Source organism: Peromyscus eremicus, chromosome 5 (assembly GCF_949786415.1).
Source record: "Peromyscus eremicus chromosome 5, PerEre_H2_v1, whole genome shotgun sequence".
NCBI lineage: Eukaryota > Metazoa > Chordata > Mammalia > Rodentia > Cricetidae > Peromyscus > Peromyscus eremicus.
The window spans coordinates 38230991-38375169 of record NC_081420.1 but is presented as its reverse complement, the minus strand read 5'-3'; the positions used below and the strand labels follow the sequence as shown (position 1 = coordinate 38375169).

At 44.5% G+C, this 144179-nt stretch overlaps 2 protein-coding genes and 1 pseudogene across 8 annotated transcripts; 2 read left to right on the top strand and 1 right to left on the bottom strand.

Moving 5' to 3' along the window:
* The first annotated feature begins 29823 nt into the window (after window positions 1-29823).
* LOC131910434 (ATP synthase F(0) complex subunit C2, mitochondrial-like) lies at window positions 29824-30458 on the top strand. The gene has a single exon (XM_059262364.1). The coding sequence runs from the start codon at window positions 29876-29878 to the stop codon at window positions 30299-30301; it is 426 nt and encodes a 141-aa protein (XP_059118347.1). The 5' UTR covers window positions 29824-29875; the 3' UTR covers window positions 30302-30458.
* Window positions 30459-52742: 22284 nt separating this feature from the next.
* LOC131911271 (cytidine monophosphate-N-acetylneuraminic acid hydroxylase) lies at window positions 52743-105513 on the top strand. Of its 7 annotated transcripts, none has more exons than XR_009379316.1 (14): window positions 52743-52981; window positions 59130-59221; window positions 61263-61372; window positions 63024-63214; window positions 67801-67948; window positions 68277-68358; window positions 69329-69466; window positions 72902-73037; window positions 87710-87850; window positions 91477-91651; window positions 93562-93678; window positions 97562-97677; window positions 99547-101173; window positions 104720-104731. XR_009379316.1 is itself a non-coding variant. In XM_059263257.1 (14 exons), the coding sequence occupies exons 1-13, from the start codon at window positions 52746-52748 to the stop codon at window positions 101150-101152; spliced, it is 1758 nt and encodes a 585-aa protein (XP_059119240.1). In that variant the 5' UTR covers window positions 52743-52745; the 3' UTR covers window positions 101153-101173; window positions 104736-105513. The 7 variants fall into 7 exon arrangements, 5 of the variants coding, with proteins under 5 accessions (XP_059119240.1, XP_059119239.1, XP_059119242.1 ...); XR_009379317.1 differs by lacking the exon at window positions 104720-104731 and having other exon boundaries at window positions 99547-100707; window positions 101077-101173; XM_059263257.1 differs by lacking the exon at window positions 104720-104731 and adding an exon at window positions 104736-105513 and having other exon boundaries at window positions 101077-101173.
* Window positions 105514-117613: 12100 nt separating this feature from the next.
* LOC131912123 (U6 spliceosomal RNA) lies at window positions 117614-117713 on the bottom strand (annotated as a pseudogene).
* Between the last annotated feature and the right edge of the window lie 26466 nt (window positions 117714-144179).

The window sequence follows — 144179 nt, the reverse complement described above, 5'->3', positions numbered from 1 at the left end:
TCTAAGTCAGGTGCCAAGAATACTGGTTCACAACTGTCTCCTGGGAAGCAGGTATACATACCCTTGGGGCAGGAGAAGTGTGTGCCATCAGGAACTACTGTTCTTTGAACTAGTCTGGTACAGTCCTTTTTCTTCTCCAGAGACTGGACTTTTCCTATGAACCCAATAGGTGGCCCAGTTAAAACGTGTCCCTTCTGTGTTAGCCTTTGCTAGTCTTTCCCAGTCCAGTATGAGTAACCTGGCTTGCATGTAAGCACATCCAGCAGGCCTGACCTCAGTTAAGGAGCCCATGGATGGCATTTACTAAAGCCAGCATTTTGAGACACATGAAAGGCTTCTCTATGGTCAGTTCCCATGTTATTCTTCCCCCAAGGCCCATTCCAGCCTTAACTCCTCGTCCCTCTGTGGGTGCTTTCCTTCCAGGTTCCAGGCCACGCTTGACCAGTGTTTAAGATAAGATCAATAGGCTCCCCCACAATCAGTCTTTTGTCCTCTGGCTACTTGTTTATAAGGTGTCACTAGTTGGTACCATCTCCAAAAGGAAACAACCTGTTTTTTAGCATGGGCAGTGTGATGTGGTCCAAGGGATGATCTGTGGCGGGCCTAGTCCCAAGTAGCCCGACCTGAAGGAGATAATACAGAACCCCTCCTGAGGGTGGTTAGATATATGGATTGATGTCCAGGAATTGGCGTTGCCCTGGGACAAAGTTCTCTCCAGATGAATTTATTTGACAAGGTCAGAGAGGCTGAGTAGGGGTGATTCTAATGTGCATCAAGATCAGAAAGGAAGGGGCTGGAGAGATGGCTCAGAGGTTCAGAGCACTGGCTGCTCCTCCAGAGGACCCGGGTTCAATTCCCAGCACCTACACTACAACTGTTTATAACTCCAGTTCCAGGGGATCTGGCACCCTCACAAGCCATACATGTAGGCAAAACATTAACGCACATAAAATAAAAATAGAATAAACTTTCTAAAACAGATCAGGAAGGACGTCAAGAGACAGAGGAGCTGAGTCATCACTCCTATTCCCAGATTGTCTTGGGATGGTCAGTTTCAGAGGCTGGTCTGGGTCAGCTCTTGCCGGGTACTGTCTCTAGGCCACAGCAGCCTTGGCGTGGGGGTGGTGTGGCCACTGATAGAACTTTAAGAGCCAGGGAAAGGTGAGCATTGGACATTTTTTTGTGTGGTGTCAACCAAAAACTTTCAAGAACTACTGGAAGCAGGTGTGTGCATACTCTCAGAGGTCCCCTGAGTCCTTTGGGAACAGTGGAGGCAGGAGGCCAAACATGATCTCAAAAGGAGAGTAACTGCTTTTACAGGACAGGAAATGCACCCTAAACAGTACAAGTGGCAGAATTTCTGGCCAAAGGAGGTCTGTTAGTAATGTTTGGCCAGTGCTATTTTGAAAGTCCTATGTATTCTCTCGACCTAGCTTTACCATTGTGCATGCTATTGTGTGTGCAAGTTCCAAGCTAAATTGTCTGTGCACGTAGGAAAAGTTTCTACCCAGGCTGAAAAGTGTACACCCTCTGCAGCAAATATTGACCCCCTCTGCTAGGCTGAATGTCAGTAAAGTCTACTTTTATATGTTCAAATGGGTGGGACCCTGTTTGTCAGGATGGGGCCTTGGTTCCCCGCTTGGGATTGTTCCAAGCACACTGCAGACAGGATTTGCTAACTTTGGGGGTCAGCACTGGTAACCTCAGGATCATCAAATATCTTTGTAACAGCTTTTATAGGACACTGTGATGGCTATTCTTGGTTGTCAACTCGACTACATCTGGAATTAACTAAAACTCAGAAATGGAGTGGCTCACTTGTGGGGGATTTTTGCTTAATTTGAAGTGGGAAGAATTACTTCTAATTGGGATCTTTGAGGTGGGAAGACACATCCTTAATCTGCATCTTGAGGCAGGAAAGCACACCTTTAATCTGGGCCCCTCCTTCTGCTGGAAGCCTATATAAGCACATGGAAGAAGGAAGCTTTTGCTCTCTGCCTGCTTGCTCTTGCCTCACTGACAAGTCCATTCCTTCACAGGCACTGGAACCCATTCTGGCATATATTGTAAGACCAGCCGAAACAGCCAGCCTTGTGATGAGAAAGTACTGGATTCTTTGACTGTCTGTTCATAGTGGATTAGCTAACCACAGCCTGTAAGTCATTCTAATAAATTCCCTTTATATATATTAATCCCCTTTATCTCTACATATATATCCTCTTTAACTATCTCTCTCTCTTTCTGTATCTGTATGTATCTAGAGAGATTCGTTCTGTAAGTTCTGTTACTCTAGAGAACCCTGACTAACAGGCAGCTTTTTCAGACTTGTTCCATGAGCTTGCCAGACTAGGTTGGGCTGTCATCGCAGGAATTATTATTTTCCTATCTGTGCTAATCAACCGGCCTTCCTGATTTCTCCCTTTTATCAGTTTTTTCCCCCCTTATATGAGAGGAGCTCTTGGGAGCACCGAGAGCATAAACATACTCTGTGGGGGAGGACGCTGCAGAGCTTTGTCTTCATGGAGAGTGGTTTGCTGGGCTGCTGTGTTTGCCCGTTCCCCCCACTCACCGGACCCTGACTCTGGGTGAGCCCAGCAGTTCACCACCAGCACAGCCAGGAACCCAGACAGCTTCCAAGAGCTGTAGGATTTGATCTCTGTTTTAGTATCTTTGCTCCTGAGGTAAGCAGTCCCCTTTCCCCATATATTTCTGCTTTGAATCTCTTGATGTGAGAGGCTATTCCCCCTGTCATAGGCTTCAGCTCCATCAGCAAAAGTTTCTGTATCAGAATTGGGGAGTGGTTAGTCCTTTAAGTCTAACTTGTGAGGAGAAAAAGAAAAATCTCCTTTATAATTTCCCTACAATGAAAGGCTCTCCCTCTTCAGGCAAGCATGTAGCCAGATAACAAAACCTGGATAAGGAAGGACCTAGCATTTCCTTCAGTGGCAGGCAAATGCCCCTGGAGGGATCCGATCTTGTTGTCTTGAGTCTGCCTTTGTGCCTGTGGCCCTGGCAATTGGAGTTAGTCGGAGGTGGCATCACAGCAAAATTTCATGCTCTGAGGAAGCCAGTGGGGGCTTTCTTGATGTCTTCATGCTTGACAGTCTTTGCAGGACTATGTAGGTCTCACATCGGACTGTGCAGTCCCCATGACCAGAAGAGTTCCTAAGCAGCAGCTGGGAGGGTATGTGTTTAGACCTAAGCTGGTGTGATGTGTAGGGTGGACTGGAGAAGGCCAGCTTCTCCCTCAAGCAGGCGCCTGCTTGGCCACTGCCTCTCTCCAAAGTAAGAGCTCTTACCTTAGGGCCACATGTAGAACCCATGCTAGGTCACCTCCTACTGGGAAAGGTGAGTGCTAGTTCAGGTGAAAAGACCTCAGTGCAACCAGGTTGGGACCTAATCAGATCCTGTAACTACAGTGTGTGGGGGGGGGGGGGGCGGCGGGGGGGGGTGTGAGGGGGGGGTGTGCACTGGAAGCATTCATATATTCATCCACCATCACCTTGGAGTTATACATTCTTATTTTAAACCCCTAGTCTGTGTATTTCTCTGGAGACCAATACCAGTGCCTCAGTATCCCTTTAGGGCTTTTCCCTGGAGATCTGTGCCACCTCAGGATCCCAATGAGGCTTCGGATACAATCTCTTGCAGGGTGGTTAAGCCTGTGCTTAGCTTTTCCTGCCTGTCTTCACTGCCCAGTCTTATTTTCTTCCACTTAAGACTCTAGTCCTGGGTTTCACCCACCCCTTGCCCACTGGAATCCCCTCGGGCCTGGCTTCCTGGTTCCAGAGACCTCCATGTGGCTGGGAAGCTCCAGAGCTGCAGCCTCTGAAGACTAGCTGGGGTTGTGGTGGAGAAGGTCTGGCTGGGGAGCGAACCTCAGGAAATGTTGTGGGAGTCTTTCTGGAATAAGTGCTCTGATGCCAATGAGAGCAGAAGAGAGATGTCCCTGGTGGACTCACGCCAGGACAACTCCCGAAAGGCCTTGGTCTGGGTCCGGTGCATTCTCCTTGTAAACTCCAAAACCACAAGGTAGGGTGGAGAAGCAAATGAGATTTCACAGAAGCATACACAGTAGTCAGCACGTTGTTAAGGGCACTGACCCACATGGTCTCGGCTTCTTTTCTTTTCAAGTCATTCTGTTTCAGGAAGCAAGTGAAGTTATGCTTGCCAAATAGGCAATACAAGCAGTGCTTTTAGTAAATCATGGAATAAGTCAGCAAACCATCTAATAATTGGCCCTTTCTATTCTGCTTCAGCGATGCACCTCAGTACCTGTGTGCAGAGCGCACTCATCAGCCTGGTATAGATAGACACCCACCTCTCATCACAGTAATCAACAAAAATTCATTTAAACTGAATCAAGATTGAACTCTAAGATCTGCCAGTGTAGAAGGACCAGACATGCTTAATGAAAGCAAGACGTAGGCCTGAGCCAAGATTTTGGGAACATGACCCCAAATGTGAGGCAATAGAGTAAAAATTGACAACCAGGATTACATCAAACTATGAACCTTCCGTACAGTGAAAGGGACAACAGCTAAGCGACAGTCTGCAGAATGGGAGAAAGCATTTGCAGGGGACATCCAGTGAGGGGCTGAAGTTCGGGATAAGCTACTCAATGGAGAAAACATCCAGCTAAGAACAAATGACCTGGCTAGTAAACTCTCAAAAAAGGATATGCAAATGACCAAAACCCGTGTGAGAGTCCCTAATCACAATCACCACTAATCAAGAGGGAAATGCAAATTAGAAACTCCAGGAGAGGTTATCTCCAGTTAACAGGGCTCTTATCAGAACACACAAAAGTATACATTCTGGGGGCTTGCAGAGAAAGGGAGGAGGGCTCTTTCATGTTGATGGTGGGAATACCAGTTAGTACAGCCATTACGGAGAGCACACAGAGCTTAAACAACAAACCAAAACAACCATTAGGAGGCCTCAGGGTGAGCCCAGCAGCTCTACCCCTGGTGAGCGGACAAAGGCCAGGCAGCACTCTTGGTCTTTGGTTGATGTGTGCAGAGTTTCTGTTTCCCATTCTATTGCTGCTAGCCTTCCTGGGTTGTTCTTGGATTTTGTTTTTGAGACAGGGTTTCTCTGTATGGCCCTACCTGTCCTGGACTCCCTCTGTAGACCAGGCTGGCCTTGAACTCGGAGATCTGCCTACCTCTGCCTCCTGGAATGCTGGGATTAAAGGCATGGGCAAGCACCACCTGGCTTCAAACCATTTATTTTCAAGGTGTTTGTTTGCTTGAGACAGTATCTCACAATGTAGCATAGGCTGTCTTAGAACTCACCATGTAGTTCAGATTGGCAATCCTCTTGCCTCAGACTCCCAGCTCCTGGGACTACAGGTGTGTGCCACCTCAGCCTGCAAGGTTGCCATTCCTACGCCATATTTACCATTTTACTTTGCATGTTGTGTTCTGGTAGTTTCTTGTCCCTCAGCTTCTCTTTCCGCACCTTGCTGTGGGTGGCTTGAATACCTTTAGGAATCATTCTTCCTTTGTTTGCTCTGTTTGACTTTGTTGTTGTAACAGGAACTTGGTGTACCTGACAGTTCCACCTTGGCAGGAGCAGAAAATGGTGGAGTATTATCCTTTTATGGTTACACAATATACATGGCATGAAACTTACCACCTAACCATTATACATTCCAAGTATAGATGTGCATTTGCAAGACTGTTTAACCACTCTCAATACCTTATCCAGAATATCTCTTGTCATTTCAAATAGAAATGAGACATACAGGAAGCAATAACCCCATATGAATGTTCTCCCAGCTTGTGATCTCTCGTCTGTGTTCTGTCCCTGTGAGCTTGCTTATTGTAACTGCTCACATGGGCAGAAATATACAGTGTGGTCTTTTGTGTTGGACTTACTTCATTCGGCACACTTTTTCTTTCAGTTTCTCCTCTGTTGAAAAGTATGTCAGAATTTTCTTCTCCCCCTCCCTTTTTTTAAAGCATGCATACCATATGGTATTCATCCATTTGTTTACTGATGGAAAATTGGACCTTTTCTACTTTTTGGCTCTTGTAAACGGTGAACAAGGATGCACAAATGTCCATTTGAGTCTTTGCTTTGAATCCTTTTGGATATTATCTATCATTTGCTTATCTATTAATCTTCTGTCATTTACCTACTGCTTATCTATAGGTCACCTATTATTATATATCTAGCATCTGCATATTTCTATCTATCATGTATTTGTCTATCATCTATGTGTCTATTATTTATCACCTCTTTCTAATGTATCTATTATCATTATTATTACCCATAATCTATTATTATAACCTATCATCTATCTATTATCTGCCATTATTATCTATCATCTGTCTATTGATCTATCTAGTTTTGGAACTTCTGGTTCATCCTTATCAAATTTTTAAAGCACAGGAACTTTCTCAGGCAGAGACGGATTTTCCCAAAAACTCAGCAGACAGGTAGGGGCAAGGTTACAGAATGATTTAGAACAAAATGTCACTAAGGACCTCCTCAGCCTCCCCAGGTTATGTCTATCTTCACCTCCTAAGCCTTCCAGTGGTGGGTCCAAGGAAGGTGGTATTGGGATCAGCAGCACACACAGTCTTTTGTCTGCACAGAGTCATCTATGTGGGAGTCAAGGTCAGAGACAAAGGAAGCAAAGAATTTCCAGGAACCCTTTTCCAGGCTGTGGTGCTATGAAGTGTCACTGGAATTTATGGAATAGAAATTGCAAAGAATTCAAATATGTTTACAAAGAGACCTGGTTTCTGTGATTAGGTTTGCCACTAACTAGACGTAAATTATCTTTCTCTTCTGGAGTATCTGTGTCTAAGCATAGCATCTTCCTAATGTGCTGTATTGTTGCTGAACTAAATGCACTTTCCCCGTATGTGGGGCACTGGCTTCCGACAATTCCGCTCACAACCGTTGCCTTTAATCTCGTCCTTCCTTTGGTGGTAAATGGTAGTACAGTTATGGAAAAGTGGCACACTGCAGAGAGGCCATTGGTAGTTCCATGCACGTTATGTAAAGTGTGCATGTACCATTTAATAATACTTTCTTCTGCTTTACTGCCTCTACCAATAGCAAAATTATAAATGTGCTCCCCTTATGTGGTACTCTTATTTTTGGTAGTGCTAGTCTAGGTCAGTTTAATTATTGAGGAAACCCACAGAGCAAGTGCCTCTTCGATACCATCCTTAAACACACTTCCTATATAATGAATAACTGTTAAAAACAATTACACACCGCTGCTTGTATTTTTGTTTGTTTTCTTTTGCCATCCCCATCCCCATTTTGTTGGGCATTTTATTCTAAACACCTTTTTTAAATGTTAAAACAGTAATATCAAGATAAAAATTGGGACTCCAGACTGGGTTTGGGGTCAAATATGTTTTCATAACTGGCAAGTTTGTAAGGAAGAACTAAGACATGAAGACAGGCAAAGATATAAAATCCTAGAATGCTAAAATGTGTGGTAAAACTACTGTAGATGTTCACTGGGTTTTTACTAAGTAATAGCCTTTCTTCCTTTTCTGTCTACTGTGGCTTTGCAGGTAAAATTTTGTTTATAAAAGGTATTTATTACAGTTCTACCCAGAAAATAATGACTCATCTTCTTGGCCTCCACTTTCTGTATTGTGTAAAGCAGGAAGGGAGAGGGTACAAGATGTGTGGCTCAGTGAGCATAATTAATATGATAATCTAGATTCAAAATATTTTGTGTTCAAAATATTTTGTGGAATGGTTTTCATGAGACAGCATCTCATACTGTGGTTCAGGCTGTTCAAGACTTACTATGTAGCCTGTGCTGATCCCAGACTCACAGCAATCTTCTTGTCTCAGCCTCTCAAGCACTGGGATTATAGGTGTGAGCCATGATGCCCATGATCGTGTTTTGTTGTTAGTTTTGTTTTGTTTTAAGTTTTGGGGCATGGAGAGATAGCTTGTCCAGTAGGAGTGCTTGCTGCTCTTTCAGAAGACCCAAATTGACTTCCCAGCATCCAAATTGAATGGCTTACAACTAACTGTAGCTCCAGCCCCAGGGGATTCAACACCTTCTTCTTGCCTTAAAGAATACAGCATATATGTGCATGTACATACACACAGACACATACATAAAAATAAAAAATAAGTCTTTAAATTTACATTTTTATTCATGTAAAACCTTGATTGCTTTGGGTCCACCCTGTGTCCTGTGTTAGCTATGTAAATAGGCTAATCCTAAATGTCTCATCCTAGAAGCCACCGACCCTACTGAAAACACTCTTACTTAACTAAAATTATGCAAAATGCATTTATCTACTATTAAAAAATGTGTCCTCTGTAGTTGGAATTTTCTTTGGTCCAACAACCAGCTCTCAAATAAAAACATGGAGACTTATTGTTAACTATAAATGCTTGGCCTTAGCTTAGGCTTGTCGCTCTAGCTCTTTTAACTTAATTTAACCTGTTTCTATTCATCTACATTTTGCCTCAGCGCTTTTTCCTTTCTTTCATTCTGTATGTCCTAATTTCCCACTTCTTCCCTGTGTGTCTGGCTGCACCCCCTTCCCCCGCCTCTCCCTGTTGTCTCTTTTTCTTTTCTCCCCAGCCTACATTTCTCCTCCTACTTACTCTGCCTGCCCAGAAGTTCCACCTATACCTCCTCCCTTGCTATTGGCTGTTCATCTTTTTATTAGACCAGTCAGGTGCCTTAGGCAGGCAAGGTAAAGCTGCAACACATCTTTGCATAGTTAAAGATTCCACAACAGTCCCCCATAGGGACTGCATCCTGTGCTGACAGCAGTCATTGAGTGTGGGCGCATCCTGGATCCCGTTGGTTCTACAGCTCTAAGAATACCATGGTTCTTTCAAATCATGCTGTTTCAAATGCCTGGCTATTTCTGTAAAGATGTCTGCTTTTAAAAACACTGTTCTGATCCTGTTCCCTTTTCTTCCCTCTCCCTGCTTCCCTTCCATTCTTTTCTCCCTCCCCATCATTGCCTCATCTCTGCTCTCTCCTTCCTTCCTTTTCTCTTTTCTTTTACCCATCATTCCCTTCTTTTCCTTTTCTTTTTGTTTTCCTCCTTTTGCTTCCACCTTTTCCTTCCCCTTTCCTTTTTCTTTGCTTCTCTCCTTCCCCCCATATCTTCCTTCCCCCTCTTTCCTCTTCCCTCATTCCTTCCTTTTCCCCACTTCCTTCCTTCCCCTTCCCTTTCCTCTCTTTCCCCCTCCTTCCTCCTTATGTCCTTTCTTTTCCCTTCCCTTTCTTAGTGTCTTGCTGTGTACCTCAGGTTGGACTACAGTTCACAATCCTCCTGCCTCCATGCTGGGATTACAGGTCTGAGCTACCACATACATCCTCCTCCAGCTTAGACTACACTTCCAGTTGAGACTGTGTATTTGGAGAGTGCTCAGCCTCACTTCCCTTCTTCCACTGACAGGCATAAGCAGGCCTCTTAAATGTCTGTTCTCAACATACATTCCTTCATTCACTTACTGAAAGCTGTGTGTCATGTTAGACGGAAGGAATGACTTCTACTGTTTGATAGCACAGGAGGGTCACAATAGTTGACAGCAATGCGATACTGAATAACAGCTATTAGAACAGAAGGTTCTCTGCACAAAGAAATGATAATGAATCTAAAGTGATGGAATTGCCAATTATCCCGAGGTCACTTTACCCAATATAAGTATGTATTTGAAATGTCTCACTGTAGCCCATGTTATATGTCAATTAAATGTAAAGAATATATATTTTTACATATGCACTGTGGAAGGTGTGTAAGATCCAGCGGTGAACATGACAGACATGACCCTTGTCCTTTCCACATGTCTAAAGCTAAAGATCAATTGAATGATGTGGGGGGGCTCTCCCACCCCCCACTTTTCCCCAGAGTACTCTTGAGTAGGAGCAGCAGGAAATATTAGATAGAAATAAAGAGGGGAGAGAAACAGATAGAAAATACAGGACAGCCTCAGGAGGGCCTGGATCCCAATCCATTGGGCCCTGATTATCTCTGCCCTAGGGTTTTTAAAGGAATGCCAAGGGGTGGAGCAAAAGACCTCCTCCCAGCACAGCCAAGTGCAGACCATCTCAGGCCCATGGTCCAATCATCCTCTTTATGCAGACCTGCTGGGTAAAGCCGCTAGGAAACCTAAATGGGCTCCAACAGAATGAGCAGTGGTAAGGCTACTGAGCAAAAGGCGGTTGTGGAGGCCCATAGAGACCCCAGCTTGTGGCTTGCTTTCATCTTGACTCAAGGTCAGAGAGTCTGAGCCTGTTTCTCCCTGCAAGACTGCATAATAGGATGTTTTGACCAAAGGTGTGGTTACCAGGTGTCTTATACCTCAAGGCCTATTTACAGGATGCTTTGCTGTAAGTCTTGGTCACCAAATGTCTTGAGTACTAAGGAGGTGTTTACACTTAGCTGTACTTCGTAGGCTGTGAGTAATAAACTCAGGATCTTCGGTATTGACCCAGAGCCCTCCCAAAACTATCCTGTGTCTCTGTCTTTTTTTCATCTACATCTCTTTCATAGCTATCATTTCCCAATCCCACACTCCCCACTTCAGAACCCACTCAACAGGTCGAGTGTTCTGTGAGCAATCTGCTGCTGTCTGCTCTCATGCTAGGCTTGAACTAACACTTTGGAAGTCAGAGTTATCCAGATAAAGTGGCATTACTTTGAAATCTGAACAGTGAACAGGCATCAGTCAGGCAAAGACTAGGATGAAGTGGATTTCAAGAAGAGGAGCTGGCCGAGAAGAGAAGGCATGGAGTATCAGAAGACCGATTAGGAGGGTATTCAGCCTGGGTGGACATGGGTAGATAGCATGTATAACCTGAGCCTGGAGAGGCTGGTATACACCAGACCAGGATGGGTGTAACAGGTCATTATAAGGATTGTGGGCATCATTTACAGATGTCAGACAACACTGAGAGCTTAGAGAGGGAATAGACATAGTCTAATTTGAGGGGCTATAGCAAATGTATTGAATGGAGGCCCGGCCAGGGTCCGGGAAACGGGAAGGTTCAGGAAATGCTCCTGCTGTGGTTCAGATAAGAGCTGTGTAGACTTAGACTTGGGTGGTGCATTTACTCCAAGGAGAAAGAGAACAGAGTTGAGAGTAGTTCCACGAGGCCCAAAGGGAGAAGATCCCAAGGAGGAGGCATTGACAGTACCACCAAGGGGCTTGAGTGAGATGTGGGAGAAGCAGGGTGTTGTACGCTTAGCAATATGTGGAAGATGCTGTTATTGGGGTGGACTGGGAGGTGGGGAACCAATGAATTTAATGGGCATAAGTGAGAAGTTGCTTACCGAAGTACGGGTGACCCCAAACCAGCCATCCATTGGCAAGTCTCACCCCAGCATGGATAGCAGCAACTGCTATCCACTTGGGAGGTAGAGGCAGGCAGATCTCTGTGAGTTTGAGGCCAGCTGGCCAAGACTACACACAGAGACTCTGTTTCAAAAATGGAAAGAAAAAAGAAAAAAGTCATGTAAGTGCCCCCCAACCTCCAGTTTCTTGACTGCCACAGGGTGGGGAGTGGCAATACCAAAGGAACAACTGACACCCCTGGCTGGTGTGCTGGGGTGTTTGTTTTTGGAATTTTCCCACTCATGCTCTCTCCAGACTGCAATTGACTAGAACTGTAGAAGCCTGACCATGGGCAGCATTGATATTATCAATCCATGCCTCAAAGATCTGGAGAGTGGGGGAGGTGGGAGGGGGAGATCACCTCAACTGGGGCTTCTTGAGTTGATTTTTGTTTCTTATTTATTTTGAGACAGGCTTTCATGTAGCCCAGCTATCTTCTACCTCACTATGTAGCTGAGGATGTCCTTGAACTTCTGAACCTCCTGCCTCCATCTTGTGGGAATTGACTAATCTACTGAAACATTTATGTTGTATTAGAATGTTTCATCTATACGGGCAAAAGAATGAATTATTCCTTGGTTATGGAAATAAACTAGTTAATATTTCAAAGAAAAGTATGCCCCAGGTGGCACATGACTTTAATCCCATACTTGGGAGGCAGGGACAGGTGGATCTCTGTGAGTTTGAGGCCAGCCTGCCTAGTCTACAGAGTGTAGTTGGTTGTTTTTTACTCTTTGCCTCTTTTGGGGGCCCACTACCCAGCTCCCAAATAAATACACAGAGGCTTATTCTTACTTATAAATGCCTGGCCTTAGCTTGGTTTATTTCTAACCAGCTTTTCTTAAATTATCCCATCTATCTTTTGCCTCTGGGCTTTTATCTTTATCCTATATACCTTTCTTTACTTCTTACTCCGTGGGTTGCTGGGTTGCTGGGTTGCTGGGTTGCTGGGTTGCTGGGTTGCTGGGTTGCTGGGTTGCTGGGTTGCTGGGTTGCTGGGTTGCTGGGTTGCGGGGTTGCGGGGTTGCGGGGTAGCTGGGGTAGCTGGGGTAGCTGGGGTAGCTGGGGTAGCTGGGGTAGCTGGGGTTGCTGGGTTGCTGGGTTGCTGGGTTGCTGGGTTGCTGGGTTGCTGGGTTGCTGGGTTGCTGGGTTGCTGGGTTGCTGGGTTGCTGGGTTGCTGGGTTGCTGGCCCCCAGAGTCCTCCTTCTCTCCCTCCTAGATCTTCTCCTTCCAGATTTCTCCTCCTATTTATTCTGTCTGTCAGCCCCGCCTATCCTTTCTCTGCCTTGCTATTGGCCGTTCAGCTTGTTATTAGACCAATCAGGTGTTTTAAACAGGCAAAGTAACACAGCTTCACAGAGTTAAACAAATGCAACATAAAAGAATGCAACACATCTTTGCATCATTAAATATTCCACAGCATAAACAAATGTAACACATCTTTAACTAATATTCTACAGCAACAGAGTGAGTTCTAGGCTAGCCAAAGCTACATAGTAAGACTGATTAAAAGAGAGAGAGAGAGAGAGAGAGAGAGAGAGAGAGAGAGAGAGAGAGAGAAAGAGAAAGAAAAGAAAAATGCTATCCATCTGCTTGTTCACTATTTTTTATAACTTTCTGTTGATTTTTTTGTGAATTTCACAACATGCATTCTAATTCCACTCATCTCCTGGTCCCTCCATAACCTCCCTCCATCCTTGTAACCTCCCACCCAAAAGAAAACAAAAAAAATTTTTTTTAATTAAAAACAAATCTTTCAGTGGAAGCTGTGGTGTGTCAGTTTGTCACACAGTCTACCCTTTGCCCAGACAGCTTTCTTTGCCAATGTTCATTGCCATCAGTCATTGGTCTGGTTCGAGGCCTCTGACTTCCATTACAATCTCAATACTGGATCCTCCATGGACTCCTGGGATATCCTGTTGTCATGGAGATCCTGCAGCTTTGTTTCTGCAGGACACGCCGCCACCCCCTCCCCCGCTTCACAGGCCTACAAATGAAATGGAAGGAGACAAAGAAGAGAGCTATGGGAACACTAAGGGGAAAAGATATCTTGAGCCCTTGGGGAGGAGTAGGTCACCAGGAGGAGCCAAAGTCTTCCGTGTATACAAGAAGTCCAGGGAGGTACCCAGCTCTGGGGCCCCCAGTGGGAGGACATCATTAGCCTCTGGGTCAGAAGTCCAAGTGGACAGTGAGGTAGTTAGATTATCACAGTGAGGGGCATGAAGTCAGGGTGAGGGGAGGAGGAGGAAGGGTACTGAAGATACTTGTCAGATGGGAGAGAGAAGGAGAGGAAGGGGCAGGACAGTAGCGGCAGAGGAGGGAAGTTTCTGGACATGTTAAAGGTTTAGAGAGGGGTGCTCTGTGGAGAGGAGCTTGTAAGAGTCTCCATGGAGACTGCTGGAAGGGCATCTTGGAGAGCATCCACATTCCACCAGGGCTAAGAGGAGTGGGAGGCTGTGGCTCGCCTCTTCCTGAGCACAGCTGAAGCCCTGTGTGTTCTGGACGAAAGCACTTTAGTTTATTTTCATTTTACCACACTTGAGTCACTGTCGGGATTGGGGGTGGAGAGGTTCTCCCTGGGAATCACCTCAGCAGCACTCCAGGCTTGCAAACCAGACGATTTAGATGGCTCAAGGCAGTTTCTTTGCCTGTGTTAATTTGTAGGAGGTGAGTGGAGTGGACAGAGGGTCTTCTGAAAACTTGTAGGGCTTCCCTTATCCTTCCCCTCCTCCTCTGCCTTTCCTCCTTCACCTCTTTCCTCCTCACTTCTCCTTCTTGATTTTCTTTTTTTTTAAGGCACAGTATTTCTATGTACTATGGCTACCCTGGAACTCACTGTGCAGCCCAGAGTGGTCTTGAATTCAATATGCAGACCAGGCTGGCCTCAACCTCCAACTCCTACCTCAGTCTCCTGGGTGCTGGGATTATAGGCATGTGCTATCATGCCCAGCTTGTAAGATCTCTTGGCACTTAATTTATTTTATTTTATTTTATTTTTTTGGTCAGTCATCAGATTATAATATAGCTTTTCTCACTGTTCTTCCAAAACAATCATTAGGTCCACTAAATAGGAACTCAAGATCTTCATCAGGTGAAGAAACGCTCTTCTATGATTTCCCTGAACATTTGTTTTTTGTTCTCTGGATACCCCTTTGCAAGCCATGGGTCCAGATGATTCCTCTAGGCTTGGCATCTTCTGCTACTCAAACCTCTGCTGACCGCTGGATTTGCTTTGGCTCTAATGACTTTGTTTAACAAATTTGTCTTCTTCACTCTCTACTTCCCTTTCTCACTGCACCTGCTTTATTTATGAAACCCTTTTGATATTTTTCTGTTGGCTTAGCAGCTGTACATGAATCTACTGCTACTTTAATATCATCTGCCTCCCCGTGGCCCACAGTCAACACCCTGTCAGCCTTGGAGGCCATTCCGGTCCTGTGGCCCGGGTTCTGCCGCAGTCACAATATGTAGGTTTAAACTAAGTCTCTATCATTCTATTTACCAATGAAGACTGGGAAGTCAGATGTGGGAAAAAACCTGCTAGATCAGAGAAGCTGAGAAGGAGCCAGCTGACCTTCCTTTTCGGCCAGAGACTCAGCAAGAGATGTGTCTCTTCACTCACCCCAAAACAAAAGAAAACCCAAACTCAAGTCCCCACCCTCTCCTTCCAAAGCGCTGGCTTCTCTATGGCCAGTTCTGGTCAGCTAGTCACTATCTCCACCCCCTGATTCAAGGTCAACTTTATTTAACAGTCTAGAGTGTCACAGTGTAATCAAAATTCCTGCAACACCTTTTCCTTGGAGATTTCAAGAAAATGCTTAATTCTAAATTTCATTTGCAGTAGTAATTTAATGTTTATTGTATTTAATTTACATATTTACATATTTAGTTATTTATTATAGGGTCCTAAAAAGCCCAGGCTTACCTCAAAAGTCATTATGTAGCCCAGGCTGGTTTTGAACTCTCAACACCCCTGCCTCCATCTCTGAAGTGTTGTGAGTTCAGGTGTACATCATGTTTTTTTCAATTTTAGAAGTTTATTTATTTTTTTTATTTTTTTATTTCTGGTGCTCTGGCTCCAGTTTTCTCTGGCTGGTGATCTAGACAGCATCAGCTTGTTCCTAACAGACCCTCACCCTCACAGCCCATCCCATCCTGGCTGTCTGAACTCCCTTTCCTGAATTCCCAGGTCTTTTTTGTTATTTGGTGGATAAGCCAAGTCAAAAACAGGATGCAAAACCTAGTCCTCCTGTTTCAGAGAGTTCAATTGCTTTCTGCTTTTAAAAATCAGTTTTCTTGCTGGGCGGTGGTGGCGCACGCCTTTAATCCCAGGACTTGGGAGGCAGAGCCAGGCGGATCTCTGTGAGTTCGAGGCCAGCCTGGTCTACAGAGTGAGTTCCAGGAAAGGTGCAAAGCTACACAGGGAAACCCTGTCTCGAAAAACCAAAACCAAAAAAAAAAAATCAGCACTTAGTGGAAAATATGCTATGCAAGTTTTTCCGTTTCCCGTTTCCTTTATTAAACCCCTAGGGAGCAGCTGTATAGTGGAGACTCAGCTTGTTATTTCCGGCGGCTAATTCTCCTTACAAGCCTAGCCTTCTTTCTCTTGTGAGGAGAAACTAGGCTACTCTTTCTTTTTCCTTTGTCTTTTGCCTCTGGTTGGTTTATTTGAGGCACAGTATTATATAGTCCAGGCTGGCCTGGAACTTGATATGTAGCCAAGGTTGACCTTGTCCAGACCTTCCTGCTTCCACCTGCCCCATCCTGGGGTTCCAGGCCTATGCCCCCATGCTGGCTGACTGCCCTTGATCCTAAGCAGCTGGAAGTTATTCTTGTTGATGACAGGTAGCTCACAGTCATGCACAGCAGGACTCAGTTCCTGCTAATGGCTTTCTGCTTCCTTTATATTATTTATTTATTTATTTATTTATTTATTTTGAGATTAAAGTCTTGCTTTGTAGCTAGGGCTAGTCTGAATTGCTTGATCCCCTACCTCAGCCTCTCAAGGACAGGAGTTACAGACATGCTACTCCATCCAGCTCTAAGTTTCTTTGTAAAGGTGAGACTCCAGTTGAGTGTGATGTTGCGCATCTGCATTCCCAGCCCTTGATAGCAACCTAGTTTCTCTTTAAATGCGGAGGAAGCAGGCTTGTCACAATTTCAAGGCCAGCCTAGTATACATAGAGAGTTCTAGGCCAGTCAAGGATACGCATAGACAGACCCTGCCTCAGAGAGTGAAAAATAAAAAAATAAGAGTGAAACTCTTAGACTTTATGAAGCTGGTTATGAATACATAACTTTCGGTAATAAAATATGGACTCCCGCGCATGCTACTCTAACGAGAACTCCCAGTGCTTCTCTCAGAGGCTCCAATTGCCCTAGCCAGGGTTGTGTAACAGTTCCCTCTCTCTGCCTTTGCCCCCCTGATCTGGATCCACTTTTGTGAAGTATTTAGTTCTCATCCCTCATCCCATATCTCTCATTCCTTGTCTCTCATTTCTCATGCCTCACATTTTATTCTTCATTTTTCCTAACTTATCAGTCCTCCCCATATCTGATCCCTCATTCACCCTTCATTCCTTCTTCTCCACCCCTCATTCCTCTAGGTGGTACTTCACTGGGGGTGTCCTTGTTATTGCCTTAGTGCTGATAAACCAGTCCCCAAACTCAGCCAGTGTGTGGTTGATCAGTGTCCAGTGTTATGGTGCCAAAAACCAGTAGCTAACACTGAAATGTCGCAAAGCAAAACAATTCTGGCCTTTTTCAGTCAGGCTAAACTTACAGTCTCCTTGAGATTAGGACAATGAAGTGGCCTGGACCAAAGGTAAGGGGGCCTTTTATAGCAAGATGATTATAAAAGGGGATTTTGCACTTAGCAGGTTTTTGTTCTGGTTTTTTGAGACAGAATTTCTCTGTATAGTCTTGGCTGTCCTGGAACTAGCTCTGTAGACCAGGCTGGACTTGAACCTACATAGATCCACCAGCCTCTGCCTCTCAAGTACTGAAATCAAAAGCGTACACAGTTCATTATTTTTAAGACTATGAGAAAAGCACATGTTGTGGGTTTATGGTCAGCCATAATGGAAACAATTTATAAGGTTCACATCACAAGATTGTAGAGGAAGAACAAGTTTGAAAAACAAGCTGATCTGTAGTTTAACTTTCAGCTTGGGGCACGATTAAAGCAAACACCATAGGGAATAACAGAGAAATAAAAAAAAAAACTTGACTAAAGGAAAAATGGAGTGAACTTTTCCTTAATGCCCAGGTAACTACTAATGCCAGGTGCCCACAGCCAGGGGACTGTTATGCCCAGATCATGGGGACCCCTAAAAAACCACCACGGAGACCAAATCCCATATATAAAAGCAAAGAGCCTTTATTTCAAGCTCAGAGATTGATCTCAGTCTGTCTGATGCTGCGGTGAGAGCAGAGAGCCCCAAGCCTGGGCAGGGTGGAGTTCTTATTATAGCAGAGGTTGGGGTGAGGGGATTTCCAGGGTTCAGGACTATGATTGACTGACATTTGTCTAGGGTATAGGTGTGTGCTAGGAATGTTTACAATGTCAGTTATTTATCTTTAGATGCAGGCCCTCCCTGGGTGGGGTCAGCTTATAGCTTTCCCTGGATCTGGGTGTTGCCTTCCAGTAAATCTGTCACAGCAGCTGTGTCTGGGCCTCTAAGCCTGTCATGGCAGCTGTGTGGTCAAGATGTTTTGGGCCCTCCATATTCCCCACTCCACAAGTACCAATGACAGGACTCAACCATGAGTCCTATCTGCCCAGGGGTTCAAGGGTATTAGGACCTAAGAACCATTAGCTAACAGATCTTTCTAGGGCAGCAACATCTATAACTATTGACATTCTTAAAGCCCTGTAGTTCTGATCTTTGAGTACAGCCAGATTATAATCTTGAATGATTTATATAGAAATAATAATTTCTTAAGGCCATATAATATCTCTTTGGTTCTGCACAAAAAAGGTCAAGTGCTTTATCTTATTGCAGAACAATTTTAGTTAATAAATTCATCAATTGACAACTCTGGGGGAGACCAGCTCCCACCCCACTCCCCACCCTGGTACTCTTGAGGAGGGAGAAGTGAGAAATATTAAGATAGAAGAATAAAGGGGAGAGAAACAGATAGAAACACAGGATAGCCTCAGGAGGGCCTAGATCCTCATCCACTGGCCCCTTCTGTCTCTTATAAAGGGCTATTTATAGGAATGTCAAAGGGTAGAACAAAGACCTCCCCCAGCTCAGCCAAGTATAGACCCTTCTAATCACCTAGTAACCATGCACATGGTCAAGCAATCTTCTAATGCAGGCCCGCTGGGTAAAGCAAGCTCAGATCTCACTAGGAAAACTTTGTGGGCCTCCACACAACTCTGAACCTATTTTCCTGCTACATCAATGGGCATTATAGTTGGTCATTTTGTCCCTTATGCCAGGGAGTTTCCTTTATGACCTAGCATTTCAACCTATTTTGGGCAAGGAGCATGGGATGATGTATTCTCTTCTGGAACTGCTTTGATCTGACAATGGGGTGTTGTTGACAGGGCCCAAAAAGTCTGAAAGGCTAGTCAAAGGCTGAAAGGCTAGTCAAAGGCTGGGCATTGGGGAATTTGTCAGAAGTATGTGGTTATCTGATCCATCTGTGGAGACAGAGCACAATCACACTGGCTGGGCTGGTCCATGTCAGCTTTTAGCAAGTCCAGAGCTCATAGTTGTTTGAAGCAGAGTAGTCAGCAACTGAAGCTTGAAGGTGTCTGCCAGCCAAGTGGAAATCTGTTCAAAGAAATTTAAACTAGAAACAGAAGTTAAAATTTATGAACTTATTTGGAACTTTTAGGCCCAGAGTCTTAGTAATTGGAAGAGCAGGAGTCCCAAGACCAAGAGAGAGAAAAATATTATCCTTAGGAATAGACAAGTGGGGAAAATTGAAGCTATATTAATCTGGAGTCCTTCTAACCTCTGTGAAGTGAATCCAAGCTTTATAACTCTTTTAATACTCTGAGGTCTATATGAATTATCTTACAAAATGACACAAAAGTTTTAGATACATTAGCATTACCAATCTGTACTGAAATCCATATCATAGACAAAGCAGGTAACAAGTATCTATAAAATAGCAGAAGTAGATCCGTACCTTTTATGAGTCCTAGCAAAAACCACAGGTTTAGGTTAAGAGCATATGCATTTTCCTTCTGTCCAGAGAGACAGATATAGATTGGACAGAGATTTCTTTGGCCTGATGAGAAGCACTTTTAAGTTTCTATTTAGATGATAACCAAGATTAAATCTAAAATTTTGAGCTTGTGACTGAACAGTAAGTAGTCACTGCTCTGCCATCTTATCAGAGCTCTATTAAATGTTACGCTCTGAAGTTTTATATCATAGAAGGGAAAGCAATCTGAAACATTTCTCATAATCTAGATCACTCATATTTATATCTTCACAACTTGCGTTTATATCTTAAATCATTTTCTGAGATCCTCAAAGCTTATATGCTTTCATATCCTCAGATCTTTATATATCTTAAAACATTCTTACACTCTCAAAACTTCCATAGACTTTCATATCTTCAGACTTTTTTTTCAAACTCATATTTAAACCTTTATGACTTATTCAAACTTTCATATATTAGAACATTTTCTTAAAAATGAGCTAACAAGCTAGCTATAGCCTTTGTGGAAGGATCTTGTTGTCTGATGCTTCCAAGCTGACAAAGTTATAGCTAGCCTAGCCATCAATACTATCAGAGACCTGAGAAGGATAAATCTGAGTGCAGACCAAGCAGCTTCCAACCCTATAAAAAAATGACAAGGACCAGTCCATACCCAGGTCTCCATAGCATTAGAGGCAGAAGTATCAGAACAGGATAAGTCTCTAGCCATTAGGCCCATAAGGGGAGAGTTTTTTCCTGTGGAAGAGGGACATGGGGAATAGTGATATTACTTTGTGTAGGCAAAAGGGGTGCAATCACTTCTCCAGTGTCCTGCTGCTTGTCCACAGTCTGGTCCAAGTCCTTGTGGCAGATGTTGCATCGAGGCATCTTGCTCTGTATTCAGTGTTGCCATAATTCAGGTGGGGACATCATGGTGCCCCATAATCTTTTTTGGAGACCTTGGGTCACTGCTAGGATCTGGGAGTCTGTCTGATATAGTAAGCTTTTAAATCAGCATTTTAAATGCCATATTGTGCAGATCTCTGAAGTATTTGAGGGCTTCCCAGGTATATCTGAATAGACAAACTTTGTTTCTAGTTACTTGTTTTAAGCTCAACCCTGAAAACATATACAAGGGATTAAGTAAAACTTATCCCTGCAACTAATTATATTAGTACTTAGCATGACTACAGTTAAAGAACATGATTATTTATAAGATGACTGACTATTTACTTGTGTTCTCTAATTGTCTACAATAAGTAGCCTTAAAAACAATGATTTTGAATTTAAGCTCTTCTAGTATCAAGTATGGGTTCAGTAAACAAACCAAAACAAAATAGCCGTATGTTAATGGAAGGGCCCTAAGTTCCTTTTACCAGAGATAAGGAGGATGACTCCCTTTTTAGCAAGCAGGAGCTTTCTCCAAGCCCCTGAGGGGATAGGAGCTTTATCTAAATGCCTGACCTTGGGAAAAGGACTTTGTAGTTTTATCTCTGTTAAGTATGAGCCTTAAAACAATTTCTCAATTGAAGCTCCTTTTAGTATCAATATAAAAGATTTATATGACTTAGTTTATCCAAACAGCTTAAACTTAACAAATTTAGCAAAGACAAAGAGGCTAGACATACATCCTTCAGCCTGAACAGACCTTGAGTAAGGAGAAACGTTCTCCAAGCCACTGGTTCTCAACTTTTCCAAGGCTTTGACCTTTCAATATAGTTCCCCGTGTTGTGGTAATCCCCCATTACAAATTTTTTCCTGTTGCTATTTCATAACTGAAGTTTTGCCATTGTTATGAATCTCAATGCAAACATCTGACATGCAGGTGGTCCTAGGCTACCACTGTAAAAAGGTTTTTTTAACCCCTAAAGGATTGAGACTCATGGAGTCAGAAAATGTTCCAAGCCCTTTGCCAGACTGCTTAGGTCATTGTCTTGCTGCATTGCAAGAAATGTACATCTCAATTTCTGGTTAGTATTTGGTGCTTATGACTGTGAGCCTAATTTTTAGCCTTTTATTTTAAGTCCAAATGTTAACAATATAGAACATTTTATAAACATTATAAAATGTCCCATAGCCTCATAAATTTAAATATTTTAAAAACTGTTCTTAAAAAGGTTTAAAATCTCTCAAATGTCTTCCTGCAATATCGAAAATAAAGTACCCTCTTTTACTCGAGGGACTACAGCAGGTATCCCTTTCATTTGTTGGTAGGCATGGAAAATGGGTTGACAACACCTATGAAAGCTTGCTGTGCATGTGCTGTTTGGTCAGGGCTTCCACCCTTGGATACATTCCCAACATAAATGGGTACTTTGTCCATCAAACATTGTGTACAAAGAGGGTAATATCCAATAACAACAGTCAAAAGCAAGGAACAGCCCCAAATATCTGACAGTAGAGAACAGAGAAACAAAACATCTCTTTATAAAACGTAACGCTCTCCAACAGTGAAGAGAACAACCCACTGCTCTGTATGTGGTATTGTTGAACACCATAGTCATAATGCTAGGAGAGAAGGCCAGACAGGAGGACAAGCAACTGAGGGAGGATAGTTACCTAGAATTCAAGAGCAGCCATCACTGCCTACAGCAGCAGGATTAGAATGATCACTCTCTGGGTGGGAGCTGATTGGGAGGGGTGCGTTGGCTCTTAGAAGGAAAACAAGATTGATTTATTTTTAAAATTTATGTGTATATGTGTATATACGTCCCTGTGTATATAAGCCACATGTACAAGTACCAGTGGAGGTCGGAAGAGGGCATTAAATTTGCTGCAGCTGCAGTTATAGATGGTTGTGAGCCACCCGACATGGGGCTGGAAACCAAAGTCAGGTCCTTTGCAGGGCAGCAAGAACTCTAAGCTGCTGAACCACTTCTCCAGCCCCCTGCCTCATCTTTGGTTGTGGGAGGTAGCTGCATGGATGTGCATCTCTATAAAAACAAAACCACAAACAGCAGAAAAGCACACACATGAGATTAGAGAACCTTGCTATATGGAGTTCAAATGGTTACTTTTAAAATGCCATGTGATGGCTTCTACTTGATATCTCAGCACTGGGGAGTCTGAAGCCGGAGCAGTGTTGTGAGTTTGAGGCTACCCTGAACTACAGAGCGAGACTTTGACTCAAGACACTAAAATGGACATAAAAATTGTCACATGACACTGAAGGGGGAACGGGGAGCAAGAATTTGAAAGGCCTTGACTGAGAGAAGCCGTGGAAGCTCGGGGCCAGGTACTGCCTGGAAGAATTCTAAGGTTAAATTGTCTCCTGTCTTCCATCCCGATGGACAGTTCTGTAGCTGGAGATGTCATTGAAACCATCCTTTTGTTTTTGCTGGAGACTTGCTGTCAGGCTGTTTTCTATATGTCATTTTAAGCACTGTGGTAAATGCAGGAGCCAAGCTGTGTTTCCAGGGCCAACAATCTAATTACAGGGGCAATCTAATTAGAGAGCAAAGCTCATAATCTAACTACAAATTTACAGTCTAATCAGAAATGTATAATGTCATTAGAGAGGCAAGAGGCACGTAAATAAAATATATGGAGAACTCATTATTAGACTTTTTTTTTTTTTTAAGTGAAAGTTTGGAGGTTCCCAGGAGTCAGGAGAAAGACAACTTAGGAATGGAGTATTAGTTATTTCTTTGCTGCTGTCAGAAGGATCTCGTTTTGTGGTCTAAGTTACCTGCTTATCCTCTTGTATCAGCCTATTGAGTGCTGGGATGACAGACATGGTGCACTGGGGGTGTGAAGGATGCTGTGCCATGGAGCACATCTGAAGGTCAAAGGGCAACTGTGGGGAGTTGGTTCTCACCATCCGCCATGTCCACATGGGATTCCTCACTGTTTCTGTTGCTTCTCCTCATGCTCCAGGTTAAGGTGGCCCAAGAGATTCAGGGACACTTTCCTATCTCTACCTCCCACCTCACAGGAGTGATGGACTATGGAATGAAGCTTTTGATGTGGGCTGTGGGATCTGGACTCAGTTTACCAGGCAGGCTTGCAGAGCAAGTGCTTTTACTCAATGAGCCATCTCCCTAGCAATAGTTCTATTTTGGTATTAATTAATTAATCAATCAATCAATTAATTAATTAGTTAGTTAATAAATTGGTTTATTGAGACAAAGTTTTACTATGGCCTCTTGTTCTGTTTTGTCATTCTATCTATCTATCTATCTATCTATCTATCTATCTATCTATTTATTTATTGAGACAGTGTTTTACCCCACAGCCCAGGATGTCTTAGAACTCACTGTAGCCCAGGTTGCCTTCAAGTGCATGGTAATTCTCCCACCTCAGCCTCCGAAGCACTAGGATTGCAGACATGGACCACCACGCTTGCCTAGTGGATTTCTGTAAGAGCACTTGAGCTGAATTTTTTTTTTAATTAGAATGGGAGACAGGATACGAGCTATTTCTTGACACTTTTATATTTGTTGAAATGACCATAAAAATACCTTTTCAAGAACTGAAATAGGGATATTTGTCAAATGGGGGAAGCAGGCTGGTGAGAAATAGAGGTGTCTCCTGAGATCTAGGCTTGAATTCTAAGCCTTTGGTACTAGCAAGACAGAAGTGTGCTAATCAGAGCATCAAGGGGATCAGAAGCCATTGAGCCTAGAACTAAATTCTATGCCCCAGACACGCAGCTGTGAATGCTTTTCCTGATGCAACTAAAAGTGTTTGCGGTAGACTGACTCCCTTCCAGAAAAGCACAACAGTTGGGGGGGGGGGGTTGTAGATAAAGTTCTCCTCAGGGTTTTCTTCTGTTAGACCACATTCACCTATCTATAACACACACACACACACACACACACACACACACACACACACACACATGCATGCACACAGGCACACACACACCCTAGCTCTGACCTGGCAGCGGATTCAGTTTATCTGAAGCTCCTAACCCCCTAGCTTGTGTCTAATTGGTGGAGCTGGGAAAGAAGCAAGTGTCGTTGGCAGACACGCACAGATGAACAATAGTCAGGGCAGCCTGCTCAGCCTGTGTCTGCAGAGGAACTTAAGACTTCCCTCCTGTACTGGTAATTGCTTCTGAAAAGACTTTCCAGCCACAAGAAAATCAAATCAAATTTCTAATCAAGCATGTTAAGATTTCCAGGCTGCATCCCTGCTGGTTTTAAAAATCATTTAAAAGAAATTCTGGGCTTGGTTCTTTTGACATTCGCTAACCAGCTGCTCTGTTGCTGTGACCCTTTTCTACTCAGAAGGGAGTAAAGGTATGCTTTACATTTTATTCTATTCAATTAAGGATATCTATATCTATCTATCTATCTATCATCCATCTATTTATCTATCTATCTCTATATCTCTCTGTATATTAAGCAGTTGTTTATTGAGATGGGTTGTCATGTAGCCTAAGCTGGCCTTAATCACTTACGTAGCCAAGGATTATCTTGAACTCCTGATCTTCCTGCCTCCATTTTCCCAGCTCTGAGATTACAGGTGCATATTACCACATCAAGTTCAAGTGTTTACATTTTTAATAGTTTGTCTGTGACTTGGGAGAAGAACTGAGAGTTCTTGGTGGCAGAGTTGATGATACTGAAATTGTCTTTGAAGATACAGCAGTGTCTACTTTAGGAACAGTGGGTAGGCAACTAACTAAGGTACTTGCTCGAACAGGCTGCCTCGTGTCCACATTTTGCTCCAGACAGTTCCTTCTGGTGCCATATTAATAGTCTGTGCTTTGCTCAGGAGCACAGTAAGTGTCAGCCAAGAGAGATACTGAACAAGGGTTCCAGGGCTTAGAGAACTCACAGACTGGACCTGAGGGTGTTCTGAACTCAGAGGTAATTGAATTCATGGATCCAAAGAGGACAGAAGGATTGGGGGTTCTTGGCCAGTTTGGGCTACTGTTTGAGACCCCTGTTCTCAAAACAAACAACAATTGAATGCAATCAGTCTTAAAACACCTGTCAATAAAATGTTGAATCCTTCACAGGATAAGATTTGTCAGAACAATGTGCCACCTGCCTTCTCTTTCTGTTGGGGAGTATCAAACACAACACACACAATCTTTTAGAACACTCCCTAGCCAGCATTTAGGGTACCTTCTGTTAAACCCTTGAATTCTAGAAAGTCAAATGTAACATTTTGTTAACTTTTAGTTTTTCAAATAAGCATGCAACTGCTGTGAAGAGACCCTGAGGAATTAGATTTAAATTGAAGGTTCCAGAGAAGGTTTCGTGGGAATCACCTCTGTGGTATTTGGCAAAATGGTCACCAATTCTTTCAAATAACACTTATTAAAATTCTTTTGTGTGTCAGGTTGGAGAGGTATCATGCGGACTCGTGTATACATATGGCTGACAGTTTTCTAGAGAATGGAGAAATTAATCGACACCATAGTTAAAAAAACAAAATGACATTTGTTGTGTCCCGCTAAGGAAAAGGCCATGGTGTTGAGATTGTCATGCCTGCAGTGGATCTCATCTTCTCTGGGGAGTCTTTCTTCATGATGATGGACTGGGAGCTGGGAGGTTAGGGTGCTAAATATGTGCAAAGGGAACAGAGAATGTTCCAGGGACAGGGTTGGACTTTGAGGAAATGGATGAAGACTGGATGTCATTAGGAGCTAGACTGTGCAGTAAAATGAACTTAAGAGACAGGTGCTAGAGCCCAGCAGGGAAAGGTGCTTGCTGACTAGTTTGATCCACATGGTACAAGAGAGAGCTGACTGTCAAAAGTTGTCCTTTGACCTCCACATGTGTGTTATGACATGTGTTTGCACACATGCACACATACATACACATAAATAATACAATGAGAAATAAAAGGCAAGTCAGATGGAGGAAGTGATCAGAATTTTCCTGGCGACTTCATGATGTCAGTTCAACTGAAGTGTGGATGCTACTGTCCAATGTGTTTGAACAAGAACAACAAAAAGATTTGATCTAATTGGATAATAAACGGAGTGGGAAAAGCCAGCAAGTCTGTCTTGGTCTGTCTGTACACATTTCTTTCTCCTGACTTTAGCACAGTATCCCTTGTGAAATATATATCTTAGGATCTACTCTCAGACAAGGCAAGTCAACAAATGTCTTTTTTTTTCTTTTTAAAGACAGGGTTTCTCTGTGTTGCCGTGATCATCCTGGAACTCACTCTGTAGACCAGGTTGTCCTCAAACTCAGATCCACCTGCCTCTGCCTCTTAAGTGCTAGGACTAAAGGTGTACACCATCACCACCCAGCAAACAAATGTCTTTATGGCTAGCTCTAAGACAGAAAGGTAGGGGGAGATTTGAGGGCTATTTTGTACTTTGTGGTTTGTTTGGGGGAATGGGGCTCAGGTTTCTGTAGCCTCCCTGAAGAAGAGGAGTCAGGAGTCCAATAGCCGGTCTGCGGTCTGTGGAGAAGGAGGTGGACGAACAGGATGGCTGGGGGGAGATCAGAAGGAAACACAGAAGCTATGAAGCTTCTATATCTATCTATCTATCTATCTATCTATCTATCTATCTATCTATCTATCTACCTATCTATCCATCCATTCATCCACCTATATCTATCTATCTATCTATCTATCTATCTATCTATCTATCTATCTATCTATCCATATATATATATATCCATATATCTATCTATCCATATATTTAATTATGTATGTATATATGTATGTATCTATCTATCTATCCATTTTTATGTATGTATGTATGTATTCATGCATGTATCTATCTATCATCCATCTATTCTGTTCTATTCTATTCTATTCTGTTCTGTTCTATTCTATTCTGTTCTGTTCTGTTCTATTCTATTCTATGTGTGTCTGTATGTAAGGTGTGCAGGTATGTACACTTTCAAAGGCCAGAAGAGGGCATCAGGTATCTTTCTCTATGGTCTCAGACTATTCCTTTGAGGCAGGGTCTCTCCTTGAATCTAGGGCTCCTGTCTTCTTGGCATGGCTGGAATTCAGCAAGTCCCCGCAACCCTCCTGTCTCTGCCACAGTCAGAGCTGAGGTTAACTGCATATGTGGGATGCCCAGTTGGTTGTATGGGTGCTGAGATCTGAACTCCAGTCCTTATGATTGTACAGTAAGCTCTCTTAACCCCTAAGCTACCTCTCCAGCCCTCACTCCTCATTCTTGAGAGGTTAAGGGAATGGAGATTAATCTTCTTAGACTACTTCTGAGTGGATGGACACTTTGTTGTCCTCCTCAGAGTAATACACCCCTGTGGCTAAAGTGAGATAAATCTTAATACCACAGCTGATTCCATCGCCTAAGTTCCTTTTATAATTGTTTTAGTACAGTAGTTAAAGCACATCAAATTCCTCATTTAAACAGCCCAGAAAATATCCTGGGGATATGTCCTGGGGAAATTCCATTCAAAGCATTAGGCTATCAACTTTCATCAATCTGTGCAGTCCTTGTCTGCTGGACCTGGGATCTGAGGACCTGAAAGAATGGGGCTGACTACAGTCTAATGCGTTGACAACCTTACTTCAGCTTCAGTTGACTTTTATACATGAAAATAACAAAGAAAGCAATGATCCAAGGAAGGTTGTTTGAGTTCAGAAAAACACGTTAGTAACCACCGGTTAACACATACTAACCATTGACAGAGCAGCCCTTTCCCAGAACTTTCTCAGGACAGAGCAATTGCCTGGCACAGCAGTATAACTTATATCTGGGGAAGCACAAAAGCCAGGCAGAAGCCATATCCAGATTCGTGGCACACTGACCAGACTGGGTTCTATAGCTACATTCTGACATCAAAGAAGAATAAACATGTCTTATAAATGGAATGTAAATATTTGTCACAGGAAACACGACATCATGTCCAAGAACAACGCAGGGAACAAAATGCCCCTGATGTAAAAGGCTCTCTGCCTTTCTTCTGGAGCATCTGTCAGAGTTCTCCAAGGCATTGTTCACCACACATCATTCTTTTGACTGTGTTCCAACATAGGCAAGCAGGCTGAGTGAGAGGATAAAGCAAAAGAGAAATTTACTTTTGTGTCTTCTGATACAAACGAGATTTTAGGCTATAACAACAAAGAATAGAATCAGTCATAAGATGAAAACCATGTAAACAGACCAATCGGCTGCCTGGCACTGCTTATTACTTTATTCTTGGTTTTATGTGAGTTTTGGTCCCTGTTTATAGAGCTAGATATTATTAGATTCACTTGAGTCTATTTTTAAAAAAAAAAAAATTATGGCATGCAAAGTAATGGGTGTCCTTCTGGCCTTTTCATACACATACTTTGTTCTTGTTTGCCTACTTCTTCCTCCAGATGGTTACCTTCCTTCTCCCCAGAGTCCCTCTTCTGCTTTCAAATCATGTGCTGATCAACACACCCAAATATATGTTATCTTTTTTATAGAATCTAAGAAGCTAAGAGCAACTTGAACTTACTTTTTCCTCTCTTTCCCCTCCCTTGAGATCTCTTCCTTCCCTCTCATGATCCCCTTTCTACTTTAACACACACACACACACACACACACACACACACACACACACAGTCTGACAGACAGACACCACACACACACACCACACATCACACACACACACAAACACACACACACACAAACACACACACACACACACACACACACACACACACACGGAGGAAGAGAGAGAGAGACAGAGACAGAGAGACAGAGACAGAGAGAGAATATCTTTTGGGTTTTGTGCCCTCTTTATATGATATGATGAACTCAGGAAGTAGTGCTTGAAGTGGCCTCTTCCTACTGAATTCCCCGAAGGGGACTACAGGGTGAATTTCAGCAAGAATGTTTGCTGTCCCCCACTCTTTTTTTTTTAATCCTCTTCAACCACCCTTCTGTTGTTGAAAACAGTGAAGACCATTTCAACTAGCCAAGTAAGGTTGGTGTCTGAATCCACAGCGGCATTTGGCAGTGTTCTGCAGATACCAGGGACACCCTGAGACACAAAGCAGCTTCTCAGGGCCACCTCGTTAGCATCCTTATAGTCCTCCTCTAATTTGTTCAGTCTTATAGATCTGTCCTATCTGTTTTAGTAATTTTACATGAGGATAAAATTCTATCAAATGGAAGTCATGAAAAGCTTTTCTTTCTCTAGTTGGGTATGGTGTTGCAATCTTTTAAACCCAGCTATTCAGGCCGCTGCATAAAGGGAATCACTAGCTCCAGGAGATCTTGGGCAACTCCCTGAGATCCTGGGTCATTAAGAGTAAAAAAGAAGAGTGGCAGAATACTTGCCTAGCATGCACAAAGCCCTCAGTTCAACATCTAGTACCACAAAAACTATTTGTATTTCCTCTTTTTTAATTTTTCTCAGCAAAAATGCATTCTCACTCTCTGTCTTCTCTGCCCTGGGAGCAGCTCTCCTGCCTTGGCCCCTCACCCCTGAAAATGTATGCCTGCTCCAAGTTCATCTCCACTCGCTCCTTGATCAGGAGCACCTCTCAGCTGCTGAGTCGCCCGCTGTCTGCAGTGCAGTTGAACCGACCACAGATGTGGACAGATGAGGGCCCCAGCAGTTTGGCAGTCCCTCGCCCTCTGACCTCAGTCATCCCTAGCCGCAGCTTCCAAACCAGCGTCATTTCCAGGAACATCGACACAGCCGCCAAGTTCATTGGGGCTGGGGCCGCCACAGTTGGGGTGGCTGGGTCAGGGGCTGGCATTGGGATTGTTTTTGGGAACCTCATCTTTGGGTATGCCAGGAACCCTTCTCTGAAGCAACAGCTCTTCTCCTACGCGATTCTCGGCTTTGCCTGCTCAGAGGCCATGGGGCTCTTCTGCCTAATGGTGGCCTTTCTCATCCACTTCGCCATGTGAAGCAGCTGTCTCCACTTCCACCTCCCATAGCTCTTTCATGTCCCGTCTGCCCTGTGTGTTCCTTTTCCTGTACCTCCCCAGGAAGTCTGGGGAAAGTGCTTGGCTCAGGGTTTGACAGAGAGAAGACAAATAAATACTGTATTAATAAGAAAAAAAATGCATTCTCTACCACTAACTGGCTTATTTCTTACTACTACTACTACTACTACTACTACTACTACTACTATTATTATTATTATTATTATTATTATTATTATTATTATTATTTTTAAGTTGTGTACAGTGTCTCAGACTGGCCTTGAACTCACAAATCTCCTATTTCTGCCTCCTGAATGCTGGGATTATGGATGTATACTGCCAGGCCTTTTAGAAAACAAATGTGTGTTGGTTAATTTTTTTTTTTTTTTTTTTTTTTTTTGGCAACTTGAAACAAGTCAAGATTATTTGGGGAGAGGGAATATGAATTGAGAAAATGCCTCTATCAGATTGGCATGTGGGCAGGCTGTGGGGCATTTTCTTGATTATTGATGGATGTGAGTGTGCCCACCCCATTGTGGGTGGTGCCACTCCTGGGCAGGTGGTTCTGGGTTCTATAAGAAAGCAAGCTGAGCAAGCAAGGCACGAGGAGCAAGCCACTAAGCAGCACTCCTCCATGGTCTCTGCATTAGTTCTTATCCCCAGGTTGCTACTCTGAGTTCATCTGACTTCCTTGAATGATAGACTACAACTGTTAGCTGAAATAAACTCCTTTACTCCTAGGTTGCTCTTGGTCATGGTGTTTATCACAGTAACAGAAAGCAAACTAAGACAACGTTTGTGAATTTCATGTGACAGAGCAGGAGTTTGTTCTAAAGCACAGTGATGAACAAGGATAGGACAGAGTATAGTCCGACTTTCTTTAGACTCCCACCTCCCAAATAATGACAGAAACTTTTTATTAATTGTGAAAGCTTGGCCTTAGCTTAGGCTTTTCCCCAACTAGCTCTTAAAACTTAAATTAACCCGTTTATATTAATCTATATTCCGTCACATGGCTCATTACCTCCCCTCGGTACCATACGTCTGACTTCCTCTGCATCTGGCTGGTGAATCTCCTGCCTCAGATTCTTTTTCAGAGTTCCTATCTCTGCCTAGAAGTCTCACCTATCCTCTCCTGCCTAGCTAATGGCCATTTAGCTCTTTATTAAACCTATCAGAAGGTGCCTTAGGCGGGTGAGGTAAAACAGAGACATCATCACACAGTGTACAAAATGGTTATCCCAACATCTACCCCTTTTAGTTCACTAACATCAATAAACCATATACAATAAGAACAATTATCAGGTAAGAATTATACTCACGATGCCCAGTCTATTTGTACTTAACAACTTTGAAGAAAGTATTCTATTATCTATCCTCTCTTGGTGAGTCCAAAGATTTATACCTAAATCACTTCCTATCATAACTTGTATTACCAACCTAAAAACATCATTTTAGATCTTAAAACATTTTCATAAATAAACAACTTAAGCTTTATGTCTCTCAACTTTTATAAACTTTACATCTCTTTTGTAAGTTTCTGAACTTGGTAACCAGGAAAACTGTAAAACTATAAATATCTAGTCTTCAACTCCATCAGAGACCTGAGAAGGATAAAATATTACGTGATTAAACACTAAGTGCAGAGCAAGCAACTTCCAAAACTATAAAAATTACAGAGACACCTGGCTGCCTGGACAGTTACCCAAGGTTTCTCTGCAACATTGGGGCATCCATCTTCAGCCTGTAGACCTAGAATATCTGACAGACTTTTCTGTGAAGCAAGACTTTTTTGAAGGACTGGTCTACCTTGTCTTGGTAAAGTTCAGCAGTCAACTTCCTTTGTGTCCTGCTTTTCCAACTTGGACAGCATATTGTCAGCAGTCGAAGCAAGGGCAGTTTCTTGCCCAGTGCCTAACTTTGCCACACTGAAAGCAAACTACTCTTGGAGGTTCTTCAATGCTCATCATCCTTTTTTAAAACAGATTGGTGCTGCCAGATGCAAATGTGTCTCACTGTCACAAAATGTCTTATGTTATTAAAACATCTTAAATGCCATATTCTGTAGATCTCTGGAGTGTTTGAAGACCACCTTGCTGTGGGATAATGCTCTTGTACACTGTAAAGATTTATCACTGGAATTGGTTTAATGAAATGCTGATTGGCCAGTAGCCAGGCAGGAAGTAGACCAGACTAGGAGAATTCTGGGAAAAGGAAAGGTAGAGTCAGGAGTCACCAGCCAGAGGTAGAGGAAGCAAGATGAGAATGACATATTGAGAAAAGGCACCAAGCCATACAGCTAAACATGAAAAGAATTACGGATTAATTTAAGTGTAAGAGCTAGTTAGTAATAAGCCTGAGCATTTATAAGTAATATTAAGCCTCTGAGTCAATTATTTAAGAAGAGGCTCCTGGTTATTTGGGAATAGGCAGGCAGAAGAGAAACATCTGCCTACATAGCAAGCTCCTTTTATACACAGCTAAAGGAATTCTAAGGCAGTTAGGTCATTATATCTATGATTGGCTTAAGCAAGTAGCAACTATGTTAGTATATTTCTAATTGGCTAGGGATAGCAGAGGCTGCTAAAGCTATAGTTTTACCATCTTTGGACAAGTTTGGTCAAGTTCCAAGGTGGGGGGTAGAAGATTTGTCCCTATTTCGTCATTGCCTTGTGATACTGTAGGGAATGGCCCAGGCTTGGTAGTTGCTATCTCCCTCATCCCTGCTGTCAGGGGTGTTGGAGATTGATTGTCCATTTTTCGTGGTTCTTTCATAAACTGCTTGCTCAGTCTCAGAAACCTGAAACTGAGGCCTGATCTCTGATAAAAGGCTGAGCAGCCTGTTATGGTGTCTGCTCAGCTCTCCCAGCTGCATAGCAGTATCCTGGATCCCAATATTATTCAGGACCTTTACAACTACTGTGAATGATCTGGAAAATGGAAAGAGATTTCCCATTCCCTACATTCAAGCTTTCTCTTTTCTCCTCTCCAAGCCCTGTTGGTTTTTTGTCTGTTCTCCCCATGCATGCACTGTGCAAATGTCCTGTTTTTTCAAGTTAATGTTGATGGATATGAAGTTTGTTGCAAAGTGGGGGAAGCCAGACCTAGCAGGAGGGGCAGAAAGCAAAGGGATAAGCCAGCTGCAGCATGCACATACTTGGCACACACTCCTCCTGGCTGGTGCATCTCTCAGATCCTTCCTGTAGTGTCATCTGTCTTTGACTAGGGCTCAAAAATTTCCTGTCTCTAAGCCTTCGTTGTTCTCAGTGTACTAGATCCAGTTTTCCAAGAATTCGGGTGTCTTTTAGGTATGAGTAGCATTAGACTGTTTTTTTTTGTTGTTGTTGTTGTTTTGTTTTGTTTTTTTATGTTGTCCCACTTCAATTCAAAGCTGCCTCTGGAATTGAGGTATGGCTTCCCCTCCTCTAGACCCAAGCATGCTTGTTTAAAAGTTTTCCTTCAAAATCTATGTCCCGTATCAGGTGAGCCATGTGCTATGTGACAGAGAACGGAGAGCAAAACAAAATCAAGGGACAATTTCCAATGGAGACTATGGCTATTTACCTCATACTCTGTTGATATTGTTCTAACTCTCTAAAACTTTTGCTAAGGTATACATTTTACATCAAGATTTTTTTTTTTTTTTTTTTTTTGGTTTTTCGAGACAGGGTTTCTCTGTGTAGCTTTGCGCCTTTCCTGGAACTCACTTGGTAGCCCAGGCTGGCCTCGAACTCATAGAGATCCACCTGGCTCTGCCTCCCGAGTGCTGCGATTAAAGGCATGCGCTGCCACCACCGCCCGGCTACATCAAGGTTTGTAAGCACATTGAGTAAGGTTAAAAATCTGAAAAGTCTGTAACATTGGGGTTGATAGTTAAAAATCTATACATAGGTAATCTTTAAGGAATCAGGTGGCATGATGCCATTTTGGGATAAACCAAATAAGGAAGAAACAGCTCCTAGCTATGAAGCCCAAGCCAGATGATTCCCCCATTATTTTCGATCACATTAACAAGCCGCCTTCTTGTTGGCCTCAACATGCAGTCCCTTCTCTTTCTTTCCAGCCTCTCTGGTTTCCCTTTCTCCCTCTTCAGCAACTGGCTGACTCTGGACTGGTAGCTAGGGAGCCTGCATGGGACTGACCTAGGCCCTCTGCATGTGTGTGACAGTTGTGTAGCTTGGTCTGTTTGTGGGACTCCTAGCAGTGGGATCAGGACCTGTCCATGGCACTTGAACTGGCTTTTGGGAACCCTTTCCCCATGCTGGGTTGCTCTGCCCAGCCTTGATACAGAGGGAGGAGCTTGGTCCTGCCTCATTTTGATGTGCCATGCTTTGTTGACTCCTATGGGAGGCCTGCCCCTTTCTGAAGGGAGACCGAGGAGGAGTGGATGGGGAGAGGGGTAGAAGGGAGGTGGGGAGGGGATGGTAGGAGAGGAGGGAAGGGAAACTGTATGTAAAATAAATGAAAAAAATTTTAATAAAAAAATTGTTAAAAAGTTTTTTAAATGTGGAATACAGAAAAAAAAAAAGATTTGACTGTCTAAAATGGACAGAGGTAGAGGATGGCATGGGAAGGACTGACCAGGTATTTCTACGGGATGTTCTTCTGTCCTCTGATTGATCTGTGTAGTTGGATTTTTCTTTGGGCCATCAGCTCACCCATAATGATACACAGACTTATTATTAATTATGAGAGCTTGACCTTAGTTTAGGCTTGTTCCTGACTAGTTCTTATAACTTAAGTTAACCCATATTTTAAAATCTGTCTTCTGTTGCATGGCTCATTACCTCATCTCTACTGCCCATCCTGCTTCGTCTGAGTCTGCCTGGAGACTCCCTGCACACCAAGATTCTTCCTCTTCCTTTCTCTCCCCGGAAATCCCACCCATCCCCTTCTGCCTCCCTATTGGCCATTCAGCTTTTTATGACACCAATCACAGCAACACATCTTCACACAGTGTACACATATCCCACAACAATCTGGGAACAAGGGTCTGGGACAGAAAGCTTATGGGACAAGTAACAGACTTTCCTTCTTCTCTCCACCCTCCTCTTTCTCTTTTATTCCTCTCTCCTTCTGTTTATCATCTCAGTCTTTCTTTCACATCTGACACAGTGGACGTAGGACTGAGCCCCGTTGTCTGTAACTGTAGTTCTAAACCTTCTGCCAGATTTTGTTAAGTGGCTGACGGTGCCACCGTCCCATCTGGCAATACTGGAGTGAAGTGTGAATGCATATGTGCCTGGAACTAAAAATAGCCATTAGTTTCTGCACCTGTGTGCCTTCACCACAGACATGAGTAGGACTGAGGAGGAGGAGCTAATATAAGGGGTCAAACCCAATGTCCTCCCAAAGGGGGCAAAGGCTGAGTGTAAATGGAGAGAACAAAGAACTGTAGTGGAGGATAAGGATGAATCAATGGGTTATGTAGCAGAGGAAATCCAACATTCCATAAATACCTTGAGAGAAGCACAGAGGAAGAGAACAGTATTATCTCTTAGTACAGTTCTACCAGGATCCGGGAAGGGTAGATTTGTGGACCATGACCACTTTTGCTCCAGGAGCCCAACAAATTGAATGAGAGCATGGGAGCCTGAGTGTTCTCATCTTGGAGATATGTTCTTACAGTATAATGATAGAGTGAGCTTACTATTAATGACTGAATGGGATTCTAGTAGCGGGGCGATGTCTTTTGAACTGCATATCATTTTGCCATAAGATATCTATGTACAAAAATAATGGAGTGGCTCCTTTCATTGACTAATTTTTATTTATTATTATTGTTGTATGTGTGACGGGGAAGGGGCATGTGTCACAGTACACTTGTGAAGGTCAGAGGACAACTTTGTGAAGAAGACTCTCTCCTTCTACTGTTATGTGGGTTCTGTGAATGGAAGTCAGGTTTTCAGGCTTGTGCAGCGAGCTCTTTACCTGCTGAGCCAGGTCACCGCCTGCTGCCTGCCTGCCTGGTTCCCTGCCTCCCTCCTGCCCTCCCTCCCCTCCTCCCTCCCTCCCTCCCTCCCTCCCTCCCTCCCTGCCTCCCTCCCTCCCTGCCTGCCTGCCTGCTTCCCTCCCTCCCTCCTGCCCTCCTACCCCCTCTTCCATTTCTCTCTTTCTTTCCTCTTAGAGACAACACTGACTTCTTATCTTACAGGAGCTCATCAAAAGAGAGTCATTTCCTGATCTTCTTCAGCTTTGGGTTGCCCACATCCCTTGGTACGGGCTGTTTTTCTTTCTGCAAGGGTCTTTGATCATCTTCTGGTTGAGTTTCTTTCTGACTCTCCTGAAGTCTAATTCTGTAGCTAAAGTTTTCCTGCCTGGCCCAGTCAGGACAAATCTCTCTCACCTGCCAGTCCCACAGCCACTCAGACCCGACCAAGTAAACACAGAGACTTATATATTGGTTACAAACTGTATGGCTGTGGCAGGCTTCTTGCTAACTGTTCTTACAGCTTAAATTAATCCATTTCATATGTTTCCGATCGTTTGGCTATTTGTCTCTGTGCTTTATCCAACCTTGGTCTCAACAATTCTCGCTCATATAAACCCTCCTCATTCTCGCTAATTGGACTCCCAGAGATCCACCTGGGGCCTAGTCATGGATCTCTGCATCCAGATCCCTCAGTAGTTGGATGAGATTTCTAGCATGACAATTAGGGTGTTTGGCCATCCCATCACCAGAGTAGGTCAGTTCGGGCTGTCTCTCGACCATTGCCAGCAGTCTGTTGTGGGGGTATCTTTGTGGATTTCTGTGGGCCTCTCTAGTACTTTGCTTCTTCCTATTCTCATGTGGTCTTCATTTACCATGGTCTCCTATTCCTTGTTCTCCCTCTCTGTTGTTGATCCAGCTGGGATCTCCCGCTCCCCCAAGCTCTCTTTCCCTCGACCCTCGCCCTTCACTACCCCCACTCATGTCCAGGCTGTTCATGTAGATCTCATTCCATTTCTCTGTCATTGGGTGATCCCTCTGAGTGGGTGAGACAGTTGATTGGCCTGATCTGTTTGGGAGGCATCCAGGCAGTGGGACTGGGTCCTGTGCTCATTGCATGAGTCGGCTGTTTGAAACCTGGGGCCTATGCAGGGTCCCTTGGCTCGGCCTGGGAGGAGGGGACTGGACCTACCTGGACTGAGTCTACCAGGTTGATCTCAGTCTGTGGGGAAGGCTTTGCCCTGGAGGAGATGGGAATGGGGGGCGGGCTGGGGGGAAGGTGAGGGGGGCGGGAGGGGGGAGAACAAGGGAACCTGTGGCTGATATGTAGAACTGAATTGTATTGCAAAATAAAAATTAAAAAAAAATTAATCCATTTCTATAAATCTATGCATAATTGTAGCTAGAGTTTTCCTGCCTGGCCCACAGTCAGGACAAATCTCTCTCACCTGCCAGTCCCACAGCCACTCAGACCCGACCAAGTAAACACAGAGACTTATATTGGTTACAAACTGTATGGCCGTGGCAGGCTTCTTGCTAACTGTTCTTACAGCTTAAATTAATCCATTTCTATAAATCTATACCTTGCCACATGGCTCGTGGCTTACCGGCATCTTCACATGCTGTTTCTCATCATGGTGGCTGGCAGTGTCTCTCAGCCTTCCACTTCCCAGCTTTATTCTCCTCCTTGTCCCGCCTATACTTCCTGCCTAGCCACTGGCCAATCAGTGATTTATTTATTGACCAGTCAGCAACACATTTGACATACAGACCATCCCACAGCATAATTCTTTTACTTTTTAGTTATCGTATTTTTAACCATTTAATATACAATAATGGTACATATTTATGGGGTACAGAGAGATATATCTACACATGTATGTAACACGATCAAATTGGGGTAGTTATTATATCTGCCAATATTTATTATTTCTTTGTGGTGCTGCATTCAAACCTTCTAACTACGTTGAAGTGTACAGGTTGTTGTTAACAAGTCACCCTGCTATGCTACAGAACACTAGGACACATGTATCCCACCTGACTATATAGTGTGCCCACTGCCCAACTTCTGTTACCCCCTTTCCTCACCACTCTAGCCTCCACCAGCCATTATTCTGCTCTGTGTTTCTATGACGCCAGCACCTTTAGCCTCTACACAGGTGATCTCGTGCAGTTTCTGTACTTCTATGCTAGCTCATTTCACTTAACGTATTGCCCTCCAAGCTTGTCCGGCTAATGACAGAACTTCTTTTTCAAAATGGAGCTAATATTCTACTGTGCTTGTATATATACCACATTTCCTTTTTCTTTTTATTATTATTATTTTTTTACATCCCAACTGTGGTTTCCCCTCCCTCCTCTCCTCCCAGTCCCTCTTTCACCGCCCCCCCATCCATTCTTACTCTGTTTATCTCCAGAAGCTAGGCCTCCCATGGATATCAAGTTTCAGTAAGACTAGGCACACACACACCCACCCACCCCCTACCCCTGCCCCTTGTGTTAAGGCTGAACAAAGCAACACAGTAGGAGGAAAAGGGTCCCAAAAGCAAGCAAAAGAGTTAAAGACAGTCCCTGCTCCCACTGTTAGGAGTCCCACAAGAAGACCAAGCTACACAACTGTAACATGTATGCAGAGGGCCTAGGTCAGTTCCATGGAGGTTCCCTTATCAGTTCAGTCTCTGCGGGCCCCTATGAGGCCAGTAAATTGATCTGTGGATTTTCTTGTGGTGTGCTTGACCCCTCTGGCTCCCACAATGCTTCCTCCTCATCTTCCGTAGGATTCCACAAGTTTCACCTAATGAATATAGCAGAATGTCATTAGGAATCATTGACTTTTTTTTTTTTTTGCCAGTATGTTTGGTTCTATTTTAGGTCTCTTGGATATCTACTGTCTGGGTCCTGGCCATCCAGGCAGTGTCAGGGGTGGGCTTCCTCTTGTAGCATGGGTCTCAAGCTAGACCAGTCAGTCACTCCCACAATTTCTGCACCACCTTTACCCCAGCACATTTTGTAATTGTAAATTGAAGGGTTGTTGTTGTTGTTTTGTTTTGTTTTTTTGAGACAGGTTTCTCTGTGTAGCTTTGTGCCTTTCCTGGAACTTGCTTTGTAGACCAGGCTGGCCTCAAACTCACAGAGATCCTCCTGGCTCTGCCTCCCGAGTGCTGGGATTAAAGGTCTGCTCCACCACCGCCCGGCTAAATTGAAGGTTTTGTGGTTCGATTGGTGTTCCAGTTCCTCCACTAGAAGTCTTGCCTGGTTATAGGAGATGGCTAGTTCAGGTTCTATATCTCCCATTGCTAGGAGTCCTATGGCTCAGCTGTTAGAGGCTAGGCTCACAACCAACATATACCACATTTTCTTAATCCACTCATCCACCAATGGACATTTGGATTGATTCTGCATCACCAACCAAAAGGTGGCACCACAAAGCCCCTGGATAGTGTGGCGTGGGACACTTTAGGCTCCTCTGCAGGCCTGTTAGAGCAGGAACCTAATGAACTCAGCCATGTTATGGTCATTGAATGGTCGTGCCACTTTCTCAGTCCAGAAATCCTCAAAACGAACTCCCCACCGTTTGCTTGGAGAAGTTTATAGTTTAAGCTGTTACATTTTTCTTTGTGATTAGTATTGAGTTAGTTTTTGCGTGTCATTTGGGTAGGAGTGCAACACATCTTCTGTTTGTGTCTGTGTAGTTATCCCAGCACCAGTGGTTGGAAAGACCATTCATCCTGCATCAAAAGGTCTTGAAATCTTTGTTGGAAATGAAGGGACTAAATACTCGCTGTTCTATTTCTGGCTGCTCACGTCTATCCCATCCATGTGTATGTTCACCTTTGTTGCTGACTCTGTAGTTTTGTGGGTTTTGAAATTTAGACATGATCCTTGCAGCTCTGTTGTTTTTCTTCCAGATTATTGTTAGGCTCTTTTGAATCTAATTTGCCAATTTCCAGGATTTGAATAAGAATTTCATTAAATCTGTAGATAAATGTGGAGAGGTCATCTGACTTTGTCTTTCATTCCATGATTTATAGGATATCTTTCTCTCTTTACTTAGGTCTTTACTTCCTTTAAACAGTACTTTATAATTGTATTTTCATAAAATATATGTTTAATTTTTTTAGATTTATTTTTATTTACGTGTCTATATGTATATGCCACATGTGTGTAGGCATACACACATACATGTATCACAGAGGCCACAAGAGAGTGTTGGATCCTCTAGAGCTGGAGTAGCAGGTGGGTTTTAAGCTGCCCAACATGGGGGCTGGGAATCAAACTCCCATCCTTTGCAAGAGGAACACATGCGTTTACCTGCTAAGACTTCTTTCTAGCCCCTTATTCTTTTAAAGATGACATTCTGAGTGGAATTAGCTCTGGGAGGTTGTTTTTGGTGACACTCTCAGGGTTTTCTGTATACAATCATGTTGTCTGCAAAGTTTTACAATTCCTTTCTGATCTGGATACTTTTATTTATTTATTTATTTATTTATTTATTTATTTATTTATTTATTTATTTATTTATTATTTATGTTTTAGCCCATCTTTTCTGGCTAGAACCTCTACTAAAATGATGAACTGATGTAGGAAGAACAGACATCATTGATGTCCCTCCTATGTTGGGGGATAAAGCACTCCCTCTTTTGATATTAATGTTACAAAAGGGGCTTTCGTAGATTACTCTAGTCAGGTTGTAGGACTTTCGTCCAGCTCTCAGTTTGTAGCAGTTTTTTTAAGGATGAGAGGGTTTTTTCTTCAGTCTTTCTGCAGCTTTTATGCTACCACATGATTGTCTTTTATGCTGTGAATATGTTACACGGATTTCTTTGAAGATGATTTTGTGAGTGTGTGAGTGGACACACATGTGAGGTCAGAGGACAACGTGTGCAAGTTGTGTGTCTTCCCTTCTACCTTGTGAGTCCCAGCGGTCAAACCCAGACCTTCGGGCTTGGTGGTAAACATCTTTACCCACTGAACTTTGCTGGTCCATGAAATGATTTTCAGATGTTCAGTAAACCTTATTTTGGGGGAAGGGGGATGAATCCCATTTGGTCTGGAAGGGTGTGCGGAAAAACTGTTATGAATACTTCTGTAAATGTTTGCTAGAATTCATCAGTGAAGCTGTTTGGGCTTGGGTGTCACTTCTGGAATGAAGTTTGGTTATTTTGTTTGGTTCTGGGCCTTGCATGTTCTAAACACATGACCTACAGCTGAGCTATACCCTCAGCTAGAGAACTGTTTAGATTTCCTTTGTTTTTATACCTTCGGCTTTTTATTGAACATGTCAACAAAAAAGGTTTAATCAAATAGACCAAATCACATGTCATCATCAGACTCCTCAGATTCTCCCTTTTTTGTTTCTGGTGTCTTCTCCTCAGCTGGGGCAGCAGCAGTAAGAGGGGGCAGGATCACCTGCTGGTGTGGCTTCAGCAGGGAGCAGGACAACCAGGCCCTACATTGCCGATGAGGCTCCCAATGTTGACATTAGCCAAGGCCTTTGCGAACAAGCCAGGCCAGAGAAGTTCAGCACCTGACACCAGCTGCTTTAATAAAGGTGTTGATCTTATCCTCTGTGACTAAGCACCTTGTTGTAGAGAGTGAGGGTCGAGTAACGGCAGCTGAACTCAGACCTAGGATTGGTGAGTACTTCAGGCGCTGGGCTAGACCCCATGTGATGTGAGGACCTCACCGCTTTGCGGCATTGGCGCCCTCAGAAGAGTCAAGAACTCTGGCAGCAGCTGAGGAAAAGGGTTGTGTTGCTATTAATTCAATCTGCTTACCTATAATGACTTTGTTTTGATTATTTATTTCTTTATGAGACAGGTTTGGCAATTTGTGTTACTCTAGGAATCAACCCATTTTGCCTACATAGAGACGATGGTAATTAGTATACCCTCTTTTATTTCTGATATGTGTAATCTTCCCAAAGGATCTATCGGATTTATTTCTGGAACAACCAATTTGGTTGAATTTCCTGCTGTGCTCTGTTCTACTTTATGAACACCCACTCTGTTGAGTTCTTCCTTCTACCCACCCTGGATTTAGTCTGCTCTGCTCTCTCCAGCTGAATCATCGGAGGCAGAGATGATTGGTTGTAGTTTTCTTTTCTAGTGTAGCCGTTTACACTTAACTACAAACCTGCTTCTGTATTGTGCTTTAGTTGATTGGTCCATAGCTCATTCTTTTCTAGTTATAGCTATCCCACTGGAGATGTAATATTTTGTTCACATTATTAAATAATGAACATTGAATTTGTCCACTGAGGAGCTTCATCTGAAGGAAATCATGGCTTGCATTTCCATATGTGGTTTCTTCCCCCCAGTGTCCTGTGTGGATTATTGTTATATGTCTTTGCAAATTGTTTAAATTTGTTTTTTTTCCTACTGAATTCTGTGTCATAATACCCTAATATGACAATGTATAATTTACCTATAAAACCTATACAGCTATAACTTATTATTTCATTGTTAAATATTTGAGCTTTCTAGTTCAGTGCTAATGTAAATAATGCTGTTGTACATTCTTGTATGTGTGTCTTGAAGAACATATGCAGATCCTTGTCCAGTTTTGAGACTAGAATAGTACTGGGAGACAGGGCCCATGCGTACTTTCTGTTTTTCCAAACAATGCCACAGTGGTTTTTGCATGACTGAATCACATTGCATGTGCACAATAACTTATCAGCCTTTCCATTACCACCCTGCACCCCAAAACAACATTGATATTTTCAGTTGTTTTCATTTGAGTTCATCTAGTGGGTGCAGCCATGTCTTGTTATGGTTTTAATTTTTATTTCTACAATTATGAGAGATGTTTGGCTCCCTTTAAACATTTATTGACAATTTGAATATTCCCTTGTGTAGATGGTCCTTCCAAACCTTTTTGGCCTATTTTCCCTGTAATCATGGATTTGTGGAAACTCTTATACACTCTGCAGAGAATTCTTTTGTCTTTTGTACAAGCAAATGGGTCATCTTTACTTTTTATCTTTTTACTCTCTTATGGTGTTTTAGAATGAATATACTATCATCTTCATATAATTAAATATTAGTAATTTTCTTTTGGAGTAGTTTTTCTTTTGTTGCTATTGTTCTTATTTTGGGGTGTGTGTGTGTGTGTGTGTGTGTGTGTGTGTGTGTGTGTGTGGTGTGTGTGTTGGAGTCTGTCTCATCTAGTTTGGCAAATGTGCAAGCAGGGCTTTTCGTAGCATCCTTTTATTGTCCCTTTAACGGCTGTGGGATCTGTAGTGTTGTCCTTTTCATTTCTGATACTGGTTCAAATGGTCCTTGGGTCAGTTTATAATTTTTTTTTTGGCCTTTTGATAGTGCAGAAGTAGTATACATTCAGAAGAAACTCTACTTTGAATGTTTATATTTTCCTAGGCTAGCAGTATGCAGTATGATCCTCTTAGACAGCTGTACAATGGCCACAGCTCCTAATCAGCCAGGTAATCACTATGGTAAATGACAGATACTCTGGCAGGAGTGTCTAATCTTTTGACATTGGCATATGACATTCTTTTATACAGTGTGCTGGGCTGTGTTCATAGCTATCCTGGCATACACATGGCCTGCAGGCCAGAGCTTTGACATGCTTGACTAGTGCACTGTGTTGCTAAACTATGACATTCACTAGACTGGATGTTTTAAATTCATTTGACTTATATTTTCAGCTTATAATTGTTTATCAGGTTGTAAATCCAACATGAGTTGAAGACCACCTACATTTGTCTACTTTTTCATAGCTACAGGCTTATTATTTGGCTGTTTTGGTGCTGAGGTTGAACCCAGGGCCTCTTGCAGGGCCTTCTAGGCAAGTGCTCTCCCACCAAGCCACATCCCCAGCCTAGGTTTACAGATTATTATATATTCATTTCCTCATTCCAATTCCACATATTTTTTTTGCTCAGCTTATGATTTCTTTTCTTCTGCCTTGAATTTGTTTTTCTTTTTCTAGATTCCTAAGGTGAAAACTTATATCTTACTTGGGTTTTCTATTGCTGTGATAAAATACCATGACCAAAATCAACTTGAGGAGAGGGTTTACTTCAGTTTACATTTCCAGGTCCATCACTGAGAGAAAGAATTTATGGCAAGAATTGTAGCAGGGCTGTGGGAAGCCAAGGAAGCCTTGAATCAATATGTAAAGAGCAAGTGAAATCCTGAGTGAATATGCATTGTTGACATCGGCATGAGCAAATTGGCAAAGCCTTTGCTTTTACATTTTCTTCCTTAGAATCTGTGGGAACCTGAATCATTAGCTCTTTCTGTTCTAATCCATTCATGAGTGCCCCCACTGAAGTAGGGGTTTTTTGTGCTATCTGCCCAAGGGCTTGAATCACTGGGGGTAGTGCCGGTGTAACAATTGAGGAGTTATCAGGTACGTCAAGCGAGTGTCTGCCGGAGTCCAGGCACAGGGAGGTTGTTATTGTCAGGAAAGAAGAAAGAAGCAGGAGTCCTGCCAACCATCCATGGAAGGCTGGTCTTTAGAGAACAATGTATGTATCCAGGAACCATTGCTCGGGCTGATTGCCAGGGGACCGCCGGGGGCCTAGCCTCGAGAGACACGTGCCCCCCTTCCTCGTGAGACCACCAGATCGGCATTTGTCACACGGGCCACACCGTCACAGGTGTGGCAGTTCCCTCTTTTTTGCTTTTAAGGCGCAAGGCGTACACGTCCCTTTTGACCACTCCTATGGACTTTGTCAGCAACCTGGCAATACAAGGAAAGATCAAGATAACACAAAGGATAAGAAGTGCTAGGACTCCAATGAGAATAAAATACTGAATCCAATCTAAAGGATTCAAAGCTTTGATGTCCTGTCCTATATCTGCTGCCAGAGAAGATAAGGAATTTGAATATAGGTGGGCCTGGCTCATAGCTGAGATATCTTTCTGCACCGCTTCCAGATCATGGGTAATGAGGTCAGAGGGATGGCAAAGCCTTCCTTTGCTCCAAGTGTGAATGTTGACAGTGTGTATAACTAAAGCCTGACAAAGTCAGCCAAGACAAAGAGGCTTGTTTCTGGTTTAGCCTGAGTAAACTTTTAGAACCTTAGGAATTTATAAATCTTAATCAAACATACTTTATTAATCAAATATATGTTTTTTATTGAAAATTTTTACTCTCAGCACAAAAGTCATCATACAAAAGTCCAAAATATCTTGCTGTTGCCTCCTCAGTGTATAAGGAGATATAATGATAAACAGAGGACTCAGCAGAACTACAAAGTTTTATAGTGCTGTCTTAGTTGGTTTATACCACATGGTCATCTTAATCAAGATGGTGGTGGAGTTATATGGCATGTACTCTCATTAGCCTGAGTAAAAATGGCTGCCAGCCACATGGTTGCTTTCATCCTGATGAGGTCATCAGCCAAGATGAAGATAAGCTACATGCTTGCTATTTAAAAACATCTATTTTACATATATATTTTTTACATGAATCACATATATACTATGCTGTAGTAAATTAAGATTATCTATGTATAGATGTTTTAATCATTGGTCTTTTCTTACAATTTTTAAGCTGGATTTTTGTTATAGATTTTTTCAAAGATTTATTTATTTAGTATGTATACAGTGTTCTGCCTTCATGTATGCCTGCATGCCAGAAGAAGGCACCAGATCTCATTAGAGATGGTTGTGAGCCATGTGGTTGCTGGGAATTGAACTCAGGACTGAACGGCCAGATTTTATATTTTTTAACCATAACCAATGAACTTATGAATCCTGTGATAGTGTTTACAGCATAGTCTTAAGAGGCTTTTTTTTTTTTTTTTTTTTTTTTGAGAGCAAAGAGCAAAGAAATGATAGAGATAAGGGATTTTCAAGAGTGTAAAGAAGAAAAGGCTTAGAGACAAGACACTTTTGAGGGCATAGAGTAGAGAACGTTTAGATAGAAGAGGTTTGAAGGTCTTTTGTGCAGCGGCAGATGTGGCTACAATCTGCAAGAATTTAAAAATCCAGTGTGTCATGTTTTAGCCATTGACCTGTACCAAGGCCAAGGCATTTGCGGAAAGACAGCAAAGCTTTGATGAAATCTCTCAGTCAGAGAAGGAAAAGAGATTAGATAAAAAAATCAGATGAGGAGGGGAAGGGTCACAAAATGGGAACTCTACCCAAGGGAAGATTCCAGTATCGTAGAGGCCTAGGAGGGCATAAGGGAGCAGCAGGACTTGAACAGAAGGCTCTAGCGACCAAGGACAAAGGGCAAGGACACAGACAAGGGCAGCTCCTAGGTGGAGGTGAGAAAGCTCCAGGAGGGAGCTGAGAACATGTGGGGACTGAGAAAAGGGTGGGTGGGTGAGCGAGAGAGAGAGAGAGAGAGAGAGGGAGAGAGAGAGAGAGAGAGAGAGAGAGAGAGAGAGAGAGAGAGAGAGAGAGAGAGAGAGAGAGAGAAGGGTGAGTGTCCTGGCGACAAGAATTTCATCCCAGGGGTGGGGGGTGGGGGATGGGGGGGTGGGGGTGGGGGTGGGGGGTGAGAAGAGCTGAAGAAGAGCCCTTGGTACTTATACTCAGTGAGGCCAGCATGGGCTTTGGGATGCAAATAGGCACCGCAGATAACCATTTGCCCCTTCTGACAGTGGTAAGGACATGGCTGCTTTGGTAGAGAGGAACGGGTGCCAGATTTGTGGGGAATTTCCTTTGGACCTGACAATAGGCAGTCAACGCTTTCTGGGGGATGGGAAGCCACTGTCCTCAGTGACATAGCCTTTGCTCAAGTAAATAACCCTCTATTCAGGCTCACAATATAGTGGGCCACAAAAACAGAAACCGATCAAGTGTGGGAGGTGGGCTTGAGGAGAGGGAGGGGTTTGGTGGGAGAGGTAAAGGGTAAGAGAGGACAACGGAGGTGGGGACTGGGATCACAGACACTATAAAATTATGAAAGAATAAATTTAAAAAGAAGCCATGTATAGCAACATGGACCTATAAGTTGGCAATTCTTTCCCCTCCATTCCCTTCTCTGAGTACAGCCCCTGGAGGATTACTTGGTTTATGAGCAGTGCCCTGATTACGGCCTCCTATTCCACTAGACCCAGCTTCACTGATATTCTTATCCCTGTCTCTCCCTCAACTTTCAACCCTGAACTAGAAGCCATGACCATGGTCCTCTACAGCAGTGGTTCTCAACCTTCCTCATGCTGCGACCCTTTAATACAGTTCCTCATGTTGGGGAACCATACAATTATTTCCATTGCTATTTCCTAACTGTAATTTTGCTACTGTTATGAATTGTTGTAATGTAAATACTGTTTTGTTTTGTTTTTCTGATGGTCTTAGGCAACCCCAGTGAAATGGTCATTTGACCCCAAAGGGGTTGTAACCCCCAGGTTGAGAACCAATGCTCTGGAGTGACTCTCATGATTGTGAGGGCATCCAAGCATGAGTGAAATCTTACCCCAGAGAACTTTCCCCTTTTTTATGTTAGTGTGAGGTCGACATTGTTATTCGTTTTTGATGCAGTGTCTCACCCTGTAGTCCAGGCTGACTGACCTGGAACTCGGTATGTATGTGGCTGACTTTGAACTCTTAATTACCCTGCTTTGGCCTCCTAAGCGTTGGGACTACAGGTATGTGCCACCATACCCAGCATGGCTCTAGATTTTGGGTTTTCAAAATAAATTCCCAAAGTATCACTCACAGTGCTGTGTCTCACCTCCTTCTGTGAGACAGAGTTTCACTATGTAGCTGAGGCAGGCCTTGAACTCATGATCTTCCTGGCTCAGCCTTCCCAGCACTGAGATAAATTTAGAAGTGAACCACCACATCTAACTTGCTACAGATCTTGAAAGTAGTAAATCAATAGCATTGCCTATGTTAAAATAGGCACTTTATTATGATAACTAATGTGCTGAATTTTTCAAAACATTTGCATAATTCACCTATTCATTTCTACACAAAAATATTGGTAATGATGAAAAAAGCGTGCTTGCGGGGGGGGGGGGGGGACACGGACGTGTATTAACCACTAATTAACACAGCCAGTGCGTCCAGCTTTTTTGCTTGTTTCTGAGACAGGGTCTTGTTTTGTAGCCCAGGCTGGTCTTGAATGTGCAACAATCCCATTATCCCTGCCTCCTAACCGCATTCACCAACACCCTGACACACCTTGCCTCTTGCCCTTTGTTAGGAAGGTTTTAACTTTTATCCTTACTGCACTCAGAGGGAAACAGGGCACTTAGGGCTTCTTGGCCATGTGGTTCTTCATGGAGATGACAAGAATTCAAAGGGGGTCATGTTTCAAATAACTGTCACCATTCCGTGGTGAGTTCCCATCAGGCTCAGAGGCAGGAAAGTCATCCATCCTTATTCTTTTCTCTACAAGCAAAGGCCTCTTTTAAACCTGAGCCACCTGCGTGCGCTCTGGCACTTTCCAGTCTCCTCTTGGATATGTAATTTGAGAGCCTCTCTCATGGATGGATCCTGAGGTATGTGTGCCGATACATTCTTGCTCAGCTTTCTCTTGTCATTATCCTGATACACAGCAGCTGAGGTGACCCCTCTGCTGTCCAGGTCCTCTTGTAAGGTGGCCAGAAGGCTGAGACCTACAACCACTGCTGCTGTCACTTGGCTCCTCTCAGTCAGGGTGTGACTGGATGGGTAGAGCTGTGGCTGCAGCCGCACCTGAGGGTCTTGCTTATCAGGTGCCAGGATGTGTGGTGCATCCTAGACGTCTTGGACATCTGCTCCACCTTGTCTGATCCATCCCTGCAGGGAGCAGAGCAGCAGTCAAGCAGCTTCTGACCGGGCCAGGCATGGTGGTACCCTCATGGAGCAATCTCTGCCCATCAGATGTGGCGTACGCATGGAGCCATGGCTCCCATCCAGGCTTGCAACAGAGCCTAGGGCTGGGACCCTATGCTCCTCCATTCATGGTCCTAGGTGCGCAGCCCCATAACAGCAACTGCTCCTAAAGGCTTCTTAAGTTAATTTGCTGTTCTCTTAAGATGGGGAATTTCTAGCAGACAGTTCAGATGAGATACATGGACTCCTTATGAAGACGAGTTATAGCTAGTTCATAATTAATCATCAAAATAGATAAAGATGTAGTTCACAGGTGAAATGCTTGCCTAGTATTTCTAAGTACAAAGATTTGAGCCACAGCACCATAAAGCAAACAAACAAACAAACAAACAAACAAACAAACAAAGCTGGCCTCTGTGCTGCTGTGGGGCACACCTGGGAGGCCAGGACTCTGGAGACTGACTCAGAGCGAAACATAATGACAACATATCTTTAAAAGGTAGAGCAGCCTAACATGGCGGTGAACACCTTTAATCCTAACACGTAGGAGGCAGAGGCAGGCAAATCTCTGCGAGTGTGAGGCCAGCCTGGTCTACACGGCAAGTTGAAGTCCAACCATAGCTACATAGAGACTCTTGCCACACCTGCGACGGTGTGGCCCGTGTGACAAATGCCGATCTGGTGGTCTCACGAGAAAGGGGGGCACGTGTCTCTCCAGGCTAGGCCCCCTGCGGTCCCCTGGCAATCAGCCCGAGCAATGGTTCCTGGATACATTGTTCCCTAAAGACCAGCCTTCAGTGGATGGTTGGCAGGACTCCTGCTTCTTGGGTAAATCATGGGGGAAAAAGAATGTTGTGGAATCAGTTGCCTTTTATGGAAAGGCTGGTTAGAAGCAGAAAGGTATGGTGTACATATGATAGGCAGACAAGGTCAGCTACATTGAGGGGTATAGCACCTGTGCTAAAGAGGTGGGCTAAGGCTCTTGGCGAGGACTTCGTAACTGTCTTTAATAAATTACTAGAAATGGATTACCAGTTATCGAGTGCGTGACCTGGCTGTTAGGGTTCAGGCCACAGCATATCTCTGTCTGAAAGGATCAATCATTCTGAAAACCACATTGTGTGGCCACAAAAGATTGCATCTATTGCTTTCCTTTTGCCCCTGGACTTAGTTCCTTGTTAAGATTGTATAAAATCTCAACCTGATGTCCAGTAAAATTGCAGCAGTTTCACAGCATACTCTGGTGTCTGTGTCTGTCTGTCATCACCGAATCCCAATTATCCTGAGCACCTTCATCCCGTTCTCCCTCGGTCTGGTGGCCCTACTGAGACCCAGTCCACAGCAGACTCTGTCTAAAGTAAACACACACACGTGTAAACACACACACACACACACACACACACACACACACACACAAACAATTAGTGAGAGGCAAGTGAAATGCATCCCATCAAAAACTCTGTGACAGACAAAATAACAAGAACTCAGGATGTTTTAAGCCATTAGGACAGATATATTTCTCTATATAATAGTCTTTATGTATATCTGTTATATTTATCATCATCATCATCATCATCATCATCATTATTGGAGACAGGGGTTCCTGTAACACAGGTTGGCCTTGATCTGCTATGTAGGTGAGGATGCCCTTGCACTTCTGACCGCGTTGTCTTCTGGTATGTGCCACCATGCTCAGTTTATTGGGTACTGGGAAGCAAACTCAGGGCTTTCTTCATGCGGGGCAAACACTGTACCAACTGAGCCACATCCCGTCTCTTTGAAATAGTCATTGAAAAGTTTGTCTGTTTATTTTGTGTATCCGTGCATGTGCCTCGAGCCTCGAGCACCAAGGCCTAGGACTGGAGTTACAGATAGTTATTAGCCATCATGTGGGTGCTGGGAATTGAACCTGAGTGCTCTGTAAGGGCAGCCAGAGCTCTTAATCACTGAGCCATCTCCCCCAGCCCCTGATGGCCATTTTTAAAGCATTAAAGTCATATTTTAAAACTTGGTATAAGTGTTTGTACCCAAACGATAATTTACAATAATTTCATTTTCCTGATTTCAGGGAGTAATGAAAGCTTTTCAAATACTGCTGAAAACCATACATAAGAACATGTAGGTGTAGGTGTTGGTGCTCATGGTATAAACACCTGTAAACCTAGCTCTTGGGGGGTAGAGGCAGGAGATTCAATCATTGCCTACATAGTGATTTTGAGCCCAGGATAGGTTCCAGGAGACCCTGTCTCGAAAACAAGCTTGTACGTTGGAGCACCAGTATTTTTTGTACTTTATGTTATCTCCAATGTGGCTGCATGTGACGCAGAAAGAGGGGGCAACCCATTCCAGCTGCTTCCTTCAGCAGTGACACAGCTGGGACTCTAACACAGAATGTGGGTCTTGTGATCCATCCAATCAAGTCATCCGAAGACCACAGCATCCGAAGATGATTGGTCTGTGCATCTTTACCCACCACAGGTGCGGTGCCTGTGCTTACTCGCAAGTGGGTGTTAGCCGTTTACACCGTTAAAAGTCAGGAAAATGATTCTTTCCTACCAAATTCACTTACAACGCATCTCTGGAATGATGCCACATCTGCTGTGAACGGAACTGGAGGGAGTGTGGGACAGAGGGGACAGTGGCTCTGCTGTAAGATGTGCATCTGTCCCAGAGCTGTGCCTTCCTCTGCTTAGAATGGAAAACGGCTTGAGTTCCTCACCCTGCCCCTCCCCCCCATTAATGTTACCTTCTGATCTAAGACATTTACAGACTGAAAGTGAAATCATCCCCACATACACTTGAGCTCATTTTTAAAGCCAGCATGAGGAGAGGAGACAACTTGGGCCACTTTAAGTTTGTAGTAAAAGATACAAGTAAACCATGCACACCCAGATTTTTGCACCACAGATAAGCAAAGAGGTGCGTTTTGAAAAACCTCTCCACAGAACTTTGATTTTGTTATGATTCAAAGTTCCCAGAGGAGAGAGCCTGTTCAGAAACCGGGTTGAAGTAAAACCTGGTGTTTCAATATCTCATTTGCTGCTGAAGTTTTCTGTAAGGCATTCAGACTTGGTGCCTGAGAGGGTTAATTTGTTAAATAACTAACGGATGAAGACATCATGGGAAAGGCCGTGAGCTAAATGGCATAAGAGAAAGCTAAAGACGGGGCTTTCAAAGTGGACACTATAAAGGGACAGGCAGCGTACCAGGTGCTGCTTTGGTACTCTGGGGGGTGGGGTTGCACAGAATGGCCAGGCATGGCTCCAGGAGGCTTGGCCAAGGAGGGGCAAGTTCTAGCTGAACCTATAAGTGGATGGCGATCCTGGAGGACCTGAACTCCCTATGAGGCTGAGGGATGCCCAGATGTAAAAGGGAAGTCAGGAAAAGCTGAACCAAAGACCCAGGCTTTAAGACGAGGCGGGGGTGTGGGAGAAGAAACACTATCAACGGAAATAGTGGGTAAACATTCTCTCTCCAGGCAGTTGAACGCCCGCCCTGTCTTCACCTTCCTGGTGTGAGCAAGACAACCACAGAAGAGGAAAGAACCGCAGCAATTGCTTTGAAATACCCAGGAGCTGGCAAACGATGGACAGGCAAGTGGGAGAGGGCTCAGTTCCGTAGGAAAGTGGAATGCACGCTTCCATGGATTTAAAGGGTGGAGAAAGGGCACTATGAGGGAGCATGGGTTGGGGGAGACGAAATTCTGAGCTGTGAGCTCAGAAGGCTTATTCTTTCAAACCCAGCCCCACTAATGCTCCTCACAATGCTCTCTCTTCCTCGCAACAGCAGACAGACAGCGGAGACCCTGCTGTCTCTGTCACCTGCTGAAACTGCCAACCTCAAGGAAGGAATCAATTTTTTCCGAAATAAGGCTACTGGCAAAGAGTTCATCCTGTACAAGGAGAAGGACCACCTGAAGGCGTGCAAGAACCTCTGCAAGCACCAAGGAGGCCTGTTCCTGAAAGACATCGAGGACTTAGGCGGAAGGTACCGCGGGTCCTTTGCTCTCTTGCCGAGGACCCCGTGTGCAGTTGGATTTGACAGGAAACATGCTCATCTAGACATTTGAAATGACCCACTCAGCAAACTGCTTCTTGAACACTTTCCTCTTGTTTCACTGGGTCAGTCTCCTGACTCCCAAATTCTGTTTTGCTGAGATTCCCTCTCTCTTCTCTCTTTCTAAGAACTCTATCTGAACTTGACAGTCCTAGGCTACTGTAACTTAGCTTCTAGGGCATGTGTATATGTGTGGGAATGTTCAAATTGGAGGGGTGGGCACACACGTATGTGGTATTGCAGGGGTGGACACACACACATGTGGTATTGCAGGGGTGGACACACACATACGTGGTATTGCAGTCACCAAAGGTTCAAGTCTTATAGAAGTTTCCTTCTCCCAGGACATCACACACACACACACACACACACACACACACACACACACACACCACCCACGAGAGTGAGAGAGACAGACAGAGAGACAGAAAGACAGACAGAGAGCCCTTTGCAAACCTTGCTGGAAAGCAGATGGGATTTTTCGGTCAGCAGAGCCCTGCTTACAGGAGAGGTGGAGCCCCAGCTGTCCCCGTCGTAAACCGGAGTGGTTTTGGTTATTTCCTTCCAAGAACTCATGCTTTTGCCAGCCTCCTTCCCCACAGAGCAGCAGCAACGTTACAACAGAGTTGTTTGGCTTTGGAGAACCATCTGGCACAGCTAAAGAGAATTCCTGGCCGTGTGCTTTGCCGGCACCAGTAGCTTTATGAATGCGGAACCCTTTAGAGCAGTGGTTCTCAACCTGTGAGTCATGACCCTTTGGGGAGGGGTCACCTGAGGCCATCGGAAAACACCGATATTTACATTACAACTCATAAGAGTAGCAAAATTACAGTTATGAAGTAGCAAGGGAATACTTTATGGTTGGGGGTCACCACAGCATGAGGAACTGTGTTAAAGTGTCTCGGCATTAGGAAGGTTGAGAACCACGGCTCCAGAGCCTCTGCAGCCTGTCCTGGTCTGTGTGGGCCGAGTCCCTGGGTGTTGGGCCTTTTCCTTCCTTTCTGTTATTGATCTTGTTCCTCTGGTTGTGTGTGGATAGTTTGTTGCTAGAGGATGTAAGACGAATTGCTAAACGGTCTTATTAAAAAAAAAAAAAGCCAGATATTGGGGTTAAAACTGAGAGATCAGAGAAGCAGAAAGAAGCCAGCCACGTTCTTACCGCTAGAAATCCTCAGGCAAGGAGAAAGCTACTTCCTGTATACCCACGTCTATATGCCTTTCTGTGCTCTGCCTTCTTACTTCCTCTCTCCGCCCTGCTACATCACTTTTCTCTTTCCGCCCAGCTCTATCACTTCCCGTCTGTCTGCACAGACCTCCAGACCTCTATGGTTAACTAGCGCTGGGATTAAAGGCTTGTACCACCACACTTGGCTCTGTTCCCAGTGTGACCTTGAACTCACAGAGATCTGCCTGCCTCTGCCTCCCAAATGCTAGGATTAAAGGCACGTGCTACCATTGCCTGACTTCTATGTTTAATATAGTGGCTGGCTTTTTCCTCTGATCCTCAGATAAGCTTTATTGGAGTGCACAAATAAAACATCACCACAAGAGTTTAGCATGAATCTTAAAGAATCTTTATTAATAAAACAAACCCGGAGCCAAGTATTGGGGTGAATACTGGAAGATTAGAGAGACAGAACAAGCCACAGCTAACCTCACCTGGCCAACTTCTCAGCTGGTCTTGTTTCCTCAGACTGGAAGTCTCTGTGTTCTCATATGTGAATGGCTCTCAGCTGAACTGTGCTGCTAGAAGCCTGAAAGCTTAACCAGCCAAATGCTTAACCAGCCAAATGCTTCTAGTTTCTGGTCCTCACGCCTTATAAACCTTTCTGCTTTCTACCACCGCGGGGTTAAAGGCTCACTTTCTGGGATTAAAGGCGTGTGTCACCAAGCCTGGCCGTTTCCAATGTGGCCTTGAACTCACAGAGATCCAGAGGGATTTCTACCTCTGGAGTGCTAGGATTAAAGGTGTGAGTGCCACGATTTTCTAGCCTTTGCATCTAGTGGCTATTCTGTCTCTGACCCCAGATAAGTTTATTAGGGTACACAATATTTTGGGGAACACAATACCACCACACAAGAGGGGCCTGAGGAGTAGTCCAAGAATGTCCTCCTATCATTGTGCAGAGGACAATTCCCAAATCTAGAACATTCGCACATCTACCCATAGATTTGTGTGATTACACATACAGTTTCACAGTCCACGCTATTACATGTACATGTTATTAGACTTTCCAGTGCTGGTCTCTGCCGCACCTGTAGTCAGAAACTGCAGGGAATAGTCCAAGTGGGCTGTTTGGCTTTCTTCTGAGGGAATCTTATTTCCTTCCATCTCTGGTACATTTGTACAGCACTCAGGGTAGATGGAGGTTTTTTCTCTTGTTGATTGTCGTTGGGAGACTTTGCATTTTCTGTCTTCCTACACATAGCTAACCACTTAGGGGGTGTTAAAGCCAAGTGCTACAGTGTGATCTCTTCTCCCTGCCTGCCTGCATTAGACGCCTGCCTCACCACTCACCAGCTCAGGAAGAAGCTTGAACAAGCTCATAACCTTCTTCAGCCTCAGTCTGCTTATTTGTGAAATGACAATATCACCTACCATGTCAGGTTTCTGAGAGGGTAAAATGTTTGCTGTTGAAGCACGAGGACCTATGTTCAAATCCATAGTGTTTATGTGAAAAAACAGGCACTGTGGCGTATGCCTGCCACCCTAACCTCTGGGGAGACAGGAGGAGCCCCTGAGCTTTCTAGCCAGCCAGTCTAGCTTAATCAACGAGCTCCAAGTTCGGTGAGAGACCCTGTCTCAAAAGGGGTAAGTGGAAGTCATGAGGAAGGAGTAACTGCATGTGATGGGCACATGTTATGAAAGAGGGTATGAAGCTAATTGTTACTCTCGTTCTAATCCTGCCGTGGATGTTTTGCTTCAGGTAGTGGATAAATGCATATGATACAGTCAATACTGACAGTGTACAACTGAAGCTTCACGTTCTCCTCTGAGCGTCAGTTCTAACTATGTGGAAGTTCATTAAGTTGTGCAGACGTTGGGCCTGATTAACTTTGGTGTGTGATGCTTTTTTTTATTTGCAAGATTTTTTTTAATAGTAAGGCTTATTAAAAATAAATTTCAAAAGGAGAAAAAAGTAAATGGAAAAGAAATTGAGAAAGACTTCTGATAGTGACTTTTGGCTTGCACACCTGCATATACACATTCACACATGTAGAAAGAATCACCCACTCACTCAAACCCTACAGAAAGTGTTTAAAAGATCATCACCTGGAGACTAAGATGAACAGCCAATAAATGTTCACCGTTGTTACCATTCTGTGGGGCCATGAACTTCCTGTGTGGTCTGTATACATAGATTATTGGGAAGAACTGATTGTTTCTACGTTCAGTGAGCACCTAAATATGGTGAGTTCCTTACCACAGACTAACCATGCTTGCCTTATGCAAAGCCTTAGGGTGGTTGATCTTAGTTTCACTTTGCCAGCAGCTTAGCTCCGTTTTGTGTGAATATGTATGCACATGTATGTGTGTGCATGTGTGTAGGGGAGCAGATATAGACGGGAGGTTTCTTTCTTAATCACACTACATGTGATTTTCTTGAGGGTCTCTTACTGAACTTGGACCTCTCACCAGTTAGAGTATATCAGGCTAGGAAGCCCCAGGGGAACTTCCTGTCTCCACTCTCCTGGTGCTGGTTGTAGGTGCATGCGGTCACTCCCAGCTTTCTCAGGAATGCCAGGGTTAGACTCAAGTTCCCCTGCTTGTGTGGCAAGCCCTTCCCGCACTGAGTCGTTCCTTAGCCCACAGAGCTGTTCTCTTTGCTGCCTCACAGGGAGGCTGGGCACTCCTCACTTGATTCTTTGTGGCGCTCACTGGTCAGTAGTTAAACTGCATGCCTGTGGTGGCTCCCATTTGCCTCTGCCTTCCATCCTTCCGCTCCAGGTCTCTGTGCAGTTAGCAATCCTAGAAAAGCATCTTTTCCAAGGTACAGTCAAGCATAGTCATCCCTATGTGCTGTTCAGTCAGTTTTCCTCCTGACACCAACCAAGATCAGCAGATCTTAGAAGCTGTACATCTCACGTCCTTACGTCTAACATGCTCTCATAGCTTCTGTGTGTGGGGTGGAGGGAGTCCTCCTCGTGCCCACCCCGTCCCCTTCTCTCTCTCTCTCTCTTGTCCCCTCCTATCCCTTTCCCACCCCCTCCTTCTCCTGCCCCCCTTCCACCGAGCTGTCACCCAACTACACTTGGTGCTGCCAGCTTTCCCTCTTGGGTTCTAGTGTGCCCTACAGTCCCATTTGGAATGTCTCATCCTAATTTTTAGAGGTTGTTGTCCACTCATTCCTGAGAAAGGAAGGGCCACAACGTAATCCTTCCTAAATCAAACCATGGACTGTGCCTTCTGACTGACCAATAATGGACATTTAAAAATTCTGGATATAATGGAGCTTGGAAGTGTCAGCATGATGTGCTTACAAGTTAAAATAGATGTTTTAAGTTTCTTCAAAAAAACAATGTTTCTGGCAGGAGACATTTCTTGGTTAAAAAATTCTTTGCTTCTTGAATGTCAGCAGGAATTTGTGAAGATAAAGAGAGAAACCGTTTGTTCCCTACTTCTGATTGAGGACCCCCAGGTCTGACAAGCTTGATTTTCTGGGGAGATAAAAGGGAACTGAATATAGTAGCTCATGCTTGTGATCACAGTACTTGGGAGACTGAGACAGGGGGATTTCTGTTTGTTTAGTGCCAGTTTGGGCTAAAGAATACAATTCTGACTGAAAAATAGAAAACCAAAATAAAACTGAGCCAGGCATAGTGAGCTACGCATGGTGGACCACATCTGTGACCGAAGCACTCAGGAGGAGGCAGAGAGATTAGGAGTTCATGGTCATCCTCAGCTACATAGTAAGGTCAAGGCTAGCCTGGTCTACATGAGATCCTGTCTCAAAAAAGTTAAAGGAAAAAAGAAAGGATGAAAGAAGAAAGAAACGATGAAAGGAAGAGAGAGAGAGAGAGAGAGAGAGAGAGAGAAGGAAGGAAGGAAGGAAGGAAGGAAGGAAGGAAGGAAGGAAGGAAGGAAGTTCAAGCAAATAGTAAAAATTGCATAGCACCGCCTCTAAAAAGTCTCCTGTTAACTATAGCCTGCCTCTTATTCTGAAATGGAATTAAATTAGTAAATAGAAATGTAGAACACTCACTTAAATAATTACTGATTAAAAATGAATTTTAGTATATAGTGTAGATATCATGGGAGACATGCATTTGAAAATATACTCACCTTTAGCCAGATGTGGTGTCACAGGCCTTTAATCCCAGCACTTGGGAGACAGAGGCAGGTGGATCTCTGTGAGTTCAAGGTCAGCCTGGTCCACAAAGAGAGTTCCAGGACAGCCAGAGCTACATAGAGAAACCCTGTCTTGAAATATCAAAGAAAGAAAAAGAGAAAAGAAAATATACTCACTTGGTCTGAAATTCATATTCGTCTGAGTATATTGTATCTGATCCAGTAACCATACTCTCAGACCTTAAACTCTAGGGAAGTCTTTTTGGGATTTGGAACTAGTCGAACACTAGAGGTGAAGGGTTGCGGAGGGATAAGTCACACACAGGTATGACCACGTTCTCGCTGAACCTTGCTTTGCTGTTAGGAGAACAGACTCTTGAGCAGTTTGTGGACAAAGGCTGTCTACAGGAGCATGGGCTCCCTTCATCACCTTGCTTATCTGGGTACAGCCATTGCTTTGTCGCTGGCCAGCCTTCCCTTCTTCCCCTAGAGCCTGCGTATGATCATCGTCTGAGCCCTGGCCGGGAGGAGTTACTTACCCTGAAGACCATTCTGTTGTCTCTAACACTCATTGCCTGACACAGACTTGAACTTCACATTTAAAACCATTGCTTGATGATTAGCCAGCATCTCTTCGGCTTCCCCATGTCATCTGTTTATAGTACTTTGCGTTCCATCAATTGCTTTGACTCCCCTGTCATGAGTTGCCATCATGCTCCATCAGAACTAACTCTCTCCTCACTGTGCCATACAGCTGACTATCATCCCCCCCCCCCCCCCGCCCCCCAGGTCCGTTAAATGCACAAAGCACAACTGGAAGTTAGATGTGAGCACCATGAAGTACATCAACCCTCCAGGGAGCTTCTGTCAGGACGAGCTGGGTAATCTCTCACCCATACTTGCTGCCACAGGGGGGTGGGGGTGGGGGATGGGAGAGGGGAGACTTTGGCAGCTTTGTCCTGATGGCTTCCAGTCTCCAAATTCTGGATCTGTTCTGATTTGAAACTGTTAGATCTACATGATTGATTGATAGTTTCTCATGTATTGACTGTTTTTCTTTGGAATATTGCCTCCTCCTTTCACTAGCTCATTTGTTGAGTGGGTCCTTGGTTTCTCACTGCTTAGCTTTTTTAGTTCTTTGTATATTCTAGGTGTGAGTCCTCTGCCAGATGTCTAGTGAACGAATGTAGTCTCCTAGTCTGTGGGCTTTCTTCACCAAATTGCTCCATTTGCTGGGCAGAAGCTTGTTAATGTCATGAAGTCCTACTTGCCAATTGTTGGTGCTATTTCCTGACAGACTAGAGTCCTGTTCAGAAACTTAACACCCTGCCCATCTATGTTTTGAACTCTTTCCCCTACTCTTTCCCTTAGCAGAGTCACTGGTTCAGATCCTGCAGTAAGGTATTTGATCCTTTTGGGTTCATTTTCATTAGGGTGAAAGGTGGCGACAGGTTTCATTCTTGCATATGTAAGTATCCAGTTTTACCTGCACGATTTATTAAAGAGATTTGCTTTTCTCTAATGTATATTTTTGGCATCTTTGTAAAAAAATGAAATGCCCCTAGCTAAGTGGATTTATATGAGTTCTTCACTCTGACCCATTGATTTATGTGTTTGTTTTTGTACCATCCTGTTTTTTCTTACCATGGCTCTGTGGAAAATTTGTACTACTTCTATTAAATTCATTCATAAGTATTTTATTCTTTTTGATCATCCTATAAACATAATTTTAAGATTGCTCATTGCTATGTATAGAAATAGTGACTTTCATATTAATCGTGTATCTACAAGCTTCCTGAACTCACTCATTAATCCCATAATTCCTTGTTAGATATATTAGACGTTTTGTATTTAGGATCATGATCTCTATGGATACAGACAGCTTGACTTGTTTCTAATTTGTGTGTCTTTTATTTTATTTTCTTGTGTAGTTGCTTTATTGAAAGCCTCCAGGCAGAAATGGCAGGACAAAAGCTTCCTGGCTCTGTTTCTGCTCTCACAGTGACGGCAGCTGCGTGTTTCTCAGCTGTCCTTTTTCAGGTTGAGGACCTGCTTTGCTATTCTTTGTCTCCTAACAGTATGTTCTCAATCATAAAAGGATGTTGTACTTTGTCAAATATCTCTTCTGTATTCATTGAGATGCCCATATAGTTCCCCCCTCCTTCTGTCAATGTGATGTAGCCCATTGGTTTTTGAATATTGAATCATTATTGTATTTTTCAAATATTGAACCCGTCTAGCATAGAGCTCACTTGGTTATGTGTGATTCTGCTTCAGACCACCTGGGTCAGTGGTAATACCTTGATACCAAGACCAGACAAACGTACTGCAAGAAAAGAAAACTGGGCCTTGTCCTTGGGAATTATTTAATTACTTTTCTTATTGTTGTGACCGAATTCCTGACAAGGAGCAGTTTAAGAGAGGAGAGGTTTCTTTTGGCTCATAGTTGGAGTGGACATGTAATAGATCTTCATGAATTCTAAGCTTTCCTATGCTGGCGTCCTTCTGCATCATGTCACTCATCTTGTGTCTGTCAGTCATCTCACCTCTCAAGTCCAGCTTGAGTGACTTGAAACTACTTCCTAGTTCCACTTCTTTTGGCTGTTGTGGTCAGGTTAGGAGTTCCTTCCTGTGCACTCTCTCAGGACCTTGACCCTTTCTCTTTCACTGATTCCATCCCGCTGCAGTTGTGTGGATGTGTACGGCATGCCTGAGATCTCTTGAGTTGCTTAGGTGTAGAATGACTAGGGAAGTGGACATCATCCGAAGCTGGTGTCTTGGTAGGTGTTATGCGATCAGTGAGTGTTCTCTTCTGTTGTGTGATTTTGACCCTCTGTACTTGGACTGTATGTTTCTATTTCAGTGATACTTTCAAAAACGTCATTTTATCACTTACTCAGACTTATTTCCCTTTGGTTCTAGTTGTCGAAATGGATGGAAACAATGGGCTTTTGCTTATAGAACTGAATCCTCCTAACCCTTGGGACTCTGATCCCAGGTCTCCTGAAGAGTTGGCTTTTGGGGAAGTACAGGTAAGGAAATATTAAAATTATAATATTCCTCACAACAAAATAAAACTAATATTTCATTTATACATATATTTGCATATGTTCACAACTATATTCATATATGTAGAGAGAGAAATTGTATACACACACACACACACACACACACACATACATACACACACAGACCTACAAAAATGATGTTTCAGAGGAGGTTTCAATGAAGAGCCATCTCCAATTGTTGGAAGAAGTTCAGGCACTACACTTAGTATCTGAACATTTTTGGACAAGATGGAATATTAGTCAGTGCTTTGATGATAAAATGCTTGGAACTAAGTACTTTATGAAGAAAAGAGGTTAATTTAACCCATAGTTTGAGAGCTTCAAAAGCATGGTGTTTGCATGTGCCCAGCTCTGGTGATGGATGGGCTCACAATGGCAGAAGTGTGCATGACAGTGGCATGTCACACATGCAGACCAAGGACTGGAGGGAGGGGCCAGTCCCCTCATGGAAACCTGTTCTTGGGGGACTGGCCAACCCTGAGATCCCGGGGTCCTGCAAGAACTACATTGAGCTCTTCTAAAATCTCTGCCCCTATTGAATTAATTATCTTACAGCAGGCTCCACCTCTTAAAGATCCCATGCACGCTCAACATCCCCACCCTTGGTACCAAGTACATAAACATTTGGGGAATAAACTGCATTCCCACTGTGGCAGATAACAAACTGTATATTTTTTCACCTCATCCTGAGATCTTTGCAAGTCTTTTCTGCATTTTCTATCTTCAGAACATGTTCCTCTAGAAGAAATACTTCAGAAGTTTGGGGTAGACAAACAAGCAAAATTTTATACACACACACACACACACACACACACACACACACACACACATATTTTTTCCCTGTATGTTTAGGAAGCTGTGTGCATTTGGACAGCTTTTTGTCTTTTGTTTGGTTGGTTTTGTTTGGTTTTGCTTTGTTTGAAACGAATGAGACTGCTCAGGAGCAATAAAAAGGAATTCGGTTCCTGGCTGTTCCTTGTCTCACAGCTGGTTCTTCACACTGGAGTTCCTGTTACCTTATCTCTGTTCCTCCATGTGTTCTTATCAGTGGGTGTGCCAGGCAGAGGGGAGCAAGAGGGTGAGGGATGAGTTCAGAATTCCACTACCTGTGCCTGTCTGGAAGTCATTGTTGATACCCATTCTCAGAGGCCCTTGGCACCCTGCAGGAGTGGGAAGAAGGTAATGTAGAGCAGAAAACCATACAGCCCAGTTAGCCTGATGTCAGTCCAGTCTGTCCAGCTGTGCCGATCCACCAAACTAATCAGGAATCATGTCATCAACTCTCCTTGAAGACACACTAGCATGTTAAGTCCCTCAGTGCTTATCCTAACATCTCTAACAGCTTACCTTGGAAACAGTGCTTAGATTGGTCAGACAATAGCTAAACACATAGGATCTGGTTTCAGGAGCGTAAAATCAGGTGCATCCATTGATTGGACACCAGGCACTAGAGGCTCTGTTCTGCCAGTCTGTGGACGGGGTTGTATTTTGTCAGTGCATGCCTGCAGTTGTAGCTGAGCCAGAGGTGGCCTGACCTTGTCAGAGAAACATCCCAAGCCTTGCACTCCCTTGCCACTGACCAGACCATAACAGGAATCTCACTCTCTTCTAACAGATAACATATCTCACTCATGCCTGCATGGATCTCAAGTTGGGAGACAAGCGGATGGTGTTTGACCCTTGGTTAACTGGCCCTGCTTTTGCCCGAGGATGGTGGCTACTCCACGAGCCTCCATCTGACTGGCTGGAGAGGCTGTGCAAAGCAGATCTCATTTACATCAGCCACATGCACTCAGACCACCTGAGGTAAAGAAACCAAGTACCCAACTCCTGAGATAACACAATGGCTGAACTACAGGCATCAGTGAGATCTTTTGGGTTGTTGCTTTGTTTCTTAGACAGGCTCTTCTGAAGTTCAGGCTGGCCTTGAACTCACTATGTAGCTGAGGATGCCGTTGATCCTCATACTTCGATTTCCAAATGCTAGGACTATAGACATGTTCCACTGTACCCTGCTTATAAAAGGCTTTTAGATTCTTCTGCAATCACTGCCCACTCTGACTTGCCCCATTAGGACTATGAAAAATAGGAGAAGTAAAAGTACATTTTATACATGTACCACCATTCTAATTTTAAAAGTGCTCCACAGTTTATACCGACAGCAATGAGGAAGGAGTCATTATGGAAAGCAGGGTGGTTGATAACCCCTTACAGACTTCTACTTTGTCCCAGTTGGAACATGAACAGGCATAAAGTCCATCAGAGTGACCTTCTTTTAGTTCAAAATTTATAGCACAAACCAACATATATTTTTTTGTAAAGGGCCAGTGTTCTCAGCATTTGAAAAGCTGAGGCAGGAGGACCAGGAACTCAATGCCAGTGTGGGCTACATAGCAATATTGCCTCAAAAATGACAAACAGGTTCTCTTTTTTTTATAAATGACCAACTGAATACTTTGGGTTTTGTAAGCCACAGAACACATATTGAACCAGGAGAGCCACAGGAAGTCACAAATGAGAGTAGGAACTAACGTCCCAATAAAACTTTAGTGATGGATATAATTTCCATGTGTCATAAAATGTTATTGCTTTTATCTTACTTTATCTTGTACACTATCTTGTAAGGTTATATAAGAATCAGGGAGAAATCCGGCTCTTGCTCTGGTTTGCCAAGCCCTGGCTTGTTGTTGGTTGAGGCAACGCCTTGCTATGTACTCAGGATGGTCTGGATCTTTCTGTCTTAGCCTCCATGTGCCAGAGTCGCCATGCTTCACTGTTGTGACCTGCTTTGTACCATTGTCACAGTGTTCTCAAATGCCTAATTTCAAGTCAGCCCCAGCCAGCACTCCTGTGAATCTGGTATGGTGCTAATAATCCATAGGACAGGTCCTGAATCCAGACAACCAGAAAGGAGGATGAAAGCAGAACCTTCAATTCAGGAGTCACACTTTAAAAAACAAAACAAAACAAAAAACAAAACAAAAAAAAAACCAAAAAACAAAACAGCAAAAAAACAACTCTTCTTTTTTAATGAACGAATTGTCAGAAGAAGGCAGGTCGTATCTTCACTGTGTTTACTTATGGGCTGTGTCAGTTTTTAAGCTGTGGGGAAGCTTCTGATCCCTTTTTCTTAGTCACTAATATTAAACATAGTAATGACCGCAATGCTCTTTCACCTTTTCTTCTTCTGGGACCCTGTATGATAAAGTGTATGCCGGATATACTTTGCTAGAATGTCCCTGATAATGTTAAAATGTTGATTGTTGGTTGGCTGACCCCTAAAGGATGTGGAACTAGAAGAAATTACTGTACTTACATATATTGTTCAAAGGGAATGGTTCAAATTTTGAATGAACTGAATTAGTAATTAACAAACTGCTTATACCTCACTTCTTAACTGTCTAACCCCTTGAGAGACCACAGTACTACAAAAAAAGCTTTGCTCGTTTGTTGCAATACTTTTGTCCTTAACCAGTTCCTGGAACTAAACTTGTCTAATCTGAGGCTTGTGGAAGCCCTGGGTATACATTTTTGTAATATGTATCAGCCGTGTATGCTGATAATTTTGTATAGCTTGTTGTATTAAATAAGAATGACAGTGGCATGTAAATGATGTGATTGCATTACACATCATTTACAATTGCCCAGATCTTAAAGAGAGGCATTTGTGGAGGACCAGCCCCTATCTTTGCCTGGGTACTCTTAAGGAGTGAGGGATAAGAGATTTAGATAGAAATACAGAGGGGAGAGAGAAAGACAGAAACACAGGATAGCCTCAGGAGGGCCTGGATCCTTATTCACTGGCCCAACATTTTATTCAAAAGGGCTTTTTATAACAATGCCAATGGGCAAGGCAAAAGACCTCCCCCTTACTAGATGCAGCCAAGTGCAGACCCTTCCAAACCCCTGGTACCCAGGCCGGTGGTCCAATCATCCTCTTATGCAGTCCTGCTGGGTAAAGCAAGCTCAGATCTCACTAGGAAACCTCGGTGGGCTCCCACAGGCATTCTATCGGACAACACTGGATTAGGGATAGGGTAGGAATAAGAACTTTAAATGTCATTTGGTCAAATAACTCTCTAGCCTTTGGCCTGAAGGGCCAGTTGAGGGCCAGTGTCAGGGTCTCCTGAGGCAATGTTGTTACACGCTAAGGACAGGGTCCTAACCACCCACTGTGTAACGATCAGCTGAGTGTTTGCCACTGGCAAACTACCGAGACTGGTGAGTTTTCCTCTTTCACTCCATCTCCTTGGCGCACCCTTCTCATTTTGATTCTTTCCTGGTCAATTAATAACCACTGAGGTCGTTTACCCCAATCCTACCCTCTGACCTTTACTTTTTGAATAAAACTTTCCTGGATTAGAAAAACGAGGGAGAAAACAGTGTGGTGTAGCAGATAGTGTTAAAAGAAATGTGTTTTCATAACGTCAGTATAGTATTGTTACATGATATTAGCAGATAAGGGTAAGAATTATCATCAGTTAGAAAACCACTGTATTATTAGTTACCTTTCTGTTGTTTTGATAAAACACTGTGATCAAAAAAACTTATAGAAGAAACAATTGGTTTGAGTTTACAGTTCCAGAGTATGAGAGTTCATCCTGGGAGGGGTGACGGGATGACTGTTTGGTGGCTAGTGCAGCAACATGCTCAACCAGGAGCATGAAGACGAGAGAATGCCCTAGAGACATACTTCCTCTGTGGCCACACCTCCTAAGCCTACCCAAACTGCTGCCAACTAGGGACCAAGCATTCAAATGGTCAAGACTGTGGGGGCATGCTCTTTCATACACCCCAGCTATAAAGCAGCAAGTAACCCTTTGGGGGTAATTTTTTCCTAATTTTCTTGATGATGCAACATTTGTTTTCTGAACTCTGAGATTAAAGGCAGGTTGAAATGATCCTGGAATTTTTAGATCTTTTGCTTAGAGAAGAAAACCCACTTCCTCCCCATTTCTCCTCCCCGACTCATAGGTCCTACTTATTTGGGCAGTTCTTTACAGTGTGGGAATGTTATATTAGTACAGTGGTACATAGTGACATACATATTTTGTTTGTGCTTATGGTAACATATTTCATTTCATATGCTAGTCTGATTCTTTTATGTATTTGTCTGTAGGAGATTACAGGCTTGTAGGACCATGTCCAGATGCTAGTTAAAAACTGTCTTCTAATGGAAGGAAGCAGTGCTAGGTTTGGTCAGAATAAAACAAAGTTTCAGCACCAGTTTATTGTTTGTATTACTTATACATTTATGACCATGTTTTCTCATTTATAAAATCAAAATTCTCGGCCGGGCGGTGGTGGCGCACACCTTTGATCCCAGTACTTGGAAGGCAGAGCCAGGCAGATCTCTGTGAATTCGAGACCAGCCTGGTCTACAGAGCAAGATCCAGGACAGGCACCAAAACTACACAGAGAAACCCTGTCTCAATCCTCCTCCCCCAAAAAAGAAGTCAAAATTCTCAGAGCATATAGTAAAAATCAAATGACCACTGGGCATGGTGGCTCATGCCCATAGTCCTAGCACTTAAGAGGTTGAGTCAGGAGGAATTTTAGGAACTCTAGGTCAGCTTGGGCTACACAATGAGATTCTATCTCAACCAAAACAAAATAAAACACCCCCCCCAAAAAAAAAACAAACAACAACAACAAACCACAACATAAAAATAATCAAAATATGTGGAAACACCTGTGATAGAATGGGTATGGAGCCATTTCTTCATCCCTCTACCATACCCTACAGTGCTACATAAAGATCTTCTTATGTCAGGAATGCTCAATAGAAATGAAAATTGCCTTCCTGTCTATAAGCAGTTCAGAAGACCTAGACGACTGGTTACACAGAGTTGAGATTACTAGAACGCTGAATGTTTATCATCTCCATTAAATTTTATTGTATGGCCACTCTGGTAACTTGAGTCCTCCAAAAGATAAACAATGTCAGTGTAGCTTTCTGCCTTTAGAAAACATGGTGGTGACCCACCACAGACTCCTCCTGTCCTGTGCCGCGACCTCTATTTTACTGAGAGTTGCTACTTAGGAAAATCATGAAGATGTTCATCTTGCAGCAACTTCTGCATGACTCTCTCTCTGTGACTCCCACTGTTCCCCACCCCACCCAGCCTCACCACTCAAAGCAAGGCTGCTGTGAAACACTGGACTCACACGCTTGACTGATGTCCATTCCATCCATGGTTTGTGGTATGTTCTGGCCATGAAGTGATGTCTCCTGAGATGTTACCCTGAGTGTGAGCAGGAACCCATCTCCGAGCTCTCATGAAAGGCTAATTTCCAACTCCTTCCTTTTCAGTCAACATGCTGTTTGTTCTCTTCCCAGTGAGTCCCATTTTTTTTTTAAACATTTCACTGTTTCCACCCCTCTGATCTAGTTACCCCACTCTGAAGCAGCTTTCTCAGAAACGGCCAGACATTCCCATTTATGTCGGCGACACAGAAAGGCCTGTGTTTTGGAATCTGGACCAGAGCGGTGTCCGGTTAACTAACATCAATGTGGTACCATTTGGACTGTGGCAACAGGTTAGAGATCTGTTTTATTATGCTTTCTGAGATGATATTTAAATGTATAGACAGTGGCCTATATTATCTGTACATGGGAACATAGTAAACAAAACCTGTATTTAAGCTTCAATTTTGGACATAACTGCCTTTGCTAAAAGATTTCCATTCCATTTTAGCAAATGTATATAACTTTATAAAACAGGCTGGTAAATCCAGTTCCAGATAAAGTGTTTTTTTTTTTTCCTTTAAATTTTGGTCTGATTTGCCAATCTTTCCAAATGACAACCTTCTCAAATACTGAACTAAGGCCTATCTGACTTACATAATTGTTTTATGTCGATTGCAGGTAGATAAAAATCTCCGGTTCATGATCCTGATGGACGGCGTTCATCCTGAGATGGACACGTGCATTATCGTGGAGTACAAAGGTACTTTTCTATCCTCGTAAGCACTGAGAAGTGAGAGGTGCCAGGTAGGAAGGAGGACGGCTGCTGTTGAAGTCTCACCCTGTGCTCATCTGCTGCTGCCATTTAGGAGAACACAGTATACTATGCTCCTGTCTTAGGAAAATGAACCCTTTAGATCTCTCTCTCTCTCTCTCTTTTTTTTTCCCCAGATGAAAAGTTGTCGGTGTTTAGGAGTCTGTCGTGACAGGTACATAGCTTTTAGCACAAGGGAACCAATATTTATTATATTGTTTCAATGCTATCGTTAATCTATTGTTGAATGTATGTTGTGAGTCCCTTTCATCGTATTGCTGGGTATGGTGGTACACACCTGTGATCCCAGCAGTCAGGAGGTAGACAGAAGCAGGAAGAACAGGAAATCAGGGCTGTCCTATGAGAAACAGTTCAGGCCAGCCTGGGCTCTACAAGACCATGTCTTAAAGAGCAAAGCAAAGCAGAACAGAGCAAAACAAGCAAAATGAAAGAACACAAAACACTATCGCTAGAAAATTTCATCACGAGTGAGGCGTGGCCTTAGTTATCCAGTAATCATTTGGAACATAATTGTACATAGAATTTGCCAGAGATAAGGGTATCTGTGTTGACTTGGATCCATAGCTTCAACATCTGGAGACAGGGCAGTATTCTGTGATCCACAGTAAAATTAGGCTGATGATCCACGGAGCACCCAAAACTCATCCAGCCAGAGGGATGAACTGCCTTACTTAGAAATCAGAATATTGTAAAACTTTAGACTCTGACAGCTTCCTCTTTGTTTTTTGTTTTTGTTGCTGTTGTTTGTTTGGGTTTTTGGGGGACATAACAATTTCTTCTATCAGATTATACAGACTGCACTGTATATTATAGATTATATATACTATATATTATACAGACCTTGTTGGCTTGGTCATTCCAACCAGAGTGTTTGAGGCTTCATGTTGTTTTCCCACAGGTCATAAAATACTCAACACAGTGGACTGCACCAGACCCAATGGGGGAAGGCTGCCTGAGAAAGTTGCTCTAATGATGAGCGATTTTGCTGGGGGCGCATCAGGCTTTCCAATGACTTTCAGTGGTGGAAAATTTACCGGTAATAATTTATATCCTAGTTTTACTGAGCATCAGGCATGATGCTTGGATGGATGCTGTGGAAATAAGGACAGGAATAATTGGCGTATGGTTCCTGCTCAAAGGAGCATGCACTCAATTAGAAAGCCAGACTTACAAACCACAGACACAACACACTGAGGTTGCCAGTTTAGAACGGGATGGTAGAGTATGCAGGGAACACTGATATGAAGGAGTGCCTGGGGGAGGGAGTGTCTAGGAGGAGCTAAGAAACACAGTCACTGAGTATCACAGGGTGGGGCACAGTGAGGGACAAGGAAGGATGGAATGGGTAACTCTGCCCTCAGTGATCTTAGGACGAGGTCAAGAATACAGGGCATGGGACTTGGTGTGGCTACTTCCTAATGGTCCTGTGGAGGGCTGATGGGTGGCACAGCCGAGGAGGAGACTCTACAGTGTAGATTCCCACCCTGGAGCCCTTCCTCTGGATCCAAGGGCAGTGTTGGGCTTTATATGAGGAAAGCGTACATATGAGATAGCTCATTCAGTTTTATATCCTGTAAGTACTAATAGCTTACCGTGTTTGGTAAATGAGACTTGTGGTACACTGTGGCCCAAACACCCCACCCAGAGGAGGAAGCTAGCATTCCCAGCTAGTCTGTTGTTTCTTCTGTGCGTTTGTGTCCATTGCTTCCCAAGATGTGTAGCCACCAGAGGAAGAGGGAACACTTTGTCCATAAGAGTTAAAATGCACTGAAAGGCAAACACATAATTATGGAAGGTCAACTAGCATAATCCCGTGTGTGTGTGTGTGTGTGTGTGTGTGTGTGTGTGTGTGTGTGATACAAATACATGCATATGCACTTTTAAAGGTCTTGTATATAAGTAGCATAATCCCATGTATGTGTGTGTAATGCAAATACATGCATATGCATTTTTAAAAGTCTGGTGTATAAAAGATATTGATAGTGATTATGTCAAGTTTAGTGTAATGTTTATTTTTTTTCTATGTCCTTATCTCCATCAGATTTCAATTTCAAGAGTTCTAGAACCACCTCTCTTACTCTGTGTGCCCCAACTCTAAGTCCTGTTTAATCCTAGACATCTCGGACCAATGGCCTCCCACTGTGCTCAGTCGGCTCTTTGCTGTTTGCTAGTGTCCTCAGGCTAGCGCTCCTGGCCTACCCCTGGCCTAGCTTGTTATGTTGACTATTTTCATTCCCTGGGGGCTTCTTGCTGCTAAACTCCACACGACTAGCAATTTCCCATGTGTCTCAATTCAACTACTGTCTGTCCCCTGACTGCTCTGTCCAAGGGTGACCATGCCACCCCACCTCAGTGTAGACACTCCCTGACTGCCCTGTCCAAGGGTGACCATGCCACCCCACCTCAGTGTAGACACTCCCTGACTGCCCTGTCCAAGGGTGACCATGCCACCCCACCTCAGTGTAGACACTCCCTGACTGCCCTGTCCAAAGGTGACCATGCCACCCCACCTCAGTGTAGACACTCCCTGACTGCCCTGTCCAAGGGTGACCGTGCTACCCCACCTCAGTGTAGACACTCCCTGACTGCCCTGTCCAAGGGTGACCATGCCACCCCACCTCAGTGTAGACACTCCCTGACTGCCCTATCCAAGGGTGACCATGCCACCCCACCTCAGTATAGACAGTCCCTGACTGCCCTGTCTAAGGGTGACCGTGCCACCCCACCTCAGCGTGGACACTCCCCACCTTACCGCCTTGCTGTACTATTCACATCATCACTTTATATAGTCACTTTATTTCCCTTTTAAAAACTGACTTCTCTCACTAGGAAAAAGATTCTTTGGGAGCACTTTCCATTTCTTGTTCATAAGACTTACAATCTTCTTCAGTACTGTATGCTTAGTACCCCAGAGCACCTCCGGAGCGTAGAAGGTGTGTCATAAACACTGGGAGGAAGGGAAAGAATTAAAGAGAGTGGGGGACTTTGTGAGGCATTTATAACGAGTCCATTGAAAGAGGAGGGCACAGAAGTTAGGGTACTTACTCAATTCTGTAAGTGGTGGGCTGGGCTTTGATCCTAAATATGACTAACAACCATGCTGGAGATCTTAGTCACTGTGAATTTTCAGTTACAAGAAGAGATTTCGGTTTTATAATGGACCAGGGCAGTAGTCACGTACACACTAGTAAAAGGTTAACGATTAAAGGAGTTAGAGTGTACATAGAATGGGCTTGTCTACAAAGTAGGGCTGTTCACACTGACCCCTGATTAAACTGGAGTCTCCAAAAATAGAACAAACAAGAAGCAAGCTTGGGACCCGTGGCTGATCTCCTGGTAAATAATCAAATTTTGCTAAATCAAGCTGAGGATAATCTCCACCAGTATCACAGGGATTAATTCTACTTCTGTCTTAGTTGCCTCTCCAATTTTTTTTCTCCTGAGCAAGTCCCTGTCAAGCAGAGCAAGATTCATTAAACTTTTCCGTTTGTGATCGCTTGGCACCAAAGAAATTTTTATGCAGCCCTGAGCATATCAGTCTATAAAATCAGTAAACAAATCAAATATTTGCTGATAAGCTATAAACAAATTTATTTTAAAATAATTCTTTGCTATACATATAATTCAGTATTTATTAAAGATGAAACAAATTTTTATGCTTCAAAATGGTTATACTTACTTATTTATATAAAGAATTAATCTTGGCTGAATATTTGATACAGTAGGATGTGAGGTATCTCCAGCAGTTTTCAAAGTTGATTGATAGTTTGATTTTATGATCAATTCTGAGAATCCCATTCACATAAATATATATTACCGTACAGCAGAATTACGTTTAGGACTATTTCATAAGTTTTTGGAAATTCCATCCTGATCTCAAGTCAAAATTCATTGAAGTATTAAATTTTGTGAAACTCAAGTCAACAACTCAAACAGCAATTTTAAAAAAAATCAAGCATCCTAGCACAGTATAATCCAAAGATGCACTAATTTGATACATTCTTAGGGAGGATGCTAAGAAAATATGAAAAGTCTTTGTTTTCCACACTTAAACCATTCTGTTTCTAGAAGAACAAGAAGGGTGGTGTGTGCAGTAAAAACACACAGTTCACAGCATACAGTGGTTTTGAATGTGAGCCAAGGCACACATAATTGATTATGTTGTGTTGTGTGATGACATGCCCAGTGCGAAGCTCACCTGTTGTGTGCTCAACACCAAGGCTTCGGTGACATTACATGAGTGGTGATGTCACAAGGCACCACAGTGAGCAGTGCCATTTTGTGTTTTATTTTGAATTAAGTTTTCTTGAATTCTCAGAAAACTTATAGCTGTTGATTTTCTTGTGACCTCCACATTTAGTTAACACACCCCCATGTTGGGTCACAACCCAGTTTGAGAAGCTGGGAGCTAGGGCATTCACTTTCGAAGGCTTCTGAACAAAGAACACTAACCCTACACGTGTCGTTTCAGAGGAGTGGAAAGCCCAGTTCATTAAGGCGGAGAGAAGAAAGCTTCTGAATTACAAAGCTCAGCTGGTGAAGGACCTACAGCCTCGAATCTACTGTCCCTTTGCTGGGTATTTTGTGGAATCTCACCCATCTGACAAGTAGGCCCTGCATTTCACTATTTTACACTTAGTATCTGTCAGAATGAGTGACTTTGCTACAAGTGCATTGTGTAATGACAAAAGGATTGGGAGAATCCAAAACATCTCCGTGTGTGTGTGTGTGTGTGTGTGTGTGTGTGTGTGTGTGTGTGTGTGTAGGGGTGTGTGCATGTGTGAGCTGGTTGTCTGTTCCTCTGGTAACATCCACCTTTTTTTGAGACAAGGCCTTTCACTAGTCTGGACCTTGAAAGAAGACTAGGCTAGCTGGCCAGTGAGCACCAGGAACCTGCCCGTCTCTGTCCACCCAGCCCTGGGATTACAAGTGTGTGCCACTGAGTCTGGCTTTTTTCACGAGTTCTGAGGATCAACTTATACTTGCAAGGTCCTCACTGGCAAGTGCCTTACTGACCTAGTTCTCCACCCCAATAGTTTACAGCTTTCTAACTAGTTGCCAACAGATGAACCAAAGCCACCGGAGTTGGTGCAGATAGACACTGAAAGATCCTTCGGGAAGGCAGGAGACAAACAACAGTTATTAAGCACGTGGCAGGAAGTGAACGGGGGTGGGAGGGGGCTTTTAACTAACTCATCGAAATAGTTCCGCCAGTGACGCTGTGAGGAAGGCTTTGTACATCTGCTGGAGAGGGAGGATGTGAAACCAAGAAAGACAAAGAGCCTCTCCGAGGGAGGGGAAGTTGAGAAGCAAACCCTGGTTTACCTGGCTGTCTTTCTCCACTGCATCTCAGTGTAGAGAAAAGAAAGAGGGAAAGAAAGTGTCTCTTGCCAATGCTCCCTGGATAGGTCGCAGGAGACTAGACCAGACTAGACGACTGTTCAGTCCATGTTTTCCAAGACACACTGCCATAGTGTGCTTCACATTCACCCTCTGCATCACAACACACATGAAAAAGCTCAGTGCAAAGCTCTGAGGAAAAGAATCTGCATTACATCTTACTCCCCTGGGGTGATAAACAAAACAACAACAACAACAACAACAACAACAACAACAACAACAACAAAAAACCCCAAAACCAAATGGTGCTGCAAACTAGCCAGCGTTCAGAGCAACAGAAATCTGTGTCTCCCGGATCCGGAAGCCGAGAGTTTAAAGCAAGTTGCTGGGGGAAGGGTCTATTTAAAGTTTCCCTTTTATGGCCTCATTTTAGCCTGATTACCTCTGTAAAGATATTCTCTCCAAGCAGAGGTCACACTCTGTGAACTCGGGTTTAGGACTCTGATACATCTTTTCTGAAGGGGGTATGCGTGCTACTCCTTTGATATCAATGTTCATGTCAATGAATTGATACAGAATGAGTCAACTTACTTCTAGGCAGACAAGTTTAGAAACCTGTGGTGATATATTGTGTACCCTAATAAAATTTGTCTGAATATCAGAGAACAGAACAAGTCACTAGATTAAACATAGAGGCCGGGCAATGGTGGCACACACCTTTAATCTAGCACTCGGGAGGCAGAGATCCATCTGGATCTCTGTGAGTTCAAAGCTACCCTGGACTACATGGGATTGATTCAGTAGGAGAGAAAACAGAGCCAGGCAGTGGTGGCACACACCTTTAATCCCAGCACTTGAGATCTCATGCCTTTGCTACCAGTATTTGGGAAGCACACAGGCCTTTAATCCCAGCGCTAGGAAGGAAGTGATATGGCTGAGCAGAGAAAGGTATATAAGGCGTGAGGAGACAGGACCTTAGCCCCTTTTGGCTAGAGGCTTTTCAGCTGGACCCCTTTTGGCTGAGGACTCAAAGGCTTTCAGTCAGAGGATGCGTGGAGTTGGCGAGGTGAGCAGTTTCTCTAGGTGAGAAGTTTCTCTAGTAGCTTGTTCCTCTGTCTCTCTGATCTCTCTGTATTTACCCCATTATCTGGCTCTGGGGTTTTATTAAAAGACCATTAGGATTCAAGCAACAGAAACTGATATGCTTTTGTTTCAAAATCAAATGAATTCTGAAGAATCAATTTTGTTAATGTATATTTGAATATTACACAAAGATAACTTTTTTGTACTTGATTTCGTTATTGGAAAATCTTTAAATATGGCTTGATCAACAAGCATATAAATCTAATTTTGAACCATAAGTTTTATGAAATCTAGAGCTAGATCAAGTATTTCTAATGAAAATTACTCTCTGAATTGATGTAACCTAAATATTCAAAATATGTGAAATATGCAAAACAGGGTATACAAATCCACTATTTTTTTTTTTTTAATTTAAAAAATTGACTGAGTGGCTAGGGAGCTGACCCAGTTGGTAAAATGCTTGCTATACATTCTTAATTCTTAGAACCTGAGTGTGGCTTTCTAGCACCCATTTGAAAAACCAGGTGTGGCAGTGCCTGGCTGTAATTCCAGTACTAGAGAGGTGGAGACAGGAAGAACCCCTGGGGCTCAGTGTAGCAGAATCATCAAAAGAGAGTGTCGTAAAAGATAAGATGGAGGGCTGGAAAGATGGCTCAGTGGTTAAGAGCACCGACTGCTCTTCCAAAGGTCCTGAGTTCAATTCCCAGCAACCACATGGTGGCTCACAACCACATGGTGGCTCACAACCACCTGTAATGAGGTCTGGTGCCCTCTTCTGGCTTTCAGGGACACATGCAGGCAGAACACTGTAGACGTAATAAATAAATCTTAAAAAAATAAGATGGAGAACTGTTTCAGAATATATCCAATATTGGCTTCTACACGACACACCTCACACATTCATTCGTACCACACACACACACACACACACATGCACACAGATATAAATACATATTACACACAAAATGATAGAAAATTACATGCATTTATCATATAACAGTGTTAGAGATGTTCATATCTAGAGGAATAACAAAACCTAGGTAATTATATAATACATCATGATCTTATCATCTAGTGGCAAGGACACTTGATATTTTAGTAGAGACTGTGGTAAAGTCAAATCCTAACTATTTAGTACTTCCAAGTGCTTGGTCATTCTTGATAAAGAAACCATGACAGGTACTAAAGTGTTTTGATAATTTCTATAAACATGAACATTTTGACTTTAGTAGAATTGCATTCTCTTCTGTTTTAGTTACTTTTCTATTGCTGTGATGAAACACCACGACCAAGGCAATTTATAAAAGGAAGCATTTAATTGAGCTTATGGTTTCAGAGGGTTAGACTGTGTGGTTTGAAAGAAAATGGCCCCTAAAGGGAGTGGCATTATTATGAGGTGTGGCCTTGTTGGAGGAAGTGTGTCACTGTGGGAGTGGGCAGTGTAGCATAGCAGGGAGAGCTGACAGTTTGGATTTTACACTGCTTAAAGTTTGGAAATACGCTCTACTAACAGGGGAACCCAAGGCTGACTGACATCAAGTGGAACCCCAAATGTCTGTGAACAGGACACAATATGAATGATATCCAAGTGTTACTGTTACGGTTATTTTCTTGAGACAAGAACTTCCTATGTAGTTTAAGCTTGCTTCAAACTTGTTACCCGCCTGCCTCAAACTCCCCAGTATTGAGGTTATAAACTTGTATTACCATACCCAACTTTAAAAGTTATTTTGGGAAGTCTAGGTAATTAATAGACACGAAGTCTTCACATAATATCAGGAATATGAAAGGTTCCCAGGAAGTAGGTTTTTCTTTTCTCTCTTCCTTTCCTCTCTTGACTCTACCATAGTTTAGGGAAAGCAAATTTTCTGGAAAAAGAATTCTAAGATCAGGGAAATGACTGTGTATCACAGCTCAGTAGTGAACTGTAGACATACCCGCTGCTACTTTGTACAGGGACAAGAAGGAGAAGCAGAGGCATTACATCGTATTCCCAAGGGAAACACAAGTCCAGTGCTCACGCAGGGAAACAGCTCTGCCTGAAACCCTGGGGAAGAAGCCTTCTTCTTCTTCTCATTTCAAGAGCAGAAAGAGAATCCTGTGGCTCCTTCTTTCCTCTGCTCTACTGGCTCCACCTCTCTTCTCTGTTTGCTTTTTTGAGACAGGGTCTGTCTGATGCAGGATCCCAGGCTGGTCCTGAGCTTGCAGGGATGTTTGCCTCAGCGCATATGAGGGACTCATTATAGGAAGGAGCCACTGGAATTTGCTCTGTTATTGTTTTCTTTCGCTAACACTTGGCTCCAGGAAGTAGATGGAATTCTCTGGAAAGTTCTCATCCAGTCAGGGAAAACAAAGCCCTGGCTTTTCAGTAGCAGTATCATTTGACATTGGCAGGGAACAGGACACTTGGGAGGCAGAAGTGATTGGAGACGTTGCAGGGAAAATACTTGTGAAATGAGCCAGAAGATTGAGTAAACCCTGGATCTCAGCCCCCAGCTGTGCTTTGTGAGCAGGAGACTAAGCCAGTAGAGGGGGGAGCACAGCTCAGGCCCCACATTGGTGACTTGGTGGGACACATGTGGCCTCATGGTTGTCCTTAGAGTTCTCGTTTGTAGGAAGAAAAAACAGTTATAATACAGGGTCGCGAGTGCCATGGAGCAGGGCAGTGATAAAAAGATGACTTCTGGACTAGTGAAAACTATATTTAAAGATTAAGTGGGGCCTGGCCAGAAAAGATAGAAAGGTGCTGAGCTGAGAGACCATAGTTTATGATGGGACCAGGTAGCACACACCTGTAAACCCAACACTCGGGAGGCAGAGGCAGGAGAATTGCCAAAAGTTCAGGCCAGGTGTACATGGAAAATTCTAGGCCCTCCTGAGTTACACAGGGAGACCCTATGGAAGAAAGATTTTAGGGAGAGAGCCTGCAGCTCAGCCCAAGGGCTAGGGCAGGGGACATTATGACAAGAGCAGGCAAGAGGTGGGGACCCAGGCTGACACCACAGTGTCTGCCATAATCCACAGCTTGGGGTCTTTTATGAAGGTTTGAGGAGCCCAGTGAAGGAGTCTGGTAAGAAAGAGGGACATCACTAGATGATGGGTTATATGTCTATACGGTGGGAAGGGCCAAAAGAACATTGGTTTGGAGAACAATTTGAAGCTCTTACAGTTCCCCAGGAAGGGATGGTTACTGGCAGTGGAAAGTGAGAAGAACATTCAGATGAAGGAAGCATTAAGTAGCTTAAAGCACAGGATCTCAGAGAAGAGCTGGAGAAGGTGTGTGTTTGCTTAGGGAGTGCTCAACCTCTCAACACAATGCTGTCTGTAAAAGTCATTCAAAGTAGTTCTAATTTGCATTTCCCTCATGGCTAAGAAGTTTTAGAAATATTTCTTAGCCATGGGTATTTCTTCTGAGAACTCTCTGTTCAGTTCCATAGCTCTCTTTTTAATTGGGTTTGTTTCCTTGGTGTACGAGGAAGGCATTTAGACAGCCAATAAGCCATGATAAGATAGTTACAGGAGCCCCAATGGAGGCGAGGGGCACGCCACAGCAGCATGGCCATGAGGGTTAGCAGCATTCTTCCATGTTGCTGATAGCGATGTAGCATGGTTCAGCGACCCTGGAGACAGTTCGGAGGCCGCTTTAAACCTAGCCTTACTATGTGGTCTAGCGTTTCCCCTGTCGGGCTTTGGTTCTGTTGAAATTCAAACCTTTATTCACCCAAAACTGTTGTTGTTGGGTTTTTACTCTTTTTTTGGGGTTGGGGGGGGCACCACCCAGCTCCCAAATAAATCACACATGGAGGCTTAGTTTTAATTATGAATGCCCGGCCTTCGCTTGGCTTCGTTTCTAGCCAGCTTTCCTTATCTCAAATTATCCTGTCTACCTTTCACCTCTGGACTTTTCCCGTTCTCTCACTTCTGTAAATCTTACTCTTACTTCGTGGCTAGCTGGGTGGCTGGGTGGCTGGCCCCTGGAGTCCTCCTCCTTCTCTGGCTCCTAGATCTTAGATCTCTCCTCCCAGTTTTCTTCTTCTATGTATACTCTCTGCCTGCCAGCCCCGCCTCTCCTTTCTCTGGCCTTGCTATTGGCCAGTTCTTTATTAAACCATTAGGTGTTTCACACAGGCACAGTAACACAGCTTCACAGAGTTAAACAAATGCAACATAAACACAAGTATTTTTTCTACTACATAAAACTATATGCAAATATAAATAATATCTTGGTTCATAATTACCAAGTCAACTCACATAAAAAAGGATAAACTGACTGTGAAACCATAATTTGAGGTTTGTGATCCTTTACTCTCAGCTTCATGAATGTTGGCTGGGGTCATAGGCATCTATCACCATGCCTAACATATTTTATCACTTTAAATGCTAACTACAATTTTATAGATGTTTAAATATTGCTTTTACAATACTCTGTTAGTTAAGTGTACAGTTTAGCTGCTCCAAAGCACACACAGTACTACCTGAGCCCCCGGAGAGCACATCTTCATGAGTAATACCATCTGCTCTGCAGTAAGAACTGTTGCTGCACAGGGCATGAATAAATCTCAAAGGCATTGGGGAGTGACAGAAAGCAGCTTGAGAAGGTCACAGACCTTATGATGTTGTTTATATGACAATCGAGTAAAAGAGCAAAGCCATGGGAATGAAGCACAGACCAGTCTTCGTCAGAGGTGACGGGTTGGGAGACAGCAAAGCATAATGCAAGGATGTTTGGGGAGTGATGAACCTGTGTTCTGACTGGGGCTCACACAAATCTGCACTAAAGCCCATGGGACTGTACCCCACAGAGATGCGAGCAATGGAGTCTAAGTGTATCGGAAAAGTTAAAGGCCAAAGGGCGAACTTGGTGATTTTAAATTAGTATATGAAACAGATTTCCTTATGCCATTTCATTCATGTAGATTATTAGTTGGGGCTCCTGTTCACCCAATATTACCCTCTCCTTGCTGGCCATTCAGAGAGCTGTCCTTCTGCCCTCAGGGAAACATGATTATTCTTTTACGTAAAGTTACATTTATTTATTTAGTGTGCGGGGGAGGGTTGGGACAACCTGCAGCACTCAGTTCTACTTCACCACGGAAGTCCCAGGGATCAAACTCAGGCTGGCAGGTTTGGTGTCGAGTGCTTTGACCTGCTGAGTTGTCTCCTCGCCTTTCTTCTTCTCCTCTGAAGCTGCATCTATTTGAAAAAGTTCTCGTATAATATACCACATCGTATAGATACCACACGTTGCATGTATTTCCCCCATACCCTCCCCTTCCCTTCTCCCCCTCCCATCAGTCGCCCTAGACAATTGCATGCCTACTTCTATGTCGTATGTACATACACAATTTTACAACATGATGCTTCTGAAGAAGCCCCCAAATTCAAAACAGAGTATTTAAGCCATATTTGTGTCACAAGCAAATTGTGCTATAATGTACATTTTTTTATAGAGTTCATACTCTCTTGAGAAAATTAAAACCCATTTTACAGTATTTGGAACTACATTTTATTTTAGTTTTCATCTAACTTCTTTCTTTCTCTCTCTCTCTTTCTTTCTTTCTTTCTTTCTTCTTTCTTTTTTTGAGATAGAATCCTGCTATGCATGCCACATTGGCCTCACACTTGTGATTTCCCCAGCCCCAACCTCCTGAGTGCCAAGATTACAGCCATTCACCACCATGCCAGGCTTCATTCTATCATTTTAAATACTAAACAAAATTTCCCAGATGTTTAAATTTTGCTTTCATAAAAACATTTTATGTTACATGTACAGTGTGGTTAAGAATTGTCGCACACAGTGACTAAAAGCCCAGCTAGGACTTTATGAGCGAGTACCCTCTGCTCCATGAAGATCAGTTTTAGGGTATAGTTGCTGCAAACTTTTGGGACTTGGGCATGGGGGGACAGACACTGCCTACCCTCAAAGAGCAAAGCTGTGTCAGCTTCAGATGGGCATGATGGTGTCTGTGCTTTTCTGATTTCACTGAGTAATAAAGAAAGCAGTTTTTGAGATACATTTTCATGGGAAAAATCACTCGAGGATGGCCCTAGACTTCCTGTTGAGTGGTGACGGCTATACCGGAGAAGACACAGTGGTGTGGGATGTAAGCTCTGCCTCTACCATCTTTTATCGTCTCCCACACTTATGATTTCATTTGTCTCATAATTAAGGTATGGTAGCTCAGTCTGCCAAGACCTGTCTTTCACCACGTGGCCCTGCACTGGAACCACCCAGTGTGACCTGTGACTGATGCTTCCTTCTTTTTTATATCTTCTTTTCTATATCTTGTTGATGCTATCTAGCTTTGTTGACTCTTTCAAATATTTTTAGTAGGAATGACCCAAGGTTAAAAAGATGATTTCCTCGTGGTCAGTGCTGGTTCTGCTTTTTGGTGATGTAGAGTTTATAAAGGAGCACAGTGCTGGAGAAGCAAAATGGTTGTCCTTAGAGTTCTCGTTTGTAGGAAGAAAAAACAGTTGTAATACAGGGTCGTGAGTGCCATGGAGCAGGGCAGTGATAAAAAGATGACTTCTGGACTAGTGAAAGCTATATTTAAAGATTAAGTGGGGCCTGGCCAGAAAAGATAGAAAGGTGCTGAGCTGAGAGACCATAGTTTATGATGGGACCAGGTAGCACACACCTGTAAACCCAACACTCGGGAGGCAGAGGCAGGAGAATTGCCAAAAGTTCAGGCCAGGTGTACATGGAAAATTCTAGGCCCTCCTGAGTTACACAGGGAGACCCTATGGAAGAAAGATTTTAGGGAGAGAGCCTGCAGCTCAGCTCAAGGGCTAGGGCAGGGGACATTATGACAAGAGCAGGCAAGATGTGGGGACCCAGGCTGACACCACAGTGTCTGCCATAATCCACAGCTTGGGGTCTTTTATGAAGGTTTGAGGAGCCCAGTGAAGGAGTCTGGTAAGAAAGAGGGACATCACTAGATGATGGGTTATATGTCTATACGGTGGGAAGGGCCAAAAGAACATTGGTTTGGAGAACAATTTGAAGCTCTTACAGTTCCCCAGGAAGGGATGGTTACTGGCAGTGGAAAGTGAGAAGAACATTCAGATGAAGGAAGCATTAAGTAGCTTAAAGCACAGGATCTCAGAGAAGAGCTGGAGAAGGTGTGTGTTTGCTTAGGGAGTGCTCAACCTCTCAACACAATGCTGTCTGTAAAAGTCATTCAAAGTAGTTCTAATTTGCATTTCCCTCATGGCTAAGAAGTTTTAGAAATATTTCTTAGCCATGGGTATTTCTTCTGAGAACTCTCTGTTCAGTTCCATAGCTCTCTTTTTAATCGGGTTTGTTTCCTTGGTGTACGAGGAAGGCATTTAGACAGCCAATAAGCCATGATAAGATAGTTACAGGAGCCCCAATGGAGGCGAGGGGCACGCCACAGCAGCATGGCCATGAGGGTTAGCAGCATTCTTCCATGTTGCTGATAGCGATGTAGCATGGTTCAGCGACCCTGGAGACAGTTCGGAGGCCGCTTTAAACCTAGCCTTACTATGTGGTCTAGCGTTTCCCCTGTCGGGCTTTGGTTCTGTTGAAATTCAAACCTTTATTCACCCAAAACTGTTGTTGTTGGGTTTTTACTCTTTTTTGGGGTTGGGGGGGGGCACCACCCAGCTCCCAAATAAATCACACATGGAGGCTTAGTTTTAATTATGAATGCCCGGCCTTCGCTTGGCTTCGTTTCTAGACAGCTTTCCTTATCTCAAATTATCCTGTCTACCTTTCACCTCTGGACTTTTCCCGTTCTCTCACTTCTGTAAATCTTACTCTTACTTCGTGGCTGGCTGGGTGGCTGGCCCCTGGAGTCCTCCTCCTTCTCTGGCTCCTAGATCTTAGATCTCTCCTCCCAGTTTTCTTCTTCTATGTATACTCTCTGCTTGCCAGCCCCGCCTCTCCTTTCTCTGGCCTTGCTATTGGCCAGTTCTTTATTAAACCATTAGGTGTTTCACACAGGCACAGTAACACAGCTTCACAGAGTTAAACAAATGCAACATAAACACAAGTATTTTTTCTACTACATAAAACTATATGCAAATATAAATAATATCTTGGTTCATAATTACCAAGTCAACTCACATAAAAAAGGATAAACTGACTGTGAAACCATAATTTGAGGTTTGTGATCCTTTACTCTCAGCTTCATGAATGTTGGCTGGGGTCATAGGCATCTATCACCATGCCTAACATATTTTATCACTTTAAATGCTAACTACAATTTTATAGATGTTTAAATTTTGCTTTTACAATACTCTGTTAGTTAAGTGTACAGTTTAGCTGCTCCAAAGCACACACAGTACTACCTGAGCCCCCGGAGAGCACATCTTCATGAGTAATACCATCTGCTCTGCAGTAAGAACTGTTGCTGCACAGGGCATGAATAAATCTCAAAGGCATTGGGGAGTGACAGAAAGCAGCTTGAGAAGGTCACAGACCTTATGATGTTGTTTATATGACAATCAAGTAAAAGAGCAAAGCCATGGGAATGAAGCACAGACCAGTCTTCATCAGAGGTGACGGGTTGGGAGACAGCAAAGCATAATGCAAGGATGTTTGGGGAGTGATGAACCTGTGTTCTGACTGGGGCTCACACAAATCTGCACTAAAGCCCATGGGACTGTACCCCACAGAGATGCGAGCAATGGAGTCTAAGTGTATCGGAAAAGTTAAAGGCCAAAGGGCGAACTTGGTGATTTTAAATTAGTATATGAAACAGATTTCCTTATGCCATTTCATTCATGTAGATTATTAGTTGGGGCTCCTGTTCACCCAATATTACCCTCTCCTTGCTGGCCATTCAGAGAGCTGTCCTTCTGCCCTCAGGGAAACATGATTATTCTTTTACGTAAAGTTACATTTATTTATTTAGTGTGCGGGGGAGGGTTGGGACAACCTGCAGCACTCAGTTCTACTTCACCACGGAAGTCCCAGGGATCAAACTCAGGCTGGCAGGTTTGGTGTCGAGTGCTTTGACCTGCTGAGTTGTCTCCTCGCCTTTCTTCTTCTCCTCTGAAGCTGCATCTATTTGAAAAAGTTCTCGTATAATATACCACATCGTATAGATACCACACGTTGCATGTATTTCCCCCATACCCTCCCCTTCCCTTCTCCCCCTCCCATCAGTCGCCCTAGACAATTGCATGCCTACTTCTATGTCGTATGTACATACACAATTTTACAACATGATGCTTCTGAAGAAGCCCCCAAATTCAAAACAGAGTATTTAAGCCATATTTGTGTCACAAGCAAATTGTGCTATAATGTACATTTTTTTGTAGAGTTTATACTCTCTTGAGAAAATTAAAACCCATTTTACAGTATTTGGAACTACATTTTATTTTAGTTTTCATCTAACTTCTTTCTTTCTCTCTCTCTCTTTCTTTCTTTCTTTCTTTCTTCTTTCTTTTTTTGAGATAGAATCCTGCTATGCATGCCACATTGGCCTCACACTTGTGATTTCCCCAGCCCCAACCTCCTGAGTGCCAAGATTACAGCCATTCACCACCATGCCAGGCTTCATTCTATCATTTTAAATACTAAACAAAATTTCCCAGATGTTTAAATTTTGCTTTCATAAAAACATTTTATGCTACATGTACAGTGTGGTTAAGAATTGTCGCGCACAGTGACTAAAAGCCCAGCTAGGACTTTATGAGCGAGTACCCTCTGCTCCATGAAGATCAGTTTTAGGGTATAGTTACTGCAAACCTTTGGGACTTGGGCATGGGGGGACAGACACTGCCTGCCCTCAAAGAGCAAAGCTGTGTCAGCTTCAGATGGGCATGATGGTGTCTGTGCTTTTCTGATTTCTCTGAGTAATAAAGAAAGCAGTTTTTGAGATACATTTTCATGGGAAAAATCACTCGAGGATGGCCCTAGACTTCCTGTTGAGTGGTGACGGCTATACCGGAGAAGACACAGTGGTGTGGGATGTAAGCTCTGCCTCTACCATCTTTTATCGTCTCCCACACTTATGATTTCATTTGTCTCATAATTAAGGTATGGTAGCTCAGTCTGCCAAGACCTGTCTTTCACCACGTGGCCCTGCCCTGGAACCACCCAGTGTGACCTGTGACTGATGCTTCCTTCTTTTTTATATCTTCTTTTCTATATCTTGTTGATGCTATCTAGCTTTGTTGACTCTTTCAAATATTATTAGTAAGAATGACCCAAGGTTAAAAAGATGACTTCCTCGTGGTCAGTGCTGGTTCTGCTTTTTGGTGATGTAGAGTTTATAAAGGAGCACAGTGCTGGAGAGCAGGGGACTAGAGGCAAAATGGTTGTCCTTAGAGTTCTCGTTTGTAGGAAGAAAAAACAGTTGTAATACAGGGTCATGAGTGCCATGGAGCAGGGCAGTGATAAAAAGATGACTTCTGGACTAGTGAAAGCTATATTTAAAGATTAAGTGGGGCCTGGCCAGAAAAGATAGAAAGGTGCTGAGCTGAGAGACCATAGTTTATGATGGGACCAGGTAGCACACACCTGTAAACCCAACACTCGGGAGGCAGAGGCAGGAGAATTGCCAAAAGTTCAGGCCAGGTGTACATGGAGAAAATTCTAGGCCCTCCTGAGTTACACAGGGAGACCCTACGGAAGAAAGATTTTAGGGAGAGAGCCTGCAGCTCAGCCCAAGGGCTAGGGCAGGGGACATTATGACAAGAGCAGGCAAGAGGTGGGGACCCAGGCTGACACCACAGTGTCTGCCATAATCCACAGCTTGGGGTCTTTTATGAAGGTTTGAGGAGCCCAGTGAAGGAGTCTGGTAAGAAAGAGGGACATCACTAGATGATGGGTTATATGTCTATATGGTGGGAAGGGCCAAAAGAACATTGGTTTGGAGAACAATTTGAAGCTCTTACAGTTCCCCAGGAAGGGATGGTTACTGGCAGTGGAAAGTGAGAAGAACATTCAGATGAAGGAAGCATTAAGTAGCTTAAAGCACAGGATCTCAGAGAAGAGCTGGAGAAGGTGTGTGTTTACTTAGGGATTGCTCAACCTCTCAACACAACACTGTCTGTAAAAGTCATTCAAAGTCACAATTCTGTATGTAAGCAGTCAGATCCTCATTGCCCATGACACTTGGGAGAATGGTGTGGAGACACTGATTTCATTATTACTGTAGAAAAAGAGGCAAGGATTATCATGAAGTTATGGAAGCTTGTCCACACTGTTTGTGCTTTGTGGTGGGGAGTGATGGACAGATCCCTGGCTCAGGAGGCAGAGCCACACTGCAGGGGAAGCCACTCTTAGAAGAGAGACAGTGGTGATACTGCTTTAATTTAGGAACTGAAGATCTGGGGAGGTGACCCAGGACTCATATGCTTGCCACGAAAGCACCAGGATCTAAGCTAGTGATTGGCACCTGTGTAGAGCCTGGGTTTGGCCATGTGCCCCTGTAATCCCAGTGTTAGGGAGTCAGATGTAGATGGCTCGCTGGGCCCTGCTGGCCAGCAGCCTAGCCAGTCAGTGAGCTCCAGGTCAGTGAAAGACTCTTTCCCCCAAAATAAGGCTGAGTGGTTGAGGAAGACAAAAATATCAACCTCTGACCTCCACATACAAATGCTCACGGGGGCACCTATGCCCACACCCACATGGGAACTGAAACATCAGGAAGATGCTGGTGTGGGAGCAAGGCCAAGGCCATGGGCGCCTTCTGAGGGCAGTGACAGTGTTTTCAGGAAAGAAACACAGATGTTGGTTCATGTTCTGCTTAACTGTTTGACTAACTATCAGATCTAGAGAACCAACCTGAAGTTCAAGGATGCCAAATTCTCCTTAGTAGTAGTGTCTGTGTAAGTAACTGTCAGGTGAATCGCAGTGACAAATCCATTTTCTCCGGCTCTCCCATTTTCTGTCCCAGCACCAATGTCAACATGATGCAGAAACTGACAAGTTACAGTTCTTTTGAGAAAGGTGGTGGTTTGGAGTTTGATTTGGGGGATGCCCAGCTTTGATTAATAGCATGATTGAATTCTAGATCTTGAGCTAAGTGTGTAGCACAGTGGTAGAGCCTTTTACCTTTCATGCACACAAAAAGAAAAAAACAGGAACCAGGCCTCAGGAAAGATTATGACTGAGGATATGTGCTCTTCTGTAATGAGTGGATTCTCCAAGTTTCTTGTCTCTCCCCACGAAAGAGACAAGAACTTTCTGGTTTCTGTGTGTACTCACATGTGTGTGATGGCGCAGGCGCCTGCATACGACTGTGATGTCAGAGGTCACCGTGAGTGTCATTCTTTAGGAGCTACCCACCTGTGTTTTTGAGACAGAACTTGTCATTGCTGGACTGGCCAGCAAGCCCTGAGGATAAACAGGTACAGTTTTAATGGTTTTAAATGCAGAGACTTTCCAGATTTTATTCTGAAAGCTAGAGAGAGGCCCTGGGGCCTGGGTGCAGTCTGAGCCTGTGCAGGCCACGTGATTCGCAGTCTTCCCTTCCTTTGCTAGGAGGAACGCACTGATAGCAGCAGTCTCGTGAGGCACTGTAAGATCAAGTCGACTAGTTCATATCACTTAGCACACTGCCTACCAAGTGATAGCCAATGAGTCTTCATTTCCGTTGGTATTCAGTACGAGTGTGCAATTACTGCCTGTCTATAGCAGTCACTCATGGTTCCTCTAACTTAGTTCCAACCGCCACCCGAGTGCACTTGAAAAACAAAAGATCTGAACAACTTTCTTGACTGATTAGGGAGGTTAGTCCAAATACGGTCTTTATTTTTCCTAGTTGTGTGTGGAGGGGGGTTGGAAACTGGGAATAAAGAATAAACCAAAATGTTCACTGTCGCTACCACACTCCCCGGAGAATAAACTCTCTTATCTGGGAACTCTCCTATTTCTTAGGTATATTAAGGAAACAAATGTCAAAAATGACCCAAATCAACTCAACAAACTTATCAAGAAAAACTGTGATGTGGTGACCTGGACCCCACTACCTGGAGCTACCCTTGACCTGGGCAGAATGCTGAAGGACCCAACAGACAGGTTTGGGGGATAAAAAATCCCTTATATAACATTTTAAATATTATGATAAAAAGCTCTCAATTCTCAGCAGGTCCCTATTCTGCAGTGACATTAAGTTTTGTTGACTACCATGCTAAGCTTACCTGATACAATCCCCAATCTCACTTTAAAAAGTGAGCCAGGGGATCCTAGAGCCAGCTAGGGTACCACACACCTGCAATCCCAGCACTCAGGAGGCTGCGGCAGGGGGATCAGGCCAGCCTGCGCTATCTGGGACCCTGACTCAAGAAAAAGAAATGTAAGTCTTACTATTCAAATAAAATAGACTGGTAGTTACCATTCAGACCAGACAGCTTTCCCAAGCCTTTCATCCTGGCTCAGGTGCTTTCATCTCCTCAGGGCCTTACTAGAAAGTAAAGGGTAAAAGGCTAGAGAGATGGTTCAACCATTAAGAGCACTTGCTGCTACCACAGAGGTCCAGAGTTCAACTGCCAGCACCCATGTTCACTGTTGCTACCACACTCCCCAGAGAATAAACACTCTTATCCGGGAACTCTCCTATTTCTTAGGTATATGAAGGAAACAAACGTCAAAAATGACCCAAATCAACTCAACAATCTTATCAAGAAAAACTGTGATGTGGTGACCTAGACTGTTGGGTGACTCAGAAAGGTAGTTGTTATCCCAGTGCAAGTATGACCTAAAATAAGCAGCACTTTTCAAAACATCAGACAGGGAAATCCAAGTCTAAGGTGTTAACATGGACTCCAGAGGCCTACAGTTTCATAAGTACACGTCCTGAGCCACATGGTCGTAAATTTCCCATCCAAATGCACATGCTGTAGGAAGTGAGCAGCAGAGAAGCTGGTGTTGCCCTTTGCTGGCCTCCCAGGTATGACCAGAGCCTGGTAAGCTCTCCTGTGCAAACGTTCACAGTCCCTGGCGCAGCTCAGCTCCCCCTTCTCTGCTCTCGTCTCTACCACTCACTCACTCAGGGTCTGTCCCCTGCCGGTGGTTCCCTGGTTTGTGGTTGTGCACCTCCCTCACAATCCTTCCTCCATGCTAGTGCTTTTCAGTTTGTAGCTCACGACCCACTGGCTGGCCGTCAGACCAAGGTCATTGGTCATAACCAATATTTTCACTGGAAAACAAAATTCACCAGAAAGAATAAAAACTAAGCATATTGCACGTAGTAAGGGATTTATTTCTGGAATAACTTTGCAACCTGATGGAGACAGTTCTTAGCTGGGAGTGATGGTTCACATCAATAACCCCAGCACGTGAGGAAGCAGGAGGATTGCCAAGAGTTCAAGGCCAGCCTGGTTTGTTTCAGGGTTACAGAGTGAGACCTTGCTTCCCACCCCACCCCCATACAAAACAGTTCTTACAGGAATTAGAGGCAAAATATTGGAAACCCCTCTTTTTGTTGCTGACAAGCCAGTTTTTTTAAACTGTGAAACTTAAAATTCTCTGAGAGCTCTCGAGTGCTCCGGTAGGGAAGAGGAAGTACATCCAGCTAGAGAGTGAAACTGTTTCTTGATTATTTTGGTTATTACTCATCCTTCAAGAGCCTGCTTCTTCTTTTGGCATCTTGCTAGAGTCTCCAGAGTCAGCCTTGTGCATGCCTCTCAATGTGTCCTAGAGCAAGTGGCTGTGCTGTCATATGTACAGACATCAGAGTCACCAGTGCCATTGATAAATGTGGACCTGGGCTCCCATTGGGGATACTCGGATACAGTAGATCTGAGGTGGAGTCACACCAAAGCATTCTGGGAAACAAAAGTCAGTGTGGTTGCATCTCTGTGCTAACATATAGTAAGGACACCATGCTTAACTGCCTTGTAAAGGAAGAAGGGACAGGGAATCTAGGACTGTGGTCACAGAAACTCAGTCCCAACTATTCAGCATTTCCCCACGTCTTAGGGATGAGAAGATGGTTATGAGTACAGAAAAGAAAGAAAAAGAAAGAGGAGGGAGTGAGAGAGAAGACGGAGAAAGGAAAGGAGGGGAGAATAAACTGAAATTTTCTAGTCAGAGGCAACGGCCCAGCTGGAGAAGGGCAGGGTGTAGACTCCTGGATTTGGAGACTAAAGAAAAAGAGTGCACGTATGCCATTGATTTCCAAATGATTCGATAAAATGTTCTGATACTGGGAGCCAGATGCGCAGAGGACACAGCCAGGAAGGAACTTTGGTCCTCGGGGAGCCCTCAGGGCCCTGAGTTCAGAGCTGATGAGTAAAAACCCAAGGCAAGGACAGAGGGATGCCACATGGAGGCCAGGGTCAGCATGGCCTCCTGGACCAGGGTGACGAACCTGTCCTTAAATCAGGAGAGCCACCGAAAGCGGCAAAGCAAAGAAGGATCAGTATTGACGGAGCTTTCGGAAACCCCCGTCAGCTTCGTAGAGGAGAACGCTCTAACAGGAAGCTACAGCTAGAGCTCTGGAGTCGAGGAGGCCAGGGGAGAGCTATGGCTTCTCAGGGAAAGATTAGTGAGACTTCAGACTGACACCGGGCAAGGAGCTAGACAAGACTGGAGATGATTACTTCAGAGCTGATACACTTTGGTGCCTGTGTAGCCTTAGGGACTTGATGGACTCAAAGTGAAGCTTTGAGAAGACATCTACGATTGCCTCCAAACATGTGATAGACACAGTTATGCTTGCCTCCTTCGATAGTTCCTCATTCAGTTCACAGCCTATTACTTTTCTTAAGATCCAAGAGTCCATGTTCCATGTAGTGAACTATCTCCCCAGGATGAACAGAGCTTTAGGACTGTCTATACCACTAACTGTATTTAAAGAAAAAAAAAATATCACACATCTGTCTGATAATCAGAGTGATTAACAGAGCATCGTGTATCAGATTTATATTTATATTTATATGCTCAAATATTTACTGGGCACCATGTAGCCAGACTCATCCTGGAGATATGAACAAACATTTGTTCACCCCAGAAGGACACCATTAACACCCCCAAAGCATCAGTTCCACCCAAGTGTTGCTTGGCGAGCCAGTCAGTTCATCAGGGTTACTGATAGAAGCCTCCGTGGCTCATTAGAGAAAACCCCAGCCTGTTACAGTCCCACTCATGAAAGGTGCAACCCTGGAGCTCCTAGACCGACCTGTGGGCAGCTCCGCAGGAGTGTGCCCTCTCCCCAGCTCTTATTGATGGCTCGGATAGCTTGGGGAAGGAGTCTGGTTTAGCCTTTGAGTTTTCTTAGCTTCCTGAGTCTTGGGAGTCTCCACTCCTAGCAGGAAATGTTCCAGTTGCTTTTGCTTCTTTCACCAAATACCTTTGGCAATTGGGATGCAGAGGCAGCTGTGTGCCACATCCCCAAAGTCAATACAAGTGGGTCACATTCAACACGTCCATCACTTAGTTATTTGGAGCAAAAGGGTCCAAATCAGGGGTCTTGTAGCTTTGTATCTCCAGACATACACAAGACTGGTCAATGAAATCTGACTTGGGAACCTTGCCCACTAAATAGTATGTGGGAAATGGTGTGGCTTAGGCTAGGCTGGGCCCTGGGAGTCAGTCACACATCTTGAAACTACTTTTCTGGTGGAGTTTTCTTCAAAGCATTAGTTTTGCCTTCATTATTTGCTGCCTGCTTCTCTGATCCCCGTCCTCCTTGTGTCTTTAAGCAAGGGCATCGTGGAGCCTCCAGAAGGGACAAAAATTTACAAGGATTCCTGGGACTTTGGCCCCTACCTGAGGACCTTGCATTCTGCTGTAGGAGATGAAATCTTCCTTCACTCGTCCTGGATAAAAGAGTACTTCACTTGGGCTGGATTTAAGAGTTACAACCTGGTGGTCAGGGTATGCCACTAAATATTCTCTGCCTCTACTCTCTTGTAATTTGGAGATCTTTGCAGCGCCGCGGGGCCCCCCCACCCCGTTTCCAGTTTGTTTTCTAATCAGCACTTGGGGAGCCCCATAAACTGTCCAGCAGAAGATAGAGGAACTTTGTGATGAATAATTCTCCTTTGAAACTGAAGGCGCCACTAAGCACAGCTCAGTTTGGCTTTTGCAGTATTTTTCTCTCTTATCACCATGCATTAAAAATTGTAAATCACCGTATAAAAAGTCCTAAGTGTCCTGGTAGCATTTTCATCTATCTTTGATTTGTTGGGTGCCCTCCATCTCCTGGAACCCTATCCTCTGTAGCCTCCTGCCTATTACCCTCTCCACCCCACTCCCTTGTGGTTGTGAGTCATTTACATTGTGAAGCATGTCAGGAATACTTCACTGTGAGGCTAGAGGGTGGAGTCCACCCAGAAGGGTGTCAACTTGGGGCAGTGTGAGGCCGAAGCTGTTAATAGCAGCTGTGCTGAGGACCAAACAGCACAGAGCAGGAGGCACGTGTGGGTGCTAAACAGGAACGAGCCCCAGCACATGCACACAGCACAACTAACCAGCTCAGGGTATATGCTGCTCACCACCCCGGAGGTGTGCCAGAGGTGCAGGCCAGAAATGCAGCTCTGGGGTAGAGTGCATGCCTTGCATGCTAGAGACCCTGGCTTCAATTCCTAGGATCACAAAATTAAACCTAGCAGACAGCGGGTGTGAGAGGAAGAAGAGGCCTGAGGTGGGCCAATGGTCAGAGCAGTGGGTCACTGGCCACATCTGGCTTACGTTAAGTGCCTGGGCTTGTACAAGGAGCAGCCTCCAGGACACTAGGATGTGGGTAGCACTCCAGTCACCAACAGGTTCTGGCTGCCCTCTGGAGAGGACCATCCCCAGTTTACTGTCCAGCCCCCGAGCATCAATACCAGGTCACACTTGCCCTACTCCAAAGTCATGGTTCTCCACAACCATGATTTTCTGTGCCAGCCTGTGGCAATATTTTCCCTGCTTAACAGTGATCCAAACATGGTGTGAGCATGTGTGTAGATGAAAGAGGGCGGTTCTTCCTCCCTTCTTAGGATGAGTTATTTCAAGATTAGGTCATTTCTGTATTTGAGGCATTCAAACATTCTTCTTTTAGTGATGTAAAAGAATAACAGGTCTAAGACCATTTTTTTTTTTGAATATTAGAAAATGTACTTACGTTAGCCGTTAGCTATTTTTGAGGAAATCATCTTTGAAACCCAAAGTGCTGGGAAACTGAATGATGTTTTCATTTGGGTAGTGAGCTTGAAAATGAAACTTTTAGAACCTTTAAAGCATATATTACTTGAAATTTTAAAATCACAGTTCTTTACTTATGTGTGTGTGTGCATGTGTGTTTATGGGGCAGTGAGTGTGTGGAGGTCAGGGGGCAACTTGTGGGAATCAGTTCTCTCCTTCACCGTGTGGGTTCCAGGCACTGGACTCACGTGGTCAGCCTTGGTGGCAAGCACCTTTACCTGCTGTGCCGTGTCACTGGCCCGGTCAATGCATTTCTGTTTAGCTGCTGTGTGATGTGAGGCACAGTCCACATTGTATGGTCCCCATCCGAAAGCTTCCGGGGCTACCCGACGTCTCCTTGCTCATAATGCTCCGTGCCACTGGAGTCAGAGGAGTGAGAGGGGTGGGTTTGCTGATGCAGGAGATGAAGAGTGTAATGCTACCAGTTCAAGAGGGACTGAAACAGAGGAAGGGGGGACGGGAAGAGGGAGGGAAGAGAATGGGAGGGTTGTATCAACTTGCTGCTCTTCTTGTTTAAGACTTCTACATTCTTAGAATTTCTTGGAGACCTCAGCCACCTGATGAATGCTCTTCCATTTACCACCTTGTCCTTTGCACAGATGATTGAAACAGATGAAGACTTCAACCCTTTGCCTGGAGGATACAACTATCTGGTGGACTTTCTAGATTTATCTTTTCCAAAAGAAAGACCCAGCAGGGAGCATCCCTATGAAGAAGTGAGCAGCTCCTCTTCCTCTTTGTCTCTCTCTTCCTTAGCACCCTCCCCCTCCTTCTCCTCCCTTCTTTTCCTGCCTTTATCAATTCTTCCTTCCCTTCTCCCCTCCTCCACCACTTCTGTTGACTCAGAAACACAGCTCAAAACAAGCGTGATTTATCTTTGAGCCAAACACGAGCGACCGTGGCCTGGGAGCACGAAAACAGATTGTTCCAAATTACAATCTACAATGTAGAAATGATTTGTGAAGTTTTTAATTTCAGAATAATGTCGAGTCTTAATTCAAGGGATTTCCCAAAGGAAGCATCAGGTAGGCAAGTCACAGGAAAGCAGAGAATGCTCTGCTATTGACTTCAGGGGCTATCTGATGACACTAGCTAGCTTTTGGCTAAAAGTTAATGACTTCCAAAGGTTTTGTCTGATAGGCAAAAGAATGTTGGCTCAGGTACAGAAGTGGGCAATGGGTCGCTATTAAAGGAGCAGAAGACAGTCTGAGATCATTTTGACTGTGGTTTACGTCTCTCCATAACCGTGGAATTCTAATCCTCCAATCAGCCGTTTACAGCTCTTACTGGGATGCCTTTTTTTTCCTGGGTTCTTCATGGTCTCTTCAGTGTCCGGTGTCTAGAACCTCAGACAGATAATCTGTAATGAGACCTTTGCTACAGCCGTGACATTTTCAGTGTCCCCTCCAAGCCCCTTGTCAAAAACACAAACTAATATGCAAAACGACACATTAAAGGTTCTATTAATCCAGAGTGCACTGTGACAGCATAAAAGGGCTAGTCAGCAGGGATTTTCTCTAGGGTGCACCCAAACTAACTGCCATTTCTCAGGCTGCTATCAGTTATAATAGAGACAGATCCCCAGCAAAATATGCTGAAGTTCCAGTGAAAGCAGATGCGTTTGTAGGAATCTTGATCTTTATTCCACAGCAAAGTCTCACTCTAGTAGCTACTTCAGCCTTAGGCAGCAGACATAATTTATTTCAAAATGAGCCTAAGTGACTTACACACCTCAAATACGGAGCTAAGGAGTAAGCCAAAATTTAAAGGTAACTGCCAAACAGGCCACACAGAAAAGTAAACAGAGTGGGCGCTGTCGAACAGTTGCGAGCTGTCCTGTCCTATAACCAACCACACAACCAACACAAATGACTCAACAGAGCCTTCAAAATAACAGTTCTTTGAAATGTCCTTTTTCACAAATCAATGACAAACCAAGGACGAACCCTGAAAGTGTCCCAGGAACGACACATACCATAAAAACCAACAAATAGAGTATTCTCCCCAAGCCAGGCCAGAATCCCAAAACTGTTTTCTTCTGTCAGCTCATCAATACGTGTTCACAGGCAACTGGCATCCAAAGGTCAGACAGAGAATGAGGCGAACTCCCCACTGGGAATCCGCTCCCTCTTACCAGGGGGTCAGCGAGCCACAAATTTGCCTCCTGGTTGGCTTCTCCAAAGCTGTTGTACATTGACCTAGATTCATTTAACCCCTAGCACCTTAAAAGGAATTACAAAGCAAATTGATAGAAAACGAGGTTCGTTTCTCTCTAGGCCAATCTGGGCCTTTTCTTAGCAGTGTTCCAGTTTTATATAGACCACGAGACCAAGCAGGAGTGTGCGCATGCTCATCTGAGTTGTCAGAACAGTACGGAGTCTCTTTGTGCCAGGCCATTTCCTCCAGGTCACCACGGCTTCAGTCTTTCGCCTCTCCCAGCATTGGATTCCCGAGGAACTTTTAGTAGCCTATAACATCAGACCTACATCTCAGTCCCCAAGGGTGCTCAGTGAAAGTCTCTGAGAAGGAAGTTGAGTCAGTGTGGACATGACATGCTTTATTGGGCCCCAGGTACCAGCGAAGCCATGTGATGTCCAGGAAAGGTCCTTGGCTTTGGAGACAGGTCAAGATTAAAACTGGTGTCCATCACTGTTGAACACAACTGCTCACCATGAAACTCTGAGCAAGTTATTTGACCGGTCTGAGCCTTGATTCCCTTCCCTTGTGTAGGACTTATTCCCACCCCACCAAACGGCTGGGTTGAGTACAGTGCATTATAGAATATAATGCAGGAGAGCAGTATGCCTTGCAGCATTTACTCTACAGATGACACATCATTAACCCTGGTTCCAGGGCCTTCCTTCTGCCCCTGGAATTATTGCTGGTGCCACTGAAGTGTGTAAGTCCCTAACTGGAGAAGTGAAACAAGACCTCCACGTCCTAGACATAATGGCTGCTTCATTAGTGACACCTCTCTGTCGTCTCTCTGTCCTCTCTCTGTCTCTCTCTCTGCTCTATGTGTCTCTGTCTGTCTGTCTCTGTCTCTCTTTCTCTCTCTGACATAGGGTCTCACTATGTCTTATTGACTGGGCCGGAACTCTCTAGGATGACCTCAAACTCACAGAGATCTGCCTGCCTCCCCAGTACTGGGATTAAAGGCATATGCTAACATGCCTGGCTTTTAGTGAGCTGTATTTTAATAAACTGAGTTGGATTTTATGCTATGTTAAAACTGCGGCAGAACTTACTCTGTCTGATTTATGGGTCTCAGAAAGCTAAGTTTTCACATGTAAGAAGACCCATGTGAACACCTCTTCCATTATTCCCATCCTTGTTCATACTTATCCCAAAATCTTGAGCTCAAGCCATCCTCCCGCGTCCGATTTAGGTAAGTTGTTCTGGAGCAAGAACAGTCGCAAACAGTTTATAAATATTATGAGCGGACATCACTGTTTGTCCCGTTCTGTGTTGTGATGCCAAGGCCATCCGAGCCAAAGTACACTTTGGTCTCCAACTGAACAGAAGTGTCTGTGGGCGTGGTGTGGTGGCCGTATGCTTCATTCAAGGCTGGCATGCTATGTGTTCAGAACCAAGGCTGCAGTGGAATCACGTCACAGAACTCAGGCAAGTGCAGCTAGAAACACCTCAGGCTGGTTACAGTTGATTTTTACTTAAGTTTTTCCATTGCACACTCAGAAATATTTTAGTGTTGCCAAGATTTTCACGACATCTACACCCAGTTATGTAGCCCTCCCTGCCAAAGTCATGTCTTACAGCTTAAGAAGCTGGGCTTGAGAAATACCCAATCTCCTGCACTTTGTGTTTATATAAATCCCTTCTATTTCTTCAAGAAAGAGGAAGGAAGAGGGGGAGGGAGGGGAGGGCGCACACACACACACACACACACACACACACACACACACAGTGGGTAAAGGTGCCGAGCAAATTTCGGGTCACAGAACTAGTCAACACAGGACTGAGACCAAAGCCACTTCGGCCTGCCTCTGTTGTCCACCAACTCCGGAGTCTGTGGTCGGGATTCCTTAAGGACTTCGACCACGTCATTTAAGGTGGTTCTGCTCACTGGTGGCTGGACACACACACACACACACACACACACACACACACACACACACGGCTGCCGTGAACTCTAGGCTCTGGCCAGAGTTTCAGGTGGAGGCGCACGTGGAGTGGCAGTAATAGGACCCGTTACTGAGTACTTCCTGTGTAACCGCCTCATTTCACGTGTTTCTGTTCACTGACTCACTTGTTCCCCACCACACTCCTGCGAGGAACGCCACCTTTTAGTCTCTGTTGTATAGATGAGGACACTGAGGCAGTAGTTACTGAATCACAAAGCCGGACCCTGGATTTGAGCCTCTGATCTGGCCAGCTGGCCCGCCTTCTGACCTGTGTGTGCCCTGCTTCCCTCTCCTCCATTCCTGGGCTCCTGGCTCCCTCCTTCTGTCCTCAGCCTGTGATCCAGGCTTCTCTCCACCACTCCTCTCTGCCAGCACTGGCAGCTCCTCCTCCTGAGGACCTGAGGGAATGAACTGGCACCCAGCAAGGCCACCCAGGGCTGCCATGTTTCCGTTTCAGATCCGCAGCCGTGTGGATGTCATCAGGTACGTGGTGAGGCACGGCCTGCTGTGGGACGACCTGTACATTGGATTCCAGACCCGGCTGCGGCGGGATCCTGACATATACCATCATCTGTAAGCTGCGAGTACTTCGATGCCACGGGGCCAAGGGGATGGGGAGCGTGAGAGCCTGGGGGGCATGGCCGTGAGGGGGCCTGGCAGTGACGGCGGGGCGGGGCGGGGCGGGGGGGGGGGGAGCGGGAGAGGGAAGTGGAGCCAGTGGCTGACTGTGTTCCCACTTAGCACAGATAGGAGAGGTCCCATCCTTTTTCCCCATGTTTTCAAGACCCAGTATCGTTCTGTAGCCCAGGCTGAACTCAGGACAACCTCTGCTTCACCCTCTCCCACAGGCTGGGATTGCAGGAATGTACCATCATGCCCGGCACTGCATTTTAACAAGAAACTTGAACTCAGTGTTTTGTGGACTGGATGGTTTACAGGAATGGCCCACGGTTATATTTATAAACTTTATATATATTTAAGGTCATATTTGGGATCTCAGAAAGAGCAATTTTCTGCCTTTACATGCACAAGATCAAAGAGAAAGTAGTCTTATTATCGCCACTGACCCTCTGAAAAGATGCAGACCTATAATTTTTAAAATTCCTATTATTTAAAGGCCTGGGTGGCTGGGATGGTTCAGTAGCAAAGCTTCCTGTTGTTAAGCCTGCTGACCTGAGGTCAATCCCAGAGGGACCAATACAGTGAAGGAAGAGATCTGACCACTAGAAGTTGTTCTCTGACCTCCACACGCACACCATGCACACATGCGTGCATTCACACACACACGGAGACACACACACACACACCATGCACACATGCGTGCATTCACACACACACGGAGACACACACAAAATAAACTAATTAGAATTTAAGAATTAAAATGTCGAAGTAAAGCCCTCTAGCTAGTAGGTTGCAATTATAGTCATTTAAAAAATTTGTTTTTACTTATTTTCTTTATAATTTTGGTTTTCTTTGTTCGGTTGGTTGAGACAGGTCCTCACTCTATAGTTCAGATGAGCCTCACTGCATAGCCTAAGCTGTCCCCAAACTTACCATGATCCTCCTGGCTCAGCTTCCCACATGCCGAACCACCTCATTCAGCACCACCCCCCTTTAATGTCTTAAAACTGTATTTTAAAATTCTTCTAAGAATGTAGAAGCATGTGTCTGTTATAACCGTTATGGTTTCACTGGCCCCTTCAAGAAACCCATTTCCTGCCCCTCCCTCTGCCCTCTTTTGGGGTGACTCTTGATAAAAGGGCTGTGTCTTCCTGGCCTATTTCTGTACGTACCCACATTTCTGTAGATATATTTGTCTTCAATGACACGTCACATACTGTTGGGGGGATGTTACCACAGTTTTTCCGTGCCACACCAGTATAGACATTCTGCAACTTCATCTAGAATATTCCAGCTACAACCCAGAAGTGTTTTTTCTGTCTGTCCATCTTCTTTCTCTTGGAGTTGGGATATCTAAGTTTTGCTCATTTTCAACAGAGCCCATGTAACCAGTGCTGCAGAGCAAAAGCCCAGGACACCCCACACCTCTTCCACCTGTTCACCCCCAAACCTCGGTCTCAAGATGCTAATTAAGGGCAAAAGCGTCAGAATGGTTCCTCTGTGAGCACATGTGTAAATGCATGTGTACGTGGGGGGGTCATAGAACAGTCAGTGTGACTGCATAAAGAAAAACAGATAGAGGGGACCAGAGGCTCAAACCTATTTTCAGGGCACTGTCAGGAGTTTTAGCTTTAACTAAGGGAAGAATTGGTAGGGTGGACTCACATGTGCATAGTCAGGTACTCCAGGCCACCCTGTGGTCTGACTGGGCCATTACTTCAGCTCTGGTTCTGTACTGTGGGGTGGTTGGCAGAAGTCCTCATTACCACCATCACTTCAGGCAATGAGCCTGCTCCTTTAAGATAGTCACTTCTGTTCCAGGTACAGCCTCACCCCCTAAATGGACTGTTGCCCTCATGGTAAGTTATGGAGGTGTCTTCTGAGGGGCTTTGCTCTTTCTGGAATCCAAGGTGACTACAGTTTAGGGCAGTGAATTATCTTTGTGTCTTCAGTCTTGAAGGAGGATGAGCTGGGTTAGGTAGATAAATACCCCTTAGTCATTGACATGCCTGTGCAGAGCCAAGCAGGTGTCTGAGCTGCACTGAAGGAGACAGACACAGAGAGAAGGCAGAGGTGCCACCCTCACACTCTGCTTTAGTCACCTTGTGGCCCAGGGGAGAGGTCAGTTCTCTGGAGCAAAAGCAGCTGCCAAGCCCTTGTGTCTACACCCGACTTCTTACCTGGAGGGAAAAAGAGAGAATGTGGCAACTTCTGGGAGATATCGTTTCTGCATAAAAATAATTCATCTCGGAGTCATCTCGGATGTGGATGCTGAAACTATCTTGTCATATCATTCGGCTGGTTCTATTGTTGTTGGTTTTGTTTTGTTTTGTGGGAATTGAGACAGGAGCCCACGTAGCCCAGGCTGGATTCAAATTCACTATGGAGCTGATAATGACCTTGAACTGATGACCCTCTTGCCTCTACCTTTCAAGTGGTAGGATTGCAGGAGTGACCCTTTGCCACGTCCGGCTTATATTGTGTTCTGAGAACAAAGGATGCCCTGCTGAGTGTTGAGAAGCAGCCACAGCCCTATTTAACGGCTGCTCTTAAAACGGGATCTGTGGGTCTGCTAAATATTTTTATCATAAAAAATACATACTTACCATTGAAATTTTGAAAAAAGATAGTTTAAAATACAAAAGAAATCAATACAAGAAATACTCCTCACTCAGATGGAACAATTTGTATTTGGTATCTAGTTAATCTTTCTTTCTGTATTTCCAAGCACGCGCTGAGTTTTTTCCAGTGTGGGCAATGCCGGCCTCATTCTCGTATCTGTGTGGTCACCTGGTGTTTCCCACATCACTGTGTTTTCTCACGTGGTCATTTTCATGCCGGTCCGCCTGACCACACGCCAGTATTCAGACCTCCTTTAACAGTCGTCAGCCATGGAGCCCTGTCTAGCTCTTCACCATTTGCAACAGCGGTTTGATGAATCACATCTGTATCTCTTCACAGGTTCTCTGTTCTTTCCTGAGGGTGAGTTCTTAGGTGTGCCGTTAATGAGTCTAGTTCAGCAGTCAGCCAGATCATTCTTCAGGAAGCAGGTTCACCTTCCTACATCTAAGGAGACGTGGTCACTTTCACTAACACTCTACCTGATGCAAAGTGTGTCTTGTATCAATGTAACTTTCACTAATCAGAATTCCTTAAAGTGGGGCTTATCCTAAAATGGCAGATGGCCATCATGTTTTAAGGGACCCTGAGAACTCTTAGATATACCAGCAACTGAAACGGCAGGACAACACTGTTTTCTGGGGGGAGCTGAGACCAGGCACCAAACAAACCCTGGCCAAGCAAGAGGCATCGACCTTTGAAGCCCTTGTCTCTCTGCTGTGTTTCTTGCAGGTTTTGGAATCATTTTCAGATAAAACTCCCTCTAACACCACCCAACTGGAGGTCTTTCCTGATGCACTGTGGTTAGACCAGACCTGGCATGTCCCAGGTAAGCACCTGGTGGGGCTGGTAGACACCTAGCCACGTATCCTATGGCATTCGCTTTTTTACCAAAATTCCAGCAAACCTAACTTCCAGAGGATCACGGGAAGAGAGATTACATGAGAACATTGAGGTGTGAAAATAAGTGTGTAAGACAACTATGAGTGGCCTCCTCAGAGTCCACAGGCTCCTTGGAGGATGGAGGTGACACACACAGACACTATTTCAGAAGGAAATCCTGAACACAAAAGGAGAAACAGCCACATGACTGGGAAAGAGAACTGCTAAAGCAGTGGGTGAGATGCAGCCTGAGATCAGCGTCTGTGGCGCCCATCAGAGTTGCCCTTTCCACAGCCAGGCACAGAGTCTTGTTAGGTGTGTCACCAAGCTTGTTCCCGCCTGCGTGTGACCCACAGGACCGCATGCTACAGAAATGAGCATTTTCTTGATTCATGCATTTGTATTCATTTATTCCACCAACAGCTACCTCTTCATATTTATTACACGTGCTAATAGTTGTCTCCCCAGACATGTTCTGTTTCTTAAACGTACAGTGTCAGGGCTGGAGAGCTGACTCAGTTGGTCAAGTGTCACACAGGTATGAGAACCGAGTTAATCCCCAGCACCCATGTGGAAAGGCAGGCTCGGTGGAACCTGCTTGTAACTCCAGTGCTGGAGCAATGAAGACAGCTGGAACTCTGGGGCTTACTGGCCAGCCAGCCTCGCTCAGTCAGCTTCAGCCAGTGAGCCATCCGGTCTCAAAACAAGGTGGACGTCTCTAGAGGAAGACACCTGATATTGACCTCTGGCACATGCACACACAAGTTCATATACATACATGTAAAGTAGACAGTATTGTGTAATGGCCCCGGCGCTATATAGCATAGCCCCCCACTGCACCCCATAGTTTTATAGGTGATGTACACTTAAGGAGGAAAAGAACACATCTCTTTTTGTCTCATACAGTCAGCATAGCTTGCCTCTTAAAATAGGCATCAGTGGGCTGGAGAGATGACTCAGAGGTTAAGAGCACTGGCTGCTCTTCCAGAGAGGTCATGAGTTCAACTTCCAGCAACCAGCTCACAACCATCTATAATGAGATCTGGTGCCCTCTTCTGGCATGCAGGCATACATGCAGGAAAAACACTTTATACATAATAAATAAATCTAAAAAAAAAAAAAAAAAAAAAAAAAAAAAAAAAAAAAAAAAAGTAAAATAGGCAACAGTATCTTCTCCAGTCAGAGTAAGATCAAATCAGAACATCGAGTTTTATGGTTCATGTGTTAGTGTCACACAGGGCATTGGGCTGGGTCTTCTCAGTTGTGAGTCTAAGCAAGGGAGACACAGAAAATCTACACACTACACCCTGAGTGCTGGGAATGCTGAGCAGAGAAAAGTTGCTTTGAGATGAGCAGGAAGAGAGCTGGACGAGGGCCTGGGAGCTTGGGAGAGTGGATGCAGGCAGGAGGACCTGTGAAGCTCAGTTGAAAAGGCAAAGTGAATGTGAGAAATGGTATGACCTCCCAGCGTGGGGGAGGGGACAACGGGGAGAGGGGGCGCGGGGTGGGGGAATAAGAGGGCTCAGCGAAGGCAACACACAGCTCCACAGTAGTGAAAGTAGGAGATTTGGAAGGTCAGTAGACGGCACCAAGGCCCTAGAGCTGGAGCGGTTCTGAAATACAAGCTCAAGGTGCAGATGAGTAAGTGGCTGGATGAGGTAGAGCAAAGCCTGAGCATGCGAGCCAAGCCTTTGAGTGCACTGAAAGTTGACTTATCAGGATCCTAGTTTGCTTTTCTTTGCTGTGATGAACTCCATGACCAAAAGCAACTTGGGAGGAAAGGGTGTGCATCATCTTACAGCTCATAGTCCTGTCCTGCATGACAGGAAGTCGAGGCAGGAACCTGGAGGCAGGAACTGAAATAGAGGCCACGGAGGACACTGCTTCCTGGCTTGCTCTCCATGGCATGCTCGGCCTGCCTTCTTAGACACCCCAGGACCACCGCCTAGGATGGCACCTCCCAAAGTGGGCTGAGCCCTTCCACATCAATCAGTAACCGAGAAAATGCCCTACAGACACGTCTACCGAACAATCTGATGAAGGCAATTGCTCAATTGAGATTCCTTCTTCCCAGATATGTCTAGGTTTGTGTCAAGTTGGAAAAAAAAAAAAAACAAATTAGTACATCAGGGAAGGAATAAAGTGTAGTTATCAGTACCTCATACTTGTGTGCTACATGACCACAAGCAAATTGCTGGTTCTCCTCGTGCCCCTGGTTTCATCTGAAAAATGATGCAGTAATAGCATGCACCACACAGGGGTGCCACAGTGTAAGGCATGTCTGCAAGAGGGACAGGCACACACACACACACACACACACACACACACACACACACACACACACCACACGGGTGAACAGTCAGTAGTAATCACGTCAACCTCATGCACTGCTCAGGAGAGACATGTGATCCCGGGAAGATACTGGGTAAGTCACAAGGCGCTGGAAACAGCTTTGTTTCAGTCCACATCCCAGGCTTGGGATCTCCCTTACCTTAAAGCTGCCAGCATAGCTTGAACTGAAGAGTAAGAATGTACCATGATGCAAGGAGGAAACGGAAAGCTATTATAATGAGACACACACACACACACACACACACACACACACACACACACACACACACACAATGTGGATTAGCTACTGTTCTCATAGCTGTGAGAACATAATTGACAGAAAGATGGAAGGGTTTAGGTTAGCTCACAGTTGGAGGGGGACAGACAGTCATGGTAGGGAAGGTGTGGCAGAGGAGCAGGGGCTGGCCACTCACACTGTGTTCACAGCCAGGAAGCAGACAGGGACGAATGCTCAGGCTTTGCTCACTTTCTCCTTTCACTCAATCTAGGGACCCCAGCCCATAGGATGACGCTCCCCACATTCAAGGTGGGTCTTCCCTGCTCAGTTGGAACTTTCTGGAAACATTCTTATAGACACACCCACAACTACTGTTATTCATTGGTAGTATCTTTTATTGAGAGATGGTAAACAATGCACAAAATTCAAGAATTTGGTCTTACATCTTGAACACAGCAGCTTATACCAAAGAGAACATGTTTATATTAGCAATGAGCACTGCATCTGAGAGATGCTCACACATCTGCCTTCTGTGAATCACTGCATAAGCTATTTTATTGAGGCTGGACATATGTCGTGGTAGTACAGCACGTGCTTAAAGTGCATGAGACTCTGGGTTCCATCTTCAGTATACCCCAAATTCATCCCATCCACAACTCCTGTGGAGGAAGAACCGAGAAAATGCAGTAAGAATGAGTTCTGTATGGAAAATAAAGCCAAACAAAAGGAAATGTGAGTCCAAGCATAGAAAGAACAGGAAGGAGAAAAGGCACAGGATTCCAACAGCAGGAAGGAAGGAAGGAAGCAGAGAAGAGAGGGTAGGCCAGGAGGAGTGGAAGAAAAGGTGGGAGATGCAAGTGGGCAGGAGGAAAGGCTGCTGGGATTTAAGAAGAATGTAAGAACTGCTCTTTTGGTCTTTGATAGATTAATCCCCCAACAGACAGCATCATGAAGACTGTTTTCAGAGAGAATTGCTGATACCATCAATTTACCAGACACAGGCCGAGGAGCTGCCCCGAATGGTCCCACCTCACTGGAACTGAAATGACCTTGATTCAGTTATGAAATCTGTTGATTAATGGAGCCTGGGAATTCTAACAGTTAGATAGATCTTTGATTGAGGGGTGATACAACATTCGTTAATAATCTTACAGAGAAAATACTTTAAAAGTCAACAGAAAATAAGAATCTATGTCTTCAAAATAACAACAGCAAAAACCCACAAAAAGAACTCCTTCTAGGACTTTTAAAAATACTTTTTCAATGTTGAAAATAGGCAACTAAATTACCTGTGGGTTTTTGTGTCTATTTTTGATTTAAAAAGTTATGATTATTTCATATGTACTAATTGGTTTGTAAGAAACTAATTGGTATCCAAGGTTCTTTGCATGTGGTTTTCTAATATCCCTTCACACAGTGACAATCAAGTGTTCTTTCTGACTGTCACCTACCTCTTGAATGTGACCTCAAAATTGTTTCCTAACTCTAATCAACAGAAGACTGACTGTCTCCTTCTCACTAAAATCAACAGCACAGATGATAGATCATTCTTGTTTATTTCACTCTAGGAAAAATAGAAATGCCTAGAAGTCAGAAATTGGACCTTGTGATTTATACTGTATAGTAAGTTATTGTTACTACTAAAATAATGTAATGTTTATCAAAAGAGATGTTCAAATGTATATGATGGGCAAATAAAAGATTATCTTAAACAGAAATTTGTTTTCTCACTCTGTAGCCCAGGCTGATCTTAAATGTGGCGATCCTGCTTCAGTCTTCCGAGTGCCGAGGTTTCAGGAGTCACACACTAGACTAGATCTGTGACTTGGAATAAAAAGACTTGTCTTTCTACTGAACTCTTAGAAACAGTACTTTCAAGGTCATTTTGGCTCTCTTCTTGACATCCTGACTGGACAAACCCTAAGCCCTTTGGTGTGAGACTTCCTTCTCTCTGGAGACAAACAATGGTGACCCCCTCCTTACAATGTCCCAGTGAAAACCAAGGTAGCATTCCACTCACATTCACCTAAGGAACCAATGAGTTACTGGCTTTTACTAAACAAGGTTGAGGATCTTCTTACAGGGTCATAGGAGACCCCAAAGAAGCCCTACTAAGAAGTCTTCACCCAGCATGGATGATGACTTCCTTACAGCTGTATGGGGGTCTCCCATATCTCCCCCTTTCCCTAGCCTTCATCCGACTCTATATAGCTGCACCTTCCAAGACCCAAAGGCAGGGTGCAATTAAGGCAGAATTATATACAAGTAGCTGGGAGGGGTGGCTGGGATCTAGGTGAGGGTCCAGTGTCCAGCCCCACCCACTCCTCTGAAGGAGCATCAGCTGTCTGTTTTGCTTAGAGAACAGTGCCCTCCAATACCCTCCAGTTCACTGACCCAGCACCCCTTACTCCTGTCTCATCCCTTCCTGACCGATCTTCCCGTCTATTCCCAGCAGCACCTGCTCTCTGCTTGCCTAGTATCTCCTAGCTCACTTCCACTACTTGGAGAGAATGCCCCGAAGTTGCCTCTGTGTGTTGTTCTTACACACTGTTAGCAGATCCAATCATCTGCTCCTTTAAAACATGCCTGGATCTAAGCCCTTCCCTGCTTCTGGAATCTGGAGGTGAAGCAAAGTGCTGAGAAACTCATGGAAAGCCGCTCCTCAGGACAGCCATCCTGGGTGGGATGTCGTGGGCTGCACAAGCTTAGTGTGAAGTCATCCTACGCTAGGGAAGTCCAGCCGCTACATTCTCAGTTCGTCTGGCCGCGTAAGACCCTAGCTCTGAAGAAACGGTGCCTTAGGGATGGGAGGAGCAATCCCTCTTCGTGTAGACCGTAGACCCCAGTGGCCTACTCCGCCCTGCCCACTTTACGCTTTGTGCCAGCTGGCAACGAAGGCTGATTTCATTTTGCACAATGGCCAGCAGAGGGTGCAGCCGAGAAGCACTCGGGTGATAAGTGACAGGGACTGGAAAGTTACTTCTGTCACCGTCAACAAAATACAGGAAGAATTACTTAGTTTGACTCAGGGTTTCAGAGAGTTTGGCCCATGGTCACATGGCCGCATGCACTGGGCAGAGTATCACGGTGGTGGGAGCATGTTCTGGAGAAGCTTCGTACCTCACTAGAAATCTGAAGCAGGCTGTGACAGGAGGAGGACAGTACAAGACGTAACTGTCACGGCCAAAGCCTTATCCATCTTCTTCCTCCAACCAAGCAGGGAGTTCCACCACCTCCCAAGAGCCTATTCAAAATTTGAACCCAAATTGAATGTAGAAGGTTGAGGCAGGAGGATTTTCACAAATTTGAGGCCAGACTTGGTTACGTAATGAGTTCCATGCCAGCAGGTGCTGCATGGAATCCATCGATGAATTAAACCACTCATTAGGCCAGAAGCTTCATAATCTAAGTATGTATAACCATGCTTTACTGATCTAGGTCCATAATCTAAAGTTGGCAATCAGGATGACCCCTCACTTTTAGGTAGAATGCATGTTGTATCCTCAAGTGACAACTAAAAGCGTTGTAAGAGAATCACAAAGATAGCAGAAGGACAGCAACATGAATTTCAAACAGTATGAAAGAAGCCAACGAAAAGGAAAAATGACCCATGAGGAGAAATGTATTATGGGAAACAAAAATTTCAGGCTCTTGAGGTTTGAATGTCTCCACCCAAAAGTCACATTTCATTTTAATCCTCACTGGGAAGTGCTAGGAGATAGACAAGGAAGAGACAACCATTTCTGGGTAAACTGGTTAAGGGATGAGAGGGTTGTCACAGCGGTGTCTGCTGTAAAGCAGCTCCACCTGGCACCTTACTCTGTGTCCCTGGTGACGCTCTGCCAAGCCATGGCCAATCAGGAGGACTTTACCAGGTACTAAGCCGACACTGGCACTGTGACCTTGCTTCTCAAGAACCAGGAGCTTAATTTACCTCTTTTCTTTATGAGGTACTCAGAATGCAAGATGTGTCCAACAGGAAAACGAATGAATGGGTCCCACCCTATGAATAAATAAGTGAAATTATAGGGTTATCTCACTCAAAGTGAAATGGTATTTTGTAAGTACTTTTCATATCTATTAATGAAATTCAAAGGAAAGTCCCCCTTTTAGTAATGATATATGGGAAGGATTGTTCAAAATGAGGGGGTCGGGGGAGAGACAGAGACAGAGAGAAAGCAAAGCAATTCCTAATTCTCTTGCCTCTTCCTCAGTGCTGGATTATAAGCATGTGCCACTCACAGGTGCCTTCTTTAAGACAAGGAGCTACAGAGCCATGGAGAAAATACAGTTTTAAATAAACAGCGCGCACTGGGTGACTTGGGTGATAAGGGTGGATAGGACAGGGACTCCCTCCTAACCTGGACAGAGGCAGGTGTTTTCTTGAACATGAATGAAGCCTGTCACTTCCATAAAAACAAAATAACAGCATTTCTGGGTCATAGTAATTTTTACAAAAGTAAAATTCTGAGCTCTGAAAAGCTTGTACCCACCTCTGGTGACTGTGTGGTGTACAGTATCACAGTGTGTCCTGACCTCCTAGTAGAGACACTGTAGACAGTAGAACTCACCATGGGGACTCTGGAAATGGCTCCTTCGGTCCCATTGACACAGCCATCAGTGCCCACAGGAAAGTCTACTACTGTGAGCATGGACTCATAGCGTGTTCTGAAAATAAGGAGTGTGGCCTCCCTTATTGCTCTCCTGTATCCAAACTCCCAAAGCGGTCATTTATTTATCATCCGTTAATTCATTTATTAATTTGTCTATGTAGCCCAGGCTATCCTGGAACTCCAGCTCCTCCTGCCCCATCCTCTCAAGTGTAGATTCATGTATGGACCACCACACTCCTCTTCAAAGCTATTACACATCTCTCTAGAAATTTAAGGTCAGCTTATCTTACTCTGGCTTATCTTGGAAAATCCTCTGGGCCAGTGGGATGGCTCAGTGAGTAAAGGCTTGCTGCCCAGCCTGGTGACTTGAGTCTCATCCCTGGAACCAACATGGCGGAGGGAAAGAAGTCCTGAAATTTGTTCTTTCCCCTCCACATGTGTGCCTTGATGCACTCTTGTACATGCGCACGCACACACCCCTTGCCAAAAATCATAAAAGACAGTTGTAACAGAAAGTTATTATTAGCAGCTGTTTCCCCATCTACCTGAATCTAGATTAAGGATCTGAGAGTGTAGTAAGGGAAGTGAGGAGACAGGGACTTCTGCAGAGAAGGCACTGGAGGAGAGCACCCACAGACATGGTGTGGGGTGTTTTTGTCAGGGCTCTCTAGAGGAACAGAACCACGGAATCAATATATATGTCATATATATATATATATATATATATATATATATATATATATATATATATATATATATCTCAATAGCCAAACCACACCTGAGATGCTAAGAGCCTTGAGGTTGGACCTTGACTGTCGGGGTAGTCTCAGAATAGAAATCTCTCACTGAAGAGTGATGAATGGCAGTTACTCAGGCCACAGGCAGGGCCCCTCAGTGGTCACAACCTGGTGCTGGGAATCAAAAGGCTCTGGGAGAGCTACTGGCCTACTCCACAGGCAAAGCTTGGAACCGCTGGTTCTACGGGCAGCGGAAACAACAGAGCACACACTGCTCTGTGGCAAGGGAGGAGGCCACACAAACAAAAGGCCACATGACCTTCCTTCTGAAACACCACTTTGAATCTGGCCTCTTTCCTAATTTGTGGCAAGTAGATACTAAAGCCAGCCGTAATGTGGGGTATCCCCATAAACTCTTTGTGGGGTCTACACAATCCACATGCTCGAGTGGTTAAGAAGAAGGTAGCTCACCAGTTAAGTGCACACTACACAGACATGAACTGAGTTCAGATGCCCAGCACCCATAGCCTGGGGCTATGGTGTGTGCCTGTAGCCCCGACACTGGGCCCCCGGGACGCAGGAACAGGGGGAGCCCTGGGGCTCATCAGCAAGCCAAGCTAGTTGAATCGATGAGCTCCACATTTGGTAAGGGACCCTGTCTTAAAAAATAAGGTGGAAAGTGATTGGGGAACGCACCCAATGTTGACCTCTGACCTTTCTGCACACAGTCACGTGTCTACACACACATAAGAGTTGTGGAACACCTGTAAGTAATTAAAAGTATTTCCACTGATGACCTGGTTTTCCCAGGACTCACACCTTCCCTGGCCTCTGCTTCTGCTAGTGAGTCCACAGCCACCCTCCAGAGGAAAAGAATGCCTGTCCCAAGCTGTGGCATTTCTTCTCTCCTCCTCCTTCTCCTCCTCTTCTCTGCTGCTCTGACATATTAGAAAAAATTAAGCTAATCTTTTGATTCCCCTTGCAGACAAATTAGTAGGCTAATATTTATCATCTTTGAAATATTATGTTTTGAAAACTGCCGTGATTTCAACTGGTAATTATTTCAATTGAAAATAATTTCTGTTGTGTAAATAAACACTGGAGACATCTGTATTATGCAGTGTAAATAATAAGAAATATACAAGATGAAAATAAGATAATAAATGTTGCCAACCACCCATTAAAATGATGTAGTTTTTTATTTACTAATCCAGAAAAGGCATACTGCTTATTTTTGAAAAATTATTTGATAAGAAATCTAACTTTCAGGCCAGATGTGGTAGCCCATGCCTTTAATCCCAACACTCTGGAGGCAGAGGCAGGAAAGTCTGCGTGTTCCAGGCCAGTCAAGGATGTATGATCTAATTTTAGGGTTAAAATAAGAGACTATTTAATAGTGTGAACATGTTTCTGAGTGTGTGTGCATGTGTGTATGTGTGCATGCTTCTTTGTGTATATAATATATGTGTGCTCACATGCTTCTCTCTGTGTGTGCACACGTGTGTGTGCACAGGCTTCTGTGTGTATATAATATATGTGAGCTCACATGCTTCTCTGTGTGTGCATACATGTGTGCACATGCTTCTGTATATATGTCATAAATGTGTTCACATGCTTTTCTGTGTGTGTGCACAGGCTTCTCTCTGTGTGTGCATGTGTGTGTATGTGTGTGTGTGCCTGTGCACCTGTCTCTGTGAACACAAGCATGTGTGGTCTCAATGGAAGGTGCTTCACTGCAGTGGTCTGTTAACCTGGAACAGAAGTTAGGGGAGGAAGCAAATGGACTCCTCCTTCATTTAAATGTCTTAGAATGCCTGTGTCTGTTTTGTACCTGGTGAAACAAAAACATTAATGCATCCAGTACTGACTCTAAGGCCACCACTAACTTACCTGAAGTATTTCCATTACCTTTTCTCCAGCTTTAGTTCACAGGTATTTCTATTTATACCTGCTTGGGCATTTTTCCATAGTTACATTTTTTATAACTAACTACTTGTTAAAATAATTCTGGGAAAGCCAGATATGGCTCAGTGGTTAAGAGCACTTATTGCTCTTGCAGAGGACCTGGGTTTAGTTCCCAGCACTCTCATGGTGACTCAAAACATCTGTAACTCCAGTTCCAGGGGATCTGATGCCTTTTCTAACCTCTGCAGATACTAGGAATACATGTGGTGAACATACATACATACATACATACATGTAGGCAAAACATGCATGCACATAACAATTTTTTTCCAAGACAGGGTTTCTCTGTGTAGTTTTGGTGCCTATCCTGGATCTCACTCTGTAGACCAGGTTGGCCTCGAACTCACAGAGATCTGCCTGGCTCTGCCTCCTGAGTGCTAGGATTAAAGGTGTGCACCACCACTGCCTGGCATCAGTTTTTAAAATTTATAGAAATTAACTTGGGCAGCAGCTGGGAAGATAGCCCATTTGGTAAAATGCTTGTTGCACAAACATGAGAATCTGTGTGAACAAGCAATAGGACCCATGTGGAAAAGCCAGGCCTAGTGGTATGCACTGGTAACCCTCGTGTTAGCAATGTGGGGACAGACAGATGCTGGGACTTGTGGATCAGTCACCCTTGCCTGCTTGGCAAGCACCAGGCCAATAAGACACGCCATCTCAAAAAGCAATGTGGATAACTCCTGAGGAACAACTCGAAGGTTGATCTCTGCACTTAGACATTCCAGGCCCCAAACCCTGGAAAGAGTGACACACAAAGGGCAGATCTTCCCACCTCAATTAATGTGATCAGATGATGCCCAGATATGCCCATAGGCCAGCCCCATCTAGACAGTCCCTCACTGCCCCATCTAGACAATCCCTCCCCATCTAGACAGTCCCTCACCACCCCATCTAGACAGTCCCTCACCACCCCATCTAGACAGTCCCTCACCACCCCATCTAGACAGTCCCTCACCACCCCATCTAGACAGCCCCTCACCACCCCATCTAGACAGTCTCTCCTCATCCAGACAGTCCCTCGCCAAGACTCTCTTTCCAGGTGATTCTGGATTGTGTCAAGTTGATGATTAGGACCACCCACCACAGACTATTTCTCTTAAAATTTCTTCAGAGGTTGAGGGTATAGTTCAATGGTACAGCACTGGTCTAGCACATACAGGCCCCAGGCCATCCTCAGAAACACAGCCACTGTGAGTGCGCGCGCGCACATGCACGCGTGTGTGCGCGCACACACACACACACACACACACACACACACACACACACACACACACATGATTTTCTAACTACCTTTAGGGAGTTTATGAAAAACAAATGCCTTAAAATATGCAGTACTTTTATATATCATAAATCACTAAATTATGAAAAATATGAAACTATCTGTTTGACCATGTGTTATTTTGTTTTTCATTAAATGAATTTTTTTAAAAGATTTATTTATTAAGTATACAGCGCTCTGTTTGCGTATATCCCTGCAGGCCAGAAGAGGGCACCAGATCTCATTACAGATGGTTGTGAGCCACCTTGTGGTTGCTGGGAATTGAACTCAGGACCTCTGGAAGAACAACCAGTGCTCTTCACCTCTGAGCCATCTCTCCAACCCAAGTCAATTTATTTTTAAATACTATTTTTATATGCATATGTGTTTGTTTGTATGCTTGTGTGTATCACATGCATACTGTGCCTACAGAGGCCAGAAAATGATACCAGATCCCATAGAGTTGGAGCTACAGGCAGTTGTGAGCCACTGGATATGGGTGCTGGGAATCAAACCCGAGCTGGCAGCAAGAACAGCAAGAGATAGCCGCTGAGACATCTCTCCCGTCCCACTTGTTTACAGGGGGCCGTGGCCAGGCTTGCCATCCAGGACAGGCTGTGTGGCAGGTACCTTCCCTGTTGAGCCATATACTATTTTAGCAATAGAAGATCAGAGACAATTGACAAAATAAGTAGCTGTCCAGACTTCTAAGGATATTTAATTTTTCCTTTGGACTAAATGACCTGCTTTCTTTGGAGCGGGCCTTAGACGATAGTACGGCCTTGGGAAACCGCAATGAGCCGAAGTTGTCGCTAGGGGGCGGAAGAGCACCACACGGCCAGGCTTGCACTGGGCTGCTGTTAGGTTGTTGGTTCATGACAGTCACAGAGAAACCCTTGTCTTCAGGTGCACCCAGCGGGGGAGAGAGAGGCTTCCAGCCAGTTCCTGGGATCCCTTGTTTTTGTGGGAAACAACCTAAGACATTCATGTTACATCTTGTATAGCGAGGCATTTGTGAGAGCGTACAGCATCTTCTCTCCTTCCAACTTTCAAATTGAGGATTCTCTGTCAGGAGAATTTAAAAATGATGAAACAGTAAATCAGACTGTATATTTGTTTTCTAAAACAAGGTGTTACTCTGTAGCCCAGGATGGCCTCAGACTCTCAGGCCTCCTCCTGCCTCCGCCTCCACAGTTCTGGGCTTACAGGTATGTACCTTTGGCTGGCAGTGTTTATTTTCCCTGCAAACTGTGAGAAACAGTCGTAGGAAGAAAGGGGTATTTTTCTAACTTGCTGCAGAGGACAGTTTGAGTTTTGCTTCATTAGACAAAGCCAAGTTTCTTCCTGTCTTTGGGGTCATTTCCTTCTCCTGCCTGATTTTCTAATTGTACATCTGAGAGACTAGGGATCAAAACAAGCACGGCTAAGACGTCTCTCTGTAGACATTCTGTCCAGTAAGTACACACAAAAAACTAGACTCCCTGTCCTAGTTGGTTTCTGTCTGTTTGACCCAAACCTGGACATCATTTGGGAAGAGTAACCCCAGCAGAGAAAACGCCTGCATCAGATTGACTGTAGACAAATCTTTAGGGCGTTTTCTCCATTAACGGTTGACCTGAGAGGATCCAGCCCGTGGGGGTGGTGGTCCCGGAGGGAACAAGAAAACAGGCTGAGCAAGCCATGGTGGGGAAGCCAGTAAGCAATGTTTCCTCCATGGCCTCTGCTTCCAGGTTCCTGCCTTGAGTTCCCGCCCTGGTGATGGAGTGTGGCTGGAGAATTGTACGATGAAATAAACCCTTTCCTCCTCAATTGCTTTTCATGGTGTTTTATCACAGGGATGGAAACACTGCGGCACCCCTCTAATGGTGAAAGTCTTTTTTCTTTTTCTTTCTCTTGAGAAAAGATCTCATGGAGATCTCACTAGGTAGCTCAGGCTGACTTGGAACTCCCAGCCATTCTCCTAGCTCAGCTCCCTGGGTGCTGGGTTTACAAAAGCCCGGGTTTACAGCCACCATGCCTGACTTGAAAAGTTGAGTTGTAAGGGGTGGATTCTTAGTTTGTGCTCAGCCCCAGCCCATGGGTAGTCAGGAAGTGGGGGTTTTGTTGGGAAACCAAGCTAGGTGGTGTGGCCACAGATATCACACCATCAAAGGGCACAGTCCTGAGAGGCCTCGTGTTAGTGATCATGTGATGCTCGGAAGGATGGGTCCTGCCCAACAGTTTACCAGGGTGACTATTTTCATCTGGGGAAGGTCCTCCTCAGCAAGGTTCTGTGAGGCCCTTTGGCTCACTGAAATAGCATTTATGGCGCCTTCATTTCAGTAGCTGTAACTGACTGGGGTATTCAGGCCCCAGTCAACAAGGGAAGCGCTTCATTTCTCTCTCTTGCACAAAAGAACCCTGGGGCCACAGTGAGCTGCCTTCCTAAAATAGGTCAGATTTTTGCGAGGCCAGGCAGCAAAGTGATGTTTCTGGGGACCACAGGCCAATGTTTTCCTGGAAAAATTAATTAAAATATCAGCGGCTTCACAAGCCAAGAACAAGCACCGCATTGCCCTCCGGGTGGACAGATGCTATTCAGTATTAGGTTCAACTAGACTTTTGAGCCACAGTGACCAAGACTCTGGGACAATTAGAACAGCAAGTCACAGCTGCCCTCCAACCAGTTCAAGTCCCACAAGTCCTGGCCCATCTCCATGGCACTTAGGGCGGATTCTGGCATGTCTGGCAGGAATTACTGTCATCATGTTAGCCTTCTGTACAGTACACAAAGTGTTCGTGAAGCCAAGCTGGCTCTAATGCCATTACCCAGAAAACATGGCTGCCCCAGAAGAGACCCATTCTGAGCTTAGAATTTCCTTTCCCCATCAAAAGAACGAAACTCCAAACTTCAGTTATGTCTCTCAAGGGTGACTTGGGACAGGGAAGAGGCAGTTAAGAGAAACAGTGCCCAGAGTAGGAAGAAAAGGCTGCACTGGAAAACTGAGAAAATAGAAGGAGGAATTCCTCCCAGGGCAGAAATTCAGACTAGGCTGTAACTGTGCAGAGGTTGTTAGATGAAGCAAAAACTGCACAGAAATAAAATTGCAAACAACCAAATCCCAGTACTGGGCTGAAACAAACTTCCAGCTTGGTCCCCTGGAGAGGAATGACTTTGGAGAGAGAGGAGGACAGAACTGGACCGCCAGAGAAAGCAAAAAAAAAAAAACAAAACAAAAAACTCATCTAAGCACAGGAGTCCACGCTCATCATATTTCTCAGCTCCGGACTCTCCTCAACTTACATTGCAATCAATGGGTCGTTCCCATAGACACCCACAGCGGTTGGAGCTTGTAGTGCATAGACAGCCCCCAAGTTTAGACAATTTGATGTGCAACTTTAAAACTTAATGATGGCGCAAGAGTGTACTTGTTTTCTATCTTACCCTCTCATAACGCTTTGCGATATCCAACACTTTATAAGTTCAGGTTTGCGTTAGCAGTTTGCTCAGCTGTAGGCTAATGTAATCATTAGGGGAACTAGACGGAGCTCTTACACCCCACTAGTTAAGTTTATTTTGTTTTGTTTGTGTTGATACAAGGTCTTACTCTGTACCCCTGATTGGCCTGGATATCATCATGTAGCCCAGACTGGCCTTGAACTTCCAGTGATTCTCTGACTCACCACCCTGAACTCTAAGTTAATAGCCACAAAGTTTGACACTTGACTTGGGTTTATTTAATGTCTTTAGAAATGTATTTCCAACTTCCAGTATGTTCACTGCACTGTAACCCATCACAAGTAAAGACACATCAAGGTAACTGTGAGGGACCTGAGACTGAGTCTCGTTCCAGACACGGTTTCCACAGCATCCGGACCTGAAGCACCTTGGGTGGTGGAAGGTGACAGGTGACTCTTCGACTCTTCAGGGACCTGCGTTACCAGAGGCATGACTGTCTGAGGGGGCAGATGAAAGGGAGACACCTTTTCCCTCTTCATTGCCAAGCACTCCTCCCTCAGCCCCATCTAGTACCCAGCGTGCCTTCCTTCCTTCACACCCCGAGCATCCCTGACCTCTCCATCCTGTACCTCCTATACCCATCTCTCCTCTTCTGAACCTCAGTGCCCCAGGCCCCTGAGCACCTGCTCAGTAGTCAGGCAAGGAACATGAGTTGGTCTTGACTGTTGGTTCTGGAGGTCAGGGACAGCTTGTTGTATCTCCTGATCCAGCCACACTTTCCACAACTACTTATTAGTAACAACAGCTAGGACGTACGTAGCCTACCGTGTACCAGGTATTCTGCCATACATACAACATGCACTGATTCTGTCAAAATGCATATGTTTTTATTACCCTATTTCAGCATCAAGAAAATGGAGTCTCGGAGAGCTGGTTACCTTGTGTGGCCAAGGTCAAACCACCACTTTGGATCCAGAATTTGTACTTGTATCTTCCTCCATACAAAGTAGGCTTCCCTTGTGACCTCTCCAATGTGCCACCAAGGGGTGGAGGAAGTGACTCTGTCGACCTTATGTGTCCCCAGGACTTCTGCAAGGATTCGAGGCAAATGTGCATGTAGCATGTACCCTGTGTGACCATGAGATCTGCACTTTGCAGGAAGAGCCCCTAGCACCCAGCAGTGGTTTGAGAGGCAGTGGGGGCAGAAGATTAAAATCCATCGAATGGTTCCCTCCACCCACAGCCTGTGCCTGCTAACTTCCCTCCAGGGAGGATTCCTTTCTATCCTAGGTAAGTGTCTGGGTTTTAAGGACACATTTGGATATTTTCTTTCCCCAGCTGCAGCAGCAACAGCTTGGATGCTTTGGATTCTTGGTGCTTTCATAGTTGGGTTATGTCAACAAGGCTGTCTTCTGAGGATATTAAAGAGCATGAACGGGTTTTACTGAAGATGAATGTGAAACAATATAGTAGCTCCCAAATTATTAACATTAGGTAACAATAATACTGAATATTCAATTACAGTACAAATGGCTTACTTATATCCATGACTTTCAGTCAAAATGCAAAACTTTTTAAAGATTTATTTTATTTTAAAAATTATGTATGCGTGTGTGTGTGTGTGTGTGTGTGTGTGCACATGTATGTGTGATGGTGCCCTTGGAATCCAAAAGAAGACATTGGATGTTTTGGAGATTGAGTTACAGGTGGTTGTAATGTCAATGCTGGAAAATGAACTTGGGTCCTCTGTGAGAACAGCAAGTGCTCTTAACCACTGAGGCATCTCTCCAGTTCCCAAATGCAAATTATTTGTAAAATAAAATGAATTTGCATGTCATCCTTGCTCAGGGGTCATGATCATCTCCGTCATTCCAATTTTAGTGTCAGCACAGCCAGAGCAAGCACAGCTGCGAACATTTTAATATTCTCTGTGTTATTTAATTGCCAGGGCCTGGGGAGGCGGCTTACTCACAGAGTGCTTCCTGTGCAAGTGTGAGGACCTCAGTTCAGATTCCTGGCACTCATGTAAAAAGACAGGTGTAGTTGTGCACACCTGAAATGTCAACACGGGATAGAAGGAGCCTTGGGTTTGCTGGAAAGCCAGGTGAGCTGAATAATGAGTGCCAGGGTTAGTAAGACACCCTTTCTCAAAACTAAAGTGGAGAGAGATAGTGGAAGACACCTAAAATCGATCTTTGGCCTTCATACACATGCATACATCTCTCTCTCTCTCTCTCTCTCTCTCTCTCTCTCTCTCACACACACACACACACACACACACACACACACACACTCACACGTGCACGGTGTGCACAGATCATTTAATCACCAGAACAGCCCCCACATAAAACAGGTGTTTAGTATATTCCATGTTATTTAGTTCTAGTGAGCTCCTCTGCCCTGGGCTGCAGAATAAGATGGGTCCCTGCCTCACGGCATCACCGGGATGAAACAGGAAGCAATGGCAGAGCTTAGCCCGGTGTCTGAAGCGAGGCTGAAGCTCAGACAGGGTTGGCTCTTGTTCCTGTTTTACATGTGAGGAACCTGAGACCCAAGAAATTGTCTTTCCTCAAGTCCCACAGCCAACGCCAAAACCTCCCTGTGAAAACCATTAGCCACTCAGCTTTACTGCCTTTCCGTAACTGTTGGTTCAGATAAGTAAGTTCATTAATTGTTTAAATTATGTTTTGTTCTTTTGGACTATGTTGTGTCAAGATACACGCAGTCGGTTAGAACATAGAGTCCTGCAGGTCAAAGCTAATTAATCCATCCCTCACCCACCTCCTTGCAACACCCAGGAGGCTGGTGGATGGAGAGGCTGTGGACGAATTTCTGTAAACCCATCACTGCTATTATCTCCAGTCTGAACCATTCCCTCCTTGAGGTAGGATGGGAGGCTCACGAGATAGAGGAAGTTGAAGTTAAGGGTTGAGTCACCACCATGCTGGGTGGGACTTTTCAACGGTGTTCTGCCTGTTAGTCACCTACGCTGCCGCAAGTAACCCCAACAAACTCGTTAGTTTATACAGTTAGATTGTTCCTTTAGTCTGTCATTGGTGGCCCATCTGGGATGAAGACATTGGTTCATACCTTCCCAAGAAAAAAAATCACATATGCGGAATGAATCTGAGCACTGCTGTCGGTAGCCCTCTGCAGGGTAAGCCCACATCCTCACATGGCTGCTCAAGCCAGTCTTGGTCTATTGTGATCTCTGCTATATGATAATTAACAGTGGCTGCCTTAGTTAGGATTACTATTGCTGTGACGAAACACTGTCATCAAAGCAACTTGGGGAGAAAAGGTTTATTTGGCTTACACTTCCAAATTGTAGTCCATTACTGAAGGAAGTCAGGGCAGGAACTCAAGCAGGGCAGGAACCTGGAGGCAGGAGCTGATGCAAAGGCCTTGGAGGGGTGCTGCTTACTGGCTTGCTCCCCATGGCTTGCTCAGCCTGCTGTTTTATAGAAGCCAGAACCACCAGCTCAGGGGTGCCCCCCACAATGGGCTGAGCCCCCCTACATCAATCCCCAATTAAGAAAATGCTCTATAGGCTTGCATACAGCCCGATCTTATGGAGGCATTTTCTCAATTGAGGTTCCTTCCTCTCTGATGAGGAAGCCTGTGTCAAGTTGACATAAAACTAACAAGGACAGTGCCCTTTCATTCTCAAAATGTCTTGGTCTTACATTGCTGTTTTGCCCATGGCAACAGCATAATTAGCAGACAGGGCAGTGTGTTCGTGTCTTTTCGCTTCTTACCCATGCATGCAGCCCTGTCTTGTTCATTGGAGTTTTTCGTCATCTCTTACTGTGGATTGCTTTACACTTCAACCATCTCCTCTTAAGATGATTCTCCCGCCCTTCCCCCTCTAGTCTCCTTTCGCATGCTCAGCTGGGGCACGAAGGTTGGAGATGAGTGGTGGAGAGTTCAGTGACCCAGTCTGCAGACTGATGATCTCACCTTCTGCCTGGTTAGTCACTGCATCTCCTCCAGAGCACAGAGCTTTCAGCTGCAGGTCGGAGGAGTAGGCTGGACCTCTCGGGGTTATCACATAATGCTTGGAAAATGTCAGCCGCCTGTTAGTCACGTTATTCACCCTCTGTGGGAACAATATAAAGAGATCGTAAAAGAGTCCAGCAAACAGCAAACAGGACAAATGTCCTTCCTAGTTTTATTAAAGTTGTCCTGGTTAGTCACCAACATCCCCCCCCCCCCCCCGCCCCGAAGCATGGCTAAGAGTCCTTGCACAGCGATGCTATTGCCCACTGTGTGGAATACGACTGAAGTCTGCACTTCCTGTATTAGCAAAGGGACAGCTATGGGCATGATTTGAGACCAGCAATGCCAGCTCCCCAATACATTAAGCCCCCAGGGGTTCCACTGCTGCTGCCACATGACCTTCAGTTCCTCTGACCTCTAAAAGTAGCTCCTACACCTCAGAGCCCTTTAGTTTTCCCCTAGCTCCTGAAGGAATCCTAAGACAACATCGCCCCTCCCTGCCTGCTTCCCAGTGCGGCTGGGGCTCGTCTTTATAATGTCTGCTGAGTCTCCTCTTCTAGAATGCACTGCTCTACTAGTTATGCTGTTGGTGATATGGACACCCTTTGGGCAATTGCAGGATTCTTCATAAACTCCATTATGTATGCACATCACATTTTCATTTGAACTGAGCTAGAAACTAGAGATGCTCAAACCCCACCTTCCTATGAGTACCTCATCTGCCTCATACGGAGACTGGCCCAGATCAAAGACTGTCCCCATTGCCCCAAAGAAGTTCCTGGCTTGGATCCAGGCCTGAGGAGGAGCACCCATTCAGAGTGTTTCTCCTTATAGCTTCAGCTGCCGGCCCTGCAGTTAGAATTAGGAGCATCACTAAGAGAGGGTCAGCTGAGCTGGAAGCGTGTCCTAGAAATGCCATCTCTCATCCCGCCTCCCATTCCAGCCTTCTCACTCTACACTTCAGACAAGCGCTGCACACGGCAGCAAGAATCGGGAGTTTTCTTTATCCTTTTATTTATGTTTTCAGAGTTCAAGTGGATTTTCAGTGATAAGATGCTAAGTTCTGAAGATCTAATGTAGAGGGTGATCATAGCTAACAGTAGTAGATACATAACAATTTGCTAAATGATTAGGTCTTCAATGTCCTGACCATTCAAAATAAAAAGGTGGAGAGTGTTAACTAACTTTAACTGTGATCATTTTGCAATGCGCACACACATCAAGTCATATCATACACTGTAAGTTCATGAAGACATACTCGTGCTTACACCTAAAAAACCAAGGGTAGGAAACCATGGACACATTGCCGACTACGTATGGAAATAAATAAGCTTACTGCAGAGATATGTTTGCTGAATGACTATGTCTTTGTAGATACACGTGTGTTAGTTTCTGTTCTCTTCACTATGACAAACATCTCGTAGAAGCAACTTTTGGAGGAAAGTGTTTGTCTGGGTTTGTTTCGAGGGTGGGAAGGCTGGTGCTCGGGATGGAAAGTGACAGGTCACATTGCATCCGCAGTCCAGAAGCAGAGAGAGCTGAACATCAGCATCCACTTGTCCCTTCCTTTAAAAAAAGGGCTAATTATTATTATTATTATTATTATTATTATTATTATTATTATTTTAAAGATGTATTTAGTTTTATTTTATGTGTATGTACTGCATGGATGGATGTGCTCCACATGTGTGTCTAAGTGCCCTCAGAGGTTAGATAGAGTGCCAGATTCCCTGGAACTAGAGTTATAGGTGGTTGTGAGCTCCCCGCTGTGGGTGCTGGGAGCCAAACCCCAGTCCACTGCAAGAGCAGCAAGTGTTTATAACCACTGAGACATTTCTGCAGTCTCCTGCCCTCTCCTTTTTTAATCAGTGTGAGAGTGAGACCCCCATCCCAGGGATTGGTGTCCCCCACCCCCAAGTTCGATCTTCCCACCTTAGGCAAATCTTCCTAGAAATGCCCCCTATACACACCAAGAAGCATGTTTCATAGGTAATTCTAAAGCTCGTCAAGTTGAGAGTGATGATCTACCATCACCATATATAGTGCGTGTGTATGTGCTCATAAATAATGAATATTAGTACATATATCCATGTATGTGAATAGATACAATCTAAGAATAAATACAGAAGTTCTCTCTCAGCAGGAAGGGGAGAACAGAGAGGGAATGGGGGGCATCAATGAGTCAGTCACATACTAGACAAATTAAAACCAGGAAACAGGAACAGCAGCCAGGAGAGTAGGACTCCCAATAGCCTCCTGGATCCATAGGCTTTTCCCTTGGAGATTTTTCTATGTTCATTCATGGATCTCAGAGAGTTCAGGTTCCGCCCAGAGCTGTGGGATTGTAGGAACATATTTAACGGAGTTCCAGCAACATGCTCTGAAAACAGGACCCCTGGGTGATTCTTTAAGGAGATATTGGGGAAGTGTAGATGGGCCAGGCCAAGCAGGGGAGCTTGTGAGAGCACATTGCACCTTTGAGAGTTTCTACATGGAGATGCTGGGCTGTCAGACTTCCTGGCGACTGGCACTCTCCGGGCAGGCCTGCCCTGGAGGAAGAGAGGGCATAGACTCCCACACCTTCTGTCCCTCATGGTGTCAGCTGTGATTCTAGGAGATGGAAGACCGAAATAAAAGAGCACAGAGGGACACACAGGCATGGTATCTGGAGCATGGAAGGCACTTCAGTTTGTGAGGTTCGCATGTGGAATCCCCCCATTAGCGCATGTATTAGAACCCCTGGTCACCACCTCGTGGTGCTCTTTTGGGGAACTGTGGAAACTTTGTGAGGTAGATTACACAGGAGGGAGGTGAGGACGCTACTCATCTCCGGTTTCTGCCTGAGCTCTCTGCTTCCTCATCTGTGAAGATGTAACAAGCCAGGCACAGCCTCTCACCGAGCAGGCACAGCACAGTAGCGGCTCTGCCTTTCCCACCGTGATGGACTAAAAGAAAAATACCACAAGCCAAATTAAATCCACCCTAAAGTACTTCTGTCAGCTTTCGTCCCAGTGACAAGTAACCAACACACTGGGATGAGCAAAACAAAGAGCTGCAGTAGTCAGGGATGGGTAGACAGGCAGGTAAGTAAACAAGTAGACAGGTGACAGGTAGTTAGATAAGTGATAGATGCAGGTAGATAGGAATATAGACATATAGAGGGCAACTGATGGGTAGACAGCAAGTAGATAGATGATCATACATAGGTAGGTAGATACACAGACAACAGATGATAGATACATAGACAGAAAGTAAGTGAATCGTTTATAATGTACAATTGCCTCACATAATTATGGAGGCTGAAGTGCCCCATGGTCCATTACATCCGAGCCAGAGGCTCAGGAAAGACAGCGTTGTGATGAGCCCACACCCAAAGGCCCAGAAACCAGGAGCTGTGCTATCCACCCCTTTGTTCTGATCAGGTCTGAAGTGGGTTGCTGATGCCGTGTGTGCTGGATGATGCCATGTATGCCAGTGAGAGCATATCTTCTTTATTCAGTCTTCTGACATACATGCTAATCTTTTCGGGAAACATCTTCACAGACACCGTGTTTTGTGAGCTATACGGGCAGCCTATATCAGCTGATACACAGAATCCACGATCACAGTGCCCACCAAACCACCACAAAATAGTACACACTGCGCAGCTGCTGGGCTCGACCACTTCAGGAAGACTAAACAGCCCATTAAGACAACTATCTTGTCTTTGAAGATTCACACTATCACCTCCCCCGCCCATCACAATCCCATCACCTCCCCATGCCATCCTTCCTTCATCACCTCCCTTCTGCAAACAACCCCACTGCCATCCCCCCACTGCCTCCCTGCCAGCATACCTCCTCCTGTATTTTCTCTAAGCATACCCTCCTGCCTTTACCTCCTGCCAAAACCTCCCTTATCCCTCTCCTGCTATCACTCCTGACTCCATCACCACCACCCCTGCACTTCCATGGCTTCCTCACATATGCTGGCTAGTTTTATGTCAACTTGACACAAGCTAGAGCCATTTTTGGAAGGGTAAACCTCATCTGAAAAAAAAAATGACCTCACCAGATTGGCCTGTGGGCAAGTCTGTGATGTGTTTTCTTGATTGATGATTGTGTGGGAGAACCTAGCTCACTGTGGATGGTGACACTCATGGTCTGGTGGTCCTGGCTGCTATAAGAAGGCAGGCTGAGCAAGTCTCAGAGAACAAGACAGTAAGCAGAGATAGGTGGAGTTTTCTCATCCCAGCAGTCACTTCCCAAATAACCATAAGAGAGTCTTATTATCAATTATAAATATTCGGCCAATAGCTCAGGCTTGTCACTAGCTAACTCTTACACTTTAAATTAACCAATATTTCTTATCTACCCTCTGCCATGTGGTTAATGGCTTGTTACCTCATTTTCTACATGTCCTTTTTCCCCTGCACCTGCTGGCAACTCCTCTGATTCCACTGTTCTTCTTCCCAGATTTCTCCTATTCTGGCTCTCCTGCCCAGTCTCTCCTGCCCAGCTACAGGCCAGTCAGCTCTTTATTAGCCAATGAGAACACTACATATTTACAGTGTACAAAGACTGTTCCACAGCAAGTAGAGATCTTCCATGGTCTCTGGTTTCTGGCCTGACTTCCCTCAGTAATGGACTGCACCGTGGAACTGTAAGTTAAAAATAAACCCTTTCCTCCCCACGTTGTGCTGGTCACGTTTATCACAGTTGTAGAAACTCTAAGACGTCACACATACAGCCTAACTCTCCATGGCTGGGGCCACCTGCCTTTTGAGCACAGTTGAATGAAAGTTTTCTTTCTGGGAATTGGGCAAAAGACTGAATCGTATTTATTCTGGTTTGGACAGGGGCTCTATGGATTAGAAAGGAAGACTGGCATTGGGGGGTGACTGGAATTGTGTCCAGTGGAGTGAAGAATATCCAGCCACAGGGAGAAAAAAGATCAAGGATTTATTATTAAAAGCAGCCTAATAGCTAATTCTTAAGCGCTAGCTATGCTTCCTGCACTGCGTCCACACGGATGGGGCCATTGGCTCCTTCCCACAACCCTACAGGGCAAAAACTAGTGGCTGTCGTCTAAGACGCCAACTGCTCAGATCTAAAGCCGTTCAGCAGTCATGCAGCCATGCAACTGGAAAGGATGCAGCCAGGGGCCAGCCCTCAGGGCAAACCCAGAGCTGAGCGCTGACCACGAGCCCAGGGGAAGCAAGCTAAGTTGGAAGCCCAGGTCAGACTTGGTGGCTTGCAAGAGCAAAAAAAGGGCCAGACAGATTGCTATGTGGGCTCCTGCTGGCCTAAAACACGTGCCTTACACGGAATGACCTCACCCACTTCTTAAGGATGGTGGTACGTATTCAGTAGCATCTCCCACTGCTCACTGATGGTAAGAAGGAAGGGGTTGAGTGGGTGGGTTAGCCTGGCACCCCAAATTCCTGCTATAAACACATGTGGTTTGCTTTTGTCAATTATTACAAGTTTTTATATCAGACCATCATGTCACCTATGAATAAACACCCTTTTCTTTTTCCCCATCCATACACCTTTTTATTTACTTTTCCCTTCTCCACTGAAAATTTGAGTATTGTATTAATAGTGAATCTCTACTGCTTGCGACTAAAAGAATCTAGCAAGGAAATCCACTCTTGATGAAATGGGAAAGAAACACAAGAGTTTCCAGCTTTTCCTGACCTTCGAAGTTTCCACTGCTACTCCAGACCCCAGGAAGAATATATGGGGGTTCCCCATGTTAGATTCTAGGGTCTGATTAGGCAATGCCTGAGCAATACAGCACTGATACCTGGCTGGCCTCTGACATCTCTGCTGCAGCCTCCCCCTGTAGCCTTGTGAAAATGTGAGTGAAAAATACCTTCAGGAAAAATCCTCTCTGGAGAGAATTGTAGGATTGCTGTGCAGTGAGCAGCCCTGCACTCCGAGATTTGAACAGATCACGCTGTGCATTTTTTTGTTTTTTGTTTTTTTTCGAGACAGGGTTTCCCTGTGTAGCTTTGCGCCTTTCCTAGAACTCACTTGGTAGCCCAGGCTGGCCTCGAACTCACAGAGATCCTCCTGGCTCTGCCTCCCGAGTGCTGGGATTAAAGGCGTACGCCACCACCGCTCAGCCACGCTGTGCATTTTGATCAAGTTCAAGGAGCTGTGTTTTCTTGCTACAGGTGTGGAGAAGCCAGCAGGTGCTCTCTAACTAGAGACTCTGGGTGACATGGAGAATGGGAGAGAAAAGACAAGTCCAAGAACTTCTTTCATAGTCTAAGTAAGAAGGCGACGTTATCTTTTATAGTCATGTTCTACAGCCAATAGAGCAATCCAACTTCTTATTACACACATTATAATCTGTATAGAAGAGTAACCATGGGTCAGCAAGGCTGACGAAAGCGTGTGCTGTCAAGTCTGATGACCTGAGTTCGATCCCCAGGACCCACACGGTGGGAGGAGAAAGATGACTCCTGCAGCTTGACCTCTGACCTCTACATGGGTATCATGGCACAACACACACACACAACACACACACACACACACACACCACAACACACACACAACACACACACACAACACACACACACAACACACACACAAACACACACACACAAACACACACACAACACACACAACACACACACAACACACACAATACACACACAACACACATACACACAATACACACACACAATACACACACAACACACATACACACAATACACACACACAACACACACACACAACACACACACAACACAACACACACACAATACACACACACAACACACACACAACACACACACACACCACACACACCACACACACACATACACACACAACACACACACATACACATACACAACACACACAACACACACAACACACACACACACAACACACACAACACACACACAACACACACACAACACACACACAACACACACAACACACACACACACAAACACACACAATGTTTTTTAAGGAGATTAATCACATTTTCACATATTATTTCAAAATGACTGAATATTAAAGGGTAATTATTATTATGATTTAGAACACAAGGCATACACATTTAAATTTGAGTATGAGTGTTGCTCCTTTTGTCTAATCATTCCATTTATGATGTTCCTCAAATGTGTAGATGTTATAGCATATATAATTGCATTATATGCAGTGAATGTGTAATACTTGTTAGCAAGTGAATATTCTTAAAACTTCCTTTCTTCATCTTTTCTGAGCAAGACATTTTTAACAGAGCATTTACATCTCAGGAACTTATGTGGAGGACTATTCGATCCTTCATATCAAATCACAGCTTATATTTCTAAAACTGACATTGAAGAACTATATTCAGAATGTCTGATTTTCGGAGTTAAATTCATAAAATTGATACCTTGTTAAAAGATATAAAATAACAGTAATTTTATGTATAAATGCAAAAAGTAAAAAAGATCTTTGTCAAAAATCTTAACCATGAGTAGCAGGACAGTGTGACTGCGATCTCTCTCTCCCTCCCTCCCTCCCTCCCTCCCTCCCTCCCTCTCTCTCCCTCTCTCTCCCTCTCTCTCCCTCTCTCTCCCTCCCTCTTCCTCCCTCCCTCTCTCTCTCTCCCTCTCTCTCCCTCTCTTCTCCCCCTCCCTCCCTCTCTCTCCCTCTCCCTCTCTCTCCCTCTCCCCTCCTCCTCCCTCCCTCCCTCTCTCCCTCTCCCCCCCTTTCTCTCTCTCCCTCTCCCCCCGCCTCCTATCGCACACACTCACAACCGTCTTTCTCTGGGAGCCAGGTCTCAGATCTGAGCTGAGCAGATGCTTCAGGAAGCACTGTCCAGCTCTTGCGTCCTGTTGACCTCCTGTCGTGACTGTCACTGTAAATGACAGGATCCTCTGGCTGTGCCAAAAAACCAGGGAGTAGTGCCTGGGAAAAACTCAGCTCTGAGGCTGTAGTGTGGATGTGGTTTGCATGGGTTCCGAAACGGCTCATGTGTTGAAAATACCTTGTGAGGTATTGTGAGGGTGGAAATTTAACTTGACTGTGGTGTTTGGAGGCCAAGCACTGGGGAGGTGACTGAGATGATATTAAAGTCATCATGGTGGAGAATCTAGGATTGAATACAGGTGGCTTTATTATAAGAGGCAAAGAGATAATAGAAACATCCCTGTCTCCGACCATGTGACAACCTGTACTGTCTCAGCCTTAGGGATTATGCACAAGGAGACCATCACCAGATGCAGGCCCTTGCCCATGGGAAAAGAACATGATTGAAACTAAGCTTCTTTAATTTACAAAGTTAACAGTCTGGGGTATTCTGTTACTGTAATAAAAATGGACTAATATCATGAAGTAGTTAGAGCTCTAGAGGTACACTGTTACTTTCCTTGTTGCTATGACAAAGGTCCCAAAGAAGCAACTTACAGGGGGAAGGATTCATTTTGGCTCTTGGTTTAGGAGTACAGCCCCTTGTGGCAGGGAGGGCATCATGGCTGGAGTATGAGGCTACTTGCTCACATCTGGGAAAATCAGCAAGCAGTGACAGAGGGTGCTGATGGTATACTGGCTTTCTGTTTTCTCTATTTTAGTTCAGCCTGCAACCCCAGCCCAGGGGTTGGTATCACACATATGCACACCTCTGTTAATTAATCATCCCTGGAAACATCCTCACAGACACACTCAAAGGTGTGTCTCACTGAAGTTCTAGGTATTCCTTAATCCAATGGAGTTGACCATGGGAATGAATTATCACCTACACTGACTACCTTTCTAGCAGAGTTGTTGCCCTGGGCCCAGAAGCAAAAGAAGCAACATCTCTCTTCCATGATCTTCAAACTGCAGAACCGTGCTGTCCTGCTCCGCATCCTGTGGTCATGCTGCTGGCCAGCCCGGCCAATAAGTTGCTGTTCGAGTCTAGCATCCACGGAGGCACTTACCCAGCTCTAGCTACAGCAAGCTCTCAGGCTTTCCCACTGCAAAGCAAGAAGGTGCAGTAAAAGAAGGGATGTCACAGGATGAACCCACCTGCTGCTATACCTCTCCTGACGATGTGCCCCAGCAGATACGGGAAGGAGGGCCAGGAAATAGTTGGGATTGGGCTGTGATTGGTCCGCACTATCCAGCAGAGAGAATGATCCAGTGGGAGAAACGTCCAGATAAATCCTCACACTAGCAGAAACTTGAGGCTGTTATAACGTGCTGTCCAATGGTCAGCCTCCCTGCTTTGCCCAAGACTTGGGGTTTCTCAGGACACCAGACTTTTAGCACTGAAGCTAGGAACGTATCCCACAACTAGCCTGGGTTGGGTATGGTAACTTTATGGTAACCGTTACTACCCACTAACTAGCTCATTCCATTCAGATTCTACTCTCGTGGAGCAATCTGCAGAATTTAATTTGGCTTTCCAGGTATTCACGGGGTAATGCTGAGTCTGATGTACGACAGGTACTTAATAAATACTCGTGCTTTTGAAATGTTATCATTTATTTAATTAAAAAAATACATTAGTGCAAATGTTTTGTTTTTCTTACATTTTTTCTTCCTCTTTAGATATCATCATATTTTCTTTCTTGGATTCACACACGGGACACTTGCTGTCTGTTGAGGTTTGCTTGGTGTGAGGCGGTCCCTGAGGCGGGTCTCTCTTGGTGTGTTGGTACTTAGCTGCTCCCAGGACCTCAGCCCCGGCTTGTAGCATGCTGACTCCTTTAAGGCTGCAGTGAGTGGCAGCCGCTGTTCTCATGAACATCCCCTTTGTCACAGTTCATCTTCATTGTCAACCCAACTAGACATGGAATCACCCAGGAGACACACTTCTGGGTACATCTGTGAAGGTGTTTCCCGATGTTTGACTATGGAAGGGAAACCAACCCTGGATGTGAATGTCAGGATTCATGGGCTGGGGTCCCAGACTGAGTAAAAAGAGAAGAAAGCTAGCTGAATAGTGGTCACCTTTCTGTGCCCATTCACGGCAGATGTGATGTGACCATTGCCTCACGCCCCTGCCACCATGCCTTCCCTGCCACGGTGGACTGAACCCCCAAACCGTGAGCCCCCAATGCTTTTTAAATGTATTATTTTTTATATGCATGGGTACTTCGCCTTGCTCTTCTGCCACCGTGGCTCCCGCAGACAGGTTGCTGTATTCCCTCCCACTTTCCACCCCTGAGCCCAGTTACAACATGTTCATCCCCTACAGTGTTTGCTGATGCATGTCTCTGGTTTAAAGGGCCTCTTTCTACCTCTTGAAACAGTGCTCATCTTGGAAAAACACGTACTTTTATGGTATTGTTTTATGTTACGCGTGTTTTACCTGCATGTGAATCTATGCAACTTGTATGAGCCTGGTGCCTGCAGAGGCCAGAAGAGGGCGTCAGACCCCTGGAACTGGACTTACAGGTGCTTATGAAGCCCCATGTGGGTGTTGGAAATTGAACCAGGTCCTCTGAAAGAGCAGCCAGTGCTCTTAACTGCTGAGACATCATTCCATCCCTGACAGTGTCCATTTTTGAAGGTATAACTCAAACCTGCCTCAGTTTCCCTCCTCCTCATGGGCCTAGTTCTCCACCTGCTCTGCTCACAAAGGATTCATTGCTTCAGCTCAGACACCGGCCAATGACTTCTACATCTGTCTACCTTCTCTGGATGTGAAGCGTTTGGGGGCTAATCCATGTATTACCAGACTCTGTACATTCAGTGATTACACTATGATTTTTCAAAATGCATTGGATTATCCTGGCACTTGAGAAACCGTCAAGTTTCTTGGACAACCTTTCTGGAGTAGGCTGGGCAGATTCCCAGGAGTACAGAACACTTGGCAGACACCAGGGAGAGCAGTTCCACGCCTGCCTTCCCCATCTCCCTGAATTCACTTCCCCTCTTTCTGAAAATGCACAAGAACATTCGTCATCCCATCCAGACTCATGCTGGGAACAGAATGAAGCTTTGAGACTCCGGGTTTGTCACACGGTTTTAACAAAACAGCACTGGCTATGCTGTGTGCTTACACACAAAATGCAATATCTAACATCGCCGAAGAACACATTGACGTTACAGCAGAGGGGACTGCTTTGTAATGGCTCCCCACACAGAAACAGTCCTGCGCGATGAGCCATGCTGCCTCTGAGGTTGCCTCAGGAACTAGCTAGTTCTGTGGTGACTGACACCCATCCTTTTGAGTTTCTGCCTACTCTTCTGTGAAGTTACTGTGGATTGGTGACATCTGAGTCCTCTGGCTGTGCAGTTCTGGGGCATTCCGATTCCGTGATTCACTGCAATGTAAAAAGAGGAGGAGCTACCATTGAATCATGGACCTTTCACCTCCTGCTCTTCTGGCAGGGCTGAGAGTCCCACGTCACAAGGGTCAAAGGAAAGCCTAGCACTCTAAAACAGGTAGAAGGAAGTATATCCTTTCTATTTTTTCCTTCTTCCTTTGTGTCTTTGAGATACGGTCTCCACTCTGTAGTGATCTAACTAACTCACTAGGTAGCCCAAGTTGGCTGGGAATTCACAGCAAGCCTGCTGCCTCAGCCACTTAAATACCGAAATTACAGGTCTGAACCACCGCCCTGGACTCTTTGCTGTGTCCTGAGATGTCTCTGGCCGGGGCTTCTCACAAAAGTTGAGCTAATCACTGCTTGAGAGTCACTTTTCTTGGTCAATCAGGGCTGTGCCCCAGGGCTGATGGAGCCAGCAGGGAGAGCTGGCCTGGCCTTGACCGCTCTGTGACACACCGATGCCCACTGGTTTTTATTTTCATAATAAATTATTCTAAGATTCAAAGCTATCTGGCCCTTATCCCAGAAGAAAATAAAAGTCTTCCTTAAGGTCTCATAGGGAAATTTAGAGCACTCTCTGGGATAGACCTGGAGTGGCCCAAATACTAAGCTCACAGCCAGCTGTTCCCATGGCCATTTCGTGTGTTTGGGTGTTACCTGTCTCCAGTGTCTGAAGTAGAATCTTGGAATTCTAGTGCTTTCTTTTTGCTTTGGTATCTGTGCCTCAACCTCGTCTCCTGGACAGTTCCTTTCACTCCCTTCCAACAAGTCAACACTGCTGTATTAGTTCTCTTTCCTTCTTTTTCTCGTGTGTGTGTGTGTGTGTGTGTGTGTGTGTGTGTGTGTGTGTGTGTATGTGTGGTGTGTGTGTGCCCCTACTTCTTCTGGAGACCCCACATCCCCAAGGTCCCACAACTCTCCCAAGATAGCTCTATTATCTGTTCAGACACATGGGCCTGGGGGACATTTCACATTCAGAGCGGCATTTTTCAGTCACTCTGACTCTAAAGATGGGTTCAGGCGACAAAACTGGGTTACAAAAGCACCTATTAGGAGCCTGTAAAGGAAGTGTCAGTGGTAGGTGTTGGCAACTTGAGTCAGGTCTGTGACCGTAGGGACAGCCAGATAGAAGAGCAGGGAAGTAACTAGGCTGTAAAATCACCAGGATCTGGTGTTGGTCTGGGTGTGTGTCCTGAGTACAGGGATCAGGGAGGCCACCAAGGCTGAGTGCCTGAGAAGGTGAGCTGTTCACTGAGACATGAAATGCTGGGGTCACTGGGTCAGGGCAGGAAGAGACAGAGGAGGGGGCAGAAACAGGCTGCCCTGGCGGGGGAGGTGCTAATGGTGGCCATTAACCTCTCTTTGGCCTTCTTGCTGCTTTCATGCTCCAACTCAAAGCCACCCATCTCTGCTACACACACACACACACACACACACACATATACACACACACACACATACACACACACACATACACACACACACATACACACACACACATACACACACACACACACACACACACACACACACACGCACACACATGCCCCTTCCTGAAACATTCTAGACCTAAAACAGCCCACAAACTCTTGTCTGAATAGCGATGAAAAGAGTGAAATTTTGAGAATGGGAAGAGTGTGGGCCGCAGTCCATGGACCTGTGCACATTTGAGTGTGTCTCCTAATCTCTCTGCATGCAGTGTCACTTTCTTTCTATGAAATGAAGTGTTTGGACCTGTTATGGTATATTACTTTAACTATATAACTAAGATGTGTTACATTTGTTTCTGATGCATTTGTTTAAAGATGTAAGGGTGTGTTACATTTGTTTCTGCTTCCTTTGTTTACTTATGTAAAGATGTGTTGCATCTGTTTCACCTTGCCTGCCTAAAGCACCTGATTGGTTTAATAAAGAGCTGAATGGCCAATAGCTAGGCAGAGAAAGGATAGGCAGGGCTGGCAGGCAGAGAGAATAAATAAGAGGAGAGATCTAGGCTCAGAAAGAATGAGAGAAGAAGGAGGGAGGCGCCCAGGGCCAGCCAGGCAGTTACCATCCAGCAGACACAGAATAGGACACACAGAAAGAAAGGTAAAAAGCCCCGAGGCAAAGTGCAAATGAAGAGAAACAGATTAATTTAAGTTAAAGAAAAAAGCTAGCCAGAAATGAGCATAACCAAGGCCCAGTATTCATAACTAAAAAGTCTCCATGTCATGATTTGGGAGCTGGTTGGTGGCCCCAAAGAAAAAGAAAACCTGCTACAGAGCTGATGTTGTCTAAGGTAATAGAAGAGCTGTCTGAATCTCTCATTCTTTGCTCTTCATCCACTGTCTTTGTCAAATCCACAATGCATCCTTAAAACAGAATGCTACTGCCAAACCAAAGTAGTCTTGGACATACAGGGTACCAAAAATGTTTACTATGGTGCTTATTCATTTAATTTGAAGAGTTAGTATAGATTATAGTTCAAGATATGGGCTCTTATTTTTCAGATTTATTTATTTTACTTTATGTATGTGAATGGTTTGCCTGCATGTCTTATGTGCACACCTGTGTGTCTATTGGATCTCCTGGAACTGGAGTTACAAAAGATTGTGAGCCATGATGTAGGTGCTGTAAATTGAACCTGGGTCCTCTGCAAGAGTAGCAAGTACTCTCAACCTCTGAGCCCGATCTCCACTGTCCCATGTCGAAATTGAATGAGGGAGTTTAGGGAGTTATATGAACTGCCCTCTGTGATGCACGCATCACATAATTATCATGTAAAGTAATAGCTATGTGATCTCTACATTGTTTATCAGCATGCAATGTCTAACAACATGTGGGAGAAAGGAAACAAATGATCATATCTACATAAAGCACACCTGACTGTCTCAGTAAACGTGTGTAGCTGACCCAACAACTCACACCTGCTTCAGATCATCTTTCTTGCTTTCAAAGAATCCACTGAACATCCAGCTTCTTCCCCACATTGGTGACAGGAGAGAAGTAAGTCAGGTGGAGAGCTGTCATTTCCCCACGGCGTTTGATAAGCTTTTACTTCACAACAATAACAAGTTTTCTACAGTGACTTTCTTTAAGAAGTCTGACATGTACCTTGACCCAGCAGTCTCCCTTCTTTACCAAGTAATTGAAGGTCTCTTTCTCCCTAGGGCAGTTTTCAAGTGGAAGCCTACACGCTGACATCCTTTCTCCAGAGTCCAGCCTCCAGCCTCCATTTACTGAAAATGAGTTGGAGAGGAAAGAAAGGAAAAATCCCACAGTTATACTTTTTTCCACCCATATTGTTCTTAGCCCGTCACTCCAGCTGAGTCTCTGAAGTTTTCACCATGGAATTCCACGATTTAAGAAAATGTAATAGCATCGTGGGCTGTCACAAAAGAAAAACTTGACACCCTACACTTGCTGCCTAGGGAAGGAAACACTCCACAGGACAATTTACTTGAAGCGATTATGAGAGGGTACACCATCAGAGAGAAGATAAATCACAGAAACTCACAAAATGGGCCCCACATCCCAAGCCCTGGCCTGCAGCACCGCAGATCTGACCAGAAACAAACCAGGAGGGCTGAAGAGTCCTGGGCTTCATGCCCCCTCTCCCAGACCTCAGGTGATTATAAAGAGACTGGCGAGATTTGATTTAAATTCCTAAGAGAAGCTTGACCTGGTGGCTCACACCAGCAATCCTACCACTTGGGAGATGGAGGCAAAAGAATCAGGAGTTCAAGGCCAACCTTGGTTACATAGGGAGTTAGAGGAAAGCCTGGACCACATGAGGCTCTGTCTCTAAACAATTAAATAAACTAAAATAATAATTTCCCCCAAAGAGAATGAAAAGAAAACTTTCAATGTCCACTATTTAGACTGTGCTGTCTTCCACCTGTCCCTGGTCTGTCAGTCTTGCTTCTTGTGAGTCTTTCTGCTATTGTCAACCTACGTCAAGTGACAGACAGATAGGAAGCTGGGGCAGTGAGTAACTGTAAGGGATGGAGAAATGACCCACTCAAGGTAGTTATTGACAACCACACTGATTAAAGTTTCTAGTCCTTTTATTAATGGCCAGACCAAGAGTGGGCATGTGCCTCCAAAGAGTCTCTTGTTTCCTGACCTCAGGAGTATAGCATTTTAAAAGATAAATCCACAATTACATCAGTGTTTGAGGAGGGTAGGTTGTGTTAGTGAGGGATTTGGGGTGGCCTAGTAACGTCTGCTTTCTTTGTAAAGCTCAGCTACTACATGTTACTACATGACATACTTAGAATGTTATACTTGGTATATATATATATATATATATACTTGGTATGATATACTTTGTGTGATATACATGATATACTACTACTCAGATACTACATGATATACTTGGACTATGGTCAAGGTCACAGACAGTCTCAAAAGTGTTGTCAAGGCAAATGTGGCTATTTGGGGGTGGATGGCTAAGAAGTGACCAGGCAGGCACAAAAGAGAGTTACAACATTGTAGTCAGAAGCTTTCTCTGGTCCCACCAGGCCCCCCCCCCCCGCAGTCCCATGGCCCACTTATAAAATAATCACTCAAAAGTGTATATTAATTATAACTGCTTGGCCACTAGCTCAGGCTTATTACTGACTAGCTCTTACACTTAAATTAATCCATAATTCTTACCTGTATTTAGCATGTGGCTTAGTACCTTTTCTCAGTTCTGCCTTGTCATCTTGCTTCCTCTGTATCTGGCTGGCAACTCCTGACTCAGCCTTTCCTCTTCCCAGAATTCTCCTTGTCTGCTTGCTCCACCTATACTTCCTGCCTGGCTACTAGCCAATCAGCATTTTATTAAACCATTGTACAAGGGCATTATCCCACAGCATCCCCTTTTCTGTCTAATCAAAAAGGAAGGTTTTAACTTTAATATAGTAAAATTACATATAATAGAACAGTTATCAAGAAAAAATTACAGTTATAATATCTAGTCAACTTGTATTCTATCATCTATCCTGTATTTGTGAGTCTAAAGTTTCATATCTAATTTATCTTTTATCATAACCAAGGAAAATTATAACTATCTACTCTTCAACTACATCAAAGACCCCAGAAGGATATACTATTACCTAAGTAAATAGGAAATGCATTGTAAGCAACTTCCAAATCTAGAATGACAGAGACAGCTGACCACCTGGACAGTTACCCAAAGTTCTTCTGTAATATTGAGGAATCCATCTTCAGCCCACAGGGCTAGAGTCTCTCAGTTGCTTCTCTCTGTGTCCTTAGAATGTCTGGCAGTTTCTTCTGTGAAGCAGGAACCTAAAGGACCATCTTGGCTTGCAAAGTTCAGTGGTCACCTTCCTGTGGGTCCTGCATGTCCAATTTATACAACATACTGTCAATCAGTCGACAGAAGAGCACTTTTTTGCCCAGTGGCTAACTTTTGCCACAAAGAAAGCAAACTCTATAATGAGTTTATTCAATGCCCATGATCCTCCTTGAAGTAATTAGTGCCGCCAGGAGCAGACGTGTCTCTTTATCCAGAAAAGCCTAAGTTTTTAAAACATTTTAAATGCCATATTCTGTAGGTCTTTGAAGTATTTGAAGATTACCTACCTAATTGAAATATATTTATGTATACCTAGAAAACTAACATGACTTTAAGTTTGATTAACATGGATTACTAATTATTAATCTGTATTTCTTAATTATACACTACAATTTTAAATGAGCTGCACAAACATAATACCTTAAACAAGAGTAGAAATATACATAAAGTATAACAAAATTAACTTTAAATTTGTATCAATAAACTAAAATCCATAGCAATGTAAAACATTTTAAACAAGTAGTTGTTCTTTAAAAGTAGATCAATAATCTACCCTTTCATCCTATCATATCTATATCATGACATGATGATGTTGCCATTACCTTAGTTATTTCAATGGGAGTGGAGACTTTGAACTACATTCATTCGTATGCATGCTGAGCACTGTTTCTTTGGGCTGAATTTGCCATCCTAGGGAATTTTGGTGTTGTTATAGTCAAGAAGACCTCACCTTTGATGGATTGTGAGCTAATCTTGATCTCTGACATACCTTGTGTTTCCAAAGATGGAACATAGGCATGTGGTGAGGGTCCAGGGCTGAGGGTCCTATCTAGGCATGCTGCTACAGTTTGTGTCAAGGTTCAGAGTGGTGGCAGCTTCTGCTTACAAAGACATCCTGGGAACAGAGTCAAGCTTTACCAGCTACCTCTAGAAGATGGAAAGAGGTCCTTCTCTGGTATATTCAGATGGCATCATGCGATCAGTTCAGAGTTGGACATCTGGAAGTGTAAGGTGGTAAACTTACAATGCTTCAAGCCACAAAACTACAGTGACTTTTTGTGGAGGCAAAGAGAGATGAACACACTAGACTCTTTTCTTTAAGAAAGATTTAGTACATGGGGGTGGGGGAGCGGTGTCCAGATGTCCATAGAGGTCAGAAGAGGGCACCTCATCTCCTGAAACTTGCAGTCCATTGTAAGCTGCCCCACATGGTGGTGGGAACCAAACTGCAGCCCTCGTGAGAGAAACAAGTGCTCTTAACCACTCAGCCACCTCTCCAGGCCCCATCATCTCTATTTAGTCTATGTTAATAGTAAATCATGGCCGCTGACAAGAGGCAGCAGGTCCCTGTGCTGAACACAGCTCCTCATTCTCGGTGTGCATTTTAACTTGTGTAATCACCAGCATACCCTCAGGTAATCACTCTCATTCTTATCACCATTTTGCAGATGGAGAAACTGAGGCAAAGGAATGTTATCATTTTATGGCTACTAAATCAGCTGTTAAGTTGGCCGCTGAGAGTTTACACTAGACATGTCAGACGTGACTGCCAGGGACTACATCAGCTACACCCTAAAATGGCATTTGATCCCATTTTAGCTTGACAGCACCAAGATCTATAACTACTCTCACTTAAGATAAAAAAAAACATGGTACAGCGCCTGAGCTACACCTGTTACAGGACTGTGTACCTCTGTGGTTTCTTTATGTTTCTTCCTGGCTGGCCATCGTTGTTGCTAGGGCATCTGATATCACTCCCAGGAAGGCCTCAGAAGGTTGGCCCTGTTCTCCTATGGAGAGAAGGGAAAGGCTCAGGAAATCACTGCCTTCGCAAGAGACAGGGAATTGGCAATCAACAGCTGGGAAGAAGAGACTTAGGTAGTGAGCATGTGGTGCGTACTGGGTGGACTTCTCAGGGAAGCGCCTGAGTCCTTCATGCGCCTGTAAGTAACCCTCACTCACACTCCTGAGGGTAACCCCTCACTCACACTCCTGAGGGTAACCCCTCACTCACACTCCTGTAGGTAAACTGAGTTTGAGTCCCATCACCCCTATAAAAGCTGGGCACTGGAGAGATGAAAATTGGAGGATTCTTGTATCTTGCTGGCCAGTCAGCCTATCCTACCCAGCAAGCGACAAGTCCCAGTGAGAGACCCTGCCTCAAACCAGACCAGTGACTCATAGCTGTGAACACTTAAAGATATGGACTAAAGGGTAAACGTGTGACTCAACAGGCCACACTACAGATTCCACGACCAGATTCTTCTCCTTTGTTTTTTGTTTTTTTTGTTTTGTTTTTGTTTTTGTTTTTGTTTTTCAAGACAGGGTTTCTCTGTCCAGCTTTGCGCCTTTCCTGGAACTCACTCTGTAGCCCAGGCTGGCCTGGAACTCACAAAGATCCTCCTGGCTCTGCCTCCTAAGTGCTGAGATTAAAGGCGTGTGCCACCACCGGTTTTTTGTTTGGTTGGGTGGGTGAGTTTTGGTTGTTTTGTTTTGTTTGTTTTAATTTTTCTTTTGTTTTGGGGGAAGGTTTCATGGGCAGAAGGCAGAAGCTAGGGGACAGGGAGATAAGTAAGACTGCACACATGCGTGCGTGCGTGCGTGCGTGCGTGCGTGCGTGCGTGCATACACACACACAGAGCGGAGGGCTGGAGAGGTAGCTCAGTGAGAGAGCACTTCCCTAACATATGCGAGGCCCTAGACTCATTGCCCAGTCTGGTAGCAACAGCAGACGAAACCACAAATTTCAGTGTGAATGGATAAATGAGTCAAGAACAAGGAGAAGAGATGAGTGAGAAGGTTCAAACACCCAGATTTGAAGACAGTATATATATCAAGCTGAACTGTGCAGGAGGGTCTGGAGGCATGGCTTAGCTGTTCTGGCTGCTCTCGCCCAGCACCCAGGTTCAGTTCTCCACACCAGCCTGGTGGCTTACAGCCATATGTAACTCCAGTTCCAGGGGATCCAGCGCCTACTTTGGCCTTTGCCATCACAAGGCAGACAACCATTCACATAAAATTTAAAAAGAAAGATTAACTCAAAGGATTCAAGTGTATGCAGGAAAATCGCTGAGTTGAGTTCACATAATCATTCTATTTATTCAGCAACTATTTACTGCTCACCTACCAAGTGCCAGGCACTATTTCTAGGTCCTAGGAGCCCCCTACTGAATAAATTATGTGGTTGAATGTGAGGTGCGGTAGGGTCTCAGCAGCGAGGCTGGCCTGCGGCTGCAGTCTGCAGACAGGGGTTCCCATTTCAAGTCATTCCCGTGCCAGCAGACACACCTGCCCTCCCCCAGCCACTGTTGGCTCCTGTGACTGCACAGGGGACAGAGGAGCCCAGAGATCTGCTCTGCTAGAATAAATTACCACGCCACAGTGTTCATGCATAAAACATGGTACAGAAGGCTGAGAGAGGCTGGGCCCCAGGCTGCTCAGGCCAGCAGCCGCCTTGGGGCCAGTCGGGAGTTAGAGGAAGGGAAGGAACGCTAGAGATAAAGGAAGCCAACAGAAACCTAAGACGTAAAAGGAAGAGGGAGAGAGAGAGAGAGAGAGAGAGAGAGAGAGAGAGAGAGAGAGAGAGAGAGAGAGAGAGAGAGAGAACAGACAGACTGACAGACAGAGGAGAGAAGAGAGAGAGTAGCTTAAAAAAATTCTTTGTGATCTTTATGCCTCTGGACCTGACTTCCGGAATTGCCGCTGAGACCTTCGGTGGACCGGTCATGAGGTCTTAGGCCGCTGTTTGGGGATCATGGTGCTGCCTTCGCGATTACACTGGATCAGAAACAGGCCATGGAGGGACAGGATCCGGAGGCGGCGGCTCCACCGTGAGTGTCCCGGAGGAATGGCCCACACTTCTGTCCCCACCTGTACTTCCTCCTCACACTTGTCCCCGTGTGTTCCCCTCCTCGCCTCCCTTGTGCCTGCTGCACCTACTTCGGGTGAAGTTTCTACTTCCCACCTGCCTCTCTCTTCCTGTTTCTTCCCCACAGCCTCATCCCAGTTAGAGGTAACCAGATACAGCCTGTGCCCAGTGGCCAGCAGGGGAGGGAGGGAGGGCCTCTTTACTCCTCCATCTAGATGGGAAAATATACGTTGTTCATGGTGTTGTGCGAACTGATCTTCCGCTTGTTAAGCCGAGTACAAAGTGGAATGCCTGAATGCAGAAAGTGAACTGGGAAGGGGGCGAAATTCCAGGACCAATGAGTCCATTTCTTTAAAGGGCTGCAGCACGTGTTTCTTCGGTGATCAAACTCACAGGAAGGTTCCTTTTGAGTGGGCAAGAATTATGACCAAAAACGAAATGTTAGTGTGGGAATGATCGGAGAAAGTAAAAGCCGTCCAAATATGCACCGAGACCATTATTGTCAACAAGTAATAGATGGTTGGACAGTGTGACAGAGTCAAGAGACTCCGGGGTGAGGAAGAGAGAGGGGTCTGTTTTCATGGGGGAAAGGGAGCATGTGCTTCCTACTTAGCTCTGTCAGACAGAAACTGATAAAACTGTGATAGCTTAGAGCTGACCTTTGCCCTAGTATAAAGGGATAGCAGAGAGGGATAGAGACTGTTGTAAGCCAGACGCCATGCGTCCACACAGGAGTGCCCCCCATTCACCCTCGTTATGACCTTGTCATAGTTTACAACTTTTCAAATACGAGTGAAAAAATTAATTTCTAAGCAAAAGCTTTCAAATTTCAGGGTTGGCATTTAATTCTTTACATTTAAACATGTCATTAATGGTCTGGTACAAAATGGACTGGCTGTTTACAATCAGTTACCAAACTGTTTTATTTGTGGGGTGTTGTTCTCATTAGAGGCCTGTCATTTGTACCTAACAACATGTTGATGGGTCCTTCTTGTGTGTTAAAAGGCTCTGGTGCAGACCGTAAAATTAAGATGAATGAGTGGTTTGAGATGGTGTCCAATACACAGTCGTGACCCACTAGTTTAGCAGCAAACAGGGCTGGTTGGAGTCTGAACAGCATTCACATACAAGGAAATATTTTATACCCAGCAACATTTTTATTTTTCCTTAGTATAGCTGCAGAAGCCATTAGTGATCTTCCTGGGCCTTCAGCCCTGGGATCAACTGCTTCTTTCACTGGAGGTGTGCATGCGTGCGTGCGTGCGTGCGTGCGTGCGTGCCTGTGTGTGTGTGTGTGTGTGTGTGTGTGTGTGTGTGTGTGTGTGTGTGAAAGTGGACCCAGGACCTTGTGGATGTTAGGCAAGCGCTCTACCATTTATCTATATCCCTAGCTGTTTGAACTATGGTTTTTTTCTTTGGTTTGTTTGTCTTGCTTCATTCTGTGTGTATTGGAAAGTAGCTCCGATCTCGCAGGTTTAAACAATACCTCTGTTGGGGTGCGGAGGTATCACCAGGAAAAGGGGGAGCCTGGACTTGCATGGTTTCATCAGTGTGGGTGCAAAGTCAACTTAATCCCTAAAAGTTGTGGAAGCCTGCTTCACCCCAGAGATGATGCTTGGATTGTGAAGCAGATTGCTGGGTGCTATGCTGTGATCTGCACACGGTTTCAATATGAAATGTAGTAGACATTACATTTAAGCTCAATGTTAGGCAGTTACCAGTAAAATAAGTATGTGTTTACTTATCGACGGTATTACTTATGTTAGTATGTATACTTGCGCACAGTAGGCATATATTTATACTGTATATAAGCAAATATACAGACATTTACTCTTAGGAATGAGCATCTTAAGAGCTCTGACACCCCTTCAGGAGGGTCACGGATCTTGATGTGTCAGAGTCCTGAAAATAATTGCAGGATGGAGCCACAGTTTGGGGGACTCAGCAACTCAGAGAAGATCTGTGCATATTTAAAGAAATTGAACTGAAGGCGTGAAGGGAGAAGGGGTGAGAACATCAAGGGGAGAGCCCTGAGGGAGCCCATTGCTGCCCACACCAGCCTACAAAACTACCCTGATATTTTGGAGCTGCTAAAACCTACCTTGATAACTTCTCGCTTTTCTGTCTGTGAGGCTTTTCTCACAGCACAGTGTCCAACTGAAGACTCAAGACTTTCAGTCCTATTTGGTCAATGGGGAAAAAAGTAAGTTGGTTAACCCTAGTTTTCTCAAACACATAAGGGACCTTGAACAGTAGTAAGAGATGCATATGCTGTGACTTCTAAGTCCATGCAGACATTGCTAATCAATCACATCTCTCTCTCTCATTCCGGGAGCATTCTTAGCATAAACATCCCTTCTAACAAAGCACCCGAGGCTACTGGTCTAACAAACTAGTATTGGCTTGTTAGTTGAAACTGGTATTTATGTCCTGTTGCTTCATAAAGTTCATTGCCTTAGTTAGTTAGCTCAGTTTCCATGAGTGAAAAGTCTGGGCATAAATTAGCTAAAGCATCTGCTAATTCACTGGTCTCCCAATCTGGAGATCAATGTGTTGCCTGAATTTCATCTGGGTTTTTATCTACGTGCCGAATTCCATTCCATGTGGCAGCAAGCCTGTGGGCCTCATTGGGCACTGGCTTCCCAGGGTTCCCGGTCCACTCCTCGAGTCACTTTCCACTAACTGCCCATTTGCTTCTTCAAGGCCCTTAGAGTCATTTGTTACTGCTAATCTCTCCTTTGACGGGCTTGACTGAGCAGGTTAGACTCCAATACTCAACATCCCTGTTGATTAGCTCAGAACCAGCTGACCAAGCCCCTCAATGACATCGCCACAGCTCTTCATCTTGGCCTTAAGTCATAATCTGACTGTGGAGGTAAACGTCAGCATATCCATTCACAGATCTTGCCTACACACAAAGTGAGGGAATGATACAGGGCATGTGTACTGGAGAAAAGAATCCCAGGGCCTTCTGAGAACTCTGTTTACCAGGAAAACAATATCATTCATACCATACAACCTGGATTTTTTTTTAACTACTGAAAAGCTTTATTTTTTTTTTACATTTTTTGAGAAATTTTAAGTATACTGATAGCTGATAAATGGTGTCATGAATCCCATATGCATGTCACTTAAGTGTACCATGTTAATAATTTGTCATATTTACTTCATTTATATCCCAGCTGAAACATTTTAAAATAAGTTATAGACATTATGACATGTCAATCCTAAATATTTTGGTAAGAGTGCCTAAATAATGTCATTTTTCTACTTCACCACCAAATAAAATCCATCATGTCCTCCTGACATTATTTAATACAAGGTAAATAGTCAGATCTTCCTGGTAGGAACTTATTCTTAGTGTGTGCCACATGGCCACAACCCTAAGCAAAATACGCCTTTAGTTTAGAGAGACCTGTCTTAGTTAGGATTCTATTACTGTGATAAAACACTATAACCCAAGGCAACTTGTGGAGCAAAGAGTTTATTTGGCTTACAGGTTACAGTTCATCACTGAAGGAAGCCAAGGCTGAAACTCAAGGCAGGAACCTGGATTTGGGCATCGAGCCATGGAGGACCTGGGCTTACTGGCTTGCTCCTTGTGGCTTGCTCAGCTTGTTTTCTTATAAAACCTAGGATTACCTGACCAGAAGTGGTACTGCCCAGAGTAGGCTGGACCCTCCCACATCAATCAAGAAAAACGGCTCACAGACTTCCCAACAGGCAATCTGATGGAGGCATTTTCTCAGTTGAGGTTCCCAGATAACTCTAGCTTGCATCAAGTTGACCAAAACTCACCAGGAGAGGATCCAAACCCTTTAGTGTCGTTCTGCCATGGTTAGTTGGCTCCGTTTTCTGAAACACATAAAGGATCGAAGCTGCGTAGATGACAACTGCCAAGTCACCCCAACATTGCTGACCAGTGTCTGGTGCGTTCCCCACCTCCCAGCCCCGCTGCTGGCCCAGCCTTAAG

Excerpts from the sequence above, each read along its gene's own strand:
- LOC131910434 (XM_059262364.1), top strand. The coding sequence starts at position 29,876 with ATGTATGCCTGCTCCAAGTTCATCTCCACTCGCTCCTTGATCAGGAGC.
- LOC131911271 (XM_059263257.1), top strand. The coding sequence starts at position 52,746 with ATGCTCCTCACAATGCTCTCTCTTCCTCGCAACAGCAGACAGACAGCG. Across the intron at positions 61,373-63,023 it reads TGGCTTTTGGGGAAGTACAG|ATAACATATCTCACTCATGC; the intron begins GTAAGGAAATAT and ends CTCTTCTAACAG. Across the intron at positions 91,652-93,561 it reads GTTACAACCTGGTGGTCAGG|ATGATTGAAACAGATGAAGA; the intron begins GTATGCCACTAA and ends TCCTTTGCACAG.